General features: G+C 47.1%; 5 protein-coding genes and 1 non-coding gene across 13 annotated transcripts; 5 read left to right on the forward strand and 1 right to left on the reverse strand.

Moving 5' to 3' along the window:
* Window positions 1-1,909: 1,909 nt before the first annotated feature.
* Window positions 1,910-20,905, forward strand: LOC142837607 (uncharacterized). The gene is made up of 6 exons (XM_075952773.1): window positions 1,910-2,074; window positions 4,401-4,576; window positions 5,502-5,628; window positions 5,885-5,986; window positions 10,038-16,126; window positions 20,834-20,905. The coding sequence occupies exons 2-5, from the start codon at window positions 4,505-4,507 to the stop codon at window positions 12,401-12,403; spliced, it is 2,667 nt and encodes an 888-aa protein (XP_075808888.1). The 5' UTR covers window positions 1,910-2,074; window positions 4,401-4,504; the 3' UTR covers window positions 12,404-16,126; window positions 20,834-20,905.
* Window positions 20,834-59,476, forward strand: LOC142837608 (uncharacterized). 8 transcript variants are annotated; one of them, XM_075952779.1, is made up of 7 exons: window positions 45,824-46,015; window positions 47,126-47,220; window positions 47,429-48,400; window positions 49,376-49,592; window positions 50,486-50,612; window positions 50,918-51,067; window positions 56,350-59,466. In XM_075952779.1, the coding sequence occupies exons 4-7, from the start codon at window positions 49,521-49,523 to the stop codon at window positions 57,882-57,884; spliced, it is 1,884 nt and encodes a 627-aa protein (XP_075808894.1). In that variant the 5' UTR covers window positions 45,824-46,015; window positions 47,126-47,220; window positions 47,429-48,400; window positions 49,376-49,520; the 3' UTR covers window positions 57,885-59,466. The 8 variants fall into 8 exon arrangements, with proteins under 8 accessions (XP_075808889.1, XP_075808891.1, XP_075808896.1 ...); XM_075952777.1 differs by lacking the exon at window positions 47,429-48,400; XM_075952781.1 differs by lacking the exons at window positions 47,126-47,220; window positions 47,429-48,400 and having other exon boundaries at window positions 45,820-46,015; window positions 56,455-59,475.
* Window positions 59,477-66,107: 6,631 nt separating this feature from the next.
* On the forward strand, window positions 66,108-66,180 carry Trnak-cuu (transfer RNA lysine (anticodon CUU)). Its single transcript has one exon. It is a non-coding gene; the product is annotated as a tRNA-Lys (tRNA).
* An 8,021-nt stretch (window positions 66,181-74,201) lies between these two features.
* On the reverse strand, window positions 74,202-87,171 carry LOC142837670 (sialic acid-binding Ig-like lectin 12). Its single transcript, XM_075952905.1, has 7 exons — window positions 86,700-87,171; window positions 86,235-86,504; window positions 85,993-86,040; window positions 84,569-84,826; window positions 83,460-83,553; window positions 83,034-83,115; window positions 74,202-76,896 (listed from the first exon to the last, which is right to left on the reverse strand). Exons 1-7 carry the CDS (start codon window positions 87,127-87,129, stop codon window positions 76,711-76,713), a joined length of 1,368 nt encoding a protein of 455 aa, XP_075809020.1. The 5' UTR covers window positions 87,130-87,171; the 3' UTR covers window positions 74,202-76,710.
* Window positions 87,172-99,966: 12,795 nt separating this feature from the next.
* Ctu1 (cytosolic thiouridylase subunit 1) lies at window positions 99,967-104,818 on the forward strand. Its single transcript, XM_075952749.1, has 3 exons — window positions 99,967-100,042; window positions 102,165-102,707; window positions 103,002-104,818. Exons 2-3 carry the CDS (start codon window positions 102,200-102,202, stop codon window positions 103,637-103,639), a joined length of 1,146 nt encoding a protein of 381 aa, XP_075808864.1. The 5' UTR covers window positions 99,967-100,042; window positions 102,165-102,199; the 3' UTR covers window positions 103,640-104,818.
* Window positions 104,819-116,943: 12,125 nt separating this feature from the next.
* Klk14 (kallikrein related peptidase 14) lies at window positions 116,944-120,588 on the forward strand. Its single transcript, XM_075952632.1, has 5 exons — window positions 116,944-116,983; window positions 118,761-118,929; window positions 119,393-119,646; window positions 119,736-119,872; window positions 120,345-120,588. Exons 1-5 carry the CDS (start codon window positions 116,944-116,946, stop codon window positions 120,495-120,497), a joined length of 753 nt encoding a protein of 250 aa, XP_075808747.1. The 3' UTR covers window positions 120,498-120,588.
* The last annotated feature ends 21,487 nt before the right edge of the window (window positions 120,589-142,075 follow it).

The raw sequence follows: 142,075 nt of genomic DNA on the forward strand, positions 1-142,075 counted from the left end.
GATCTCTGTGAGTTCAAGGTCACCCAGAGTTAAACAAGATCAATGCAGAAACAGACCCAGGTAGTGATGGTTCACACCTTTAATACCAGTACTAGGGAGTCACACACCTTTAATCCCAGCACTAAAGGGCAATATAAAACAGGAGGAGGCTCAGGGATCAGTCTGCAGTCACCCAGCTGTGATAGAGAAAGTCTTCTCTAGTGGCTTGGCAGTTTTGTTTTTCTAATCTTCAACTTGAACCCCAATATCTGTCTCTGGGTTTTTATTATTTATACTACAGATAGCTAGGATCAACATGATAAAAATGGCAATCTTACCAAAAGCAGTCTACAAATTCAATGCAATCCCCATCAAAATCCTAACACAATTCTTCACAGAGCTTGAAAGAACAATACTCCACTTTATATGGAAAAACAAAAAGGCCAGGATAGCTAAAACAATCCTGTACAATAAAGGAACATCCAAAGGCATCATCATCCCTGACTTCAAGCTATACTATAGAGCCAAAGTCTTAAAAACAGCTTGGTATTGTCATATGGACAATTTGGACACATGGACCAATAGAATCAAATTGAAGACACATGAACAAATGGAACTGAATTGAAGACCTTGACATTAACCCACACAACTATGAATGCCTGATTTTGACAAAGAAGCCTAAACAGTGAAATGGGGGGGGAGTATCTGCAACAAATAGTACAGGCATAACTGGTTGCCAACATATAGAAGATTGTAAATAGATCCATATCTATCCCCTTACACAAAACTCAAGCCCAAGTGGATCTGTCTGGTGGACTGGCTGTGGTTCCGGCTACAAGACAGATGGGCACTGTGCCTCTGGGGGAGTAAGGTGGTGCCTGGGCTGCAAAGAGTGGGCGTGGCTATAGATGGTGTGCCCAGATGTAGCAAACAGATGAGTAGAAATTGATACTTGCATTATATTACCTTTTTAATAGTTTCTTATAGCTTTGACATATTGTGACAGGTGGCAAAACCTAATCTTTGGGCATAAAACTCTGGTCACAAGAGCACCGCTTCTATAGTCTGTTCTCAAGATGATCAAGGTCATCTGGGCAGTCAGGTGTGACCGCACACCCCTCCGAGCCCTCCGGAGGCAGAGGCAGGAATACCACAGCAAGTTCAAGGCCAGCCTGAAGATGCTGCAATAATCTTTCATTGCATTCAAATATTCTACTTTGGATTTGGATGGATTTGGACCTATTGGATAGAGTCACCTTAGCATACTGGATGCTTTCTCTACCAACTGGTCTTTCCTGTTCACCATTATTTCCCTTCCACCCAGTTCTACGCTATTTTCTATATATGCAAAACACACAACAAATAGCTAATAACCAGTTAAAAAGACTACTGATTGACAACAGATCTCTCCACCTCTGGTGATCATTAAATGCCCCAGTATAGCGTTCATTTCAGATCCTCACCTTCTAAGATTCCATATGACTTCAATTTCCATTTCCCAACAACCCTGCCTAGTTCGCGCGCTCTCTCTCTCTTCTTTTAATTTAGAGAAAAAAAGAAACTTTTGAGTCCCCGAGAAAATACAGAAAAATGGTATTTTAATAATATGCAATTTCACGGTCTCTTAGAAATAGATGATATATACAGATAGGTAGGAAATAAACCCCCTGGCCATGTGAGACAGCCTTGGACTTTCATTGTATCACATTCCACAAGCCTTGCCTGGCTGTACGGAACGAACGTACTGTGATGGTGGTCTCAATATCATTGTACTGTGGGAGTGGCCATGACAGCTACTAACGAAACAGAAACTACCAGATGTTCCAAGAGGAGTATTGGCAAGATGTACCTTCACAAGTGGTGGTGCGCATGCGCTGCGCCATCCTTCTGGGAAAGCCTGGGAACATTGATTCACAGTAAACGGAAGTGGTCTGAAGCGGTCACATCCGCTTAAATCTTGACATTGATCGGTTCTGTTATTTTGCCAGGATAGCACGGGAGTTTGGATTCTGAACACCGAGCTTCCGTGAGCGGAAGTCGCGGGACACCGGCGTCGGTGAGCAGCTGAATGGGCGAGCCAAGGAGGACTCGGCTGGTGAGTGTTGATTTGTGCTGAGTGACAGCTGACGCGGCTGCAGAGGATGCTGTAGTTGAGCTGGGGAGGGAGTCCTGCGGGAGTCGGAAGAGCAGGGATGCTGAGGGAGGCCACGGGTGTCTGGGGGCGATCGCGCTGCTTTCGCGCCAAATTGTGTGGCCTGCAAAAAGAGAAAAAGTAGATTTAAAATGGAAAGTGAACTTCTTCGTGGTTCGGGCTCAGTGTGAAGACCAGCCATTCTCGATCAGTCAGTCGCTTCTCCCAGCAGGGCTAGTACTAAGAACACCCGAAAGGAAAGCCAGGGGATATGCATATGCACACTTAGGGGGCACAATCGCCAGAGCTGGGAGGTGAGGAGCCTTTGTGCCGGCAGCAGTGCTTCTAGAACAGGACCATTTCATTCCCGGCAGACCATCTCCCGTAGGAAGCTTGAGATGCAAAAACAAACCTAAAAGGCAAATCCTAGTTCCTGAGTTCACTTTACAGAGGGCTGGGGTCCTTTGCAGATGAGGTGGGTCAATGCTGACCTCTGCTGGGGACCATGTGGCCACGGTAAGGGTCGGTGTTGGCATTTGAGTCCTTATGGGGATGTTCTTTGGGCTGCAGAGTTTCTCGGAGGTTCTCTGGAAACCTGTGAATAGACGTCTCTGGCTAGTTCTTGGCTGTCAAAGTAGTAACGGTCTGTGGACCTGTGCTCGCCCAGGTTTAACTCCGTGCTCCTCTGGTCCTCTGATTGGAGGTCACTGAAGGTCCAGGATGTCACCCGAGTACATCCTCTTCACCATGAAGACATTGTGGACAAGGGGCCTGTGGCCTGGTGTTTATGTGGAGGGTTTCCAAGTCAGGGAAGGGATTGGGCCTCTGAATTCAAGGGAAGAGAGTGGGATGTTGGTCAGTAGATGTCCACAAAAATGTCTAGAAATGCAGAAAGAACCAGAAGCGGCCATTACCCCCCACATTGCATCCCATCTCTGCTCTCAGAAGGCAGGATGAAGCAGATAGGTTTCTGGGCGCTGAGCACACGAGTAACTGCCTGAGATAATGGGGACTGTGTGTGGTTTGGTTTAGGGAAGAGATGAGACTGGTCCCCACTCTGTCCTTTGGGGTGCATTATAGAACAGCACGTAGCCTTATTTATAGTGTCTGAGGGAAATGGTTATACTGATGCTTATGAAATGGTTAAAAGAGTTCTGTGAAGGCTGGAGAGATGGCTCAGAGGTTAAGAGCACTGGCTGCTCTTTCAGAGGTCAATTCCCAGCAACCACATGGTGGCTCACAACCATCTATGAGATCTGGTGCCCTCTTCTGGTGGGCAGGCATACATGCAGACAGAACATTGATATATGATGAATAAATAAATTTATAAAAAGAGTTCTGTGAGAGCTGGGAGCAGAGGCAGGTGGAACTCTGTGAGTTCAAGGTCAGCCTCGTCCACATAGAAAGCCCCAAGCAAGCAAGAGCTACATAATGAGACCACGTCTCAAAAATGCTGAGCGTTGGGGCAGCCTGCATGAACAGCTTGACAAAGGCCAGAAGGAGCAGCCTGGCAGCTTGCTCGTTTTTGTGTGTATTTATAGGCAGGTGCCGAGAGTGGGCTGAGCTTCAGGTGAGTTCAGGTCCCCAGTGCTCACAGTTCACACCTGCACCCTCACTTCAGAAACAACTAGGTTACTACCTCCTCCTCTCACAGTTAAAAACTGGGAACTTCGGTGAAGTGTTCCTTAACTTCAGTCCTAACTATGGTGTTGGGTGCTTACTTCAGGGGATGGGAGTTGTTTGGGATTTTGGTGTGTGTGTGATTGTGTGTAATGTTTGTACGTGGATGTGGGTATAGGCACATATGTCTGTCAGTGCACATGCTCTGAGGCCAGAGTAAGCTACTGAGTGCCCGGCTCCATCACTTCCGGCCTTATTCCCTTGAGGCTGTGTCTCTCACTGAACCTGGAGCTAGGCTGATAGCCAGGGAACCCAGAGACACTCCTCTTTTGGTCCCACACAGTGCTGGAGTTACAGACATTTGTGGACATGCCTGCCTTCTTCAAGTTGCTGGGGATTTGAACTCAGGTCCTCATGCAGGTGCCACAAGCTCTCTTACGCACAGCACCATCTCCCCAGGGTCATCACCCTGGTCAGTACCAGGAAGGCTCTTCTGAGCTTTGTCTGTTACCGTGTCTATACTGGGACTGTCTTGGGCCCTCGGAGACCCATGTGTGGCGCGTGTTAGCTGGCGACACAAGATCATTCCCTCCCTGGGGCTTTCTGCTGTCACTTTACACCTAAGTCAGACCACGTCATCCAAGCTATGGGATTTTCTTCCCTACCACAGCTCCCTTCTCTGCTCAGCTGCCTCCCGGGGACCTCTAGACACTCACCCAGCTTCCCGTTCCTGAGAAAATCGGATCTGCCAGCAAAGAGACCAAGGAGAGAAACATGCCTGCTGACATGAATTTGTCCCAGAAGCCCCAGAGACTGAACCCACAGGAGCAGGATGGGTCAAGCGAGGTAAGCAGCAGTTGCCTGGAGTCCAGTTCTCTGAGACTGGAGGACAGACATGGGACGTAGCAGGTCCTGGCCCCCAGTCCGATACAGACTTGCTGCTCCCTGCACCTCCCGGTCTTTCATGTCACTCACTGTCCTGTCTCTTGGTGCTTAGATTTAGATGTAGCCCTCAAACCTGCATCCCAGTTCCAGAGTCCCCAATCCTTATCTTCCTGCACCAGTTCATAGCCACTGTCGTTTTGTGAATATCTTGAAGGAGTTTGTTTGATGTGGGTGCATGGCAGGTAAGTCTTGGAGACCATGAGTGTCTGATGATGCCTAGCCACAAATCAAAATTCAGCTGTTTACTTCCCTAGCAGTGGTGGGGCCTGGGAGAACGCGGTGGTAAAGAGACAGACTAAAGTCTCGTTCGGTATCCATGAGTTGTCTCTGGTTCACGGATGGACTGTTTACATGCAACGATGTTGGAGATATTCTGACATGTGAGTTTCTGAATTAACGAGGATTCCCAAAGCTAAAATGTAGCAAGCAGTGCAGTTGATTCTTTGCAAAGTCTTCAGCCTCTGGGTATTTCTTCTTTGTCTGGTTGTCAACTTCCCTTGGCAGTTCACCTCTCTGTGAACTCAAGTGTCAGGCTGCTTATTCCTCTTTGAAGTATTCATGACAACCCATTTCTGGCTGCTTTGGGGAAGAGAAATATGCGTGTACAAAAGATGGAAGATTATTTTTACTAACTTTTTTGACTTCTGAAATATTCAAATAATACACACTACACACACACACACACATATATATATATTATTCATATAATATGAAATAGCTATTTTCTGGAAAGACTAATGATATGTCTCAGTAAAGGATCCCTGAACCGTATTGTTATGTGTAATGTGATAACTAACTCAAAATGAACCGCACTTTGCTGTTACAGAGATTGGTGTCCTTTGAGGATGTGACTGTGGACTTCAGCCGGGAGGAGTGGAGGCGCCTGGACTCCGCCCAGCGATGCCTGTACCAGGACGTGATGCTGGAGATCTACAGCCACCTCTTGGCAGTGGGTGAGCACAGCCACCTGGGGATCCAGGATGGGCTTCATCGAAAGTATTTCCCCCTTCTTTTTGTAGAACGTGATGGGGTATCAAAAGTGTGTCAAGGCTTTTCCCTATGGTTTGTCCTGATAATTCATTACTTTTAAGCGTGCTAAGTTAATTGTTCTGTGCCCACTCCTACAGAATGTTGATTTTTTTTCCAACCAGCCAGTGTCCTCCAAAGCCTAAAAGCCACACACTGAGCAAATATTCTTCCCACTTACAGGGTACCCCATTCCCAGCTCCGGGGCCATCTTCAGGAAAAAGAAAAGAAAGGAGGCATGGATGGGAGAGGCTAAGTTCCCACTTCAGCAGAGTCGGTATCGAGGTAAGTGACCTGGATGGAGGTCGATGTCATTGGTGTCCATCCCCCAGTGGTGGCCCCTCATTTGCTTGCCGCTCTCGCTCTCTAAGCTTATGGTGCAGCCCATGAGATGGACCACAGCAGTGGGTGCCAAGCCTGCCTCCCACTCCAGCTCTCTACAGCCAACGCTGCAATGCTTTGTGAATATGGATAAGGCTCTCAGGGGTGAGCAGTGGGTATGAACAGCCTCATCATAGAGATTATGTAAGTTAACTAACACAACCATATTCTCCAGATGGTCTACACGTAGATTTGTATTTGTACACCTTGTCTACAAACAATGACAAAAAAAAATATGAGGGAAACTTAGTGGTGGTTGATAATATAGATAAATGCATTGATGGATCAACACGTTGGGTCAATGTGTTGGTTAGGAAGGGAATTGATCTTTTGTTTTCGTGTTAACCATGGTTAGGGCTGGGGATGTGTAGTTCAGTGGTAGAGCGCCAGCCTAGCAGGCACAGAGCCTTGGGTTCATTCCCCGGTGTGATAGAAGTATAGACAGACAGAAAAAACAGACAGCTGTGTCAACATTGATAAGATACATTAGTGAGGTATAAAGCTTTTAGCGTAGGTGGTGATAGTTTGCATTGGAATATGTTTTCAGTTGGCTTCATTGTCATCTTCTTATAAAGCCGTCACTATGTGTTTTCCTCTCCTGGTTCTTTCCCCACCTACCTCCTCCAGTCGCCTCGTGCTGGTTCCTTTCCTTGCCACAAATGTCACCTATGCCCCAGTACTCTTTCTTCCTCCTTCCTCCCTTCAGATGCCTTCTCCTTTCACGGTACTTTTTCTGCTTTCACTGTTTACACACAATACACGTGGAGATACCTGTGTATACACACACGGAAATTAAACTCTGGAGTCTACAGGTAAGAGAAGATGTGGTCTTTGTCTGAGTCTCTCTTGATTCATCCAACGTAATGATCTCAAGTTCCATACATTTTCCTACAGTTTCTATGATTTCTTTTTTCTTTTCGACTAACTAAAATCCCATTGTTTATATATTCTACATTTTCTTAATACATTCATCTGTTGGAAGACGTCCGGTTCCATTTCTTAGTGCAGCCATAACTATGGCTGTGCAAGTATGTCTGCTGATGTTGATGCAGAGTTCTTCAGGATGTGTGCAGGTCTAGCTGGGTCATACCGCGGTTCTATGTGTAGTTCTTTGAGGACCTTCTGCTAGCTTCTTTAGTGACTTTCCGTGTCCCGCAGCAGCGGGCAGTGGTTTCTGTGCCCCGCAGCAGTGGGCCGGGGTTTCCGTGTCCCGCAGCAGTGGGCAGGGGTGTCCGTGTCCCGCAGCAGTGGGCAGGAAACCCGCAGCAATGGGCAGGACTGTATCTTTCCTTGAATGCATTTGTTATCTCTTCGTTTGGTAACAGTCATTCTGACTGGGGTGAGCTAGAATATGAAAGAAGTTTTAATTTGAATTTCCCTGATCACTATGAATATTGGATACTTTTTCAAATACTTATTGGCCATTTGTATGCCTTTTAAGAAGCATTCATTAAATATATTAACTATTTCTTGATCGGAGAATTTGATGTTTTGGGCATTTGATTCTTTTATAGTGCTCCATATAGTCTATATATTAGTGTAAGTTAGAAAGACTTTTCCTCCAGTACATAAGGCTGTCTCTTCATTCTAGTGATTGTCTCTTTTGCTGTGCAGGTTTCTATTTTTATATAATCATATTTATCAATTCACAGGATTTTTTCCTGTACTATTGCCTTCTTTTCCTACAAGTCCTAACCCATGCCTGCATCTTTTATTTATTTATTTATTTATTAAAGATTTCTGCCTCCTCTCCGCCACCGCCTCCCATTTGCCTCCCCCTCCCCCAATAAAGTACCCCTCCCTCATCAGCCCAAAGAGCAATCAGGGTTCCCTGCCCTGTGGGAAGTCCAAGGACCACCCACCTCCATCCAGGTCTAGTAAGGTGAGCATCCAAACTGCCTAGGCTCCCACAAAGCCAGTACGTGCAGTAGGATCAAAAACCTATTGCCATTGTTCTTGAGTTCTCAGCAGTCCTCATTGTCTGCTATGTTCAGCAAGTCGGGTTTTATCCCATGCTTTTTCAGACCCAGGCCAGCTGGCCTTGGTGAGTTCCCAATAGAACATCCCCATTGTCTCCGTGTGTGGGTGCACCCCTCGCGGTCCTGAGTTCCTTGCTCATGCTCTCTCTCCTTCTGCTCCTGATTTGGACCTTGAGATTTCAGTCTGGTGCTCCAGTGTGGGTCTCTGTCTCCTTTGGCATCCTCCTGAATATTAACCTTCATCAGGCCATGCCTGCATCTTTAAGAGTTTTGCATCTGTCTCCCTTTAGCAGTTTCAGGCTTTCATACATTACATTAAGATCTTCAGTCTGTTAAAAGTTGTTAACCATTTATTCTAAATTTTCCAGGTTTTTTAATGTAAGATTTCTCCAGTATGTTTTTTGTGTGTGTTTGGAATCAGTTGTAATAGCCTCTTGTTCATTTCTAATTTTATTGAGACTTCTCTCTGTGTCAGTTTAGCTAGAGGGTTTTTTTTTTGTATGTGTAGGTGTTTTGCCCACACATAGGTATATGCACTATCTGTGTGCAGTGCCCACAGAGGCCAGAAGATGGCATCTCCCCTAGGACTAGTGTTACAAAGAGTTGTGAGCCGCCATGTGGGTGCTGGGAACTGAACCTGGGTTCTCTGGAAGAGCAGTCAGTGGTCTTAACAGCTGAGCCATCTTTTGAGCCCCAACCTCATTTATCAATTTGTTTCCTTCTGTGTATTGTTCTGTTAATTTCCATTTCATTAATTGCTGCCTTGATCTTTATCTTTTTCTTTCCATCTACTACTTTGGATTTTGCCTTTTTCTTCATTTTCTAAGATCTTTAGTTGCATCATTAGGTTGAACTCTCTCTTCTTTCTTTAATGCAAATACCTCAGATATCAACTTTGTCTTAGAACTGTCATTAGCTGTATCCAAAGAGTACAGAAAAGATTTAATATCCTCCCTGCTTTCTTTGAGACTCGCTGTTCTATGTCCATGTATCGTGCAGTTTCTCTTATTGTTGGTGTCTATTTTATTCCATTATGGTCTTTTAAGATACCAGAAGTTGTCTCAAATTTTTCGTATTGTTCAGAGTTGCTTTGTAACCTAGCATGTGGTCTGTTCTTTGAGGAACTTCTATGGGAATATTGTACAGACTATGCCATGGACAATGGTTTGTAGATATCCCTTAGATGTGTTTGGTCGGTGTTGTGGGATTTCCTTGTTTAGATTTATTTTTGTGTGCATGTGTGTGTATCTGTGTAAACACATGCCACATGTATGGGGGTTTCCACAGAGTTCAGAAGAGGATGTTGGACCCCTGGAGCTGGAGTTAACAGGACTTTGTGAGCTGCCTCATGTAGGTACTGGAAACTAAACTCCGTTCTTTGAAAAAGCAGCAGATGCTTTAAACTGCTCTCACATCACAGTGTGAGACTGGAAAAGTAAGGAGAGGCTACTATATAGGTAAATGATGTTAGAAAAGAAAAGCTTTCTGATCTTAGTTGTAGCTCAAGGAGAGAGTGCTTTCCTAGATGGAGTAAGACAGAGAGCTGGGGGCATGACTGTGTGAGTACTTAACGTGATGAAAATATGGGCAAACGGCACAGCGTGCCACCCTCCAAGCTCTGGGTGTGTAGGTACCCTATATAAACTAATGTGCTGTTTTTGTCGAGTCTTCCCTACAAATATTTGAAGCCACATTTGCCACGGACCCCAGTATTCATATTAGTATTTCTTCATCTGTAAAACAGGCAGAGTAGTTAGAATTGCCTTAAAGGGTGGTTTGGGGACAAAATGAGTCTGTTTCCATCATAGAGAAAGAAAGCTGCCTGTCTGGCAAGGCTGTACCTAATGTTTGGCTTATCGTAAGGGATGTGGTTGTGTTCTACTCAACGTCAGCAGACCTCACTGTTATTAGCTCTGTGCGATTCCTCACGCTTCCTGTTCGTTACGCCTGTTCTCTCACCTCTTTTCTTCTTCCAGAGGTTTCCGCCCCTCTACCAAGAGTTTCTGAGACTGAAGCATTTCAAACGAGTAAGGTGAGTGAAATCACAAGACATGCCCTGTGGTGTTCTATCATAGGACTGTGGCAAGATCCTGACCCTACAAAAAGAAATCGGCAAAGCCGGAAACCGCCTTGGAGTGCCGGTGCTCTCCTCAGCAAGAAAGCACAGAGCACAGACAGAGGCTGTGGATGGAAAGAGCCTGCAGAAGCCACTCCTTTGGTGTCCAGCCTCATCTCCACACAAAAGGGAGCCCCCGAGGGACCCACAAACAGTGAGAGGCATAACCTGGAGGCAAAGGGTGAAAACCAAAGCAATATCACTAAACAGCTTAAAGATGTTGTTACCTCTGGTCAGCTCTTCATGAGAGACTCTTCTAATGCTAACCACACAATTCCTCACGAAGGCCAGAATTCACACAAAGGTAACGAGTGCAGGAAAGTTCTCACCCGTAAACACACACTGAGACTGCAACAAGGGCATCCTCGGGAGAAACCAGACGGATGCCCTGAATGTGGAAAGGTCGTCTATGACATGACTGCTTTCAGCGAACACCAGGCAACTCACGCTGGAGAAAAGCCTTTCGTCTGTCACAAGTGTGGGAAAGCCTTCCTCCAGAAGTCAGAGTTGACCTCCCATCGAGAAACTCACGTGGAGAAACCTTATGAGTGCCCCGACTGTGGGAAATCATTCAGTCGTACATCCAACCTGCAGGTTCATCATCGAATTCACACTGGAGAGAAGCCTTATGAGTGCCGCGACTGTGGGAAGTCCTTCAACAATACATCCCAACTGAAGGTGCATTATCGAATACATACAGGGGAGAGACCTTACGTGTGCCCTGTATGTGGGAAAGCCTTCAAGCAGAAGTCAATCCTCAGCACTCACGAGACCATTCACACCGGGGAGAAGCCTTACGAGTGTACTGTCTGTGGGAAATTGTTTAGCTGTACGTCCCGACTGAAAGTCCACTATCAGATCCACAGGAAGGAGAAACCGTATGAATGTGCTGACTGTGGGAAAGCCTTCAAGCGCAAGTCAAGTCTCACTGTCCACCAGAAGATACACATTAGACAAACCCAGCATGTATGCCGTGAGTGTGGGAAAGCGTTCAGTCAGAAGTCAGAGCTCAGCACGCACCGGAGAGCCCACCTGGGCCAGCGTTCTCACAGATGCAACGCCTGTGGGAAGGCGTTTACTTATGTATCGCAGCTGAAGATGCACCATCGAGTCCACACAGGGGAGAAGCCTTACGAGTGCCGCGACTGTGGGAAGTCATTTACTTACTCGTTCACACTGAATGTGCATTGTCGCATTCACAGAGTGGAGAAAGCTCACAAATGCACCGTCTGTGGGAAAGCCTTGGCTTCCAAGTACCAACTCGAAGAGCATGAGCGGATTCACACAGGAGAGAAGCCGTACGTGTGCACCGTGTGTGGAAAAGGTTTTCATGGTAGGTCGGGTTTCCTGAGGCATCAGATAACTCACACCAGGGACAAGCCTTTCGTCTGTCCCAAGTGTGGGAAGGCCTTCTTTCAGCGTTCACAGTTGGCATCTCATCAGCAGACACACACAGGAGAGAAACCTCATGAATGCCGTTACTGTGGGAAATCCTTCAGTCATACGTCCCAACTGACAGTGCACCATCGAATTCACACAGGGGAGAGACCTTACAAATGCAGCTACTGTGGGAAGTCATTCAGTAATTCCTCCCAACTGAAAGAGCATCTCCGCATTCACACAGGGGAGACACCGTATGCGTGTTCTGAATGTGGGAAGGCCTTCAGCCGGAGGTCATCCCTCAATCTGCACACGAAAATTCACACTGGAGAAAAGCACCATGTATGTAGTGAGTGCGGGAAAGCCTTTAGTCAGAAGTCGGTCCTTCGAACACATCAGAGAATTCACACCGGAGAGAAGCCTTACAAATGCTGTGACTGTGGAAAAGCCTTGGCTTCAAAGGGCCAACTCCGAGATCACCAGAGAATTCACACAGGCGAGAAGCCCTACGTTTGCCCTGAATGTGGGAAGGGTTTCTTTGGCAGGTCATCTTTGCATAGACATCAGATAACTCACACTAAGGAGAGACCTTTTATCTGTCAAAAATGTGGGAAAACCTTCATCCAGAAATCAGCATTGGTATCCCATCAGCAAATTCACACAGGCAAGAAACCCTACGTGTGCCCTGAGTGTGGGAAGGGCTTCTACAATAAGTCCTCTTTGCCCAGACACCAGATGACTCACACCAGGGGGAGATCTTTTATCTGTCAACAGTGCGGGAAGGCATTCCTGCAGAAGTCCGTGCTGAAATGCCATCAGCGAACACACACCCACAAGAAGCCATAGGAATGCCATGGGAAACTGTTCCATAGCACATGGCCCTGAAGGCCATCGTCATATCCGCAGGGCAATGCAGAGAGGACGAGAAGTCATCCAGCGTCAGCACAATGCACATGCAGCATTGGATTCCCACTGGGGGAAGACACTGTTGTATTCCGAAAGAGGGAGGCCTTCAGTGTAGATAGCAACAAGCACCAAGCAGCTCACACCCAGACATGGTTCTCACAGGCTCGTTTAGATGTGAAATCCTTCTCCAAGAAATCAGTTCATATTCTCTGTTTCCACCTGAGGTATAATCCTTAAATTACTTGAAGAAAACGTTTTAAAAGAACGTATTGTACGTTATATCTTCTCTACGTTAAATTATCTCGATATGCACTGCTTTCTTAAACTCATTATTCATGAGAGACATTTGTAGTATGATTATGGGTTTCACCCTAGGAGGAAACCCTGAAGCAATGGACTGAGAAAAGTTTCTCCATAGAAAATGGCAAAAGCCACATTGTTTCCAGACTATAGAAAAGTTTGGGGGATTTTGTATCAACAATATTCCTGTTAATTGTTAGATAGTAATATTTCTATAATGCAAGAGAGGAAAGGACAAGATGGTGTTATCTCTCAAAAGTATGTCTAATGTGTATGTGTGGTTGCACTTCCCTTTGTATGACATCAATGTTTACATACGTACTGCCTTAGACGAGTGGGGCGTGACACAGAATTTATTGCCTAACAGGAGTTTCTTTTTTTAAGAGTCTAATGTGTGTTGACAGCCAATCCCTTATTCATACCACTATCAATAATTAATAATAACTAATTCATCTTTCCATCATACGAAAGCAACTTTTGAGGTAAACCCATTAGTGAAATTCTATAGCATTCACTGCTCCTTGTACTGTAATGTTTCTCTTTGGTGAGTAGCTCAGCTTATCTTTTCTCCACGTGTCCCATCCGTAGTGAGCTACGCAGAAAAAAAAAACAGCCATTTGTTAGAGAATCAACGAAGACTTTTTCATAGTTTTGTGCAGGCTTCTAATGCACACAAGAAGACAGTAAATGGTGTGTGTGTGTGTGTGTGTGTGTGTGTGTGTGCACATGAGTGTCAAGGCACATGTGTGAAAGATAAAAAACAATCTATGGGAGTTGGTTCCTTATTAACAGCATGCATGTCCCCAAAACAGAACTCAGGTAAGTCATCAGCCATGGCAACATGTGCCGTTAGCCACTGAGCAAGCTCATGCTCATGCCTGCCTATGGATTTCTTTTTTCTTTCTTTCTTTTTTTTCTTTTTTTGAGTCAGAGTCTTACTATGTAACCTTGGCAGAACTGGGGCTTAGCAGGCTGGTTCTGAACTCACAGGGACTCACCTGCTGCTGCCCTCCAAGTGCCGGGACTAAAGGCATGCACCACCATGCCTGTTTGAATTTTTGAAATGAAGTTGTATGCAGCATAGCCACGCTCGACTGCGTATATCCTGCTTGTGGTTTGTTGTTCCCCTGTAGCACTGAGTAATTGCGGGAGAGACCATGGGGTCCCCGAGCTACGAATGTTTTCTTTCTGGCACTTGACAGGATGTATTTGCCGGGGTGTGACACATACATGAGTATTCACATAATCCTTTGTTTTAGGGCTGGAGAGATGGCTCAGAGGTTAAGAGCATTGCCTACTCTTCCAAAGGTCCTGAGTTCAATTCCCAGCAACCACATGGTGGCTCACAACCATCTGTAATGAGATGTGGCGCCCTCTTCTGGCCTGCAGGCAGACACACAGGCAGAATATTGCATACATAATAAATAAATTATTTTAAAAAAAATCCTTTGTTTTATAAAAAGCAAACCACATCTGTTCAGATATTGGTCTTCTACTCTAAAATACATACCTTCATTGGCAGTGTGGTATTCTATGAAGTTGAAATGCCATAATCCAGAGCCAAGTGTGATGGCGCATGCCTTTAATCTCAGCACTCAGGAGGCAGAGGCAGGCAGAACTCTTGAGTTCGAGGCCAGCCTGGTCTACATAATGAGTTCCAGGACAGGCAGGGCAGTAAAGACCCTGTCTCAAAAACAGCAAAAAAATTGGAATATCTTCCTGAAAAAGATGAAGGAAAATAGTCAGAAAGGGGGAGCCAAAGAGAAGGGCAACTGGGTTCAACTGAAGCAGCAGCCTATTCCACCTAAATAAATAGACTTTGTGAGAACTAAGAAAAAACACCTGAGATGCTGCAGCCTGTTCCCTGTGAGTCATTGCTTGGTGTTAAAAAAAAAAACAAAAGAAAAGAAAACCTTGACTGTAAGCAAGAAAACATGGAATAAGGAGCTGAGCTGAGAATTCTCTGAAGAAGACATACAGTCACAATCTTTTAAAGCGTTTAGCCTCCTTGACTAACTTCTCGCTCTGTTCGGAATAGCTGCTATCAACTGACAGCAAATCTGCTGAGGCTGTGAAGAAAGGGAGCCTTTCTTGACTGCTGGGGGAAGGTAGATCGCTGCAACTCTAACGAAATCAGCGCGGGGTTTTGTTGTTGTGTTTGGTTTTTTGGACTGCATTGGATGTTGAGACAGAATCTCACTGTGCAGCCTTAGTGGTGGTTTCTGAAATTACTGAAACCTGAACTAGCCCACAACCCAGCCACTTCTGGATATACATCCTGGGAACCTGTACCATACCACAGAGACCCTGACACCCCCATGTTTACACAATAGCGAAGAAACAGGATCAGTCTAGATGCCCATCCATAGAGATGGATGTATAATGAGGCTATAGTATAAATACAGTAGAATTTATGGGTCATGAAAATGAAATTCACAGGAAGATGACGTGTTCTCTGTCATACACAGATGGTAACTTCTGACTTTATGTATGTGCGGGCTTCAGCTTCGAGTGTGTCCAGTGGCTCCTCAGCTCCTGTGAGGCAAATGCTTCATCCCGGTGAACAGCTGTGGTTTGGGCTGCAAAACAAATGAGCACTGTGCAAGGTTTACTGACTAAAACCTCAGTTCTAGAAGGACAAGGTTGTGCTGAGACACAATAAGTGGGTCTAGTTAGCATCAATGATGTGCTTAGAAGTAGCAGATAAATGGGGAGCGGAGATACTAACTTTGATACTAACTTTTTTTTCGCATGATACTAACTTTCGTGGGGTTTACTCTAATTTTGCCCTCTGATGATGGATGGCTGAGCCCACTCTTCAAGTACCTTAGAGCTGTATCTTTGATGATGAAACTGTGTTCTCTGAATCATCACTCCTGTAGTCTGTTTTCAATGGGATCGTCTGTGATCCGGGTATGATGGCATGTTGTAATCCTGGCATCTGAATGTCATAGACAAGAAGAGCAGAGTAAGTTGAAGGCCAGCCTGGTCTACGTAGTCTAGCCCAGTGGTTCTCAACTGTTCTAACGCTGTGACCCTTTAATACAGTTCCTCATGCTGTGGTGACCCCAACAATAAAATTATTTTTGTTGCTACTCCATAGCTGTAATTTTGCTACTGGTACGAATTGTGATGTAAAGATTTTTGGAACTAGAGGTTTGCCGCAGGTTGAGAACCACTGTTCTAGGCCACCCAGGGCTGGAATGTGTTTACCCTGGAGATGACTCACAGTCTTTGACTTTGCTCTCCTACCCCATTAGGCCTACCAATGCACTCACTACAGAGCTAGCTGCTGTCCCCACTGGCCGGTCTCTCTCCATCCACCACTGTTTCCACTGTCCGCCTAGGTCTACACTGTTTCTGGTATGTAACCTAAGAAAAGCGGGTGGCTATCCTCTGGGAATCATGAGGTGCCCCCAGTATGAAGTACTCCCAGTGTGAAGTACATAAGGGTTCATCTCAGAGTCTCACCTTTAATATTCCACATGGCTTCACTTCCTGTTCCTAATAACCCCACACAGTTTCCAACCTCTGAGAGAGGGGGCTGGAGAGATGGCTCAGTGGTTAAGAGCATTGCCTGCTCTTCCAAAGGTCCTGAGTTCAATTCCCAGCAACCACATGGTGGCTCACAACCATCTGGAATGAGGTCTGGTGCCCTCTTCTGGCCTGCAGACATACAGACAGACAGAATATTGTATACATAATAAATAAATATTTAAAAAAAAAGAAGCCAAAAACCAACCTCTGAGAGATCAGAAAGGGTGTGTGTGGTGACACACACCTTTAATCCTAGGACTCAGGAAACAGAGGCGCGGAATGTCTGAGAGTTCAAGACCAGAATGAACCACTTGGCCAGTTCCAAGCCAGTCAGGCCAACATAATGAGACCATCTCAAAAACAAGAACCCTTTTAAGTTCTGGTTATAATAAAGAGAAAATGTGAAGAAAAGGAGAGATGGCTCCGTGGTAAAAGGGAACGTGTTGCTCCTGCAGATGTCCTGGATGCTGTGAGCTCAACGTGCAGGCAAAAAATACATAGAATAAATCTAATAAAGTAAATCGGATACAGGGGAAGGGTACTTTTAGCAACATGTAGTATCACAGTCTCTTAGAAAAAGATAAGCGTACAAGTAGTAACGCAAACCCCTGACAGTGTGACACAGTCCTGGACTTTCATTGTATCACATTCGCCTGGCTATATGGAACTGACGCACTTTGATGGTGGCTTCCCTGTCACTGGAGTGTGGGTGACACTTTCTGAAAGCACGGAAACCACCAGATGAGCCATAGTAAGTACTGGCAAGGTTGACCTCCCTAGTGATGGTGCGCATGCGCATCATCCACAAGGGGGATGTGGTAATGGGCTGAAGGAACCATTATTCAAATCGGAAGTGGCCAAGAATCGTCACATCGGCTCAGATCTTTAGGTAGTTCGCTTCAGCTATCGTTGCCAGGACAGCGTGGGTGTTTGGAGTCCGAACTCGGTATCGTGGGTGGCTGCGGGCGGAAGTCGCGGCCCGGCGGGCCGTGCGCACAGCTCTCTGCGCCGTGCAGTGAGGTGAGTGGCTGCGGGGCAGGGCGGACGCTGTGCTGCCCAGCGCCGGTTTGTGCCGAGCGACGGCTGCAGAGGCTGCAGGGGGATGCGTGGGTAAGGTGGGGGTCGTTCGATTCGGTTTCGTTCCGTGCCTGCGGTTTTCGCTTCTTCTGTGTTTTGTCACTTCCCAGTGTTTCTCACGGTCGTCCGTGAAAATTGTCGTGGCAGGACTCAGTGAGTGTGCGCTGCAGGAGCCGATCCTGGGTGGGAGCCGGGAGCTTCAGGACGAGCTTGATGAGGTGATTGCCATAGGAGCCCGGCGAGAGGGTTGCTCAGGCAGCGATGGAGCCCTGGGGCCCGTGTGCCCTGCTTTGAGGCAACCGCGCTGCCTTCTGGGCTGCTAGTGTTTGAGTAGCTGGAAACTGGAGCCGGGCTCCTGGTCAAACACTGGCCTGCGAGAGGAGAAAAACTCCAAAGAGTAGGTGAAAACGGGAAAATGAATTTTTTTACGTTTTGGTCCAGAATGGGAACAATTCCCTCCATCTGTGTTTGCTAAGCAGTGTTGACAATAGAGGGAGCTGCACTGGAGCCGGGAGATCCCCGAAGGTATGTCTGATGTCACCTGAGCTGGGACAGAGCCTTGGTGCTGGCCTTGCTGGCCCCAGAGAAGGTGTTCAGGACATTTCCTTTCCCCGTATTATATTTACTGTATAGAGGTAGAGTTTAAAACAAAACAACAAAGAAAGGATTAAAAAAAAAACGAATCCTAATTCAGTTCCTATTGCCCATTTACATAACTATTGGGATCCTTTGCAGATGTGAGGCCTGATCGGAGGTTTGGCCTGTGCTTGGGACTGTGGATATGGTAAGAACAGGTGACTAACAGTTGGATTGGTGCTGTAAAGAGGTTTGGGGGCAGAAGCCTGGGTTTCTGCAGCCTCACCTAGTAAACCTATCGAAGAAACCAGTGAGGACGAAGAGCACAGAAGGGTTGCCTGTGTTCACGCGGTGGCTTTGAACTGCCTGGAACAGTTCCAGGGGCTGTGGCGCTCTCCTCTGGCCTCCAGAGCACTGCTTGATTCAATGCACAGATGCCTAGACAGACAACACACACAGAGACCCGCGTGGCGCGCGCGCGCGCGCACACACACACACACACACACACAATTTTATAGTTTTTTTCTCTAAGCCCCCCACCCCCACCCCGTAAACTACTTTTTCCAACTAATCCCCATGTGGTGGTTTAAAAGAAAATGACCCCATAGCAGTGTCACTATTTTTTTTAATATTTATTTATTTATTATGTATACAATATTCCATCTGTGTATATGTCTGCAGGCCAGAAGAGCACATCAGACTTCATTACAGATGGTTGTGAGCCACCATGTGGTTGCCGGGAATTGAACTCAGGACCTTTGGAAGAGCAGGCAATGCTCTCAACCACTGAGCCATCTCTCCAGCCCCAGCAGTGTCACTATTAAGAGGTGTGGCTTTCTTGGAGTAGATGTGGTCTTGAAGGAAGTGTGTCACTGTAGAGATGGACTTTGAGGTCTTTTTTTTTCCCTTTATGCTCAAGCTTCCCTCAGTGTGACACTGAGACCACTTCCTGTTGCCTTCTGATCAAGATGTAGCCAGCACCATGTCTGCCTACGCACTACACTACCATCCTCCCCACCATGATGATAATGGACTAAACCACTGAACTGTAAGCAGCCACCTCCATTAAATGTTTTCATCAATAAGAAAGAGTTGCTGTGGTCATGGTGTCTCTTTACAGCAAAAGAAACCCTAACTAAGACACCGGCTTCTTAAAAAAAAAAAAATTAAGGAAAAAAAAGCAGAAGATGGTTACATTAAGCAGAAAAGAAGTAAAATGACCCCATGTCTGTGTCTGGTGTTCTGATTTGGAGTCTAGGTTTAGAAATGGTAGTTGTGCGTTACAGTAGGCAAGCAGGGTGTGGTGGCACACTGCTGTCCTGCAGTCTTAGCGCTGTAGAGGCAGAGGAGAGGATCACTACACATTGACAGCCAGGCTGGGGATGAAATAGGTTAGGAATTGGAACAGCGCTGTAGAGGCAGAGCCAAAGTGAAGAAGACATACACACTGTTTTCTTAAGGAAAAACAGCTCTGTGTGTGTGTGTTGTGTGGGCACAATATAGGACCATATACATGCATAGGTCAGAGGATTAGACCTATATATCAGAAATTAGTTCTTTCTTTCTGCCACGTGTGCCCCGGGCGTCAAACTATCACACTCATGTTGTCAGCCTTGTTGGCAGGCACCTTTACCCTCTAAGGTTCTCAACCTTCCTGATGCTGCGACCCCTCAATACAGTTCCTCATGTCTAGGTGACCCCCAGCCATAAAATTATTTCACTGCCGCTTCATAACTAATTTTGCTGCTGTTACGAATCATGATGTTAAGTATATGATAGGCGAACCCCAAGGGGGTTGCCATCCACGTACTGAGTACCATTGCCCCAAGGTATCTTTTGATTCACACCAATGTACTTTAGAAGTGCTTCGGTTTGTGGCTTCATTCTGTTCTCTTACTACAAAAATTCCATGAAACACGGTATTTGGACAACCTGGGTATTCTCTGCCAGGCCATTGGAACACTTGGCTCCAGAATAAATTGTTTCTCCACCCTTCAAAGTGTGAGCTGTTCCTGCGTAGCCGGCCTCCAGGGGTGGATGACAGAAGTAGCTTCTCCTAGTTTATTTCAGTGTTGCTTCCAAGCCAGGCTTGGTGGAGCCCACATGCATTCCCTGCACTGCGGGATGAGGCACGATGATCTGGATATCAAAAGCAACCTCTGTTATATAGCAAGTTCAAGGCCAGCCAGGTCTACATGAGACCCTACCTCAAAAAGAAAGAAAACAACATCAATGTTGCTTCCATCCTGGGGTCTGTTATTTGAACCCCTGTGTTATGAGTTTTTTGTGGTTATGTGGAAACAAAGAAATAACACTCTGGCCGGGCAGCGGTGTCGCATGCCTTTAATCCCAGCACTCGGGAGTCAGAGACAGGCGGATCTTTGTGAGTTCGAGGCCAGCCCGGTCTACAAGAACTAGTTCCAGGACAGGCTCCAAAGCTACAGAGAAACCCTGCCTCAAAAAACTATTTTGTTTAAGTCAGATATATACCGATCCCCTTCTCTTCTATTTGATGACCTTGGGTCATATTAAGATATAGCACAGCTTCATTTGCCTCCTCTTAAAACACCCAGTGTAGGAGTGCCTCTGGCGTACAGCTGGAAGAGGGTTTGGGAAATAAGCCGATAACTAGCTGATATTTCTTCATCTTGTGAACTGCCCAGCTGAAGAGCTTCATCCTGCATCAAATTCCCACTGTCAGTGGCAACACCTCATCTTTGCTTTACATCACCTTCCTTAATACCTTTCTGTGGTCACAGTTAAGAGGTGAGGGGAAGAACTGGACATTTCTGGGCTTTTTTAGCTCTGGGAAAATGTTGGGTGAGCGATGATATGGTCATGAACTTTCCGGGGTTTTCTGGTATCTTTCCAAACCTCTAGGTGAGGCTGATCGCTGCGCCGCAGCTCTCCGTGGATCCCCCACATACCGAAGCATCTTCAGAATCCTGAGAAAATCAGAGGCAAACCAAGAGTAGACGCCGCAAAGAACATGCCTACTGACACGAGTTTCTGCCAGATGCCCCAGAGGTTAGGAGCAGAAGAGCAGAATGGATTGTGTGAGGTGAGGAGAGATGCCCCAGGTTCCACTTTTCCCAGCTAGATTGCAGAAGGTAGAAGCGGCAGATTGGATTCCTGTCCCAGAGACTGAAACTCGGAGGATGAAACCTCATCATTCCTCCATCTTGTCATCAGCATGCTCACTGGGCTACTTCTTAGGGTTAGGTTATTCTGCCCATCTTTGACTTCCTGGTGAGTCTATTTCTGTTCAACCCAGAGGACTGACAAAACAAAGAAGTAGGTAAATCCAAGTCTAGCTTAGCTTGGTATTTATTAACTATGGTAGCTGTATGAAGTGCAGCCTTCAGAGGCACGGGGCACTTAGACAGGCATACACCATCACCACCTGACGCCTCCTTCCCCACTGTCTGCCCAGCTTACACGTTTATATAACACGAAGGAGTGGTCTCCTGAACTCCCTTCCTCCAGGAGGGAATGTTTCAATGCCAAGCTAACACCTAGTAGCGTGGTCTTCACCCCACATGTATTCAGATCCCTGAGCCTTTGACTTTCTCTCCCACTTCATAGCTACACATTGGCTTCTCAAAGCTCAGTACCTTAATTTTTTTTAAATTATATTATTTTGTGTGTATGGATATTTTGCCTGCTTGTATACCTGTGTTTCTATGTGCGTACAATAAGTACCCATGGTGGCCAAAAGAGGGCATCGGATCCTAGAGCTGGAGTTCTAGCTAGTTGTAAGCTACCATGTGAGTGTTGGGATCTGAACCCAGATCCCTGGAAGCCAGCACTCTTATCTGCTGAGCCCTTTCTTTAGCCTAAACCTAAGCATTTTAAAATAGTAATTCAGATATGTTGAGCTAAGTTAAGTATGCTGTTAAGCTGATTCCATCTGTTTGTAGTTAATATGGCTACTGTCTTGCAAATTTTGAGATGACTTTTGGCTGCCATTTTATCTGCATTGGAGATTTCTGTCTGGAAAAGGATCAGACTCCAATTTTATTTTATTTTATTTTTTTTATTTTTTGGTTTTTTCGAGACAGGCTTTCTCTGTAGCTTTGGTGCCTGTCCCAGAACTAGCTCTTGTAGACCAGGCTGGCCTCGAACTCCCAGAGATCCACCTGCCTCTGCCTCCCGAGTGCTGGGATTAAAGGCGTGCGCCACCACTGCCTGGCTTTATTTCATTCTTGTAAGAACATTTCACAGTGGTAACATGCCTGCACTATTATATCCTGCCAGGTTCACATCATGCTGATGACCCCTCTCCTGTGATGCTAAAGTCACTGGGTTCAAGGGTCATCAGCCCCAAATCCTACCCCGTGTAGCTCTGCAGTGCTTCTCTGTGTGGCACAGCAGCCATGGTGGAGGAGGAGGAGTGGGTGGTGCCGCAGTGCCCGCCCTTCTGGCTGCTTCTGCATCTTCAGGGCTGCTGACGGCAGACCCTTCCAGCACCACATCAGAATGACACAGATTGGGTGCAATAGGAAGACCAGCCTGTTAAATGGGAAGATCTTTATTCCCTGAAGTTAATTATTTAAGTGACAGTCCATGACTCTAAATTGAAAAGCCCAAACCCTTTTCACACACCTCTGACCCACCCCAGAGTACCTCCCTGTGTGTCTCTGGGTGACAGCCACTTTTCAGACATTATGGATGTTACTGTCTCCTCCTCCTCCTCCCTGAAACCGTGGCTTTGGCTACCACTCCACTTTCGTTCTAGTTCTCTTTTAGAATAAGTGTTCTCTATATTCAATTCATACTTCTCACTTCCAGTTCACGTTGCTGTACTGTGATTAGCATGACAGCCATTTCCAGCTGTGTGCCTAATTTGCCCTTCCCAGCAGTTTGTGTTGGGAGCTGCAGACCCTCAGACCCTGCTATGACCCCTTGCCTGCTGGAGTAAACAACTTGTTTTTCTATGCTTGCAGCTGCTCTGAGCACAAAACCCTCATGAGTTCCTGATAACAAGGAAGTAGTTTCTGATGGACTTGCAGTAGAAAATCCCCAGAGCTAGGGCTTGGCCATTAGTCAAGGAGAGCACTATATAAGCTATCTGGGAACATAATAAAATCGGCATTCTTGCTTCAAGAGTGACCCAAGTCTCTGTGTGTTCTTTAATCCCCAGACCCTTGCGCAACCACAGTTCCAGGTGGTGCAGGCACCACAAGTTTGCTTCGCATATATTTCTAAAAGTGTTCCTTTATAGCCTTATATATGGGTCTTTATGTCTGCAAATTTGCAAGACTGAGTTTCTCTGAGAGTACAAACTCATACACAGTGTTAAATCCTGGGACCCAAGACAGCTATAGACAAGTACAGGTCCAGTGTGGCTTAATAACTGTCGTGCTGTTTAATCTTTGATAGAGAATGAAAAAGAATCCATTTCTAGCCTCCTGGGGAGGAAATGATACTATTTAATTTGTGGCCAGTTATTTTTTTTATATATATTTTTCTTTATGTCCCAAAATACAAGGGGAAATAGGTATTTTGTGGAACACTTAAAGTTTAACCTGGAGGGAAGGGGTCACTGGAAACACATGTCTTATTTGTCAGTGATAATTCACAATGAGTACATTATTCCAGAGGTTGGTGTCCTTTGAGGATGTGACTGTGGACTTCAGCCAGGAGGAGTGGCAGCACCTGGACTCCGCCCAGCGACGCCTGTACCAGGACGTGATGCTGGAGATCTACAGCCACCTCTTGGCAGTGGGTGAGCACAGCCGGCCGGGGATCCAGGGTGGTCCCACTTTCCGTATTTCTCTTTTCCAAACATAGTGGGGTACCAAGTCTTTTATGAGTTTTTTTCCCTTTTCTCTTGATAAAATATCCTCTTTGGATATTGCCATGTGTTGTTTTGTGCCGCCAGTAGTGAGTTTGATTCGTGGATCCTGCATGGTAAAAGGCAAGGCCGACTCCCCCAAGCTGTCCTTTGACCTCCACATACACGCCATGGTATGTGCAGCACCTGCAAGTGTGTGCGCACACACACACACACGTGCACACACACACACACACACACAGCGTAAATGCGGGTGTGGGCATATATTAAGATTGTATGGGCACGGGTATTTCACCTTCCTATCTGTTTATGCGCCGTGTGTTGTGCAGTGCCTGTGGAAACCAGAAGGTGTCAGATTCCCTGGAACTGTAGTGGTAATTCAGTTGCCATGTGGGTGCTGGGAACCAAATCTGGGTCATCAACAAGTGTTCTTAACCACTGAACCATCTGTCCAGCCCTACCTCCTCTGTGCATATATGTATGTGTGTAATTTTTTTTATAAAAATTAAGAATAACTATTTGAAGGTGTAGGTTTATTGCTCAGGGTGGAATACTTGTGTTTAGCGTGGGTGAGGCTCTGCTTTAATCCTCGCTACCATAATAAAGAAAAAGAAAACCAAAAACCAGATGAGAAAAGGGACAAAGGACATGAATATGTATTTCTCCAGAGCTAATGAAGTCTTCTCGGCAGCCTGTTCTTTAGGTCTTAGCTGTCTGCCGCCAATGCCTTGTCAAAGTCCTTCCTATTTCCTACATCTGTATGGCTAGGGCTCTTATATGTTGAGCTGGGTATCTTTGCCCAAACCAAATCTTCTTCCCACAAATCAGCTAAGTGATTTTGCTCACTTACTATAGCTCCCAATTTCTCACATATAAAACAAGAGAGCAGATGTGGCTATTTTGGGGATTGAGTCCGTGCGTCCAGTGCATACAAAGTTGCCTAGTACACATGGGTGCTGTGTTCATGAAGTTTGGTATGTAATAAGGGTATCGTAGTATCTTACCATGGTCATCCACGTGATGAGCGTGACTACTGCCTGACTCAGATTTCTCAGTGTTCAGATTCAGTTCCATGTGATCGCCCCTCCGTCCTGTCCACTGTGCCTGTTCATCGCTTTCTCTTCTCTCCAGGTGAACTGCAGCTTGACACACCACATCACCCAGTTGTTGTGAAAGCGTCGTTTCTGAATGATGCACCCAGTGAAGTCCCAGGACATGGTTCATATTGTACCGTTCTGGAGAGACTGTGGCAGGACGGCAGCAGTGTTGTGCAGACACGTCAGCAAAGCCAGGTCCCGCCCGTCAGCCCTGGTGCTTGCCGAAACCAGAAGCCACCGAACACAGACAGTGATGGGGACTCTGGAGAAGCTGGAGAATCTCTTCTCTCGGGATGCCACCTCGTTTCTACAAAATGTGCACCTCCAAGGTGTTTCTCATTTGCAAAAAGGTTGAAATCTAACCTTGAAGCATATAATGACGATCAAAGCAATGCCACAAAGCAGGCTAGTGACATTATTGGATCTCATCAGTTTTTAACGCAAGGCTCTTCTAACGGTACGTGTACAGTACCTCTTCAGAGAGAGAGATCATACAATGACAGTCAGCTTGGAAACCGTCTTTCTCCCAATCCACCACTTACAGAGCATGGGATTCCTTTCCAAGACAAAGCAGTTGAATATCCTGGATGTGGGAAAGTCCTCACTGATGAGTCGGCTTTCTGTCAACAACAAATAGCCAACAATATGGAGACATCTTTCATCTGTCACACATGTGGGAAAACCTTTCTCCACAAATCTCAGTTGGTCTCCCATCCAGAAACTCAGAGAGAAGAGACACCTTATGAATGTCCTGACTGTGCAAAATCCCTGAGGGGTATGTCCAGCCTGCATGTGCACCGTGAAGTCCACACAAAGGAGAAACGGTATGAATGCCACGTGTGTGGGAAGTCATTCAGCTATACATCCCACCTAAAGGTGCACCTTCGAACACACACTGGTGAGAAACCCTACGCATGTTCTGACTGTGGGAAAGCCTTCAGCCAAAAGTCAGTCCTCACCATCCATCAGAGAATCCACACTGGGGAGAAGCCTTACACGTGCAGTGACTGTGGGAAAATGTTTGTTTGTGCATCAGATCTGACAAAGCATTGTCGGTTTCACACAGGGGAAAAGCCTTATGAATGCCCCGACTGTGGGAAATCTTTTAGTATTAAGTCTAACCTGCTTGCCCATCATCGAATCCACACCAGTGAGGGGCCTTACAAATGCTTTGACTGTGGAGAATCATTCAGGAAAATATCCCAACTGAAGGTACATCATCAGATTCACACGGATGGTAGATCTTTTGTGTGTTCTGACTGTGGGATGGCCTTCAGCCAGAAGTCAGTTCTCATCACACATCAGAGAATTCACACTGGGGACAAGTGTTACCCGTGCAGTGACTGTGGGAAGTTGTTTCTTTATGCTTCCGATCTGAAGAAGCACTGTCGAGTCCACACAGGGGAGAAGCCTTACAAATGCCATGACTGTGGGAAATCGTACAGTGTGAAATCACACCTCCATGTGCACCATCGAATTCACACTGGTGAGAGACCTTTCAAATGTGATGACTGTGGAAAATCCTTCAGAAGAAACTCTCACCTGCAAATGCATCAGCAGACTCACACTGGTGAGAAGCCGTACAAGTGCTCTGACTGTGGGAAGTCCTTCCGGAGAGCATCCCACCTGAAGGTGCATCATCGAATTCACACCGGGGAGAAACCTTACGTGTGTTCTGAGTGTGGGAAGGCCTTCAATGATAGGTCAGTTCTCAGCACACATCAGAGAATTCATACTGGAGAAAAGCCCTACATATGCAGCGACTGTGGGAAAGCCATGTCTTCTAAAGCCAACCTCAAAGAGCATCAACGAATTCACACAGGCGAGAAGCCATATGTGTGTGCTGAATGTGGGCGGGCCTTCAGTGATAAGTCTTCTTTCTATAGACACTGTAAAATTCACAGTAAGGATAGACCTTTTGTCCATAACAAAGGTGAAAAGGGCTTCCTGCAGAATTCACAAGTGACCACCTATGAGCAAACTCACAGTGCAGAGAAACTATAGTGACACTCTGTCTATGGGAAATCTGCTAAAGGGGTATCGTCAAGGTCATACATACTACCATTACTGAAGCTGTGGGATGCTATTGGTGCACTATCCACACCGTACTGGGAAGAGACATTATTCGTGTTGCGAATGCAGAGAGTCCTTCAAAATCATGTCATTTCAGTAGACTCAAGTGCTCATACAGTCTTCCTCAAGACACCTGATCATATAAAAGAATTTATTGTAGAGTCAGTTCCTCATCAAAATATTCTTGGTTTTCATGAAAAAATATTTTATCACAGACCTAAGTAGGACTAGGGAGATATCACACTCAGTTGGTAAATTCTGTCTTCTGGATACCAGAGGCACACACATACACACATACATTCCATGGGTAACTACACACAATACATACACAACCCTAACTATACAAGCCATAGGTCATAGTTTAAAAAGAGTACAGCTATGCATTGCTTGATTAAACATATAAATAATTATATGTGAGAGAAGTATTAATGAACTTGTAGGAAGAAGCACAAATGTTTCCTTGCATGAAGAAATGCTGATTAATGATCTGAGGTAAAGCTTCTATAGGTAATGGTACAAAGTTTCTAGACCACAGGAAAGTTTGTTGGAAATTACATCAATGGTTTCTCTGTTTATTGTGGGATACCATTTTTTCTTTTTTAGACAGGTTCACACTATGTACTTCAGGCTGTCCTGGAACTCACTATACAGACTAACTCACAGAGATCCTCCTACCTCTGCCGCACAAGCACTGGGATTAAAAGTGTGCACCACTACACCTGGATGGATAATAATATTTTTAAATGTCAAAAACATTTTTCATCTGTGTCTAGGAAGGATATAGATCCTGGACTTGTCCATAGCATGGTGGCTGGCAGACAAAGTGACCACTTTTGACTTCCAAGGTCTTTCAATGGATTCTCACAACCATGTCCAGTCTCAGGGACCTGGAGACCATCACTTTCAGGGTGCTAAGAGATACAAGATCTCAGAATGTTCACGAGCCCATGTTAGTGCCTCCCCAGTGCTGGTGTGAGTGATGCTCCTCCATAGCTTCGATTCTTCCAGAACCCCGGGGTGTGGCCTTGTGGACATGGCTTCTTTGTAGAGGTAACTTAGGTGCAGACATACGTGGCCAGACCTGGTCCTAAATCTGATGAGTATCATTCTTTGAGAAAGTCATGAAGACTCAAAAATTTTGAAAGATGGGACTATGGAGGCAGGGGTTTTGGTGACCTATCTCCAAGCCATGGGATTGTCAGCAACAGAAGCTAGAAAAACTTTCTTGGGAGTTTCTAAAATTAGCCATCCCTTGGCCAGTGCCTTGATTTCCAAATTCAGATCCCAAACATGGTGAGAAAATCAGTTCCTGTTGTTTTGCCAACTATTCTAAAACAATCTAGGAAAATCAAAGTTGTGTAGAAAGCTCTGGGAGGCCCACATATACTCAAGGCCTGCCTTCCTGACTGCCTGTCCACCAGATACATTTCTGTCTGTCTTTCAAAGCAGGGTTTCTCTCTGTAATGGCCCTAGCTGTCCTAGAACTCACTCTGTAGACTGGTCCGACCTTAAACTCTCAGAGATCCGCCTGCCTCTGCCTCCCAAGTGCTGGGATTAAAGGCGTGCACCATCGCCACCCAGTTTTTTCTTTAGTCATTTTTTCTCATTTACTTTTCCTGAATTTCCTGTGCCTCTTTGTCCTCACTCTGGTTCCCATGTTTTTAACTCCTTTCACTAAGCTTATCCAATGTTACTATCTTCCTCTGGAACTCTTAACCTACCAGATGTCTATTCTTTATGGTTATCAAAACCTCCTGTGTCCCTCATTATCTCACTGAGGCCCTCTAGACATGAATATGTCCTATTATGTTAAACCATGTGTTTCTTGTTTATTTCAGCTTTGTCTGTTTCTTTAAGACTGGGCCTCATGGAATCTAGCCTAGAATCTGATTTACTTTATAGTAAAGGGTGGCCATGAAATCTTGAGTCTTCTGCTTCCACCTCCCAAGTACTGGGATTACAGGGTGTGCTACTACCTTGGCCAGATAGTATATTTACAAAAGACTTTCAGTATATTGTCTCCCACGCAACATGTACGCAATGTAAATCTGACTACCCTGTTGAAAGGTGAGTCTGTCCCTACTATCTCCAAGTTCAATAGGATTTTATCCTAGTTTCAATGGGTAAAATAATAACAGAAGTAACATGATGTTTGAGGCCACACTAAAAGCAGCAGAGCATACAATATTGCTTATCTGAATGCTTGTTCTTGAAGTCTTCCTCTGTCATTTAGTGATTCAAGTCATGTTGAGGTCATGAGTATACTATGAGAAAAACCAATTGAGTCAACGTAGAGAGTTCCAGAGATTAACATTAAAGACATGAAGATTGATCCAGGATATCATTCCTATGGTTGGGATTCTAGGGGAGCCTTCCTTATCAGCTGTATGGAAAACTAATACCATATCACAGTCACTCAGATAATCCTTCCAAAGTCCCTTACCATAAACCTTGAAAGGTAACAGCAACTCTAGAACATTAAGATTCACCTTGGTTTGTTGTGTTTCAGCAACAAGTAACCAGAATATTCTCCCTCATCTGCACCAACCATGCCTATTCCTCTGTGTTGTGTTCCTCGTGGATTTTGCCAAGGCTCTAACTTCAAGGGGTGGGCTAGAGGTGGAAAAGGCACGCAAGTTTAGTGCCTTGTGACGCAATGGGGCAATGGGCAGTTGGGCAACTCCTCCTTACTAACATCCGCGGGTTAGGTCTAGAGGAGAATGGGTTAGGCTTTCCAGGGGAATTCCTGCCCAGCAATGCCAGGTGCTCATCTTTGGCCTACCTTCTGTTAGGAGGTGTATAAAGGAAGTAAAGTCTCTGTTAGAAGAATGCATAGACAAGCACCATGTACACTCAGAAATGACTCAGGACACCTGTGCTGCCACATCCTGGAAAGTGTCACAGAAGCTCATCCTCCCTGTTGCATATCTAGTCCGCCCTGTGAGAGACCCGCACCCAACCCTGTCTTACTGGTCTTGAAGACATCACAGAGATGAGGCCAGAGTGAAAACAGCCCAAGATGCTCAGTGCAACACTGTAAACTGCCTATCGGTGTATGTCCGGCATGTTGTTTTCCACCCTGGCCCTCTCCAGACCCTCAGGAATTACCTTTCCTAGTAAACAACTCAACATGAATGCTGATGTGTAAAGCAGGAATTATGACCATCAGCCATGCCGGGTCGTAGTACTAGAACATTCATTATGCATAGGCTAGGCTGTGACACCAGTTCAGCATTGAATCTGGCACGAAAGCATCCCATGACACTTGTGCTGAATGTGAATGCCCACTCATCCCACCTCCAGTAATGGTCCTATCACTCAGCTACTCCCCCATGCACACTGTCATCTATAATGGATGTGTCTGTCTACAACCTTCTATCAGAATAAACACTTGCTGAGGGAGGGCTGAGGACTCACTTGTATCTCTAAGAACCCAGGACCCAGCTTTGGCTTCTCCAAACAAGCTCTTCATCTTAGAGCAGCATTCAGTGGGGAAGATGAAACAGCCCAGGAAGCAAACCTTGATGGCCACCACAATTTCATCTGCTCTAGTGGTCTGGTTTCCCTGTAGATATGGATGAGGCTGATCAACTGCTAGCTGTAACCTGAATCCTTTCTCTTAATATCGGAATGAAGAGAGAGAGAGAGAGAGAGAGAGAGAGAGAGAGAGAGAGAGAGAGAGAGAGAGAGAGTTCTCCAGACCTTCCTTTATTTCACCAGCTCAAATGTCGCCCAACCTCAAGTCCAACTACTAAACAATTACAGAAAAAGGAATTCTCATAATTCTCATGTTTTATGCTTAACACTTGTGTCTCATGGTTAATACTCAGTATAAAAAGCAAAACATCAAAACCGAAGTGTTTGTACTGCATTCAATAGGCACGATTATACCTCTTTGATATTCATCAAGAATTGTTGACACATCATGAACAACATGATTCTCAGAATGACACATGATCCAGCTATGTCTTGCATTTAGAAATTGACCTAAAAGATATACACACATAATAAAATACGAGATAATTGACTGCACATTTCTTTAGGAGAAATCAGTTGTAACTGCCCATTAGTACAAGATTGCCACACACTTGGGGCCCATTAATACACTGGGTTTCTTGGTCATGGGAAACAGGGACAATTGGCACTACATGAGACAGGGGCTAGGTTTTATTCTCAGTTCCCTGAAGAAGGTGGAGTTGGCCTCTTGATTGATTTTTGTTGGATGTAACCCCAGGAATGCTGCAGTCTGGCCCTATCCTGAGTCCATTAGCCACAGATGAATCATGGAAGCAGTGAAGGGTGGGACAGAGCAAACTGCATGGCATGAAGAATCACGGACCCTTTGTATAGTCACTTAGGTTGACACTTTTGGGGACTACGCTAGCCGGGTGGCCGGGAAGAACAAGTGACTTTTTCCCTACAAATTGATGCCCACAAGGCCAACTAAATCCAGTTAAAAACATAAAAAAGGTTGAAAAGGAACTCTAGATACAGAAAAACAAAGTTTAGCCTCTTTTTTTGGGTGGAGGAGGCTGGTGGCATGCTGCAGCTCCTTTAAGAGAGGTTTTCCTGATTCAGCTGTAGCAGGAAAAAAGTCATGTGGTCCATAGCATCTGCATCAGCTCCTGCCTCCAGGATCCTGCTTTGTTTGAGTTCCTGTCCTGACATTCTTCAATGACGAACAGCAGCAATGGGGAAGTGTAAGCCAAATAAACCCTCTCCTCCCCAACTTTCTTTTGGGTCATAGCATTTGGTCACAATGATATAAACCCTAAGACGGTTTTCAAGTGGTTTAAATCGAAAGAAGACTGCCCAAGCCTTTTATTGATTTTTTCCCTTGGATTTCCCGACTTTCTGTCCTGCCTCAACTTGATATGCCAGACTTTATTGCCTCCCCATGGGATGCCTTACCCTTTCTGAGGAATGGATGAGGGATTGTGTGGGAGGAAGGTGGGAGGGAGCAAGAGGAGGGGAAGAAGGGGGGACTGTGGTTGGTATGTAAAATTAAAAAACACAATTTTAAATAAAATTAAAAAATAAATAGAAAAAAAGAATTTTTCTTAATGCCACTCAATAAATTTGCCCTGCATAAAGCAAGTCAAGTAACCTATCATGTTGTAAAACTATTTGAGCTAATAAATCTACCTGTTGGTAGTTTTTGGTCTGTTGGGTTTTAACAGATGCTTTTCCTGGTATGACAATAGGCATATAGGTGGCCATTTTCCCCTATGCAAGGGAATTTCCTTTTGAACTAACATCCTAGTCTTTTGTAGAGAACAAGGGGTGATGTGCTTTCTTCTGTAACTACTTCTTGCTGAAATTAGGACATTGTTGTCTGGGCCCAGGAAGGATGGAATGCTAGATAAAGGCCGGGAGGGCATTCAGGTAATGGGGCACTCATCAGAAGCATTTGATTAGCTGACCCAGCTGAAGACACACGGAGCAATAACATTGGCTGGACTGGTTTATATCAGCGTTCAGCAAGTCCAGGGCTTGGAGCCATTTGGAGCAGTTTGTAGCCCACAGCTGATTTCTGGTTAGGATCTGTCAACTGAGTGGAAATCTACTAAAACAGATACCGACTAAGGACAGAAGTTAAAGTTTAGGAATCTAAAGGAAAATCTTACCTTTGGAACTTTCAGGCCCATGGTCCTGTTAGTTGAAGAGAAGTCCCAAACCTAGAGGGGAGAGAGATCACCTTCAAGAATAGGCACGTGGGGAAGTTTAGTCGGACTTATCTGGAGACTCTTTGACTTGTGAAAGGTAGATCCAAGTCTTATGCCTCTCTCAATTCTCTGGAGCTTACATGACAATTTTTTGTTCACCAGAAGACACAGAAGTTTTAAATATATTAGTATTACAACCTTTGTAGTCTATACTGAAACACACACTGTAGAAAAATCACCTAATGCTGCCACAGCTTTGGCTAATAACAGAAGTTTTGGGTTAAAAAGTATGAACTTTTTCTCTGTCGTGAGAGCTAAAAATATAGATTGGATAGAGAGATTTTTAGCATGATGAGAAGTCTACACCCTTGAGTCTACACTTAGAAGACAACTGAAGGAAATTTAAATTTTGAACTTTAATAGTAGTTGGTGCTTTATTGGCTTAACTAAACTTCATTGATCAGTATTAAAACTCTGAATCTTCAAAACGGGGGGGGGGGAATCTGAAACATTTTCATTACCTTAGATTACTGGGTTTTTTGTTTGTCCAGTTTTTGTCTGTTGTTTTATTTTTTGAGACAGGGTATCTTTGTATAGCCATGGTTGTCCTGAAACTAACTCTGTAGGTTAGGCTGGCCTTGAACTCACAAAATCCACCTACTTCAGCCTTATGAGTGCTGGGATTAAAGTACACCACCTCTATCAGCCTCAGATTACTTTTTTATACTTGTACAACTCGCATTTATTTATCTTAAAACACTAGCATTTCATATCCTCAGACACTTTCTTAGACCTTACTTAAGAAGTTACTTAAACTTTCTCATCCATAGACATTTATAGAATTTCCTTAGACCTTCAGGACTTACATAAGCTTCCACATTTTCCTTCTAACCATTCACCAAAGACACAAGTCATTATTACTGAGAGCAGTCATTTCAAAGCAAGTTCCTTTAAATCCATTTGTTTTGTTTTGCTTTGCTCTCTCTATCACAGTCAGGTGGCCTCCCTGATGTGGGACAGAGTTTTTTTTGTTTGTTTGTTTGTTTTGTTTTTGGAGACAGGGTTTCTCTGTGGCTTTGGAGCTGTCCTGGAACTAGCTCTTGTAGACCAGGCTGGTCTCGAACTCCCAGAGATCCGCCTGCCTCTGCCTCCCGAGTGCTGGGATTAAAGGCGTGCGCCACCACCGCCTAGCTTGGGACAGAGATTTTGGAGGACATCTTTAGACAAACATGCTTGGGTCTAGAGGAATTAGGGCCATAACCTAGCCCCAGAGCCAGCTTTCCAATGAAGGAGAACAGCAAAAAAAAAAAAAAAAAAAAAAAAAACCAAAAAAAAAAACCACTTTAATATTATCCATACACAAAAGACATCTGAATCCCTGCTAAGCTGAATCCAGTGACGAGAAAGCCCAAAGACAAATTCTGAGCCCTGGCCATCAAAGCAGCCTTGACAGGTGGCATTGGCAATGGTAGCTGGTGATTGGCAATGGCAGGAGAAACAAAAACACCACCAATAAAGACAGAACACAGAAATGTCACCCACTCAAAGGAGACCAGTCAGAAACAAAACATTCAGTTATCACCATCATTCATACATTCAATTGAGCCTGACCCATTTACAACTCAGCCCCTGTATTTGCCACAAGACTTACGGACACATCAGAAACCACAGATCCGCCCACATGCACAAAACAGACAGACACGACTTTCCAAACAGCCAGAACCAGGTGGGTAGGCAAAGTCTCACTTTTTACTCTGGACAGGAGTGAAAGGATTTTGACAAGAGGAGGAAGAAAGCTATTGTCTTAGTTAGGGTTTCTACTGCTGTAAAGAGACACCGTGACTTTGGCAACACTTACAAGGAAAAACATTTAATTGGGTGACTTACAGTTTTCAGAAGTTTAGTCCATTATCATGGCGTGACACCGTGGCATGCAAACAGAACAGTGCTGGAGAAGTAGCTGCGAGTCCACACATCTTGACTCACAGCAATAAGAAGAGGTTTGAGGCCGTGGAGGTGATTTGAGCATATATGAGACCTCAAAACCCAGTTTCACAGAGATACACTTCCCCCAACAAAGCCACACTTCCTAATAGCACCACTGCAAGTGTGACATCTATGGAGGAAAAGTCAGGCTATGGAGGAAGTCAGGCTATTCCTACAGCTGTGAAGTGCAGGTATCCTGGATACCAACAGCTATGAAGAGAAAGGTATCCTGACTGTCGGAAGTCAGGCTATTCCTACAGTTGTGAAGTGGAGGTATCCTGGATACCTACAGCTATGAAGAGAAAGGTATCTGACTTGCTGAAGCTTGGTTCTGGTGGGGGATGGTCTCCCTACAGGATGTGGCAATCCTGCCCCTCTCCAACAGAGAGCCACTACAGCTGAGCTCTGCTCCACTCTGCTAGGAGAGTTTCCCAGCAGAGATGTCAGTTTCTTCTCAGCTCTGGCCCAAATTTTTATTTCTTCTGCTTTATTCTGCTAAGGGGGAAACCCCTGCAGAAATGTAGCAATCTGATCTGGCTCTAGAAAAAAAAGTTGTTACTTCTGCAGCACTCCCCAAGGAGTTTCCCAGCAGAGGGGTCTTCTGGGAAGACATTGCTTCTCTGTTCCCCTCCATTAGGGAGTTTCTAGCAGAAATTCTTCTCTGCTCCACCAAAAGGTCTTCACCCAAACTCACGAGATTTATTTGGGAATCCAGGAGAATGGCTGCCTCTGCCAGGGTGGAAAAAGGACAGCTGCTAACTGAACTTATATAAGGTTCTTAGGGACAGAGTTTTTCCAGGGAGATTTTCAGGGAGGGAATTGGTCAGATTTCAGTCCCCTTGGACAAACTCAAATTGGCTAGATTTCATGCCCAGGGATTAGTTTGTTTTCTGCTCGGGAATTGGTTGGTTTTCCTACTCAGGGATTGGTTGATTTCATGTTCCGTTGGTCAGGGGCAGATTTGGCTCTGGCTTCAGAAACAAAATGTATTTTTCACTGGTCCTCTTTAACCTTTTGGCTCTAGTTTTAGGGCAAGGGTGTGTTTCTTTCACTGTTGCCTAATAACGATCATTCTGCTTAATCTTCTTATAGGCACAAAGCTACTATATTTGTAAAAATGACTCAAAGTGAACACAGCATTCAGTACATGTGCAAATTCTGCTCACATATTCAGCAGGGAAGGTGTCCCAGCATTGTAGAGCTGAAGAAAGGTACTAGGGGCACCAGCAGGAGACTGACGACCAGGTAGTGAGGTCACCTGCTGCCTTCTGTCTGCTCTACCCACAATGGGAAACGGGGACACACGCCTTTAATTCCAGTACTTGGAGACAGGCGCAGACAGATCTCTGAGAGTTCGAGGCCAGCCTGGACTTCAGGGCAAGTTCCAAGACAGCCAGGGCTACACAGAGAAACCGTGTCTCATAAAAAAAGAAAGAAAGAAAGAGAGAAAGAAAGGAAGGAAGGAAGGAAGGAAGGAAGGAAGGAAGGAAGGAAGGAAGATCCAGAAAGAGCAAAAAGAAATCATCTTGAAGATGCAAGAAGAAAGAGGCTGTTCAGAGCTCATCAGAGGCGTCGCTGTCCAGGTGAGAACTGTTATCAGGATCAGAGGTGTCGCTGTCCAGGTGAGAACAGTTATCAGGTAGGAATTGTCGAGCGAAATCACTTGTCTGCCTCACTTTTCCAAACCCTCAACAGTAGCAGCAGCACCTGCATTGTTGCCTGCTTTGTCTTCATAGTAAACACTGCACTGCTTTGTGTGTGCAATGGGAGACAGGGTTACCTCTCTCAGGTGAATACTGAGGCACAGCAACTCCGTAATGCTGGTAAGCTTACCGAAGTCGACAAACTCAGCCATGGCCTTCTGAGCACAAAGAGCATTTTCCAATTGTACACAGACTTCGGTTTGTATCATCTTTGTCAACACTAGACATGAGTCAGATTGACTAGTATATTTATTGCTCACACAGTGCGTGAAAGAGCTACATATTTTATTTAGAACATCTCCTTATATCTCTGATCTCACTGAGTTTTCCCTGTGCACATTGCTTTTTGTAGCTTTTTCATTTTGTGTCTCTGTAGTATTATGCTTTTATCCCCTCTTTTTATCTCTGAATTCATTAATGCTGTGTGTGTGTGTGTGTGTGTGTGTGTGTGTGTGTATATGAAGTGATGGATCTTGCTTCATTATTCCTTAAATGTGCGTAGGCAGAGATTTTTGTTGGGTCTGTCAACTGACTCTGTCCCATCACCTGGCTTCCAAATAGCCATCCATAGATTTATTATTAATTATAAATGCTTGGTAGATAGCTCAGGCTGGTTACTAGCTAACTCTTACATTTTAAACTAACCCATATTTCTTATCTACCCTCTATCATGTGGCTATACCTTCTTACAACACAGCACTTTTATCCTGTTGTTCTCTGTGTCTCTCATGGCTCCAAGATTCTACCCTTCTTCCTCCCAGCATCCTCTGTCTGGCTGTCCCACTTCTGTCCCCTGCCTAGCTACCAGCCAATCAGCTTTGTATTAGCAATGAGAGCCGCTTTCCTAGGCAGCAGTACTGAGTGGCACACCTGCTGTCAGCTGCTTTCCTCCTAACTCTGAGCAGGCACACAATGACCTGGACTCTAAGTAGGTAACAGGCCAGGCATGTCAGCCCCAGTCATCTGGGTGCCATTCTGTAGACGGAGACTGCTTGTTCATTTCCCAGCTGCGCAGACCAAAATATTCACACAGAAACTATATTAATTACAACACTATTTGGCCAATGGTTCAAGCCTATTTCTAGCTAGTGCTTATATCTTAAATTATCTCATTTCTAGTCATCTGTGAATCACCACAGGGTTGTGGCCTACAGGTAAGGTTCTGGCTGGTGGCTGGCATCGTTCTCCTTTGGTAGCTACATTGTGTCTCTTTGGCATCTTTCTCCTTTGGTAGCTACACTGTGTCTCTTTCACTCCACCTACTTTCTCTATCTCTGTCCAGATTTCCTGCCTGGCTTTACTCTACTAAGCTATTGGCTGAAACAGCTTATTTAATAATCAATGGTAATAAAAACATATTCATAGCATACAGAGGGGAATCCCACATCATCTTCCCTTTTTTTAAATAAAAAGGAAAGTTTTAACTTTAACATAATAAAATTACATATAACCAAAAATGTATCGAGCAAGAATTACAGTTACAATATTTATACCTACTTTATCTTTTATCATAACTAAGGAAAATTATAATTATCTATTCTTCAACTCCATCAAAGACTCCAGAAGGATATATTACCTAAGTAAACAGGAAGTGCACTGTAAACTCAGTTGGCAGAGCATGGGATTTTTAATCCCAGTGTCATAAATTTGGGACCCACGTTGGACACCATTTTGTAGGCAAAGACTGCTTGTTTGTTTCCCAGATGCCCAGTCCCAAATAGTAACACAAAACTATATTAATTATAACTTTGTTTGTCCAATAGCTTAAGCATATTTTTAGGTAACTCTTACATCTTAAATTAACCCATTTCTATTCATCTGTGAATCGCCACAAGGTTGTGACCTACCGGTAAGGTCCTGGCTGGCAGCTGGTGTCTCTGTCCTTCAGAAGCTACATGGCATCTCCTTCACTCTGCCTACTTTCTCTCTATATCTTCTGTCTGGATTTCCTGCCTGGCCTGTTCTTGACCTTCTGAACCTCAGAATGTGGCTTTGTGGAAAACAGCTTCTTTGTGGAAGTAACTTGAGAGTCAGTCACGCTGGCTGGAGGTAGGAACTGAATCCACTGACTGTTGCTTTGTGCATGGGTGTTTTCCCTGCATGTACATCTGTGTGCCACATGCATGTCTGGTACACACAGAGGCTGTAAGAGGCCATCAGATTCCCTGAGGCTGGAGTTGCAGACATGTGTGTGCTTCCATGTAGGTGTTAGGAATTGATCCTGAGTTCTAACCACTGGCTGATCTCCAGCCATGATTCCTACTTTTTATGAATTCTAGGACCTAAGACCGGGAGTTGGTACCAGTCTCCTTTAGTGTATATCTTCATATATTCTCAGTTCAATTAACCTGATCAAGATAACACTTTATTTTTTTTAAAAAAAAAAGCCTACAGGCTAATCTAATCTTTAAGAAAAAAAATACTCTCACAGATAGGCCTGGTGGCTTATTTCCCAGGTGTCCCAGTTCCTGCCAAGTCGACAACAATAGCAGCAGAATCTACCATTCCTGGATTTCTATACACCCCCTTCTCCTCACCTGGCCCCCATGTTTCTCAGTCTCTTCTCAGCAAGCTTATAGCATGCTGGTTTTCTTTCCCTGGGAGGAAAAATGACCCTTGATAAGCTTTGAAGTGTCTCGTTATGATTCTCAGGTCTATGTTCCCTCTCATTTTTTCTCCTTGAGGATCCCTGTACAACTCATTCCCTTTTGTAAGCCAGATCATGTTTTGTGTTTTTTTAAAAAAAAATTATGTTTACGAGTGTTTTGCCTGTATATGTTAGTCTATGCACCATGAGCATGCAGTGGAAGCTGGGAATTGAACCCAGGTCCCGTGAAGGATCAGGTGCTCTTAACTACTGCGGTAACTCTACAGCCCTGGGTTTTGTATTGTATACTGTTTGAGACAGCATATCATGTAGTATTGAACTCCCGATCTTCCTGCCCCTACCGCCCAATGCTGGGCCACTCTTGCCCACATGGTATTTTTACCAAAGACAGTAGAAACACTTTATTTCATCTAACATGTTCTTGTAATATAAATCTGACTATTCTGTTGTGAAGTGAGTCTGTATCCCCACTACCTTGAAGCTGGGTGGCCTTTCATCCTTGTTTCAGTATATCATAAGTAGCATTATGTCACCATTAAGACCACAACATTAGAAGTCACGGGCTTTACCTGAATGCTTGTTCTCTTTTTAAATTTATTCAAATACTATGTGTATGGGTGTTTGTCTGCATGTGTGTATATATGTGAACAATGCTTGTGCAGCACCTGTGGAGGTCAGAAGAGGGCATTATTAGTTCCTGGAACTGGAGTTACAGATGGTTTTGAGCTACTGTGCAGATACTAGGAACTGAACGTGGGTCCCATGCAAGAGCAGCCAGGGCTCTTAACCTGATCCATTTCTCCAGACCCTGAATGCCTGTTTTTGAAGCCTTCAGATGCAATATAATAATTAAGTCAATGCTGAGGCTAGCAAATTATAGGAAACCCAGTGCAGCCTATTTAGATCCTGCATTGAGGGGCCCTGCAATGAACATGATAGCCATCAAAGCTGAGTGTGGTGGTGCATGCTCACCCCAGCACTCAGGGGGGGCAGAGTGAAGCAGATGTCTGTGAGCTAGAAAACAGCCTGGTAGTGTCTCAGAAAATTGGGAATCAGTCTGTCCCAAGACCCAGCAATACACTCTTGCACATAGACCCGAGGATACACACTCATACCACAAGGACATTTGCTCAACTGTGTTCACAGCAGCATTATTCATAATAACCAAAACCTGGAAACAACGTAGATGCCCCTCAACCAAAGCACGGGTAAAGAAAATGTGGTACATTCACACAGTGGAGTAAAAAACAAAACAGTAAAAAACAAACAAACAAAAACCAATGACATCTTGAAATTTGCGTGAAAATGGATGGAGCTAGAAAAAAACGTCCTGAGTGAGGTAACTCAGACCCAGAAAGCAAACACGGTAGGTACTCACTCATAGTGGACACTAGTTGTAAAGTAAAGGACAACCAGGCTATAATCCATAGCCCCAGAGAAGCTAGGTAACAGGGAGGACCCTAAGATAGACACACACGGGTCCTCCTGGGAATGGGAAATAGACAAGAACTCCTGAGAAAATGGGAATATGGAGGAGAACAGCAGAAGGAGAGGGGGAGGGGAGAAGGGAAGGCAGGAAGAGAACATGAGGGAATGAGATGGGGGAAGGACAGAGAGGGAGAGCAAGGAAAGAGATATCTCGATTGAGAGAGCCATCATGGGGCTAGCAAGAAACTTGGCTCTAGGGAAATTCCCAGGAATCCACCGGATGACCCCAGTTAAAGCCCTAAGCAATAGTGGAGCTGGTACCTGAACTGACTTCCCTGTAATCAGATTCATGACTGCCTTAATAGTCATCATAGGACCTTCAATTAGCAACTGATGGAAGCAGATGCAGAGCCAAGCACTGGGCCAAGCTCCCAGAATCCAGCCAAAGAGAGGAGCGATTTGACCAAAGGGTCAAGCCCATGATGGGGATACCTAGAGGAATAGCTAATCTGGGCAATTGGGAGCTCCAGGGGAACCTTCATAGGCTCAGACTAGGCCCTCTGAATGTGGGTGACAGTTGTGTGGCTGGAGCAGTCTGTGGGGTGACTGGCAGTGGGACCAAGTTTTCTCCCTAGTGCGTGAACTGGCTTTTTAGAGCCCGTTCTTTTTGAGGGATACCTTGCTCAGCCTAAGAGCCATGTGCCAGACGTCGCTGACTCCCATAGGAAGCTTCACCCTCTCCGAGGAGTGAATGGGGTGGTGAGTGGAAGGTGGGGGGAGCGTCAGGAGGGAAGGCAGAGGGAACTGGGATTGGTAGTAAAATGATAAAAGATTATGTTAAAAAATAAATAAAAAAAGAAAGAAAACAGCCTGATCTACATAGTGAGTTCCAAGACAGCCAGGGTTACATAGAGAGCTTTTAAAATATAAAACACAGGGGCTGGAGAGATGGCTCAGTGGTTAAGAGCACTGACTGCTCTTCCAGAGGTCCTGAGTTCAATTCCCAGCAACCACATGGTGGCTCACAACCATCTGTAATGAGATCTGGTGCCCTCTTCTGGCCTTCAGGCATATGTATATACACTGTATACACAATAAATAAATAAATATTAAGAAAAGAAAAAATATATATATAACACAAAATAAAAAAATTGAGCCAGTTCCAAGGACATACATGGTTAACATGGAAGGACAAATCTCAATTGTAGACAAAGCACTTCAGAAAACTAAGAAATGCTTAGGGTGGGAGAAACAGTCTTCCCCAACAAGAGTCCCACATTGGTTATCCAATATTAAGTGGACAGTCTTGAAATCATATTCACACAAGAAACATTATATGGAAAGAGCAGGTTGTATTTATGTATCTAGGAACAACACCACACATACACGCACACACCAGCAATTACAGAAATAGAGGGCTTTAATTTGAGAGGGAGCAAGGGTGTTTAGAGGGAGAAGAAAGTGGTTGGAGCCTCCATCCCAAGCCCCTCCCCTGGAGTTGTCTCAATCCAGACTCTGCCCCTGAGAAAGTTCAAATGATGACCCATCCCCAGAGATGCTCAAGAAACTCCCATAGGGTATTTAAACTGCCCTCCAGAGAACAAACGTGGTTTTCCTATCTTCCTTTCCTGTCTCCTCTTTGGGGGGTTGGAGGGCCATGTGGGAGCATGGTATCTATTAAACATGGGCTTTTTCTAATTCACTTGATTTGGTCTGATTTGGATGATCTGGTCAGCAGAGAGGTTTATCGGGGTTCAGAAACTTTTCAGTAAGGGAAAGAATGTTGTAATTAAATTTTAATTTCAAAAAATTAAAAAAAAATTAAAGAAGATTGCCCCAGTTCTGGGGTATCATTCTTAAGACTCCATTCCAGCTACACGGCTGCGCGAAAAGCCAAGGTTACAGCCGCTCCAGCGATCCCTCCAATCCCTGACCACATAACATTTGAAAAGCAGGAGTATCTGCAAACCTTAGAAGTCAGTGCGATTTGTGGTATTGTAGCAGTAGATGACCAGAATATTCTCCCTGCACCATATCCTTGGCTTTGTGCTTCCAGGTTCCCCTAGATTTCCTGTGGATTTTGCCACGTCCGAAGGCTTTGAGGTAGGGTTGGAGGTGAAGAAAACTCACCTGTACATTAGCTTCGTAGGTTAAGGTGATGGGGTAGGACCGCCTCACTGACACGCACTGCCGAAACTGCTTAGATTGGATTATCCACTCTAGTGAGGCATGCTTGGGTAGAACTGGCCCAGCAAAGGGGGTCTTTCCTTCACTTTCTACCTGTGTTTTTTTTTAGGAACATAAAAGAGGTCAAGACTCAATGGTGATGTTTTTGGTCGAGAAATTAACACATAAGCAACGATTATACCAAGAAATGATTCTGAAAGACCTGGATAAATTCAGACACCCCCCTCCCAGCAGGAAGAAATAGAGCCAAAAATCTAAGCAGGGAGAGAAGAATCAGAAATCTAGGATTAGCTGGTTCAGTTTCAGGAACTAGCTGAAGATAAAGTTAGATTGTAATCTTGAGTATAATCTTGAGAAACAGGGAGTTGCCCCCTTGTGGTCATCACCGGTATTTTCGGAATTTTCTGTGACACCCTCCCTACCCCTTTCGGATTACTGGGCTGTGGTTTCTTCCTTTAAAAACCCCTTCCCCCGGGGTACTCGGGGTCAAACTCCTCCCTTGCGTGGGTTATGAGTTTCGGCCCCAGTGCACTGGTACCTGTCAATAAACTTCCTGTGATTGCAGCAAGAACGGTCTCTCGTGAGTTCCTGGGGGGTCGTGTTATCCCAAGACTTGAGTGAGAGTCTCTCCACCCTGGGGGGTCTTTCAATTCCAGAACCACTCCTTCCATTGCAAACCTATCAATTTTGTCCATGACCCTGCAGGACTCAGACGTGGCAAGCTCAATAGAGGCCTGAGTCTTGGTAGTTTACCCTAACACAATACCTGGTTCCAAAAAAGACCACAAATTGAGACCACCCAGACACCACCCAGGAACAGACCATCCAAAGGAAATTCCTAACATTCCAACCACTGTAGACAGGACCACCTGCCAGCACACACCCATCACTTTTCACCAGGACACCCCTAGACAAATGTCAGCCAATCAGGGGTCCTGAACCTTAGAAGTCCCTCACCCCAACCTCTGCTATGATAAAAACCTCAAAGTGATCTCAGGGCTCTCCGGTCACTCCAATACATTGGACATATGGAGAGTCTGAGTTCGAATTTAAATAAAAATAAGGGTTCTTTGTTTTTGCATACAGGATCTGGTCTCCTACTTGGCTTTTGGGGGACTCTGTGATCTGGGCATAACCGGCCCCATTGGACTCCTCCTTTCCTCCTGCACCCAATCTGATCTGATTGGTTTTCGAAGTCACCAGAGAGGCAAGGACACTGTGAAAAGTAGCTCAATGCCATGCTACCTTGGTAAAGCTGGTGGTTGTCTTCTGGTGGTGTTTGGCCTCTGGCCTTCTAACCTCATCCCTCCAGCCCCTCTGGGAATACCAGACCTGAGCTGATCATTTTCCCTAAGGAGCAACTTGTCCATAATGGGGCTAAGGACTGCTGACTTTGCTGAAGGGTACGTTAGGACGGTCAGTAAGCATAGGCATTGTCAGAATTCCTTCCCTGGGGAGAAGTAAACAATGTCTACCCCACTCTCACAGGGTCCCAACAACAAACAAAGTGGAGTTTCACCCTTGTTCAACCTGGGGACCCAGTGAGTTCAGTGAGCTTACTTAGAGCGCATGAGCAAGGGGCTAGAGGAGCCCTGGGACCTAACGCAGGCAGACAAGCTGGAGTGTTCACGCAGCATGAATGGATAGAGCTCTCTCTTCAGCTAACTTCTTCCCCAGTCTAAAAGCACACGGGGACAAGAACTCCTCACCCCACTCCCATCCATATGCCATGAAGAACAAATCATTTACAAACGACTGGATGGGTGCCTGGCGCCCACAGCTACATTTACATACACACACCTCCCAGCCCCATCCCTCCTAGCAATCCTGACACTGCTTTAGGGGCTGCAGGAGCTCCCTTTGGTCTTAAAGCTCTGATCGCATTCCTGTAGTCTGTCCTCAGAGGAAAGAACAAGACTGTCTGGTGGCACATGCCTATAATCCCAGCACTTGGGGGACAGGGGCAGAAGATCCATCTAAACAGTCCTGGCCAGCCAGGGCTAGAGCTGAAGGAACACTAGCCCACAGGGGCATGTGGCTCTGGCAGGTCTCGCCCTCCTCTCATTCCCTCTGCCTTGCTAAAAGCCATTAGATGGCGTTCCCAAAGATACCCACCAAGGACTGTTCCTTTATTTGGCCAGTCCCTCCTCCTGAGACCGACTACCAAATTCCAGTTATCAACCTATTGAAGTCCAGCAATCAGAAGCCCCTTTCGGCCCACCTAATTAACAGGCCCAATTAAAATTAAACACCTCATCCTAACACGGAGCATCCCCTTTACTTTTATAAACCGCCATTTGCCCTCGTGCCACATCTGTCCTTTGTCCCACCCCCACCCTGACACAACAAATACCCCGTCCTGTTTCCCTTGCTCCCTACCCCTCCTCCCTGGTCCTTTATCTCCTCACCGCCACACCACAGCCTTTCCGCACGCAGACCTCCCTCTGCTGTCTTCTCTCACACCTGCAAGGTCATTGATGCTGTTTTACGCCAGAGTCCGGAGGGAGCCACTTTAGCTTTTCTTCCTCGTTTAATAAAGGATCTCTCTGTGAAAAGAGGTGTTTGGGTGTGGTTTGCGCCTGTTCTGGGATCTGGGAGGAAGCCCCTGCTGTGCGGTGTCCTCGTCGTCCCCCTTCAAGAGTGGCTTAGCCCAGGAGAGACTTTGACCACCTCTCGGTTTATTCTCACAGTTCTCTTCACTCTCTGACCGACCTCTCCGCATTTTCTCCTCACCGGCCTGTTCTACATTGTTACTATTCTGCACTAATTTTTGTTTCTTTGTTTTGTTTTTAAACTCTAAGTGAGGATACATGTTTTTCTACAGGGAACCATAACATCTCCAGGATGGTGTACAGAAAGGTTCATTTCAGACCTTTAATGATTCCCATGGTTTCGCTTCCCGCCTCCATGGCAATAACCCTTTCTAGTTTTCAAATTTTAGAAAATCAGAAGAAAAAAAAAGCCCTAAGTCCGTGTGAAAATACAGAGAAAATTTAGGACTATGAAACATCAGTCTCTTAGACACGTGTACATCCACGCAGAGAATAATCCCCTGACGATGTGAGGCAGCTTCAGACTTTTCGTCTGTGGCATTCCACATGACCCATGCATGTACGGAAATGAGCACTCTGACGGTGACTTCCGTCTAACTGGAATACGGACGTGGCCATGACAATGTCTGGGGGGGGGGGACCAGAATGTACACCGCTATGACTATCAGCAAAGCATAGCCTCCCGAGTGGTGCTGGGCACGCGCAAGACAACTCCGGTAACTTTACAAGCCGCAGTGGCCACGCGCAATACCGACTTCCGCTGGGGCGGGGACAGGCTGAGGTGTGGCCAGAGACGTTCTGGAGCACTACTTCCGCTTAGTTCTTCACGTGGTTCGGTGTTGGTGTTGTTATCGTTACCGGGACGCCGTGGGAGTTTGGATTCCGACCCTGGGGAATCCTCAGTCCGCGGGCGGAAGTCGCTGCCTGGCGGGCCGTGCGCACAGCTCGCTCTGCGGTGTAGTGAGGTGAGTGCCTGCGGGGCAGGGCGGGCGCTGTGCTGCCTGCCGAGCGCTGGTCCAGCCCAGCGACGGCGGCGGAGGCTGCAGGGGGATGCCGTGGTTGGGCTGGGCGTCCTGTGGGAGTAGGCAGAGCAGGATTGCTGAGGGCGGCGATGGAGCCTGGGGCTGGTGTGTGTCTGTGAGTCGCCTTCTGGACTGCGAGTGTTTGCATGGCCGTGACCTGAGGCTTGAGTCTGCCTGCGAGAGGAGAAAAAGATGGAAAATGAGTTTATTCACACTTTACACCCTACACCCGGGCCGCAGTATCCTCGGCCTGCCCAAGCCTACGCCGTGTCAGAATTGAAAGAAGGGATGGGGCAGTCTGCGCGAGGTCGTAGCTGCGGGCTCTAGGGAGCGGAACTGGGTGCAGGTGCTGGGGACCAGGGCTTCGGGCCATTTCTCTAACCCCATTACATTTCCCATAGGGAGGTGCTGAGAAAGAAAAAATTTAAAACGTACTAATTCCTGTGACCGGTTTGAATATTGGGGCTCTTGAAGGTGTGTGCTAGCCTGTCTTTGGGACCCCGTGGACTTGGCTACGATCTGTGAGCAGCAGTTGAGCAGTGTGGTGCTGTAAATAGGGGTTAGGCTAAGTGCTTGGCCCCCTGCAGTCCCAACAAGTTGACCATGGTCTGGTGCCCCTATTGGTGAAAAGCAGAGAGAGGAGGGGAAGTTTCTTCAAATCAGCCACATGGAGCAGAAGTGGTAAAGAACTCAGGGACCCCAGTCAGTCGTGACACAGAGGTTTGGGACTGCTGGTCAAGAGGTTCGCCTAATAAAGTTATCTGGCAGGGTGTGATGGCTCCTGGCTTTTACCCTTCGGAGGTGGTACCAGTGGGATCCCTGAAGATGGAGGCTGCTTAGCATAGCAGGGGGGCCTCATAGCCCACATCCTCCTTTAGATGCTGCATGTGTACTTAGATGATTAAGAAGTCCTGGTCATGGTGTATGTGGTCCCGCAGAAAGTTAATCTGGTCCTTGTGCTAGGCCCATCTTTTTCCTCCTTGGTGTTTATTTCTACTGTGAAGCCTCATCCTGGTGCCTAATTGTCCTCCTCTGGGGGTGGTCTGTTCTCAGGGGCTTTACAGTTTCTAGAATTGAAGAAGACCAATGCATTTAGAAAAAAATCTTTGAGCCTTCAACCCTGAAGGGGGATGTGTCAATCCCACCAGGTGAGAATGTAACACCACTCCTACAATTTTGAGCCAAATTTGAAGCAAGCTCGATTTTTATTGGAGTGCACCCAAAAACTGACTGTGCCTGCCTGCTAAGTTGGGTTAGGGAGAGCGGCTCCGAGTCCATTCCTCGGGCCTTTTAAGGTGTAAAATTGTGAGTGGTTGTAAAGCAGGTTTATTTCATTTCATCTTGGTTTGTTTCAAGGCAGAGGTACTCTGTGTAGCCATAGCTGTCCTGGAAAACTGTAGACCACATAGATGAACTCACAGGGAGCCGCCTTCCTCTGCCTCTGCAGTCCTGGGATTAAAGGTGTGCACCACCACAGCCTGCCTTGCAAAGCAGATTTACCTAAAACAGTGGAGTAGTGAGGAAGTAGAGAAAAATCTCAAACAGTAGCCCTTACTGAATGGTCACAAGTGATCAGGGAGGGTTCTGGGGCTGCGCGTTACCAAAACCAAGTCAAGGTCATGGGTTGGGGCAGGTCAGGTTCCTGGAAACAGACAGAAACCTATTTTTAACAATACAGCCCTTGCCTTCAAAATGGAGTGAGGCAGGTTCCTCAGATGGTGTAGGTTGGGTAGAAACAGCCAAGCAGAAGTCTAAGAAGTCTAAGCCACCAGACGGGCCTCAAACTTGGCGGTGATTCTCCTGCTTCTGCCTCCGAGTGTGGGTTACAGAAGTGTCATGTAAATTGAAGTGCCCAGAGAATTAAAAACTTCTTTTGCCTAATTGGCTAAGTAATCATCAGGAGGACACGGTTGTGGGGATCTTACCCCTCCCACTGCCACTTTCTTTCTTCTCGTCCCGTGCTCCTCTCCAGACATCACGCCCTGGTTATTATATTGCTGGTAGACGTACGACCTGCTGTTAGTCTTTTCTACTCTGAATATCTAGGGGTTTGGGGTTTGTTTTGCTTTTTGAGGAGGTTAGGTAGCAGACACTTAGCAGGGGTCTAATGTTTTTGTCCATGTGTAGCTGAAGCTAAGTTGATTCAGGGTGCTTTGATTTTGAAGATGAACCATCAGATTTACTTTCTTAGTAGGTGTCTTTCAGAGTATGGCCTCTGGCCCTGAGCAAGGGAAACTTAACGCCCTGTCTTTGCCTGGACGCCTTTTGAAAACGCATTGGGCTTAAGGAGTGTCTGAAGTTTCCCATCTTTGACAGCACAAAGAGCAGGTCGGACTCCCAGGGCCAAGGTCTCTGTTCTTCTCGCAAGCTTTCCTTGCTGTGTCCCCAAGATTGTCCTTCCAGGGACGGTGTGAGCCATCGGAGAGACTACAGTTGAGAGTACCGAGCAAACATTAAATAAAACTGAGTTGACACTTGCTGATTTTTAGTCAGTTATTTTCAACTTTTAATAGCGTGATGTGTGCCTGTTTGGGGACTGTGCCCATGGGTACGGATGCATGTGGAAGCCCTTGCTTGAGTTACAGGTGGTCTGAGCCCCTGATGTGGGTGCTGGGAATCAACTTTGGTTCAGACATGTAAAACAGCATGCTTAAAGAATAAGTGTGGGCTAAAAAAGAACATGTTTACAGGTACACACAAAGAAAATGTCGGGCAGGACAAATAAAGGAGCAGCTGGCATGCTCTGCAGAGCACGGCAGCTTAAACTAAATGACGTGTTGGAAGTAGGACAGAGTGCCATTAAGCAGAAAGAGTCTTCTTTTGCCTGTATTTTCTTCGCTGCCAGGCAGGTGCTAAGGACTTGATTCCCAAATCCTATGAACACTGCACCTTTCTTTGGAAAGCTCACGTTGCTTACTGTCTTCTCTTCTCACACTAAAGGCTGGGAAACCTGCACTGAATTCTTTGTAACCAGAGTTCAAAATCATTGTCTTTTTGTTTGTTTCCTGGATCTTTATAAAGTTAAAAGTTAGGCTAGGCGTGGTGGTGGATGCCCTTAACCCCAGCACTCAGGAGGCAGAGGCAGGTGAATCTCTGCCGAGGCCAGCCTGGTCTACAGAGTGAACTGTTGGGTAGTCAGGGTTACACACAGAGAAACCCTGCTCAAAAAAAAAAAAAGGAAAGAAAAGGGAAAAAGAGTTGGGCTTTCACTACTCTGCAGTGTCTATGTGATGCCTGTTGGGTAGGGCAAATGTTGTATGAGTGACCCACGGTCACTGACTTTCCAGGACTTCGTCTTTGTAGCTCCCTGGGTCGTGCCAAGTCATTCGCGCTGCTGATTTTCCAGCACAGCACAGCTGAGTTGTGCACGTCAGCTCTACTCAGAGGCTCCACATGCTCACCCGAATCCTGAGGCAATCCGAGACCCAGAGGAGACAGCACAGAGGACATGTCTACTGACGGGGCCTTCTGCCAGAAGCCCCAGAGACTGGAAGCAGATGCGCAGTATGGATTGTGTGAGGTGAGGAGAGGCGCCCCAGGGTCTGTCCTCCAGAACTGGGGGTAGACATTGGCAGTACCAGACGTGAGCTCCGTTTCTGAGGTGACCCTGAGTCTCCAGCTGAGAGGGAAGCCCAGAGCATGGAAACCCTAGCATTTCCTCATTATTTTGTGACATGCCCGGTGTGCTGCTTCTCGGGTTCAGGTTTGTCTGCTCGTCCATGACCTCCTGGGGAGTCCTGTTTCTAGTCAACCCACATAGAGGGGACTGGCGAGAAGTAGGTACCTCCAAGTCTAGCTTTGGCTTAATCATGGTATTTGCAGGTGAGTGGCTGCTGGGTGGTTTGTGAAGCTGGACCTCCAAATCACCCCTGCCCGGTTGTGTCCAGTGATGGGTTTGGATACGTGTAGACCTCGCCAGAGCCCACTGTTGCTCCCCAAATTCGCGTGGGCCTTCCTACCGCAAGCCTCTGATTTACAGTTTCAGCTGTGTGCTCTACAGAGCACGGCAGCCACTGCTGAATCCGCCCTCCCACCAGTTTCTCTGCGCACCTTTGTAAAACGCCCCGTTTTAGCCCTCGCTGAGTCCTTACATTTGTTGTTTTGCCAATCCCAGTCTTCCCAAGAGTAGAAGCTCATACTGTAGCAGTGAGCCCCAGGAGCCCTACACAACTCTAGACAAGCTTAACATGGCTTAATAGCTGTCATCCTGCTTATATTTGGTGGAGAAATTCTATCCTCTGTGGGGTTGGATGTGACGTAGTATACAATGCATGGCAGGGTGTTTTTATATACTGTCTTTAGGCCTGAACATAAAAATGAAATCTTTTTTTGGTGGAAAGTTTAATGGTGCTTCCTGGGGAGCGGAAATCATTAAAGACTCATGGCTACTTACTGTGTCTTTCTGTTGTGTAGAGATTGGTGTCCTTTGAGGATGTGACTGTGGGCTTCAGCCAGGAGGAGTGGCAGCATCTGGACTCCGCCCAGCGACGCCTGTACCAGGACGTGATGCTGGAGATCTACAGCCACCTCTTGGCAGTGGGTGAGCACAGCCACCTGGGGATCCAGGGTGGAATATCAGAAACCTGTGATGATTTCTGTTTTGTCCTTGCTTCACTTTTTTTTTGTTTTTTGTTTTTGTTTTTTTGTTTTTCGAGACAGGGTTTCTCTGTGGCTTTGGAGCCTGTCCTGGAACTAGCTCTTCTAGACCAGGCTGGCCTCGAACTCACAAAGATCCGCCTGCCTCTGCCTCCCGAGTGCTGGGATTAAAGGCGTGCGCCACCACCGCCCGGCCTTGCTTCACTCTTGAGCACCTTTTAATGTGTTATTTAATGTTGACTTTTACAGTTAACCAGTACAGAGTTCATTGGATACCCTCTAAGACCTACGAAGACGCAACAGATCCAGTAGCCTTGCAACTCACAGGGTATCCCAGGCCGGAGGCCCTCCTCAGGATGAAGAACGCTGATTTCCCACATCAGAGGTGTCCGTGTCAAGGTGAGTGACTGTCATCTGATAGACAGGTGAGAGACTTACTCATCCCCTAGTAGGGTCGGTCACCTAGGGTTTCATAGGAAACACTGTACATTTTGTTACGAGCATTTGCAGGGGCAGAAAGGTGCTTACTGGATATTTGCATTCTAATGGTCTGTACAAATTCACAGTCCGTGTTTGGAGAGCATGAAACAAATCACACGTGGATTTCCGTCTGTGCATCCTAGTCGTTGACAGTTGACGTTATCAGCGTGGTTAATATATTGCTTGTGTAATGAGTGAAATACAGGTTCCTTGTTTTAGTTTTTAAATTTTGAGCGTGTGTGTGTGTGTGTGTTAGAAAAGGCCAAAGAGTGCTGGAGTACAGGTGGTTATGAGCACCCATGAAGGTGCGGGGAGCTGAACTCTGGTCCTCTGGAAGAGCAGCAAGCACTCGGAACCCCTGAGCCATCTCTCCAGGCCCTCCTAGAGTATCTCATTATATCTGTTATGGAAAGGCATTGCTATGTATATATTATTTTTTGTGAGTTTTATCATTGTGTGGTAAAACTCCTAATTCTTTTACACTATTTATCCCTTCCTTACTGTCTTTTTTCATCCTGTATCTTCTTTGGTATCCACCTAACTGTGGCACCATCGTAATCCTATTTCATATGTCCCCTTGTAATCATTTCTTACTATTATATGTTTACGTTCCTGGGCGTGCACATGCCACTCACCCCTGTGGTCTGAGGACAACTCACAGGGAGTCGCTTCTCTCCTAGGGATCAGGCTTGATTGACAGCAAGCACCTTTTCCCACTCAGCCGTCTTGTGGGCCTGGCCATACTTCTTATAGGAATTGCCTTCTAAGCCATTCTGACCTCTTAGTCCTCCTGTGGCTGTTTTTGTCAAGTTGATACAACATAGAATCACCTGGAAAGAGTCTTGATGAGGAGTTGTCTAGGTTGGCCTGTGGCCTTGTCTCTGGGGAATTCCATTATTTGATGTGGGAATACCCAGCTCTGTGGGCAGCACCGTTCCTGGAACTGGGTCATAGAATGTGCGGTACAGACCGTGAGCTGAGTAATAGCTAGGCCCGTGTTCGGTCTTTCTCGTCTGTCATGTGACCCGTTTCCTCGGCTTCCCGCAACCTTGAAGTCCCTGAAATGGTGGGCTGTAACCTGGAATGGCAAGGTGAAGTCTTTCCTCCCTTACGTTGCCGGTTGTCGAGTGTTTTTATCACAGGACACGTTGACTTGTGATTTCTCCGTGGCCTCTGTGGTCTCTGTGTGGTGAGCCTCCTGCCATGTCTAGCTGTTCAGAGGACTGGTCCTGTGAATGACCCCTTCCTTAGTTTTGAAACGTGGGAAACTGGGGTCATCCTCATCCACATTAGAAAGTGGAATTTCCGTTTCTAGGCTCTTGTCCTTGAGTTTATTACTTCACAGCTCCTGCTCATTTTTACTTTCTATTACACAATTTACATGACCTTTTAATTCTGCTGAGATCAGTACAAACTAATTCCCTGTTTCCTTATTTAGACTTTTTGTCCTGTTGAGATTTTTGGATTTCACTTTCAGTTAACATTCTATTGCCAGTTTCTCTTATAGCAAACGTTTCTGTTTTCTTTCTCTTCTTCCTAATAGATTAGACACAAATATCCAATTATTTCATATGATGTAGACCGCACCAGCTCTTTCAGTGGCCGTGTGTTTCCAATTTGCAAATGACCCCGAGTGTTTTCCTCACTTGCGCTCTGAGCCAGGTGTAGACAGGTCTCTGTTAATGTCTGCTCTGCTGGTGTTCCCCATTGCGTACAATCTGTTGATTGGCTTGTCATCTCCATTTTTGTTTTGTTGTTGTGTCAGAAAAAGCCTTGTGGGCAGCAGTTTAGCAAATTAAAAAAAAAAACTATATGTCTTGAATTTCCAAAACTAAGCAGAAGATACCGTTTCTCCTAATTTAGAAGATTTTCCAGTGTCTGCTAAAGTAAACGGAAGGAAGCAGGCTGTAGTGGACGCTGTGGACAACAGCTTGAGAACCAGGACGATATCCTTTAGAGCCTTCGTCCTGAATATGCAAGGGAGGCTGCTTGAAATGCAGCCATGAGCATGGGGACGCAGAGAACTGCTCTTGGGGGTCACCCCAAATCTGAGATGACACGGGAGTTGATTTTGAGGGCACCTGTGCTGGTTATTCATGAAGTAATTTTGAATTGGAATAAAGAACCAGACAAAGCAACCTAGCTGAGTTAAAGCAGTGGTTCCCAACCTTCCTACTGCTGTGACCCTTTAATGCAGTTCCTCATGTCATGGTGACCCCAACCAGGAAATTGTTTGTGTTACTACTTCATAACTGTAATTTTGCTACGTTATGAATCGTAATGAGACATCTGATACGTAGGCTATCTGACATATGACCCCTGTGGAATGGTTATTTGACCTCTCCCCCAGGAGAACCCATGTGAGAACCACTGAGCGAGAGGATGCTCAAAGTCAGGAGTAATTGACTGTTTTATGTTGAGGTTGTTGGGATACAGTGGAGAAATAAAATATATTTTAAAGATGTATTTATTTTTATTTTATATGTATGAGTGCTTTGCCTGCATGTATACCTGTGTACCATGTGTGTGGCCTGGTGCTTGCAGAGCCATACGAGAGTGCTGAATCCCTTGGAACTGGAGTTACAGATGGTTGTGAGTGGTCGTGTGGGTGCTGGGAACCAAACTCAGATCTTCTGCAAGAGCAGCAAGTGCTCTTAACTGCTAAGCCATCTTTTCAGCCCAATATTGGCAATTTATGTTAAGAATCCCTGTGCTACAGAGTTTGTAATATTCCAGATGGATGCTGAAGGGCTGACAATATAGTATCAAAAGGAAAAGTGAGGACAGTAGTGTGTAAAGTTCGTCTTTAAGAATTTGTTGCCCCCACACTAAGGCCTGGGAATGGGAGAACAGTAGTCATTTTCTAGGTCTACCAGCCAGTCTAGCCAAAATAGTGTCTTCCAAGTTCAGTGAGCATGTCTCAAAGGAAATCTGGTGGTTGTAGCTAGTGAGATGAATCACTGAGTAACATTATTGCCATGCGATGGTAAGGACCCGAGTTTGGGTTCCTAGCTGCCATATAAAAGCCTGTGTGTCTGTTACTCTAGCACTGGTAGTGGGATATCAGGGACCTGATAGCCAGTCCAGCTGAAATAGTGAGCTCTCGATTCAACGAGACACCCTGCCTCAAAAAATAAACAAATAAAAAAATGAGAGCACTAGAGAGAGATTTAAAGTTGATCTCCAGCTTCTACACGCAATGCAAAGGTGAGCACAGATAGCACACGTGCAGTCTGCTTCTGCCTCCACGAGTGTACACACAGTCACACAGGAGACACACACACACATGCAGTCTGCTTCTGCCTCCACGAGTGTACACACAGTCACACAGGAGACACACACACACATGCAGTCTGCTTCTGCCTCCACGAGTGTACACACAGTCACACAGGACACACACACACATGCAGTCTGCTTCTGCCTCCACGAGTGTACACACAGTCACACAGGACACACACACACACATGCAGTCTGCTTCTGCCTCCACGAGTGTACACACAGTCACACAGGACACACACACACACATGCAGTCTGCTTCTGCCTCCACGAGTGTACACACAGTCACACAGGACACACACACACACATGCAGTCTGCTTCTGCCTCCACGAGTGTACACACAGTCACACAGGACACACACACACACATGCAGTCTGCTTCTGCCTCCACGAGTGTACACACAGTCACACAGGAGACACACACACACACACACATGCAGTCTGCTTCTGCCTCCACGAGTGTACACACAGTCACACAGGAGACACACACACACACATGCAGTCTGCTTCTGCCTCCACGAGTGTACACACAGTCACACAGGAGACACACACACACACATGCAGTCTGGGCAGGTGACCCGGCTGGTAGAGAACTTGCTATGCAAGCATGAAGATCCAGGTCCGGTCCCTAACACACGCATCAGAAACTGACTCCTGTAACCCAGTGCCGGGTCTGCGAGACAAGAGGACCCCTGAGGCTTTCTTGCATCCATTTCTAACTGAACTGGCAATTTCCAGATTCATTGGCGGACCTTGTCTCAGAAAATAAGGTTGAAAGTGATTGAAGAAGACACTCAACCCTTGGCCTCTGCGTGCATGGGTAAACACGTACACCTGTGCACGCAAACACATTAAACCGACAAATAAGATACAAAAACAAAAATTTGGGGGTGTAAAGTTCAGGAGAAGGGCTTGTGGAGCATGGGTGAAGTGTGTAGCTAATCCTTGCCAACAGAGGGAAAGAACAAATTTAACCAGGTGAGAAAATGGTCAGAGGCTTTTCTCGAGCTAATGGAGGCCTCTGCTGACAACCCTTTCTTCTGAGATTGGCTGTCATTGACAGTGCCAGCAGCAGCCGGGCCTGTAGCAGCCGGGCCTGCTTCCTCCCCTTGTTTATCCTTCTGTGTCTATAGCACGGGCCTCCTGCGTAAGTGGATTGTCTTTCGCCAAACCAGGTCTTCCCGACAAATTATCTACTGCCTGCTGCTTCCGTTTCCTCATGAGGAAGACAGAGTATAGGAGCAGATGCCTTGTGGGGTGGTAGCGAGGATTAAATGAGATCGCGTATTCACCTCATAGTGTCAGCTGTTCTAGGTTGCACGAGTTGGTCGGAGAAAGAGGTCGCTCAAGATAAAATTCTAAGGCCTGTGTGGCAGCAGGAAAGCTCAGCCTCTGATGAACTGATTCCTATTTACTGATTGTTACACAGAGTTGTTTTTCGGTTGAAGTATTTCCTCATGCCAAGGTTCCTAATCTACTCTCTGTTTCGCTTAAGGAAATCGTCACACCCCTGCTCCCTTATTGTGTACCCTTTGCAGTACCCAATAATCTGAACGCCTCAGGCGTGCCAGAAGCATCTTGTGACCATAGTCATGCCAAGGGGGTAACATCCTCTCAGAAAAACAAGTCCACTAATCATGGGAAACAGCTACTATTTTTCACAACAATTTTTCAAGGTCAGTCCTTCTAGAAAACAACTGTTCACTCTAGTGCTTGCCCTAGATAGTGACTCTACTGGATGCGTACAACACACGCGGGTGCTGTGTTACATCAGGGTTGGGGCGTTACAAGGGCCATGTCAGCATTTCTCACCATTGTCTCCATCTTCAGCGTCGTTACTACCTGGCAGAGACTTCTTTTTGTTCAGGCTGATTCCTTTCCCATCATGCTCACTGTGTCTGCTCCTTCATCTCTTCTCTTCACAGAGGAATCAGAGCATGACTCGGCTCGTCAAATTTGTGCGAAAGCTGCGTTTCCAAATGATTTCTCTGAAGAAATCACTAAACGTGGTTCATATTGTTCCGTTATAGAGGAGCTCTGGCAGGATGGGGACCCTACGAGGACGGATCAGCCAAACCAGAGCCCACTCTTGAGTTCCGCTGCTTTCTTCACCCAGAAACCACTGGTGAGTGACGAGACTTACGAGTGTGAGGCGCCCAGGGGGTCCGTTCCTTTAGATCTCCACCTCATTTCCACACAGGAGAGATTTCCAGAGTGTTGCTCATTTGAGAAACCTTTGCAGCCTAACCTTAACCTTGAAGCACGTAGTGAACATCAATGCAGTGCCACCAGGCAGCCCGATGGCATTGTCGAATCCTGTCAGCTCTTCACGCGAAGCCCGCCTAATGCTGGATGTGCAGCGCCTGACAGAGAGGAGAAAGCATGGACAGGAAAGGTTCTCAGCCCGAAGCCACCGCGTAGGAAGCATGACGTTCTTTCTCAGGACGAGCCAGTTGAATATACCAGATGTGGGAAGGGCTTCCCGGCCAGGCCAGCTTTGTGCCCGCAGCAAGTGGCTCTCACTAGAGGGACACCTTTTATTTGTCACAGATGTGGGAAATCCTTCCTCCAAAACTCTGAGTTGAGCTCTTGCCCAGGAACGAACCGAGGAGAGACACCTTCTGAATGTCCTGACTGTCTGAAACTGCTCACAAGGACATCCGACCTGCAGTTGCACGAGGAAGTCCACACAAAGAAGCCTTACAAATGCCACGACTGTGGGAAGTCATTCAGCTATGCATCCCACCTAAAGGTGCACCTTCGGATACACACAGGTGAGAGACCGTATGTGTGTTCTGACTGTGGGAAAGCCTTCAGCCAAAAGTCGGTCCTCACCACACACCAGAGAATCCACACCGGGGAGAAGCCTTACACGTGCAGCCACTGCGGGAAATTGTTTGTTTATGCATCAGATCTGAAGAAGCACAGCCGGTTTCACACCGGGGAGAAGCCTTACGAATGCCCCGACTGTGGGAAGCTGTTCAGTAATAAATCCCACCTGCCCGTGCATCATCGAATTCACACCGGCGAGAAACCGTATAAATGCTGTGACTGCGGGAAGTCCTTCAGGAGGAAATCCCACCTTCAAGTACATCACCGGACACACACTGGCGAGAAACCCTACATATGCTCCGACTGTGGGAAAGCCTTCAGCCACAGCTCAGTTCTCAGCACACATCAGAGAATTCACACTGGGGAGAGGCCTTACACGTGCAGCGACTGTGGGAAAGCCATGTCATCTAAAGCCCAACTGAACGAGCATCAGAGAATCCACACGGGTGAGAAGCCATACGTGTGCACTGAGTGTGGGAAAGCCTTCAGCGGCAGGTCTTCCTTACAGGCACATCAGAGAACTCACAGGAGTGAAAAACCCTTTCTCTGTCACCAGTGTGGGAAAGGCTTCCTGCGCAGCTCACAGTTGTCATCTCACCAACAAACTCACACTGCTGAGAACCCTTAGTGCTGTGTGTGCGTGTGCGTGCGTGTGTGTGTGCGTGCGTGTGTGTGCGTGCGTGTATGTGTGTGCGTGTGTGTGTGTCTGTGTGTGTGTGTGCGTGTGTGTGTGCGTGTGTGTGTGTGTGTGTGCGTGCGTGTGCGTGTGTGTGTGCGTGTGTGTGTGCGTGCGTGTGTGTGTGCGTGTGTGTGTGCATGTGTGTGTGTGTGTGTGCGCGTGCGTGTGTGTGCGTGCGCGTGTGCGTGTGCAGTTGTTCTGTCTCCACGCCAGCCGAAGGCCATCACCACACGGAAATGGAAGAAAACATTGCCAGTGATGGACTAGGAAAATTCTCAACAACTGAAGGTCCGTCTATTTCATTCTGTGCAGAGACCTGAAATGGGTTCCAATGCACAAAGCCCTTCAAACGCAAGTCAGATTTCAGTAGACCCAGGGACTCCTACCTCACCCCGTTCTTACAGATACTGTGATCTTGTGGAAGACTTTCCCACAAAGTCAAATCCTTTTCCATGGTTGGTTTTGTTTTAATTTTTTAAAAAAACTTTTTACTTATTCTTTGTAGACAGATTTTTCTTTTGGGGCCACCAGCTCACAAAAAAAATGACACAGAGAGTTCTTATTATGAAAGCTTGGCCGATAGCTTGGATTTGTTTCTAATTAGCTCTTGTAATTTAGATTAACCCATTGGCATTAGTTTACTTTCTGCCTTGTGGCTTTATTACCTCATCTCCATAATGCCCATCTTGCTGGCTCTGTGTCTGGCTGGCGATGTCACCATCTTCCCAGCATCCGCTGTTCCCTGAAATCCTGTCTAGCTATTGGCCTGCTGTTGGACAATGGTTTGTACCCTGTCAATTGTATTTTAATAAAACACTGATTGGCCAGTAGCCAGGCAGGAAGTATAGGTGGGGATAACCAGACAGGAAGTAGAGGCGGGTCAATGAGAACAGGAGGTCCTAGTCTGGGACCTCCTAGGAAATAGGAAGTCCTAGTCTGCAGTCGTGACCCAGCCTCAAGGAAGCAAGATGTGACTGCCTCGCCAAAAAAAGTACCAAGCCATGTGGCTAACATAAACAAGAATAATGGGCTAATATAAGTTCTAAGAGTTAATAAGAAATCTGAGCTACTAGGCCCAATCAGTTTATAACTAATGTATACCTCTGTGTGATTTCTTTGGGACTGAATGACTCAGAACCAGGCAGGACAGAAAACCTCAGCCAACATTGGCTATTCAGCTTTTTATTAAACCAGTCACAGTGTAAAGGAATATTCCACAAAAGTTCTTTGTGTCTTTCGCATCATGCATCTCAATCCTGTTCTTTTCTCATCCCTTTGTATCTACCCTCTGCTCTTGCAAACCGCCCTGAAGAGAAAAAGAAAACCCAGTCTTGTCATGGAAGCTGTAGTGTGACTCAGTGAGTCATGCAATAAACCCTTTTGTCCATATATCTTTACTTGCAAGGGTTCAAAGCCTTTGGTTTCTGCTAAACTATAGATGGTTGGCACTCCTCTCGGATATCCTGTTGCCCTGTGTCAAGGAGACCCTTCAGCTTTGGGTTTTATCCATGTTTTTAATTTAAATAAAGACACCTAATTATAGCTGTGCATTGCTTATTTTAAATATGCAAATTATACCTGAGGAAAAAAGAATGAAGGGTTGTAAGGAGAAGTACAAATATCAGTGTGCATGCCTTTGGGTACACTTGTCTGTGGGTCTTCTTGTGTACTATGAGAAATCTTACCTTGAGAAGACAAGTATCTACCTCCTCCCAAGTTCTCCCCCCGAAGCCCAACTTAGGGAATTGGTGAGTTTATTAGACATACTTACAGAGCATGAGGGATACTTTCAGGAGCTTTGGAGCCCAAAGCAGCCACACTACTTAGAAAATCTCACCCCAACATAGATTTCAACATCCCCATAACTGCATAGATGACATCCCTTCTTCAATTATTCTACTATAATGTATACTTCAGAATCTTCCAAGACCATGAGGCTACAGACTCAAATTGCAGGGAGGGGAATGTTGAGATACCGGGTGAGGAATCAGTGGCCCTCCACACCCCTCCTATGAGGGCATTAAGAGACAACAGACCCAACCTTAGGGTCTCTTAAATGTAATTACAGCAACCCCGATGGAGATGATAGCTGGTGTGCTCAGATGTGTGTCCACAGAAGTGAAGATGTCTAGAGGCTACCTCAAGTGTTGATTCTTAGACACCTTTTTGTTGAGAAAAAGTTTCCTATTGGCTCGCACTCTCCCCAAGAAGTCTAACCTAGGTGGCCAGCGAGCTCTAAGGACCTACTTGTTTTCAACTCCCATCTCAACATCACTGGGATTACAAATTATTCCTGGGGCCAAACTCAGGTCCTCATGTTTGTGTGACAAAGGCATTACTAACAGCCATCTCCCTGGCCCTGTGTTAGTCTTTTAAAGGACTATTTTGTCACAGAAAGAAGTCTCAAATGATGATTTGAACTAAGTCTCTGTAGTTAATGATTTAAGTCATACAGTTACCAAACTATTTTAAAATTTTGTGGGAAATTGTAGCAATCATTCCCCTGTGTTGTACCCATACCAACACATGTAATTCAAAATAACAAAAAATTAAAAGATGCCAGAAACATCTTACAAGTCTTAGGAAGTTACTGAAACGTAAGATTTGTAACAGCCTCTCCTCAAGGTTCTAAAGTAATAATTACCACTGGGCATGAGAGAGTCTCTGATCATACAGCTGCCTACACATTGTCCAGTGAGCCCAGTCATCACCCACGGTAGGATTTATACTCCAGTGAGCCCAGTCAACACCCACGCTAGGGTTTATACTCCAGCGAGCCCAGTCAACACCCATGGTAGGGTTTATACTCCAGTGAGCCCAGTCAACACCCATGGTAGGGTTTATGCTCCAGTGAGCCCAGTCAACACCCATGGTAGGATTTATACTCCAGTGAGCCCAGTCAACACCCATGGTAGGGTTTATGCTCCAGTGAGCCCAGTCAACACCCATGGTAGGATTTATACTCCAGTGAGCCCAGTCAACACCCACGCTAGGATTTATATTCCAGTGAGCCCAGTCAACACCCATGGTAGGGTTTATATTCCAGTGAGCCCAGTCATCACCCACGCTAGGATTTATATTCCAGTGAGCCCAGTCATCACCCATGGTAGGATTTATACTGCAGTGAGCCCAGTCATCACCCACGCTAGAGGGTTTATACTCCAGTGAGCCCAGTCATCACCCATGGTAGGATTTATACTGCAGTGAGCCCAGTCAACACCCACACTAGGGTTTATACTCCAGTGAGCCCAGTCATCACCCATGGTAGGATTTATACTGCAGTGAGCCCAGTCATCACCCACGCTAGAGGGTTTATACTCCAGTGAGCCCAGTCAACACCCATGGTAGGATTTATACTGCAGTGAGCCCAGTCATCACCCACGCTAGAGGGTTTATACTCCAGTGAGCCCAGTCAACACCCATGGTAGGATTTATACTGCAGTGAGCCCAGTCATCACCCACGCTAGAGGGTTTATACTCCAGTGAGCCCAGTCATCACCCACGCTAGGGTTTATACTCCAGTGAGTCCATTAAGTCATTGGTCCACTGATTGGACTTCTGTGGACAAACATTGGCCCACGGGAGAAAAATGGCATAAAGAAGATCAAAATGGGCAAACTAGTTTATTCACAGTTTGGGCTAGAACTGAGAAGACAACCAGTCTCGGTTTTTTCTTTATGCTTCTTTTCTGTTTCCCACAGAGGGAGAGAACAAAGCCAGGACGGAAGCACATGGGCTCCAGTCAGCAGAGCTGGGTGTGGTGCTTTGTGCAGGTACCAGGGCTCTCCAGTCCTGCAGGGCGCTGGAGCTCAAAAGACAAGATCTTAAAAAAGAAAAAAAAAAAGGATTATTAGTCCTAATTGTAGCCTTAGGACACGTATATGGGCATGGGCCAGTGCTGTCCTCTGACCCCGTGGGCATGGTGTGTGTGATTGACAGGTGACTAAAGTGGTGCTGCTTCCATATTGGGGCATGCTATTGGAGCCGTGTTTGGGATCGAGTCTCAGGAAAGCAGTAAATTAGATTCTCTGGGAAATATCTGTTGACTTTCAAGGTAGTGACATTTAGGAGCCTAAGATACCTCAGTGACTGGAAGGTAAAACTAGTTTATTGGTGATCCAAGGATACTGAAGATTATTGGTGTCGATGTCCGCATTCTGTGTAGGGGCCACTCCCTATGGACCGGCATGAAGTGGTCTGTCAATGGAGGACCTGGTGCACACAAGAGATTGGGTCTGTGAATTTAAGTGATATGTCAGGAAAAAAAAAATGGGCTGTGTGGCATGCCATGGATGGACACAGAATTAGCCTAAAAAGGGAATAGGAACCAGAAGTGGCTATTGCTCTCATGAGCTTCTAAATCAAGAAGGCAATGGGAAGAGTGTGTCCTTTGAGACTGATCCTTGCCTGCTCTTCTACTCAGTGACCATAGGGCAAATTAAGGAATAGCATCGAGCCGGGCGGTGGTGGCGCACGCCTATAATCCCAGCACTCGGAGGCAGAGGCAGGCGGATCTCTGTGAGTTCGAGGCCAGCCTGGTCTACAAGAGCTAGTTCCAGGACAGGCTCCAAAGCTACAGAGAAACCCTGTCTTGAAAAACCAAAAAAAAAAAAAAAAAAAGGAATAGCATATAGCATCGAGCCTCAATACTAAAAGTTATTGTCTCTGACTAAAATGGTTGTGTGAAATTTAAATGAAGTCTTGATGCATATTTGCCATGTGCCGGGCAGGTGCCTGGTCTTGATGAGCCTTATCCGTCATCAGACCCCCACCCAGAGCCAGCGAACATCACCTGCATCCTCTCCTTGGCAATAACCGAGTTAGACTCTGGCGACAAGAGAAGGACTCTCCTGAGCCTGCTCTGCCAAGTCTGCACAGTGGCCTTCACTTGGATCCTGAGCGTTTGATGTTGGGTCAGTGGTCACATGACTTCCCAGGACTGTCCAGTGTCTGCAGATCCGTGGTCACGCCCTATCATCCAGACTGCATCCTCTGCCCAGCAGCTCTCCTTGCAACCTCTAGTCGCCCACCCAGCTTCCAGCTCTTGTGGAAATCAAATCTTCTAGCAAGAGATAGCAAGAGTAGAAACCAATGAAGACATGTCTGCCGATGTGAAATTCTTCCAGGAGCCCCAGAGACTGGGAGCACAGGGGTAGGATGGGTCGTGTGGGGTAAGCAGGTCCTTTCCCAGGTTCAAATCTCCAGAACTAGAGACAGACACTGGAGGCAGCAGGTCCTGGGCTCCCAGTGGACCGTAGGAGTCAGATGCCCCATCTTATCTTTTCATGACAAGCATTGTGCTTGCTACCTCTTGGGTTCTTCATCTAGTGACTTCCTGTAGAGTCGGTGTTTTACACCCCAACTGAAGAAGGCAACTAACCACAGACAAAGAGAATTTTTCCATTCCCATGCAGCTTGGTAAATGTGGGTTTTCTGTGGTTACTTAAGGGGCTTCAGTTACTTGGGCAGCTGTCTCACTGAAAAGCACGTGTCAGCCTGGGGAAGAGGCATGGCCACTAGGAAGACCCCAGAGTTTCCTGGCACGGAGCTGCGTTCCAGAAGATTCTCTTCTCATCCTCACTCGCCAGCGAATAGTTCAGAGAAGTAACAGCCACCCAACAACTAAGTGTTCATTGAGCTCTCTCTTCATCTATTGGTAAAAAATAATTTTTAAAAAATCTACCATCCTTCTAAGTCACAGCACCTGCCATTCCCAGTGAAGAAGTCATCTTCAGTATCAAAAAAGGAAAGGGCACAGATGAGGAAGGCTGAGTTTGCATACCAGAGGAGTCCATTACCCAGGTAGAGGTGGGTTAGAGTTCTGGGGCCAGTATCAGCCTACTTTCTTGCCCAGTGGGCATGTACGTTGATTCCTACCTTCCAGTATCCGCTATCAGTGCCAGATGCATTATAATATAAACACAGATGTGGGGACACTGTAAGACGCGGTCTGCAGTGGACATTAAGAACTGGCCAGCTTCTTTGTGGAGATTGGGGTGCCTAAGTTGAATAACTACCTCATCCTCCTTATGGTCCATGAATACAGAAGGTTGTGTTAGCACATCTTGTCAGTGTGGCTGGCAGGTGAGATGGGTCATCAAATAAAGGGGCTTTGCCATCAAGAATCACAACCTGAGTTCAAGGAAAGAACCAATTCCCACAAGTTGTCCTCTGACCCCTGTGCAATGTGGCCCCTGTGCACACAGACACCTGCCATAATTGTCCTCTGACCTCCCTATGTAACTCACCTGTATGCACACACAAGCCATAAATGTAGGTGTTGTATGGAGGCCGCTGGTTCATTTCCCGGCCACCCAAACTCCCTAAATAACCACACAGAAACTGTATTAATAAAATCACTGCTTGGTTCATTAGCTCTAGATTCTTACTGGCTAACTCTTACATTTAAATTTAACCCATTTATGGTAATTTGTATGTTGCCACAGACTGTGGCTTACGGGGTAAAGTTCCATCCGGCTCCAGCTTTATTTTACATCAGTTCTGGGAATCTCTGGTCCTCATCCTGGAATAACAAACACTTCATGGGCTGAGCCTCTCCCCAGTCTTAATGTTTAATGCTATCACTGTTGTTGACATTATTTCTAAAGATTTATTATTATTGTAAATGTGTGTGTGCATGCACAAGTGTGCACGTGTGCGTGTTCATGTGAGTGCAGTGCTGAAGGAGGCTGGAAGGAAAACATAAGATCTGGAGCTGGAGTTGCAGGTAGTTGTGAGTCACCATGTTAGTACTGGGAACCATATTCGGATGTTCTACAAGAGCAGCAACCCCCTCAACTGCTGAGCAATCTCTCCAACATTGCTATTACCCTCCCATTCCACTCTCATCTTCTCCGGAAGCTTATTGGGGATTCTTGGCTTCATTTTATTTTTCATCCAGCTTTCCTTTCCCCTAGAGAATATAGACTATAATCCAAGTTGATTTGTTTCAAGTGCCCTGTCTCCCCCTGGTGGTAAGATACGATAGGGTTTAAGCAAGAGTGTTCTGCTCACCAGGGATCCCAGGTTAACATTCCCTATGTTGTCAGAAGTGATAACGAGGGAGGCACAGGTGTTTATGAGCATCTGTTCTGGCTGTACAGGGAAGTCTTTTGCCCTGAGAAGAACTGTGGGTTTTTTTTGTTGTTGTTGTTTTTCTCTTTTGCTAAGAAGCTACAGAGATAGCCGGGGTGGTGACACATAGCTATGATCCCAGCATTCAGGAATTAGAAACAAGAGGATTGCAAGTTTGAGGCTAGCCTAGACTACGATACAAATCCTGTCTCTACAATAAGTGCATAGTAGAGCACTTTTCTAGGTGTGTAAGACCCTGGATTCCATCCCTGGCATCAGAAAGAAAAGTGCAATGAAAGATTTGCTGGATTTTCCCCTTTTCCTCATATAGATGAGAGTTCACAGAAAAGAGGTTTCATAACCCACATCCACCATGTTTCCCTCCAGTTAAGGGTGGCCCCGTGAGATACAGGCAGAAGCGCGAGTCACTCTCAGAAGGCATCCTTCACTAACGGGAATCTTCCTCAGACCTCCCACTTCTTGCTCTCTGCATGGACACATTGGTGGAGCCAGCTGCCGTCTTGGATCAGAAGGGGAGAGACAAGACCGTCACAGAGTAACGGTGTAGAGGAGCCTGGGTTTCCTGTGACTGGGAAGCTGTTGGATTAGCTAGGACTTTGTGTCACTTTACAGAGACAGACAATGCTGTCTGCTTTACCTACCCCCCCAGATAAAATTTTCACTATCTAGCTGTGGTATGTCGTAGGATATTTGTACACTATATAAACATGCATTACTGTGATTAGTGTAATAAAAAAAATGAACAGCTAATAGTTAGACGGAGGTATAAGCGGGACTTCTAGGCAGAAAGAACTCTAGGAAGAAGAAAGGCAAAGTCGCCAGGCAGGTGGAGAAAGAAGCAGGGTGAGCAGGTACAGAGAGATGAGGTAACAAGCCACGTGACAGAATCGAGATTTAAAAAGATGGGTGAAGTTATAAGAACGAGTTAGGAACAAGCCTAAGCCAAGGCTGAGCTTTCGTAAGTAATAATAAGTCTCCTTGTTATTTGGGGCTGGCAGTGAAAAAGAAATTTCAATGTGGAGGCCTGAATATCCGAACATTGGACCTGAGAGAGCTAAGAAAAGTTCTGGGTAGGGAGCCCGGCTAGCTCAGTCGGTAGAGCATGAGACTCTTAATCTCAGGGTCGTGGGTTCGAGCCCCACGTTGGGCACAATTTGTAGAAAGGAGCTGCAGGCAGACCTGCTTTTTGACCTGCCCGGCTCCCACATGGCTAGCTTAGCCCCAGAATAATTACACAGAAACTGTATTCATTTAAACACTGCTTGGCCCATTAGCTTTAACCTCTTCATGGCTAGTGTGACTTTATTGAGGCTTGTTGTTGCTTGCTTGTTTGTTTGTTTGTTTGTTTTTTGAGACAGGGTTTCTCTGTGGCTTTGGAGCCTGTCCTGGAACTAGCTCTTGTAGACCAGGCTGGTCTCGAACTCACAGAGATCCGCCTGCCTCTGCCTCCCAAGTGTTGAAATTAAAGGCATGCACCACCATCACCCGACTTTGTTTGTTTGTTTTTAAGAGAGGCATGTGGGGCTGGGAAAGTGCTGTCCTCGAACAAGCATGAGGTTCTGGATTGGGATCCCTGACAGTTGCACAAATGCTGGGTGTGGTGGTGTGTGCCTAGAATCCTAGGACTAGGGAGGTAGGGACAGATTGATAGGTAGCTGGGGCTCACTGGCTCGCCAGCCTGGCCAGAACAGACGAACTCTAGGTCAGAAAGACACTTGGTCCCTTTCGTTTGTTTGCTTGCTTTGTTTCTTTGTTTGCTTTTTAAAGAGAGAGAGAAAAAGAAAGGGCAAGGAGTTGGGTGTGTAAGGTGGTGGGGAGGATCTGTGGAAAGGCAGACAATCATGATCAGAATATATCGTATGAAAACAACTTTTTCAGTAAAAAATAAAAGATGACTCAAGAGTGGTTGAGGAATGCATGTGATGTTGACCTCTGATCTGCACATGGAAGTCATGCATGTGTCCATACCTTCATGCATATGTGTATAAATCCACCACACCACACAATTCATAAACACACACACAAAGAGGAGCAGGTTACAATCAATCTTTTATCTTCAAATCATAATTTTGCCTTTTTATTTGCTTTTACTTATGTGTATATTCATGTTACTATATTACATATATAGCATATATGTAATAATACTATATATAATATATATAGTATATATGTTACACACACACATATGTGTGTGTGTGTGTGTGTGTGTGTGCCAACAGAGGCCAAAGACGGTGTTAGCTCTCCTGGAGATGTAATTACAATTATGAGCAGTTATGCACTGCCCGATGTGGGTGCTAGAAACCAAACTCCCTTATGAGAACAACAAGTGCTCTTAGCCACTGACCCATCTCTTTATCCCCAATCATGTTTAGATTAATATTTAGTTATTAACTTTCTAAAACCTTCATATCTGTTTGCTGACTTTGTTCTTTTCTTCTTAATTTAGGAATGTTGCCTTCACTTTTTATTCTTGCTCCAATACACAGACTATACTCCCTTCAGCAGCGAGCTGGATTGAAATTTTAATCTTGGTGTGGGATACAGGTCAGTGACAGAGTCCCAGAATAGACTGCCCCGGTGAGGGGCTGGAGTATAGCTCGGTGGTGGAGTGCCTGCCAGCATGCAAGAGGCCATGTGATCCCAAGCACAGCAGCAATGACTACGAGGAACTCATCAACACCCACTCAGACTCTCTCAACACCAGGGCTGTTTTACATTCATTTCTATTGAAACCATAATCAGACATCTCAAATGATTTTCTCATTTTAGTTAGGACCTGCTCAGTGGCCCTCCTGTTTCCTAAGATGAAGGCTGTGGTACCATCTGGAGGATACTAATTCATAGGAGGACAGATAACCTCTGACCTCCATGTGGGTTTCAGACTGGAACCAAGACTGTGCCCCTAGACTGTAGGGGCTGCCCTGGCTGCTGGCTACTGTTGTGTGAATACAGAACTTGAATCCTCTTCCTCACCTCTGAGATTTGCATCTGTAAGATGGATCATTTCTGGGACCAAATGGCATGCGTTTTGTGAAATATGTTCAGAGCTTAGCATGGTTCCTTTCTCACAGTTGGTGGGATGAGTTTTTCTGCTTTGCTGTATGCCTTTGGCTGCGGTGTATAAGGCGACCAGTGTTTACTCCACAGTCGGTACAAGCACTCAGAATGGAAGCACCCATTAGTGTTTCAGTTGTCACCTGGGGTGGGCTCATTGTCCATAGTGGTACCTTGTGTCTGGAGGATGGGATGCCATCCCAGAGGGCTCAGAAGTATAACTGTCATCTCCTGCCCCGTCTCTACAGATGGGCCAGACTATGTGTCACCGCGGACCCAGCCTGGCGTCTTTGATGCCGTGCTGAGTGCCGTCACTGGCACCGGTGTGTGATCGGAATGTGCCTGTTTCTCCAGGCCTGAACCCAAGTACTGCTGGATCCATCATGGCTCCCTCCTAGTGTCTCAGAGGAGAGCATGAGCCTCCCCAGTCTGTCCTGGGAGTAAATGGGCAGCTACAGTGTCCTGTGCAGAACCCGGAGACCCAGCTGTCCTTCCTTCTACAGGATGTCACCATCCAACGGCCTCATGAGTGCAACCACCATGCTCTCCAGACTTTCTAGGCGGTATCCATGTCGGGAGGCTCTGCCCACTCACAGCCTCTGGTGACACGACAGGACCAGTGTTAGCACAGGACACCAAGACCAAGTTCTCAACACACAGGAGATTTATTTGCCCCAAAGGGACAGGGGGCAGGGAATAAGAGACAAAGACAGGAGAGAAAGGGTGAAGGAGAAGGGAAAGGAACAAGGGATAGAGAGCAGACGGATGTTACCTCTGGGCAAATGGTAGTTATAAAGGGAAAGTGATGGAGGAAGGTCATTGGTTAAATAAAAAGAAACTGCTTGGCTCTCATTGGTTAGGAGATAGGTGGGAGGAGTAAACAGAACAAAACGCTGGGAGGAAGAGGAAGTGAGGTCAGACTCGACAGCTCTCCTCTCTGGAGCAGACGCCTCAGATAGACGCCATGCTCCCTGCTCCAGGGAAGATGCACGCTATGAAGCTCCGACCCAGGATGGACTTAGGCTAGAATCTTACCGGTAAGACCGGTGCTATACAGATGATAAGAAATGGGCTAGTCCAGGTGCGAGAGTTAGCCTAGAAGAGGCTAGGTAGAAATGAGCCAAGCGGTGTTTAAATGAATACAGTGTCTGTGTAATTATTTCGGGGCATAAGCTAACCGAGCAGGTGGCTGGGGTGTTGGGGACGCAGCCCCGCTGCTTCTATTACAACAGGAAAGGGAAACCCCACGTGAGGGTGAGGTGTTTAATTTTGATTGGGCTTGTTAATTATGGTGGCCAAAGGGGGCTTTTGATTGCTAGACTTTAACTCTTTGATAGCTGGACCTTGGGGATAGACCTTGGTGATTAGCTTTAGGAATGCAACCTAACAGTTTATCCAGGCCGGAGCCACATTTGCTATGCTTGAGCCGGTCAGTGACACCCTCCTCATCCTCTAAGGACCTGTCCAAATCTGCCTACTCTATTAATCATCAAGAGTCTCCGGTCCTGCAGTCAGAGCAAATTCCACCAGAGACAAGACTGACCAGCATTTACTTTCTGCGTGCCAGGCTGTCCTGGTCTGTGTGACCGTCTCGGCTTCCTGGCACAGAGAGTGATTTAGTACCTCTCTCTCACAAGTGAGAAAACCCAGCCCCAGGGAGTTGAGGACCTGACCTAAGGCTCCGCTGCTGATGGACACCCTGACCCTACAGGCTTCGCCCTCCATGTGTTCATACGGCCCCTCCCATAGTGGGAGGTAAGGGAGAGTCCAGACACTGCAGAAATAGATATTTCTTGTGGTTTTAAAATCAGGAACTTGGGGCAACTTTGCAAGTGAGGAAAGTACCGCTTTCTCCCCTGCAGGCACACAGCTCAGACGCTTGCTGGAAGGAGAGCAGTTGACATGATTAGGGAGAGAACCAAGGGAAGGGCAGTGGGGACTCTGTAAAGTGCCGGCTGTGTGAGCGAGAGGACCTGAGTTCAGGGTCCAGAGCCCGGGTGCAAAGCTCAGCTGTGGTGGTGGGCCGGCCAGAGACAGCGAGATCCCTGGAGCTCACAGCCGAGCCAGCCGAGCCCACTTTGGGAGCTCCAGGCCCCTGGGAAAGCTTGTCTTGAAAACTGAGATGGGGTCAGATATTGTGACATTTGGGAGGCAGAGGGGGTGGATATTGTACATATGGGAGGTAAAAGCAGGGTTGGGGGCCAGCCTGGTCTACAAAGAGAGTTCTAGGCTAGGCAGAGATATACAGTGGAATCCTGTCTCAAAAAACAAACAAACAAAAAACCCAACAAAACAAAACAACACACACAACTAAAAGGAAAACAAGTGACCCAGTAAGATGGCTCAGCAGGGGGAAGTGTTTGCCTCCAAGCCTGACAACCCGAGTTCCATCTCAGAGACCTTCAGTAGTTCAAGAAGAGGACGGCGCTCTCCAGTGGTCCTCTGATCTCCACACACAGGCAGTAACTAAATGGAAACTTTTTAAAACCCACATTTGGGTAACACCTTAGGAATGAAATTTGAGGTTAACCTCTGACCTTCATGTGCATGAACACACACATGCACATGTACACGTTACCTACACTCATATGCACTTGCACACATGAGCACACACACACACACACACACACATACACAATGTTCTAGAATCATGAGCACACACATACACAATGTTCTAGAATCAAAGGACTCAGATCCAATTCTACCCCTGCTACTAATGCGAACCAGCAGCAAGAATTCCACCATTTCCAAACTCAGTTTTCCAAGGTGCCGTTGAAAGACAAGTCCATCTACAATGGAGTGTTGTGATAATCAAAACACTGTAGAAAACTACCCCAAAGGCGGCCAGCCTGCCTGCACGGCCCAGAGAGAGCTGTGAGCTGCTTCGGCGTGGCATGCGTATGAGACTCCACAAGTCTCTAAGGTCTGGCATGTGACCGGTACTTTGTGATAGTCTTCAGTGTGTTAGCGACCCTGTGCCATCAGCACCATCTCCTCCTCATCCTCGGGAACTAGCGTGTCTGCCGGCCACCTTTGCCCATTGTCACAGCTGTGACAGAAGTCAGCATGATGATGGATGGATAGTCTTGGTACCTGGGGTGACGGAAATGCCGGTGTCAGGAGTGGCAGCTGGTCACACCGTGCCTACAGTCAGGACGCAGAGACGCTAATCTTGATGCTCGACTTACTTTTGATTCAGGCCAGGACCTCAGTCTCAGGATGTCTCCTCCTTCCTCAGCCACAATTGTCTGGAAATGTCCACAGCTGTGTCTCATTGGTGATGCTGTGTCAGTCAAGTTGACAATATCAAGAATCATGTCATCCCACTGGATGTTTCATCGTGTGTGTGCATGGCATGTACGTATAGAGGGCTGCCGTTCGCTGCAGCACACCTGCAAGGCTGCAGACCAACTCTGTAGCCTTCTCTTTCCTCCTCTACATGGTTCTAGGCATGGAGCTCAGGTCATCAGGCCTGCTTGGCTTTACTCGCTGAATCCCTGGTACCCGAATAGTGCTTTGCACATAGTGGATACTGATGAGTCTTTGAGGAAGCCATACACAGCTGAGTGTGCTGTTGGTTTTTGTCAACTTACACAAACCTAGACGTATTTGGGAAAAGGGCGTCTTAACTGAGAACAATGCCTCCATAAAATTGGCCTAAAGACAAACGTGTGGGACATTTTCTTGATTAATTATTGATATGAGAGGTCCCCGTGCACTGTGGGTGGTGCTACCCCGGGGTCGCAGGTGGTCCTGGGTTATACAGGAAATCAAGCTGAGCAGATAACAAAGAGCTGACCAGCAAGCAGCATTCTTCGTGGCCTGTGCTGCAGTTTCTGACTCCAGCCAGGTTTCTGCTTGAGTTCCTGTCCTGACTTCCCTTCACGATAGACCCTTCTTTCTCCAAGTTGCTTTTTGTCATGGTGTTTTATCAGAGCTAAAGAAACTCTGACTCAGACGGTGGGTGAAGGGTTGAGCGGATGGGTACAGTGTCCTGATGTCCTGTTGCCCTCTCCGTGCAGGGCCACTGCCTGCTGCCCACAGAGCACTCTAATCTCAGGATCCTTGGTAATCTTTATCATCATACTGGCGTCCCTGGGCCGCCCTACGTCTGTGGAATCCTGCTCTACACCCTGATTATGTTTTGTTCCATCAAGTGACCATTGTCCTACATCATGGGGTCAGGGCTGGGCCTCATGACTCAGGAGATATGGTCAGATAGAGAAACAGGCCAGGAACTGGCCACCAGGGTTCTTTTGAGGCAGATAAGTAGATTTCCTGCACCAGTAGCTGGTGGGAGAGGGGGTCATGTTGTGGGAACTTGAGGCAGATGCTGGAGGATGAGAAGATAGGCCGTGCTTTCGGCAGAGTAGACCGCTTCTCAGCTGCCTGTGCTTATGGAGACCTGGTTATTTGAGACATGGGAGGTCAGGCTTTCCTGTGCATGGCGGGGTGTCGAGCACTGGCCCTGGCGTCAGACCACTAGGTGCTAGTAGGAACACCCACCACCACTGTAGTTTAGATAGCTCAAAACACCTCCGGGCACTACAAAGGTCAGGGTGGGGACACAAAACTGCCCTGGTCTTGGTACTGAAAAAGCATGGTATAAAACCGGACTCTCTGAACATGGAGAACAATGAGGGCTGATGAGAAGCCAAGGACAATGGCACTGGGTTTTGATCCTACTGCATGAACTGGCTTTGTGGGAACCTAGCCTGTTTGGATGCTCACCTTCCTAGACCTGGATGGAGGGGAGAGGACCTTGGACTTTCCACAGGACAGGGAACCCTGACTGCTCTTTGGACTGGAGAGGGAGGGGAAGGAGTGGGGAGAGGGGGGTCACCTCTTCCATGGAGATTAAGCCCAGGGCCATCTCTTCCATGGAGGTTAAACCCAGGGTCACCTCTTCCATGGAGGTTAAACCCAGGGCCATCTCTTCCATGGAGGTTAAGCCCAGGGTCATCTCTTCCATGGAGATTAAGCCCAGGGCCATCTCTTTCACAGGCACATGTGTGGGGAAGAGTTGGGTCCCTTTATCTCTTTCCCAGGACTTTAGGAACACAAGACAAGGCTTCTCACCTCATTTCCTCCCTCAGGAGAAACCATACCTAAGAGTCCATGGCAGACTTAGAGGACACCCCAGCTGGGAAAGGAGGTGAAGGAGAGAAAGGGAGAATAACTCTCCCATGGGGACCGACTGAACTGAACCAGTACAGGGTCTGGGGAGGGAACTAGTCATTCTCAGTAAGTAGAAGAAACCAAGGCTTCCAGACAAATTGGAAGACCCCATGGGGGACCTGCACTAGGGGTGATATCATGGGCAGCCTGGCCACTAGAAGCAGCATCTGCCAATCAGCCCTGGCCATGCTGGGTCAGGGTGGTATGAGAGCTCCAGGCTCTAATCGCAGACATCGCCACCTCTAGTATTTACGGCTCCACGTCCTTTCCTGGACACTGGGTAGTCCTGAAAGAGCCTGGAAGATGCCCAGCTCAGTGTTGCCAATGGTGAGAAATCAATAATTTTGAGCTCAAACAACTGGTGTCAGTTGCTTAAATGTGTCTCTCCCCCTCCCCAGGTTTAAGAGGCACACTGACAGAGGGGCTTTCAATGAGGAAGTCTGGTGTCTTCTAAGTTATAGGGAATTTGTACAGCTACATCTGATAGGGCCACAGAGCCACAGAGATGACATCAGAGACAGAAAATATAGACCAGGGACTAGAGAAGGAGTGAGTGCTACTCTTGCAGAGGGCTTGAGTCGGGTTTCCAGCACCTATGTTGGAAAGGCTTATCATCACTGTAACTCCAGTTACAATGGAATCTGCACCCAACAAGAACTGCACTTCTCTCTCTCTCTCTCTCTCTCTCTGTCTCTCTCTCTCTCTCTCTTGAACATATAGGTAAAAATTTATGAAAATATGTGGCATATACCTGTGACCCCCAATTTAGAAGCTGAAAGGAGGAGGCTCAGGAGTTCAAGGTCATCCTCAACCACTTAGTAAGTTCTAGGCCAGTCTGGGATACATGTGGCCCTGTCTGTCTCAGTGAGTCAGTGCTCGATTGCTGTGAAGAGACACCATGGCCATGACAACTCTTATAAAGGAAAACGTTTTAATTGGGGCTGGCTTACAGTTCAGAGGTTTAGTCCACTATCATCACGGCAGGAAGCATGGTACTGGAGAAGGAGCTGAGAGTTCTACATCCAGATCAACAGGCAGCAGGAAGAGAGAGTGACCCTGAGCCTGACTTGATCTTCTGAAACCTCAAACCCCATCCTCTGTGATGTACTTCCTCCAACAAGGCCACACCTACTCCAACATGGCCATACCTCCGCTATAACACTCCCTATGAGTCTATAGGAGTCATTTTCATTCAAACCATCACACTGTCTCAAAATCCCACAAAAGTATAGATTAATAGCAGTGATAGGTATATGTACAGCACAATTACAGGTTTAGTCCAGTTGTGTATTCACATGAAAGTGAAAAAAATGCAAAATATGTTAAGTATTACCAGTTTTTCCTCTTATGTTAGTTTCTTTCTTTATGCTTTTTATTCTAAAGTGCTTTTCCTTCACAAAAGACATTCATTTTTTTTTAAAAAGTCTGGAAAAGGACACTTTGGGCAGCTCCTCAGCATCCACAGTACTCTGTCTGCCACTTTCTCTGAGCTGTTTTCATCAATGTATTCAAAATAGCAAAGCAGAGTTGAACGGTGTCTCTGTCAAATAGTCAGTCTATAATCTCTCTCATCTATCTATCTCTCATCTCTCATCTATCTATCTATCTATCTATCTATCTATCTATCTATCATCTATTTATCTTACATCTACCAATTATCTTTTATATCTATCTCCCGTCTACCTTTCTATCATATCTATCATCTATTTATCTTTTTTTTTTTTTTTTGGTTTTTTTCGAGGCAGGGTTTCTATGTGGTTTTTTTGGAGCCTGTCCTGGAACTAGCTCTTGTAGACCAGGCTGGTCTCGAACTCACAGAGATCCGCCTGCCTCTGCCTCCCAAGTGCTGGGATTAAAGGCGTGCGCCACCACCGCCCGGCTTCATCTATTTATCTTATGTTTACCATTTTTTATATATTATCTATCTTCTATCATCTATTTACATCTACCTTTCTATCATCTATCATCTATTTATCTATCTTATGTCTACCATATATCTTTTATATATCATCTATCATCTACCTACCATCTACTTTTCTATCAAATCTATTATCTATCTATCTATCCATCTATCTATCTATCCATCTATCTATCTATCATCTATCTATCTATCTATCTATCATCTATCTATCATCTATCTATCTATCATCTATATATCTATCAATCATCTATCTATCATCTATCTATCTATCCATCTGTGTATCATCTATGTATCTATCTATCATCTATCTATCTATCATCTATCTATCTATCATCTATCTTCCTATCTATCTATCTATCTATCTATCTATCTATCATCTATCTATCATCTATCTATGTATCTATCTATCAATCATCTATCTATCTACCTATCATCTATCATCTATCTATCTCTCTATTTATCTATCTATCAATCATCTATCTATCATCTATCTATCTATCTATCTATCTATCTATCTATCCATCTATGTATCTATCATCTATCTATCTATCTATCTATCTATCTATCTATCTATCTATCTCTGTCATCCACCCATCTAGTTTTGGTTTGAATATACATGGTCCATACAGGCTTATATATTTGGATACTTGGTACTCAGCTGATATCAATATTTTCTAAAGCCACAGAGCCTTTCAGACATGTGGCCCAACTTGTAGAAGTAGGTATCTGGGGCTGGGCCCAGACGATGAATATCTACTTCTGGTTCTGGCCTGAACCCACCGTTCAGGTCTGGCCTGATCCACCAGGATGTGTGGAGTCTCCACCACATGTACCCACTGTCATGAGCATCACCACGAAAGTCTGAAACCATGGGCCAGAATAAACCTCTCCACCCTTCATGTTTCTGTGTTTGTCAACAATATAAGAAAAGTAACTAAAACATACAGCATGAGACTAGAAAGGGGACTGTTTGGGTAGAGAAAGGGGACTAGTAGCTAACGAAATACAGACGGAAGAAGGTAACAGGGATGAGGAAGGTCAAAGTCCATGATACACTTGGAAGAAAATATAACAAAACTCCTCATGGTGTAAACGATATGTGCTAATTTTTAAACAAACATTAAATCTAGAAAACAAACCTAGGGACTGGAGAGATGGCTCGGTGGTTAAGAGCACTGGCTACTCTTGCAGAGGACTTGGGTTCAATTCCTAGCACCCCTGGGCAGCTCACAACCCTCTGTAACTCCAATTCCAGGAGATCTGATGACCTCAGCAAGCACAAGGCATGTGAGTGGCACACAGACAGACAAGCAGGCAGAACAGCCACACACAAACAATCAAAATAAAGTCAAGCTTTGGCTTCCTGGGCACCAGGGCACGGGCAGTAGAACTCCTGTGCGATGGAGGAATGGCTCTGAAGTCCTGTGCACACAGACCTAGTGGACTCTGTCCTTCTCCAGAGCCAGCCAGGATCACTCTCTATCCGGCGTAGCCACGCTCCTCCAGCCATGGCCACAGCCATGCAGGTCACTTATGGAACTTTATCTCTGAGTACTCAGTGGTGTCCTGCTGCCCCTGTGGACTCTTGGGCTTCATCTCACGAAAGCTGAGGGATGCATAATGTATATCTTCCTCTGCGGCCGAGGATGCTGTCTCAGCTGCGGAAGGCAGGGGTTCAGAGCTGTTGTCTGCCTGGGGTTCGACCAGGGGACTCTGTAAAGAAAGGATAAGAGAGAGTCAGGATAGGATGGCAGGGACCTTTGAGAGCCCTCATCCACTCACCTACATACATTTTAAATTTTAAATGACGTGTGTGTGTGTGTGTGTAGGGGTGTGTGTAGGGGTGTGTGTAGGGGTGTGTGCCCACAGAGTCCAGAAGAGGGCATCTGATTCCCTAGAGCTGGAGTTAAAGGAGGCTGTGAGCTGCTGATGTGGGGGCAGGGAACTGAACTTAGGTCTGCTTGAGCAACACATTCTTGTGACTCCTGGGCCCGCTCTCCAGGCTCCCCTGTTCATTTTGTTGAAATCTTTCATTCCTGCTTTCTCCATGCATGAGCACCCAGTCTTCCTAGCTCCACCAGTAAGATATTATTTTGTCTCTATTTTATATAACTGAAGATAAGATGGAAATAGACAAGCAACTCGTACAGACTCCCTGGCAAACCTGGTGCACAGCTGCCCTTCTAGACTCAGGAGACAGAGGCAGGAGACTCACTTCAAGTTCAAGGCCAACCTGAACTATCATAACAGACCATAAAGAGAAACCCAAACCAAAATCTCAGTCAAAACCATAATCCAGTTTTTCTGACCCCAACACCCAGTATTGTGCTAGGAACACATGTGAGACCCTGAGGTGGCGCTCAGATAATCCACGGTGGAATGGATGTGCAGTCATAGGACCATGGCCTCTTTTATTTATTTATTGTTGGGTTTTTGAGACAGGGTTTCTCTGTAGCTTTGGAGCCTGTCCTGTACTCACTCTGTAGAGCAGACTGGCCTCGAACTCACAGAGATCCTCATGTCTCTGCCTCCTGAGTACTGGGATTAAAGGCATGTGCCACCACTAACCAGCAAGACAACGCTTTTAATTAATACATATAACCCAAGGAGTGTCCAAGTTTAACCCTGCCTACATGTACTGTTTTAAAAGTAGTTTTCTTTTATGTGTGTGTGTGTGTGTGTGTGTGTGTGTGTGTGTGTGAGAGAGAGAGAGAGAGAGAGAGAGAGAGAGAGAGAGAGAGAGAACAGGTAAGTGTAGTACCCAAAGATGTCAAAAGAGGGTGTTGGATCCCATGGAGCTAGAGTTACAGGCAGATGTGAGCTGCCTGATGTGGGTGCTGAACTTGAACTTGGGTCTTCTGCAGGAGCAGAGAGCACTTTTAAACTCTGAGCTATCTGTGCAGCTCTCTTGCCTACCGTTAAACGTACCCAGGACACTAACAGTCGTCTAGAGCAGGGCAAAATCATTGGACACAAAGTCTATAATAAAGTGTTGATTAGTGTGGATGATGTATTGAATAGCCACATTTTTTAAAAGGTCAGGCAGTCTCTGTGAGTTCGAGGCCAGTCTGGTCTACAAGAGCTAGTTCCAGGACAGGAACCAAAAACGCTACGGAAAAACCCTGTCTCGAAAAATCCAAAAATAAATAAATAAATAAAATGTCAGGCAGTGGTGGCACATGTCTTTAATTACAGTACTGGGAGGCAGAGGCATCTCTCTGAGTTTGAAGCCAGTCTGGTCTAAAGAGCAAGTTCCAGGACAGCCAGGGCTGTTGCACAGAGAAACCTTGTCTTGAAAAGAAAAAAAAAGGAAAAGAAAAACCATGGGCCATACCTCATGGTCTTGGGGCCATAGACTGGGGGCTGTGGCCCATGGCTACTGCTCAGTAGTACAGGAACTTGTACCACATGCTGCAGGTAATCAGACAGTGCAGCCGATAACCAAAGCTCAGACGTAGAAGTATGGTTTCCACAGAATGGGTTTTGCTTTGATGTGATGTCAAAGATAAAAACTTCTAAGCTGGGCTGGCAAGATGGCTCAAGGGGTAAAGGTGCTTGCTGCCAAGCCTGATGGCCTGAGTTCAGTCCCTGAAACCCACATGGTGGAAGGAGAGAACCAACTCCTGAAAGTTGTCCTCTGACTTCCACAATTACACTCTGGCTTGAGTGTGCGCATGGCTGGGCACACACTCACGCACACAAACACACAATAAATAAACAAATAAAATCTTAAAAAGAAAACTCAGATCTAAAAGCCCATAACTGGAAACATTGTGGGCCTGGAACATTTGCACCTGAACACTCAATCCTTGCCAATCAGAAAATGGTACACATAGAGTTGGAGAAATGGCTCTGAGGTTAGGAGAATACACTGCTGTTCCGGAAAGCCAGAGTTCAATTCCCAGCATCCACATCACCTGTAACTCCAGCTCCTGGGGATCTGGCTCCCTCTTCTGTCCTCCGTAGGTACTGCACTCAAGAGTGTGTATTCACACATGTAATTAAACAATAATAGTAATATGGAAGGGAGGGAGGAAGAGGGAAGGAAGGAAGAAAAGGGATTTGCTTGTCCTTTTGTAACTGCTTTGATTTTTGTTATTTTGCACTCCTCCTTTTTTTGCCCCAGACTGTTTCCTCTAATCTCGTCACCCTCAGAGATGGGCGCCTCTCTCCTGTTTGCTCAAGGCAAACATCTGAGTCAGCTTCTGACCTCTTTCACTCAGCATCCTCCATCTCCTGCCCACACTTGTTCCCTTCCTTTCGGCTTCATGAGCTACCCACAGCCAGTCCAGATTCCCTCCACATCATCTCCAGTCTCCTTCCTAACCCTCTGCCTCTGTTCTTCCTTTGTGAAAGGTTTTCCTGCCTGCTGCATCCAGAGGCATCTACAAAAATTAGAGTGTTCCTTCTCCATGGAGGTTGCAGTTAGGTTGTTCCTTTTTGCTCTTAAAGTGGTTTGCTCAGACTTGATTTACACACTCAACTTCTCCAAACTCACTTCCTGTGGAGGAGGCCCAGCTTCCTTTGTCTCTTCACACAGCCCTGGGGGCCGCTTTCTCACTAACTGGCTGCTCCTGTTTGGGGGAATTGGTGCCTGTTCCTCCCTCCACCTGGAATAATCAAATGGCAGAATCCAGTCTCCTTCATCACTAACCAAAACCACAGTCAACCTACAGAAAATATTTAGAAGCCATGCATCAGGCAAGGGACTAAGAATCAGAGTTGATAAAGAATATCTCAACAACAAACAACCCCACTGGAAAAATAGACAAAGACCTCGAATAGACATTTCTCCAGAAAGATATACAGAAAAGAGATATCTATTATTATTATTATCATCACTATTATTATTATAATAATAAAATGTACAGTTAAACCACAAAGAAATAACACCTCACACTCATCAGGATATCCACTATTAAATAATACAAAAGAAAACAGAAAATAGCCAGCGTTGATGGAGAAATGGGATCCCTTGTGTACTTGAGATGAAATGTAAAATGGTTAGACCACCGTGGAAAACAGTATGACAAGTTCTCAAAAAATTAAAAGTGGGACTAATGACCCAACAACACAGGCAGACAGCTAAAATAATTGAAGCTGCAGTCTTGGTCTTTCACATGTCTGAGTGTGGGCATCACAACAGTGAACACACAGAAGAAACTCAGAAGTTGGCTGAAGGAACACGCACACAGTGGAATATTACCAACCCTCTAGAAAGACAAGCAATCTTGTGGTACGCTACCACACGACGGATCCTGAGCACACGTCTCCAGTAAGGAAAAACAGTCAAGGACAAATACAGTGTGGACCCATATAGCAGGTGTCTGCGGGAGTCAAATTCACAGAGTGAGAGGGAAGAGTGGTTGGGGCCAGGGGCTTGGGAAGCGAAGGCTGGGGAAACAGTGGGAGCTGTCGCTCAGTATGAACTTTAGTTTTTCAGTATGAAAAAATCCTAGGCATATGTTACACAACTGTGTGTGAAAAAAGACAACAGAGATGAGTTTTACGCTACATGCGGTTACCAAAATCTAGAGCACCAATGACAAGGAGGGAGGGAGGGAGGGAGGGAGGGAGGGAGGGAGGGAGGGAGGGAGAGAGGGAGGGAGAGAGAGAGAGGATAGATAGGAAACGAACTAGTCATACAGCCTATCTTCCCAGCAATAAATCTCTTACATCATATTCATACATTGGTCTTTGTTGTTTGAGTGGAAACATAACTGAGCTCAGGGTTCTTTAAGGATCTTGAAAGATGGGTCCCTGGCACCTGGTCTGCTGGCTTCTGTGTACGGACACAGTATTTCACTAATAGATGAAGTGATGGGACCTGAACAATGTCTCAGAGACAAAATTCTCGCTGTTGGATCCCTAGAAATGACATGAATGCCAAGTGGGTGTGGTGGCACACCTGTAATCCCAACTTTAGGAAGCAGAGGCAGGGGCTCCCTACAGCAAGCTGTCTAGAGACGAGCCATATCAGCGATCTCTGGGGTTGACTGAGTGGCGTCACCTCAATGACAAGGTGGAAGAGCCAGTGAGGGTGATCCCTAAGATCGACCTCAAGCTTCCATTTGCACGTGTATCCGCATGCATGCACACTCTCACACACACGCAACACACACAGAACACACACACGCAACACATACATACACACAACACACACACGGAAAAAGAAAAAAAAACAAGGACACATGGAAGTCTACTACTTAAAGCACTCTCGCAGAAGCACTAAGAACTTCCCTGAGGTTGACCTGAGGTTGACAGAGATAATTCTAAGGACAGAGCATGGAGAGGCAGTATTCACTGAATCTAGGAAAAACTCAAAGGAGCATCAAGGCTGGGAGATGGCTCAGTCAGCAAAGAGCTTGCTGCATGGTCCTGAGGACCTGAGTTCGATCCCCCCCCCCACACTCATTATAAAAGGTCGGAGGTGGTCTGCAGGCATATATCCAGAGCTGGGAGGCAGAGACAGGAAGATCCCTGGGGTGCCCTGCCAGCCAGTTCAGCCTAATCTGCAAGCCACAGGTCTCAGGGATGGCTCTTAAGGAGCAACACTTAAAGTTGACCTTTGAAACACACACACACACACAGTCTCAGTAACTGATACTTCGGCACCATCTTAATTTGCATCTGAGGCAAGCTTCCCATTTCACCATGTGGGGTTGAGGAGTTTGGGTCTTTATGTTCTAAACCAGTCAATAAGTCAATTCCAGCCCACTGTTCATTTTTACAAATAAAGTTTTATTAGCGCACAGCCATAGGCATCAGTTACATATGGCTTATGGTGCTTTTCATGTAATAGCAGCGAAGCTGAGCAGCTACAGCATCAGCCCACCCTCCCTAAGCACTTTTGGAGATAAATACTATATTCAGTGAGATCCAGGAACAGTTATTCAAATGCAGAGGAAGTGGATAAAGCTAATAACTTGGTCATGGTACCAGGCAGAGGAGGCCAAGGGCTAGGGAAGGGGGAAGAGAAAGAGGAAGAGACACACTGAAAGACAGAGAGAGACACTGAGAGAGGGAGAGTCAGAAACTGAAAGAGAGGGATATAGAGAGAAGAAGAAAAATAGGGGAAAAGGAGGGGAGAGACAGAGAGAGGAGATAGAGGAAGGGGAGAGGGAGGGAAGGAAGAAGAGGCACCCAGACATACACATACACACACACACACACACACACAGAGAGAGAGAGAGAGAGAGAGAGAGAGAGAGAGACAGAGAGAGAGAGACAGAGAGAGAGAGAGAGAGAGACAACAGACAGACGGAGAAATAGAGGAAAAGAGGGAGAGACAGAAAAAGAGGGGGAAGAAAGAGAAAGAGGGGAGGAGGAGGGAGAGACCCAGAGAAAGTCTAAGAGACAGAAGGAGATGGGGAAGGGAAAATAGAGAGAGGAAAGGGGAAGATAGAGTTGAAGAGAGAAAAACTAAAAAAGAAAAAAGAGACAAAGGGATAGAGAGAGACAATGGGAGGAAAGAGACAAAGGAAGAGAAGAGGAAGAGAGATGGAGAAAGAAAGAGAATCTCTCTCTCTCTCTCTCTCTCTCTCTCTCTCTCTCTCTCTCTCATCGCAGGAGCCAAAATGCAGAGAGGGTCCTGAAGCTTGGTATCTTGATGAAGGAAACCGGATGAGACCCATGAACTTGAGGTAGAACAGGGGAAAAGGAGAAAGATGAGCCGAGCTCTCTTCCCTTCCTGGTCAGAGAACAGGCAGCGAGGACAAGTCTGCACTGTCGGATTGGGGATGGACTAGAGAGGTCTTCTCGTAGGACACCCAACTTGGGCCACACTCAGTGGAACAACCTGGGATCCATCTCAGGGGTGGTGTCCAGGCAGGAGGATGCTGGTCACTCACCTGAGAAACCGAGCCCTTGAGGGCGTTTGGATCCGAAGGTCCCGCAGCTGATCTGGCTGGTCCCTTCCTGCAGGATCTCACCCTGGGTGCAAGGACACCAGGGAACCTCTCAGTGTGGGCAGGAGGAGGCGCAGCTGGCATTCTCCCTCACACTCTACTTGCAATTAAGCCACCGGTCAAGGTGGCCAGTGGTTCTGTTACAGAGGTTCCTGTGTTGAAAGGTGGCTCCCACCATCTGGGACAGTGGGGCCTGAGGTCTGCAACACTCCCGAGTCCCCCACACAGACCACATGCCTAAACCACGCTCCCCCTGACCTCAGGCTCCCCACCTGCCCAGGTCCCCCTCTGGGCCTGGGCTCAGGGTCAGGTACCAGGTTTTTCCCTTGTCACCCCAGGTTCCCTGTCCCCACTGACACTGATACTCACGCCAGGAGGAAGATGCCGCAAAGCAGGAAGAGGAGGACTGTGGCTCCGGCACCCACAAAGGCCCCCACTGTCACTTCAGATAAAGTTGTACCGCCTGGAGATAGAAAACCCTAAGAGACCTCCCCTCTTCTCCTACCTCCCCTAGCCCCTGCAGGAAGCTGGACCTCCTTTCCTCACCCCTAGTTCAGATGCCAGAACCTGACTGGAAGGGACAGATGGAAGGACAAGAGATGCAAAGGGGACATTAAGAGGTTAGGCAGCCGTTTGTCTTGATTTAGTTTGGTATCTTGTTCAGCATAGGATTATTTTACATTTTTATTGGATCATTAAATGTCTCTTTGTATACGTTTGTGCCTGGGTTTCAACCCCAGTTTCACAAACGGGTAAAGGAACATTTTATCACAGCTAGATGTGTGAAGAATGTCTGTCATTTCAGCTATCTCTGAGGCGAAGCCAGGAGGATCTCAAGTTCAGGGGTGTTTGGGTTAGAGACTGAGTTCAGTGACTGCCTGGGCAACTTGGTGAAACCCTATCTCAAAATAAAAATTAAAGAGGGCTGGAGATACAGGTCAGCTGCTCAATGCCTGCCTAGAACCCCTCAGTGAGGGACCAGCATTGGGGTTCAATGATAGAGCCCTGACTAGAACCCCCCAGTGAGGGACCGGCAGTGTGGCTCAATGGTAGAGCCCTGCCTAGAATCCCCCAGTGAGGGGCTGGACCTCTACAGGTTGACTACTGAGGTGTTTCTCATTTGTTTTTATGTTGCTTTGTTTTGGTTCAGTTTTCTCTTGAATTTTATACTCTTGGCAAATGCCCCTTCCTCCTGGCTTACAGAAGCAAGGACCTTGAGTGCACAGCTCACCCGTCCAGGTCCCAGCCCCTCTTCTCAGGATTTGCTGCATCCTGGGATGACTCCCCTCCTCGACCCGCACACCCTCCCTGTCGCAGGAATAAGATAGTGAGACCCTAAATCTTTACAGTCTTCACAGCTCAGCACAACCTGGAGCTCAGCTCCCCTGTGAAGCTAAGGGGACTCATGGGAAGACCGCAAGCATGGGCCTGGCATTGACCTCCTCCTGCCGCCTCCCTCCGGCCCCTGGGTCACTCACGCTGTAGATACAGGCTCAGGGAAAAGTGCTGGGAGCCCAGGGCGTGCTGAGCTTGGCAGGTGTACACTCCTTCATGCTTAAGATGTACGGGAAACAGCTCCAGGAGCCCAGGTTTGGACAGCTTCGAGGGACACAGACTCAGGTTATCAAAGGTCCAGCTCAGGTTTGCAGGGGGATAGCTGTCGGTGCTACAGAGGAGGCGTAGAGACTGGCCCTCAGAGACAGGAAGAGATGAGCCGTTCTCTGGGGTTATGGATTCTGTAGAGAAAGAGACAGAGCCAGTGTGATGAGATTAAGAGAAGGGACCCTAGAGTCCAGAAATGGGGACTGGCACACCGATAGGGAGGAAAGGACAGGAAAACACAAACTTTTTCTCGCACCACAGCAAGAATCTAAGCTTGTTTTATTTCAGGGTGAGCTGCCTGACCATACGCCTCAAAACTGGAGAAAACGTGTGATCCAGGCATATATTTGGAACTGATGATGAGAGAGTCAGACAAATGTGTATGGGGGAGAATGAGAATGAGAGAGAGAGAGAGAGAGAGAGAGAGAGAGAGAGAGAGAGAGAGAGAGAGAGAGAGAGAGAGAGAATTGAAGGCAGGGTCTCAAGTAGCCCAGACTAGCTCCAAACTCACGATGCAGCAAGAATGCCCTTAAATGACCACCATCCCAGCTTATGTGGTCCTACAGATGGAACCCAGCCAGGGTTTGGGCTTGCTCGACAAGTGTTTTTTTCATCAGTTGAGCCACATTCCCTGCTTTTAGTTTATTACTCAGACACACACTTGTGGTCATAGACACAAGACCCATTCACTGTTCATTGCTGGTGGCAGAATGAACACCCTGCCCTTACTACACATTGGTATTAGAAACCCACAGGACCGGATCCATCTGTGCCGGGTACTGCAGTCATGGAGACCAAAGATCATCTCTGCTGTTGGTATCTTGTTCCTCTCAGAACCTCAGGGGGACAAGGCCAGGCTCGGCCAGCCGATGTGGACAGGACACTGATCACCTACAGTTTGGAGACTGAGCGTCTGAGAACAGAGTGTGTGTCCTCAGTGTCTAACCATGTAGCTGTGTCTCTGCACAAGAACCCAGAGCACAGCTCTGGGGGCACGCAGGCAGATCCATAAATGGGGAGAAGGTCCTGGATGGGGTGGTTCTGCTGTGTGCATGTTACCCTGTGCCTGTGGTGGTCAAGGGGCATGTGCAGATCTGGGGGAGCGAGAGGTGGACACTGACTGGTGCCTTCAGAGAGGATGGTCCAGTGGCTCCTCAACAAGGAGCTCCAACTCCACGTGACCTCAGGATGCGGAAGAGTAATTCCTGTCTGAGCTCAAGAGGTGCCGTATCTCCTACCCAGGAATAATTCCTGTCTGAGCTCAAGAGGTGCCGTATCTCCTACCCAGAAAAGCTCCTACCTGAGTCAGCTCCTTGAGAGATGGTCACAGTCAGATTCTTTGGCGCATCTAAGAGAGAATGACAGAGTGGACTCATCAATGACCATGCGCCCCCAGAAGCTGTCTAGGTGGGTATGGCAGCGGCCCATAATCCTGACATGCCCCCTTATCAGGATTTTAGGGCCCAGTATCCAGACCCTGACCCCACCCTGGGGACCACTCTGCCTTAGAAAAAACAGGCAGGCCGCCCAGCCCAGCCTCACATGACACGTTGAGACGGATGGTCGTTCTTGTGGTCACACCAGCTCCAGGCAGGGTCACCTGACAAGTGAGGTTGGTGCCATGGTCCCGGGGCTGGGGGGTGACAGTCAGCACTGCGGAACCAGTGGTGTTGGTGCTCAAGAGTGACACAGAGGTACCAGTCCAGGAAAAGGTGGGGGACCCACAGGCCCAAGGCGCAGAGCAGGTCAGGTTGCTGGGACGGCCAGCCTCCAGGGTCTCCGGGATAAGGATGTCAGGGGTGTTAGTGAGGTCTGGTGAGGAGAGGGGAGAAATGGAGGATCAGGATGGGGTGAGGTGCAGCTTCAGGGAAAGCCCCAACTCTGACCCAGCTTCTCCCCTGAACCCTGATGCTCAGACCCACTGCTCTCAGGACGGAGTCCTACCCCAGGCCTGCCCTGTGGAGCCCATGGCTTTCCCTGGTGGCTTCTCTGCAAGCCCCGCCTGACCTGTTACTTGCAGAGTCATCATGTTCTGCTTATAATTAAACCTCTCTTTTCCTCTCTCCAGGCGAAAGAAGTATGACCCCGTGTCGTCCTTCCTGGTCTCTCTGATGTACAGGGAGCAGTTTTTCTTCAGTGGTTCTCCGAGCAGGAAGAATCGGTCCTGGGTCGTATTCAGTACTGACCGCTCTGGGTTATTTGTGGCCACTGGAGGATCCTGAGCTGTATTGGCTCCCTCCAGAAACCAGTATCCATGAGCTGGGTCGGAGTCAGTCCATAGTCGACTGGGGTAGTTGAACTTACAGGGTACCTGGATACACAGGCCCTCTTGCACCTCCACCCTCTTTTTCACATTCAGGCTGAAACCCTCTAGGGCATCAGGCCCACCCTCTACCTCCTTCATCCCCCAGAGCAGCAGCAGCAGCGGCGGCAGCATGTCAAGCTGAAGCTGCAGGGCCACCGCAAGTCTGACTCTCTGGGCTCTTCTCTGAGGAACTAAGAGATGCAAGACCTGGAGGAAGCCCCACCCGAAGCAGGGGTGAGGCCAGGACAGTGGCTGCCTTGGGAGGAGGAGCTTCAGACCCAGGCACTGCCAGGGCCCTTGGGCCATGAAGATCAGCTACCCACCACCCAGATCTACTGTTGAGGCCGAAGAAGGCAACTGCCTCTCTCAAATTCACCCATACAGGAACTGATCCTGTCTTCTTTCTCTCTGTACTAACCTTGGCCACTGTGTAACATTTCCTACCCAGTGAAAACGGATTTGCTTCATCCAGAGCCCCCAGAGCCTCCCCTGAAGCTGATGATACTGGTGGAGTTGGGGATGAATCTAGGGCATAGGGGAGAAGAGGGACTGGGAGATGCAGACTGGGGAGCAACCAGCCTCTCCTCTCTCCCTTAGCAGTTTGTCATGGGCACACCCTCTGTACAGCCATATGGGCTATGTTCCCAAAGCACCACTGTCCAGTGGGAGACGGATCCCAGGTCCCTGGAGCATCAGTGGAGGAGCCATAGACTGAGTGGACAACAGCTCGGAAGGGGTAGATGTGAGCATTCTTCCTTCGGAAACACACCAAGGGCTCTGGAGACTCAGCTCTCTCTTGTGGAGTGTCTGCTCTATATGCACAGATGAGCATTCTCCCTACGGAAACCCACCAAGGGCTCTGGAGACTCAGCTCTCTCTTGTGGAGTGTCTGCTCCATATGCGCAGATGAGCATTCTACCTACGGAAACCGTCAAGGGCTCTGGAGACTCAACTCTCTCTTGTGGAGTGTCTGCTCCATATGCGCAGGTGAGCGTGCTGTCTCATGAAGTGTCTGCTTCACATGTGCAGAGCACTAGGCTCCACTTCCAGCACCATACAAACTGTGTGTGGTAGAATGTGCCTACAGCCCCAGCATTTAGGAGTCGGAGGCAGGAGGATCAGGACTCCGAGGCCAAACCCGGCTACATAGTAAATTTCAGCCCAGCCTTGATTTCAGCAGACCCTGTCTCAAAACATACAAACCAAACCAAGACAAACACAAAAAAAGCAAAAATCAAGGCCACAGGTGGAGTCTCACTCACAGGAGACCTGGGAAATGGAGGTTGCAGCCCTGTACAATGGGACTTGGTAGAGAAGATGGTGAAATGGAAATCCAATATAGCCAATCTAGCAGGAGAGAAGATATTTTAGAGAGAGATGTTTGTGCTCTCCATTTGGCTATCAGACTTTTTTGGAGCAAAGAGCCCGCAAAGATTTAGTATTTCCACAGATTCAATGCAATGCCCATCAAAATCCCAGCAAAAATTCTTCAAAGACCTCGGGTACTCGACTTCACATGGAAAAGCAAAAAACCCAAGATAGCTAAAACAATCCTGTACAATAAAAGAACTTCTGGAAAAAAAAAAAAGAAAAAAGAAAAAAAAAAAAGAACTTCTGGAGGCATCACAATCCCTGACTTCAAACTCTAATACAGAGCTACAGTACTGAAAACAGCCTAGTATTAGCATAAGAACAGACAGGAGGACCAATGGAACCAAATAGAAGACCAGGAGGAACCAAATAGAAGATCCACACATCTTCGAACACCTAATCTTTGACAAGGAAGCCAAAAATATCAAATGAAAAAAAAGAAAGCATATTTAACAAGTGGTGCTGGCATAACTGGATATCAACATGTAGAAAAATGAAAATAGACACCATGCACAAAATTCAAGTCCAAATGGATCAAAGACTTCAACATAAAGCCAGCCACACTAAACCTGATAGAAGAGAAAGTGGGAAATACACTTGAATGCATTGGCACAGGGAATCACTTGCTAAATATAACCCCAGCAGCACAGACTCTGAGAGAAACAATTAATAAATGGGACCTCCTGAAACTGAAAAGCTTCTTTAAAGCAAAGGACATGGTCAGCAAGACAAAACGACAGCCTACAGCCTACAGAATGGGAAAAGATCTTCACTTACCCCACATCAGACAGAGGTCTGATCTCCAAAATATACAAAGAGCTCAAGAAATTAGACACCAAAAGAACACATAATCCAATAAAAAAACGGAGTAAAGACCTAAACAGAGAACTCTCAACAGAGGAATCTAAAATGGCTGAAAGACACTTAAGAAAATGTTCAACATCCTTAGTCATCAGAGAAAGGCAAATCAAAACAACTTTGAGATTCCATCTTATACCTGTAAGAATAGCCAAGGTCAAAAACACTTTAGACAACTTATGCTGGAGAGGTTGTGGGGAAAAGGGAACACTTCTGCATTGCTAGTGGGAATGCAAGCTGGTACAACCCTTTTGGATGTCAGTGTGGCAATTTCTCAGAAAATTAGGAAACAACCTTCCTCAAGACCCAGTAATACCACTTTTAGGTATATATCCAAAGATGCTCAATTGTGCCACAAGGACATGCGCTCAACTGTGTTCATAGCAGCATTGTTTGTCATAGCCAGAACCTGTAAACAACCTAAATGCCCCTTGACTGACGAATGGCTAAGGAAAATGTGGTACATTTACACAATGGAGTACTACACAGCAGAAAAAATAACAACATCTTGAATTTTGCGTGAAAATGGATGGAGCTAGAAAACATTATTTTGAGTGATGTAACCCAGACACAGAAAGACAATTATCACATGTACCCACACATAGGTGTTTTTTAAACATAAAACATAGAAAGCCAGTCTACAAACCACAATCCCAGAGAACTTAGACAACAATGAGGACACTAAGAGAGACTTACATAGATGTAATCTACATGGGAAGTAGAAAGTAGAAAAAGACAAGATCTCTTGAGTAAATTGGGAGCATGGGGACCTTGGTGGAGAGTTGAAGTGGGGAGGAGAGAGGTAGGGAGGGGAGCGGAGAAAAATGTAGAGCTCAATAAAAAAAAAAGAATTAATGTTTCCAAAGGGCGCCCATGTTGGGGTAACAGAAAAGCTAAAGTCCAGATGTCACCTACAGGATGAACTCACCACCCAGAAGATCCTCAGTTTTGACCACTTATTGGAACACCTTGTGGGCCAAACAAGGAGGTGTCGATGATGGGCTAAGCACGACACCTCAACCAGGACTGCTTACTCATATACACCTCTTGCTCTCTAATTACACTAAACTTCTTATCAGCACCCTGAAGATGACTTGAGGGTCACTGAGCCTCTTTGTTTCTCTTCCCAGTGTAACCAAGTTATATTAAATCTCCCTCTTTCTTCTGTCTTTATTTGGTATATGGAACGTATGTGCGGCTAAGCCTAGTCTGGTAGAGCTGTTAGTGCTCAAACTATGATAACAGATATTTGGAAAAGGTAAAATTCCCTTCCTTGTTCCAGGATGGTTTTCTTGTTGGAGCTGGGATTCAGGGTCACTCACATTAGGCAGATGTTCTACCCCTAAGCCACGCCCCAGCCCCTCACTGGGGGATTCTAGGCAGGGGCTCTACCACTGAGTCATACCCCAGCCCCTCACTGGGGGATCCTAGGCAGGGATCTACCACTGAGCCACACCCAGCCCCTCACTCGGAGACTCTAGGCAGGGACTCTACCCCTGAGCCACACCCCAGCCCCTCACTGGGGGATTCTAGGCAGGGCTCTACCACTGAGCCACACCCCAGCCCCTCACTGGAGGATTTCAGGCAGGGGCTCTACCACTGAGTCACACCCAGCCCCTCACTGGGGGATTCCAGGCAGGGGCTCTACCTCTGAGCCACACCCCAGCCCCTCTCTGGGGGATTCCAGGCAGGGGCTCTACCTCTGAGCCACACTCCAGCCCCTCACTGGGGGATTCTAGGCAGGGGCTCTACCATGAAGCCACACCCCAGCCTCTCAGTGGGGGATTCTAGGCAGGGACTCTACCCCTGAGCCACACCCCAGCCTCTCACTGAGGTATTCCAGACAGGTTCTCTACTGCTGAGGTGTGGCCACAGCCCACCATTACATATTTCTTCCTTGCTATTGTCTCTTACTGTCCCCTTGCTCCAGATGACTACCTGTTTGCTCAGGTCCCTACCATGGGTTCATACGAACAGGGATGACCAGCAATTCCTAGAAGACTGTGTTGAACTTGTGGTGGGAGATAGGAGGAAGTGGAAATAATCCTAATAGGTTGAGCCTCCTCAACTTGTATCAGTCTTCCTTGAAATATCTGAGATGGGGGAATATATATATATATAATATTATATATATATTCCAGAAAACTGACCCAGAGTGAAGAAAAATCAAAACCTCAGGTGTTTCAACTGTCATCTAAAAAGGGATTATAAATAGAGTATTCCTAGAAACAATGCTTTTTTTTCTAGGAATAATCCAAACAGAATGCTCCTCCCTACTGGAGTATGCAAACGATATGTCAAAGGTAGACATTGGATAAATGAATGCAGATCAACAGGGGCAGGCAGGGTAACCCTTTACAGTCAGGAAACACACTGGGGAGTCTCTCACAGGCCCCCGTGTCAAATTGGTTCAGTCATTCTCTGTGACTGTGGGAAAACACTCCTTCCCAGAGCAGTTAAAAGTCCTGATGCCTATTGTAAAGAAACATACTACTCTGGAAGATAGAATAGCTTTAAAAGATAAAACAAAAATTTTAGGACAAACCATAAAGCAATATTATAAAGATTAGATTTGAACAAGAGAGACCTCTTAATTAGAAGAGACCATAGTTCATCAACTAGAGTGATCATTCAATCTAAACTAACTTATAAAGCTGACTTTTCATTTGATCAGAAAGTGACTTTAGAACTTTGCCAAAACAAAGTGAGACAGTCCTTCAAAAATCCTGCTTCATAGAAATGTTTGTCAGATATTTTAGGCTTATAGGCCAACGTTGGGTGCCCCAATGTTGCAGAGGAACCTTGGGTGACTGCCGAGGTAGCCAGCTTTTTCTGTCATTTCTCACATTTTTGGAAGTCACTTATTTTTGGAAGTACTTCCTATTTACTCAAGTAATAGTATAATAATATTATAATAATAATATATCCTTCTCAGGTCTCTGATGAAGTTTAAGACTGGATAGTTATAGTTTTTCTTGTTAACAAATTCAGAAAATACATTCACAAAAGAGGTGTAAAGTGTATAGGGAGGAGAGACATCAAAAGATAGCCTGGGATTGGTAATGAAAGTTAGGATAGAAAGTGAATTAGGTACGACACTTGGGACTCACCAAGATAGGATAGATAATGGAGTATTTTCTTTGAATTTCTCAAATGCTAATAAGTTAGACATTGTTTATTATTATTTATTGCCTGCATATATGTGTATATAGTTATTGTATGTACTGTACAATAACATGGTTTTTCCATGTTAAGTAAAACGTTCAGGGGTTAGACAAAAGGGGGAAATGTTGTATGATATTTTGTTTGTTTTCTGACAAATAAAGCTTGCCTGGAGATCAGAGGGTGGAGCTAGCCACTAGTTAACCACAGAGGCCAGGCAGTGGCAGCACACACCTTTAATCCCAGCACTTGGGAGGAAGCAGGAAGATCAAGAGTTCAAGGCTACCTTGGGCTACACAAGATCGAAACAGTCTAAAAGAGAATCACAGCTAGGCAGTGTTGGCTCACCCTTTGATCCCAGCACTTGGGAGGCTCATGCCTTTAATCCTAGCACTGGAGAGGTGGAGACAGGAATATAAGGTGGGTAGAGACAGTATCCTGGCCATTCAGTGTGACGATTCATGGAGACAGGACCCTCCCCCCAATTAGGTCTGAGGATCCAAAGAGATAAGAAGTTACTCGTTGCTGCTCTGCTTCTCTGGTCTTTCAGCTTTCACCCTAATATCTTTTTTCTTTATTATTTATTATGTATACAGTGTTCTGCCTGCATGTACACCTGCAAGTCCAGAAGAGGACATCAGATCTCATTACAGATGGTTGTGAGTCACCATGTGGTTGCTGGGAATTGAACTGAGGTCCTTTGGAAGAGCAGTCAGTGCTCTTAACCTCTGAGCCATCTCTCCAGCCCCTCACCCTAATATCTGATTCTGGGTTTTTATTGATCGAGACTAATTAGATTCACACTTCATCCCAGAAATGTATCAGAAGAGGAATGCCTCCAAGGAACTGTCTGTGGTGAGTCCTCCAGGTGCATCCACGTTGCCCTCCCCTATTTCTACATTTGCTCCCTGTGATGGCTATTCTCGATTGTTAACTCGACTGCATCTGGAATGAACTAAAACCCAGGTGAACGGGCACACCTGTGAGGTTTTGTTTTTTTTTTTTTTTCTGTTATCATTTGAAGTGGGAAGATCCACTTTTAATCCAGATCTTTCGAGGTGGGAAAGATCCACCTTTACTCTGGCCACACCTGCTGCTGCTGTATTTAGAGCATACTTCTTCAGGACTCAGCAGATACTGAAGACCAGATGAGGTATTGAGCCTCGTGCATGGGAACAACTACTGAATTCTTGAACCTTCCGTTTAATAGACAGTCCTTGTTGGACTAGCTGGACCACAGCCTGTAAACCACTCTAATAAATTGCATACAATTATATATATCATATGCATTCATTCTATAAATCCTGTTCATTGAGAGAACCCTGACTAATACATGTAGGCTTATGCATGTCTGGCTTCCATCTTCAACTAACAATCTCTCTCTCTCTCTCTCTCTCTCTCTCTCTCTCTCTCTCTCTCACACACACACACACACACACACACACACACACACACACACACACACACACACGAGAGTCCACACACACCACTTTCTGCATTTTCAACTGACAAAAAAACCTTTTACGGCATCTCCGCCCCCACCCCCCGCCTTTGCCCAAACACTTTTTCTCTTAGCAGAAATTGCAGCAACTTAGTGGTCAGAAGGGCTGGGCCACTGCCCCATGTGGTTCCCTGCTGCCTGAAGTTTGTAAAGAAGTCAGGACAGAAAGAGGATACTCTGAGAAACTGCATCCGAGAGAGGAGCTTACGACATACACAGCACAGAGAATCGAGAAGACCTGTGGTATCATTTCCCCGTTTTCGGAAGTGCTAAGGTGGCATCTGTCCCCTCCAGAACACGCGTGTTGAGACCCTTAGCCCCAAGGCTACGGTGATGACAGGTAGATTCTGGAGGGAGCTAAGTGTGTGGAGGGTGTGCTTGCCTGCACATACAAAACCCAGAGCTCTGCTTTGGGCATCTTCCTCCCTCACTCTCCACCTTACTTTCTGAGCAGGATCTGTCGTGGTCACTTAAAGTGGTCAGTTTGGCACGATCTAAGCTCACTTAGGAGATGGGCCTCTGGTCATGCCTGGCGGGGAATTATCTTGATTAGGGTAGTTGCAATGGGAAAGCCTACTCACTGTGGATGGTGCCAGTTCCTGGGCTGGGATCCTGGATCGTATGAAAAGGAGAAAGTGAGCTGAGCACCAACACACACTGCCCTCTGCTTCCCGACTGTGGTGTGATGTAGCCAGCTGCTTCAAGCTCCTCCTGCCATGGCTTCTCTGCTGCAGCTGACTGTATCTTGAACTGTAAGCACACAGAAATGTTTCTCCTTTAAGTTGCCTTTGTCAGGGTATTTTATCAACAGGAAAAAAGTACTAGGACAGACCCCCTCCTGGCTGGTCAGTGAGCCCCGAGAGCTGCCTCGCTCTGCCTCCACACACACACACACACACACACACACACACACACACACCTGGTTCTCATGTGGGAGCTGGGGATCTGAACTCAGATCTCCGTGTTTGTGTCGCAAGCGCTTTACTGGGTCATCCTTCCAGTCCCATGGAGGTGTTTTATCTAGTGTGTCAGTCAGGGTTACTATTGCAGTGATGAAACACCATGACCAAAAGCAACATCATGACCAAAACAACACCATGACCAAAAGCAACACCATGACCAAAACAGCACCATGACCAAAACAACACCATGACCAAAACAGCACCATGACCAAAACAACACCATGACCAAAAGCAACACCATGACCAAAAGCAACTTGGGAAGGAAAGGGTTTATTTCACACACAGTTCCGTATAACAGTTCAGCATCAAAATTAATAAGGGTCAGAATTCAGGCAGGGCAAGAAGCTGGAGGCATGCACTAATGCAGAGGGCATGGAGGAGGTCATTAGCTCTTAATGACTTGCTCCCCAAGGCTCGATCACCCCGATTTCTTAGAGAATCTAGGACCATCAGCCTAGGCTGGTACCACCCACCAGTAATTATTAAACTGCTCTACAAGCTGATCTACAGCCCCATCTTCTAAAATAAAATCCCTTCATTTTATTCACTGAAACTCCCTCCTCTCTGGTGACTCTATCTTGTGTCAAGTTGACATAAAACTAGCCAACACATTTAGGAAGGGCTTAGGTCATGGGGATGGAGCCCTCACAAATTGGAATAATGCCCTTCGTACAACATACCCAAGGAAGGTTGTTTGCTTGTTCTACCACATGAGAAAATATTATTTGTGAAGACGAACATTCACCAGACTTGACTCTGCCACTGCACGGACTGACCCCTGCTCTATAAGGAGCAAACGTCTGGTGTTCATGAGCAGCACAGCTGTGCTCTCTCGCCTTCTGTGCAGGGCCTGGGTTGTCCAGTTGCGTGCATTCTCTGTATCATGTTCCATCCCCTCCTGTGCCAACTTTGTCTGCTGGTATCAATTTAGTGCTTATGAATTATATCACCTGTGTCCCGTGGTGTGATGGGTGAGATTTCATTCACTCATTCCGTTCATTACTCATTCATTCAGCTGATAGAGCACATTCATGGTGTGCCTCCAGGTCTCCAGCAAAGGCTGGTAGGGCAAACCTAACAGGCAATCACATCGTATGCCCATGGAGGGGGTGGTTTGAAACAATGACCTCCAAGGGGAACGGCACTATTAGGAGTGTGGCCTTGTTGGAGGAAATATGCCACTGTGGAGGTGGGCTGTGAGGTCTCATAAATGCTAAAGCCATGCCCTCAAGTGCCTCAGTTCACTTCCTGTTGCCTACCAATCAATATTTATTAACTCTCAGCTCCAGGATCATGTCTGCCTGTGTGCCACCATGTCACACCTTGATGGTGATAGACTGAACCTCGAAAACTGTAAGCTAACCCCAGCAAATGTTTCCTTTATAAGACGTGTTTTTAACAAAATCTCCATCATTTGATTTTACCAATAAAGAGTTGTGAGCTGATGCTGGGGTGAAAGCCGCTGACTTCCTCCTCTTCCTGGCATCCCAGAGGCCCTTGTTCTCTTACACCATCTCCAAACAACCTCCTCAAACTGAATGTCCCTCCCTTCTACTCCTGAGCACCTCTCTATCCATCCTCCTGCCTCCCTCTTACTCTGACGTTTGTTCCCTATGTTCACTCCCTGTCAACTGGCTGCTTACCCTTCCTCTTGACCTATGTTGGATTTTATTTAATCCACTTGACACTACTCAAACAGAAGACTCTTGGAATAAAGTGTGTGCTAGGGCTGAGCCACACCACGACTAGGAAGAGATTTTTCCAGTAAATAACGCAATCTCAGGGTTCACAGTGTGATCGAATATCCTGCAACAGCCATGGCCACGGTGTCTCTTCACAGCAGTAGAAACCCTAACTAGGACAGTAGCGAGTCTTTGAGGTCATACATCCAAATCCAGCAAAGTCCCTGTCTCAAGTGTAACCTCTTGAAAGAGCCCAGAGAAGAACCAGAAGTGGAGTGATCCAGATGCAGCCTTGCCGGTTTAAACCAGTTAAGAGACAAATAAGTTCTAATGTAGCCCACAGGAACCATGACTAACAGAAAAAAAAAAAAACTAAGATGAGAATTTACTTTTCTAAGTAATGTTTCTACATACTGTACTGAAGGTTCCATTTACATTCTAGTTCCTGGTTGATTAAGACAACCCACATAACTAAGGCAGACTCAAATTCACTGTGTGGTCACAGATGACCGTGAACGCCACATCCTCTTGCTTCCACATCCCAAATGCTCGGGTTACAGCCATGTACTAGCACACGTGATGTATACAGTGCTGGGAATTGAACCCACGGTCAAGCACTCTGTCAACTGATGTCTATCCCCAGCTCCCATGTGTGCTATTTTCGTGAAAGGTAATGGTGCCACAGGAAATGCAGTGTCTGGGACAGAAATGTGATAGTTTCTACTCAAGCGACAGTGGTAAATGAATGTCAGCTGTCCCTCCTTCCATGTGATTGCTAAGCTAGGTTATCAACTTGTAACACATAGGAAAAAGGAACCGCAGTTGAGAAATTGCCTTCATCAGATTAGCCTACGACTTATCTTACTGACTGTTGACCGATGTGGGGGGACTCAGCTCGCTGTGGATGGTACCCCTCCCAGTATAAGAACGGAAGTTAAATGTGAGCACGAAAGTAAGTCAATAAGTAGAGTTTCTCCCTGGTTTCTGCTTCCAGCTCCTGATTTGAGTTCCTGCCATGACTTCCCTTTGTGATGGACTGTGAGCTATAGGCTAAAATAAATGCAAGTTAATTTTGGTGAGTATTTTATCATAGCAACTGGGAAGCAAATTAGGGCATGGGGCCATAAACAGACCAAGGAAAATGGGGCCTGGACTCCATTTCTTTCCTTGCTCAGGTACCCAGAACAACTAAGCATTAGGTATGCCAACTCATGAACTCTGCTTTGAATCCCTGGTCTAGAGTTCTTGGTATCCTTGAGCCTCAGATGTGGAAGCTTTTCATTTTATAGAACCATACCCATTCCAGAAAACAGCCCACCAAGTACTTGGTCACACATTCCCCCAAGACTGTGGAAGGAACTAATCAGATGTCTGTATTGATACTTAGTTTTCTGTAGTGTGGTAAGGTCTCTCCTTCTTCCCTTACTTATCTGGCCAATTTGTCTGGGATGCTGATAAAGAGGAATTGGCACACAAGGACCACAGGACATAGTGGACTGGCCCAACAACTGGCCTGGCTCTGAATATGGCACTGAAACATCATCCCCATGGTCTAGGTGAGCATTTCTCAACCTGTAGGTGGGGACTGCTTTGATTCAAACGGCCCTTTCACAGGGATCACCTAAGACCATCAGAAAACACAGATACGACTCATGACAGCAGCAAAATTACAATTAGGAAGTATCAACAAAAATGGCTTTATGGTTGGGGGTCACCTAACATAAGGAACTGCATTGCAGGGTCGCAGCATCAGGACCAGTTCTCAACTTACTGGTCCAGGTCAATCTACCACCCAGCTGAGCCCAGCCTTGTAGCTCAAAACTGTAATTCTAGCTACTTGGAAGACAGAGGCAGAAGGATTGTAAGTTTGAGGTCTGTGTGAGCCACATAGTGAGATCCTGTTTTAAAACCAAAAGCCTAAGAAGGGGTGCACGCCGAGGCTATAGCTCAGTAGTCGAGTGTTTGCCTCGTATTCACCAGTGTTAAAACATCTGCCTAGAGTCTTCCCAGTGAGGTGCTCCGTGCTAGGGCACCCATTTAGAATTTCCCCGCGAGAGGCTGGGATGTGGGCTCAATGATAGAGTCCGTGCCTAGAATCCTCTAGTGAGGAGCTGGAATGTGGTTCAGTGGTGTAAAGAGAGCTGTCTCAGGCTGGAGAATCATCTGTGACAGCGGTGTCAACATTTCAAGGGCATGAACAGCAGACTGCAGAGATAATGGGACACCAGGTCAGACGCGTAATAAACATCCAGGAGAAACGGGCTGGGGAAGTCGGGCAACCACAACAGTCAGCAGGAGCATCTGACTGAAGGGTCCCCGGCAGACTGTCTCCCAACTAGCCATTCCCACAACAGATATTTTTAGTTTTATATCACAAGAGATGAGCAGTAGCGGAAGTATCAGAGGATGGTTCACATCCCACTGTGTTCAAGGATTCTCTATCCTTCTTTGAGAATTTACTCTCCTGTTCTTAGGGACGCGGCCTTTCTACTCTCAGGCTATTTGACTGTTCTCCCTCGCTTTCCCACAGGCCAGGAGGCCAGCAGGCAGTTAAACAAGCAACCTTGGAAGACCCTTTAAGACAAAATGCTTGAGTCTAAATTCGGAATGGGACAGGTAATTCTACCTCCAGAACCAGGCAGGTTCTCGGCGACCTTAAAGAGCACGCGATGAACTGGGCGGTGGTGGCGCCCGCCTTTAATCCTAGCGCTCGGGAAGCAGAGGCAGGCGGATTTCTGTGAGTTCAAGGCCAGCCTGGTCTACAAGAGGTACTTCCGGGACACTGAGGGCTGTTACACACAGAGATACCCTGTCTCGAAAAACAAAACGAGAAGAGAGAGAGAGAGAGAGAGAGAGAGAGAGAGAGAGAGAGAGAGAGAGAGAGAGAGAGAGAGAGAGAGAGAGAGAGAGATATTAAAAAAGCACAGACGGCAATTTACTGGGGTCTATTACAATAGCTTGGGTGTCGTCTAGAGTTCTTCCACCTTTCTGAAGAAAAAAAAAGAAAATAGGAGATAGAAAAGAGCAAGATGGCGCACGCCTTTAATCTTAGCGTTCTGGAGGCAATAGTAGGTGGGGTTCTGAGTTCAAGGTCAGCCTGGTCTGTGTGTGAGGTCTACATTCCTTCAAAAAAGGAAGCAGCAGCAGCGGATAATAAATCGCAAAACTAGGAAATTAGACCGCAGTCACTTCTGATTTCAAGCATCGCGCCTGGTGACCTCGCGTTGCCAGGGCAACAGCAGTAGCTGCAGCTCAGTCCCCACGCCTGTCTGTGCACCTTCTGGAGCCCAGCGTTTTGGGAGCCGTAAACTGCAGGAAAGCCGTGTTCTCTAGTGTTGCTGGGAATTGTAGTCCGAGTTGCCGTAGAATTACAGGCGCTCGTCTGTAGCTGTTGCTTTCTGGTAGTCGTAGGCAAGGCAGTCCAAGGCCTTGTGGGAGTTGTAGTTTCAGGGCAGCTTCCGCTCCAGGCTTCCGCGTGGCAGACAGAGTGCAGAGCCCATTCCACCCAGGTTAGTGTTCCTCTTGCTCCCGATCGAGCGGGCTCGGGGTTGTAGTGCCACCGGAGAGTGGAAGGTTTCTCTAGGGATTTAGCACTCGCTTTTAAGATTGCCAGTTCATGTTCTGGCCAGGATCCCGCTCTAATCTGGTCTCTTGCCAGGCCTCCCTGTTCACCTAGTGGTGACAGTCACCTGTCTTCCCTTGCTCATAGTTAAATAGTTCTGGAGACCCCTTCTCTGCCCTTTAGGAAACCCGGCCAACCGGAAGTACCCCTTGGTGTTTTGTTTTGTTTTTTTTAATTTGTTGCGTTTGTTTTTGTTTTTGGACGAGATTTCACCACGTTGCCCTGGGTGGCCTGGAACTCACGAATTTGCAGAAATTCAAACGTCTCTTCCTCCTGAGTGCTGGGGTTAAGGGCGTGCACCACCGTGCCTGTCTGTACACAGTTTTCCTCCTCCTCCCGGGTATTAACATCAGCCGGGTTCACTCCATCAGCTCGGCTGGCTCCCTGCTTGTGCCCACACGCGACTACTCACAACAGCAAGCTCTTCTGGATGACTTTGCACCCTATTCTGAATAAATACTGGGCAGAAGGTGGTGGGCACTCCCAGGAGACAGAGATGCCAGGCAGAAGGGACTGATTTCAGGGGCACAGAGGTCCGAAAGGTGCCCTGCAACAATCTTCAGTGGGCCATTTGGAGGTCCATCCTGGAGGCACCTGGCGGTTCTCAGGCTTGCTGGGCAGGGCGTGAAGAAATGAAATGGTGAGATACTGATGGGGACATGATCCAGGCAAGAGGAAGGGTAGAATCAAAAGCTGGAAAGGAAATATTGCAAGGAGCAATGCTCAGCCATGAGGGATGAGTGCGTCCAGAGAGGGGCTTGCGGGGCTCAGCAGTCAGGGAGAACTGTTGGGGGCGGGGGCGGGGGTCCTAGGAGGGTTGAGAGTAAGGGGGAGGAACCACAGGGCAACGTCAGTCACAGAACAATGTGGGAAAGTAACTGGGCTGCATCTGCTGATTGTTTTACGCAAAACAGCAAGTGTAAAGGTCGAGGCAGAGAGACCAGTGACCCAAGCAAGCGTGCTGGCCGTGGAGTAGGTGGGGAGTATGTGGCGTCTCCGTCTGGTTTTGAAGCCACACGTAGGATTGGCTGCACTCAGGCTTCTGAGCGTGAGTTCTGAGGATGCATTAGGCACATTTGGAAAGCATGTCAAGACTGGACTTTGCATTTTGAGCCCCCCATCAGGGTGAGTGATGGGGGGGGGGGGAGCGGAGTTCTAGACCCCGGAGCGTCTGGTCTGAGCACCTGGAAGGGTGGCTTTGCCTCGCTGCACAACTCTATATGGTGAAAGGAATAGGGGCTGTGGGGCTTGAGGGCTGAGTGGAAGTTAGTGATTGTAAGCCGGCCGCTGAGGAATCATTCCGACCATTGTGGTAAATCCCAGCGCAGCCGTACCTGCAGGGAATGACAAGAGGCCGCTGGCTAGTCCAAGCTGGAGACGCGGTGGTCTGGCGGACAGGGCTGAGCCTGGAGAGTTTTTACTGGTAACCTAGAGGTGGTGCAGGCAGCGTCTGTGTGCCTAGCGGAAGAGGGCACCATGCCTTTTAGGGGTGGTAGTCAAGATTGGGGCGTGCCCGTATCCTACCTCTCCGACTAAAATCCAAACACCTCTAGCCCTCTTTTCAAATAGCAGGCTCTTCCGGGTTCTTGTCAACCCTGGAAGTCAAGGTCAGTGACACCTACCTTGACTCCTCCATCAAGATAGTGACCTCAAAACTGTTCAAAAGGTTCTTAAAGGCACCCCCTTCTTACATGTCTTCCTCTCTGCCTGAAACCACGTCATAAGGTCCTTATTTTTTTGGTGCAGAAAGAAACTGCCCTTCCCTTGGGCTCCCCTGTGCAAGGGCCACTCTGGGTAGGACACCATTTCTGCAGCATCCCCACAACACAGACTATCCATGTGACCCGTTTCTCTCTCCCCTCAGCTCCAAAGTGCAGACATCCTGGACGACCAGCTTCCCTTCTCTCTCCATTAACCCAGCAGCGTGGATATCTCTTGTGACCCCTCTTCTCTCCCATCAGTCCTGCAATGTAGACGCACTAAATAATCCCCTGTTCTTTCCTTCACAGTGTGAATACCCCAAGCAACCCACTTCTCTTCCCCCATGCCAGCTCCAACGTGCTCCTCCTGCCATGCAGCCCGCGCCGCCCTCCGCCGCCCGCGCTCCGGGCAGGCTCTATGCGGCTCCTGCTTCTGTGCAGCCTTTGAGGCCGAGGTGCTGCACACCGTGATCGCCGGGCGCCTGCTGCCCCCGGGTGCCGTGGTGGCCGTGGGCGCCTCGGGTGGCAAGGATTCCACGGTACTGGCACACGTGCTGCGCGAGCTCGCGCCACGCCTGGGCATCACGCTGCACCTGGTGGCGGTGGACGAGGGCATCGGCGGCTACCGTGACGCAGCCCTGGAGGCCGTGAGCAGCCAGGCCGCGCGCTGGGAGCTGCCGCTCACCATTGTGGCCTACGCAGACCTGTTCGGGGGCTGGACGATGGATGCCGTGGCCCGCAGCACTGCCGGCTCTGGCCGCAGTCGCTCCTGTTGCACCTTCTGTGGGGTGCTGCGGCGGCGCGCGCTGGAGGAGGGTGCACGCCTCGTGGGAGCTACACACATCGTGACTGGTGAGCGCAGGAAGGGTGTGGAGGGGTAGTATATCTTGTCAGGAAGTGGGGTGGCGTGGTGTCTCCACCTCCCGTTCTCTCTGGGTGTCCCCACGCCTCCCTCCACTCTCCTTGTCCCCAATTTACGGTCACTTTTCCATTGTCTCATTACGGAGGATGTACAGGGTCCTCTCCTCAGTCTCCGGGTCCAGGGAATCCCTATGACCTCCTCTCTAGTTCCTCTCCAGCAGTTCTCGGTGCCCCCTCCCTGTCCCTTTCCTCTGTCTCCATCTTCACCCGAGCTCTATCCCACAGGCCACAATGCCGACGATATGGCGGAGACAGTGCTCATGAACTTCCTGCGCGGTGATGCTGGGCGGCTGGCGCGGGGTGGAGTGCTGGGCTCTGCGGGCGAGGGGTGCGCACTCCCGCGGTGCCGGCCTTTGCAGTTTGCTTCGCAGAAGGAGGTGGTGCTGTACGCGCACTTCCGCCGCCTGCGCTACTTCTCCGAGGAGTGCGTATATGCACCCGAGGCTTTCCGCGGCCACGCTCGAGACCTGCTCAAGCGCCTGGAGGCAGCGCGGCCATCGGCAGTGCTGGACCTTGTGCACTCAGCAGAGCGCCTTGCTCTTGCCCCAGCAGCTCGGCCCCCTCCTCCAGGTACCTGCACGCGCTGCGGGGCACTGGCCAGCCATGCGCTCTGCCAGGCCTGTGCGCTCCTGGATGGCCTCAACCGAGGCCTGCCACGCCTGGCTATCGGCAAGGGCCGCCGCATGTTGCAAGCTGAGCCGCCACTGCCTGGGAACCCAAGCCAGGCCACCAGTGACCCTGCGGCCCCACAGGGATCCTGCAGCTGTGAGCAGTCCAGAGATGGAGCCACCCTGTGCAGGGAAGGAGGAGACCAGGCGGGGGCCACCTGTGTCCTACAGAGTGACCTGAGCCCCTCGGAGTAACCTGAATCCTGAACTCTACATTGTCCTGTGCCCTGAAAAGTGACCGTGCCCAATAGTGCCCTGTTCTTGTGAAGCGATCTGTGCACTGTGAAGTGACCGCCCTGCCCTTCCAGAGCTTCCTAAGTGGAGTGACTGTGTACCATGGAGGGACTGTGCTCTGCACAGCAACCTGAACCTTGGAGACGGTGAGGAAGCCCCGGGCTAGGCTACCAGGCCTGAGGGAGAAGGGACCGGCAACTGTGCATTCCTGCACACCTCTGTGGGCTCCGAATAGCCCTGGACTCACTTTGTCTGCCCAAGTCAGGTAAACAAAGTCAAAGGAGTAATAGGAACACATTCACATCGTCACCCTGCCCCTTCATCAAGGGAAAACGTGCTCCTGAGAGAGTCAGAGAAAGTTTGTTCTGAACCAGAAGCTTCGGTTGCAGGGTACGTGGGTTCAGTTTGCCCCAGGGACACTGCTGTGGAAGCCAGTACACAACCATTTACAGCCCTAGAACAAAAGAAAGTCATTAATCAAGCCGTTGGCCAGATGCACTGGTGTAGGTAGGTTCCAGCAAGGCTTGGGAAATCCCTGCTGCGGGTCTCGGCTGCTATCTGATGACTTTCTTTGCCTGTGAGTCATTGGAAGCCAATGGTCTGCTGAGTTGATACATTCCTAACCAAGTTTGTGTAGTTTTCACATGACTGTTGGGTCAGTGTCCTGGCTGGTCATTTTTTGTTTGTTTGTTTTTGTTTTATTTTGCTAACTTGCCCCAGGCTGGGATCATCTGAGAAAATGTCTCTGTAAGGTTGACCTATATGTGAGCCTTTGGGGCATTTTCTGATTGTTGATTGACGTGGAAGAGCTCTGCCCACTGTGGGCAGTGCAGTCACCTAGGCGGGTGGTCCTGGGTAGTAAGAAAGTAGGCTGCTGGGTGGTGATGGTGCACACCTTTAATCCCAGCACTCTGGAGGCAGAGACAGGCCCTGCAAAGTCAGCCTGGTCTACAGAGCAAGTTCCAGGACAGCCAAGGCTACACCGAGAAACCCTGTCTTGAAAAACGAAAAAGAAAGAAAACGGACTGAGAAAGTCAGTAAGCAGTGTTCCTCCATGGCATCTGCCTCCGTTCCTGCCCTGACTTCCTTCAGTAATGGACCCTGAGAGATGTGAATTGAAATAAAATCTTTCCTCCCTAAGAGGCTTTGGCCGTGGTATTTCATCACAGCCACAGAGACCTAAGGGAGTCAGTGTGCGAGGCTTCAGCACACGTTGCTTTCCAGAAGCTTCGTTTTAAGTTTGGCTTTGTAGTGCTTACAGGTACCTTCTCATTCTTTCCTTTGCAACCTCAAGGCTATCATGGCTATCGGTCACTCAGTTAGAAGGCCACAGGGGCTGTGTCTGCCTCATCCACTCCTGGTAGCTGCTGTGGGTGAGGGGGCACCCCAAGCTTGGATTCTGGGGACAGAGCTTGTGTGCTTTAACCTCTCTGACTGCCATTTCCCCCTGTGAAAATAGAACTGGCTTGCCGTCACCCCATCAGATCTCTGCAGAGATGAGAGTCCAGAGATCAAAGTACTTGGCCAACTGTGTCCCGCTTGGCGCTGCATAGTAAGGATTGGCCACCAGGGGGCTCCAGGCTTCTGGATGCTACCTTGCCTTATAGGCAATAGAGAGGTTGAGGAAACTTCCCCAAGAAGAGAGAGACTTGGTGCAGAGAGTCCTATCTCCAGGTGTAGCCCGGCTGAGTACTAGAGGCTTTTACCTTGGACAGAGAGCGCTCCACTCCTTAACCTCTGTGGTCCTGTCCTCAGGGAAGTGACCTGCTTACCCCTTGGTATCCATTTTCCTAATTAACTTAGGTCTGAAAGGCAGAGAGGATGCCCTGCCTCCTTCAAGTTCTTTGAGGGTATTAAGCACCACGTCGATTATTCATTCAGCAAACATTGGACATCCTCTGTTTGGTCCCGAGGTGCCAGGAAGCTGCCATGAGCACAGGCATTTACAGCCTGCGAGAAAAGAACAGCGTGCAAGTAAATACCAGGTGGCCAGAAGCCTCGCTCTTTCCCTTTCCAGGGCTGGGGATTGAATCAAGGGTCTAACTACCGGGTGGCCGGAAGCCTCGCTCTCTCCCTTTCCAGTGCTGGAGACTGAATCAAGGGTCTAACAAGCTGAGCCACACTCCAGTCCCTCACCGGGGAAGCTAGGCAGGGCCTCAACCATGAGCCAAACCTAGGGATTCTAGACAGCCTCTCTAAGCCACACCTCCAGCACAAGAGAATAGAGGAAGGGAGGAAGAAGCCAGTGAAGGAAGGTCCTCTGGGGAGGTGGCCTTTGAGCGGGAACCCAAATAAAGCAAAACTCTCAAAAGTTTCTTGGGGAAGAGCTCCCTCTGGAGGAGGGAGCTGTCAATTCAGCATCCAGGGTAAGGGAATAACCTCGATCCCTCCCAGGAACCAGCAGGGGGTCCATTTGCCAGCTCTGAGCTGAGCCAGGTGTTTGTGGAGTCAAATACTTGGGTTTTATTCTAACAGTGAATGCCAGTTTCGAGGCTTCTATTCAGGGAGTGCATCCAAAGACCACTTTCTAAAAATTCCTTGGGTGCTGTAAAGAGAAACGACCATGGATAGGAAGCGGGTATTGGGGGACAGGGGAGGCGGAGCTGAAGATTCTCCAGGCAGATAGTACTGTTCCCAGCTTGTGCGTTTGTGGGGCTGGCCTCGTGCCAAGAGGGCGTTCCTCCCTTGTTAGTGCAGTAGTATGAGAGTAATATGTGTTTAATACTCATTTATGGTAAATGAACGTGCAACCCAGCCAAGTAACTTTCCCAGCGTCACATAGCAGTGATTCGGAGAGGGAGCAGGTGTTCTTGGTCCCTGTCCTGGGAGCTTACACTGGAAGCCAGAGGACCTTCTTCCTGACGCACGCACAGCAAGGCACCCCCTCATTTCTGAAGCAGGAGAGTCCCTGGGACTTTGCCCGCATCTCGGGTTTCTAGCGTGAGAAAGGTGCTGTATTCAGATGTGGCCACAAGAGGGCGCTGTGACCACATCTGCGCACCCGGCGGCCTTGACTCCGAAGCTGGGTTTCCAGCCCAAGCCGAGGCAGCATCAGCCTCTTGGAGGAGTTTGCACTAAGATGTTTGTGTCTATACTGTACTCAAACTCTGAGCATGAGACCTGTGATGCAGCTAACTGCAGAAGCCGCTCGGGACAGAACCTAGAGGCCAGAGAAGGAAAAGAAAAGGGCCAAGAAGATAGAGGGAGGCCAGAGAAGGAGAGAGGTTGGAAGAAATGAAAAGAAGAGGGAAGAGGGAGGAGAGTACACGGCGCGATATTCTGCAGCAGTCAGGTGCTGACCTGTGTCAACGGGGTTGGTGTCCTGTCCATTTAAGCAGAAAAGGGGTGTACCTGGGGAGAGAGCCCTGCCTCAGCGCAGAACGATGTAAAATAGGGCCGAGTGTTTTGCTGACTGCCGCAAAGTGTTCCTGCCAGAGGGAATGGCTAGGCTGAAAGGACAGGAGGACAGGCCAGAGGTGACAGGAGAGAGCGTGAGGGGCAGGCAGGAGTTGCAAAAGCAAGCCCTGAAGCTCTCCCAGCAGGGCAAAGACAAGATCATGATTGCAGATGTTTCCTGACAGCTCCCAGCTCTGCCCAGCCTAGGATGGTGGGGAAATAACTGAGTCAGCTCGGCCCCTGCCCTCAGTGGGCCCCTGCCCTCAGTGCGCTCTCCCTCTGTTGGGGAAGCAAGTGCAGGCACCGACATGTCAGGACCAGAGGGCTAAATGCCGCTGGTGTCACTGTGAGGGTTCAGGAGGACACGGGGAGCCTAGAAGTGGCGCACCCAGCTCGGTGCGGTGTGTCATAGAATGCGGAGGTGATGTTTAAGCCACGACCCAGGAGCTGAGTAAGACTGAGGCCAAGAGAGGGATGAGAGAGGGAAACTGCCTGGTAGAAGGGTGGCAGACCTGATCCACAACTCGGGAGGCGCCTGCCCCTGTGAGGAGGCATTGTTCCAGGTACAGGAGGCAGGAGCAGACAGGGCTAGGCGGCAGTGTGGCTCAGCGGGTAGATTGCTTACTTGGCACGGACGGAACCACCCCCCCCACCCCACCCCCCCCCCCTCCATCCCCAGCACTGTGTAAACCGGGTGTGGTGGTCTACACAGCACTGGGACAGCAGAAGCAGGAGGACTTGAGTTTAAGGCCATCCTCCGCTACATGGTAAGGTGAAGGCCAGTCTGGCTTGAGACCCTATTTCAAAACACAAAGAGCTCTCCAGGAGAGAGGCCAGGAGATCAAGGCTGGGGCCCTCAGGTTGGCTGGGGATCTGAACTAGTCGGGGACTTGGTGATGATGAGAACAGATACCAGGGCATAAAGAGCCTCTCACCAAGAGTGAGACTCCTGCTGACTTGGTGATGATGAGAACAGATACCAGGGCATAAAGAGCCTCTCACCAAGAGTGGAGACTCCTGCTGACACTAAGTGTGCTTTAAGACTTTAAGAACACCCGTGTGAGTCCAAAGACTATACAAATAGGGGCTTGAGAGCTGGCTGATCCACCGAGAGCATATACTGCCCTTGCAGAGGACCCGAATGGTTCTAAACTTCTTTTTTTTTGGGGGGGGGGTTTCGAGACAGGGTTTCTCTGTGGCTTTGGAGCCTGTCCTGGAACTAGCTCTGTAGACCAGGCTGGTCTCAAACTCACAGAGATCCTCCTGCCTCTGCCTCCCGAGTGCTGGGATTAAAGGCGTGCGCCACCATCGCCCGGCTGGTTCTAAACTTCTACATCAGGTGGTTGACATCCTGTAACTAGCTCCAGGGTATTTGACACCCTCTTCGGCCTCTGAAGGAGCCGGTACTCACATGCATGCATACACACACACACACACACTTAAAAATAAATCTTTTAAAAGACCATACAAATATAAGAGGTACCCCTTCTAATAAGCAGACCAAACAGATTTCCCACTCAGGTGGCCTTAGCAGATACTGGGGGTCTTTGAGAGAACAGCAGCTTGCTGGGGCAGGAAAAAGAGTCAGGTAATCCTGAGAAACACTATCACTTTGGGAAACAACCTCCTGTCGAGACACAAAGGACCCTATACTCTTTGTTAATGTGGTGCTGGGTCTTCCTAATTCTAGTATTCCGTGCCCTGGGTTCAGAAACACTATCTCCTAGCAGGGAGTGACCAGGAGACAGGCTTTCCCAGCCAGTGTTCTGCAGCCTTTTCCAGCTGTGTACTGTCTCGGAGCAGAGTAATGAGACAAATTTCGGGTCTAAAGAGAAGGAAATGATTGATGTGGAAGTCCTAGGATTAGGTTCAGAGATAATCTCACTCCTTCAGCCTGTTCCACGATCCCATCCCATACACGCCAGCCGCCAGATTAGGTCCTGGAGATCTCCCTGAGGTCGGAAGGCTCCAACCATGTTAAGAACACCAAAGAAGCATAGGGGCCAGAGACGGAGGACATGATGGAAAGGTGAGGTTGGAAGGATGAGTGGAATCTAGATGCTGACTGCTTAGGGCATTTCGAATTGACCGCAGTTCCACCGAGGGCTGAGATGGGTTTGACAATGTGCTATTTTGAGTTTGAATCATAGCTGCTATGTGGAAATGAGCTTGGCCTGGGGTGGTGGGGGTCGAGTGAGTGTGGAAAGCTGAGAGAGCAGTTTGTGTGAGAGGGGGTGTGGCCTGGATGGCAGGGGCCGAGAGGAGGTCAGTGGGTGGGGTCTCTGCTCTCCGTTCTGGAGCTAACATCAAGAGTATTGTCAATGAAGCAGGCCGTGTGGGCAGAAGCTGGGACCACTCCCAGCTTTTGGCCTGAGCAGCTGACTGGTTTCTGATGGACCACAGAGCTTCAGTAGAAATAACTGGGAGATAGTGTAGCTGCAGGGATTAGAGGAGGTCCACTGCCCTCCAGGATGCCTGGTGTCAGCAGGCATTGGTGAGTACAGATGCTGACTTAGAAACATGACATGGGGCTGGAGAGATGGCTCAGTGATTAAGAGTGCATGCTGCTCTTTCAGAGGACCAGAGTTGGGTTCCCAGCACCCACCTCAAGTGGATTACAACTGCCTGTAACTCCAGTTCCAGGGGATCTAATGCTCTTTTGGACTCCATAGAGCCAGAGGGAGCCTAGGTAACCAGAGTCACGCATGAGGTCTTCTTCTTCTTCTTCTTCTTCTTCTTCTTCTTCTTCTTCTTCTTCTTCTGCTTCTGCTTCTGCTTCTGCTTCTGCTTCTGCTTCTGCTTCTGCTTCCGCTTCCGCTTCCCCTTCCCCTTCTCCTCCTCCTTCTCCTCCTCCTCCTCTTCTCCTTCTCCTTTTCCTTTTTTTTTGGGGGGGGGGCTTTTCAAAACAGGGTTTCTCTGTAGCTTTGGAGCCTGTCCTGGAACTCTCTCTGTAGATCAGGCTGGCCTTGAACTCACAGAGGCCCCTCTGTCTCTGCCTCCCGACTGCTGGGATTAAAGGCGTGCGCCACCACTGCCCAGCAGTCACATGAGTTCTAAAGCCAGACAGGGACATTGAGTCAGGAGGGCTGGTATTCAAATCTATCTCCTCACCTATAAAGTATGTGTCAGCACGTGTAAGAAGAATTGAGACTTAACACAGGAAGAAGCCCATCCCTGAAGCAAAACAGGAATCACACCTGCGATCCCAGCACTTGGGAGGTAGAGGCAGGAAGATCAGAATTCCAAGCTATGCAGAGAGTTCTAAACCAGTCTCGAGACCCTGTCACAAATGAAGAGGCAGGAGCCTTGGGAAGCTAGGAGTGTCAAGATGTGTCCTTCAGAAACTGCCTATCCCAACACCATGCAACACGAGGTCAAGAACCCAGAGACAGAGGTCCTACCAGCTTTAGAGGTCTTTAATCTTTCCATGGCCATAGACCCCCTCCCCTGATACCCTTTTCTACAGCTCAGCTGAGTCATAGGAAGTTCTGCAGGAAGGACTCCACTTTTGAGACATTTCCCCAGGGCATGCTGTGGATGGCTCACCCACGGCTGTTCTTCCACCCCTAAAACACTTGACCCTCCTAAGGCAGGTCTCACCACTAAGCTTTCCTGTCTTCACTTCTTCCTCACCCCCCAGTCTCTGACCATCTTTAGTTCCCCTGGCTCAGCATCCAAGGCTCAGCACCCATTTTGTGGTCCTTCTTAGCCTCCTTGTTTTCGCCACTTGCCAAATAGTGTCCCTGCAGAGCAATGCTTCCCACCTCATCTGAGTGTGTGCGGCCTGAAGATGTGCTGGGGCAGGCCTTTCAGGAGGAGGAGGAGGAAGAAAAACCCAAGCCACTTCCTGTCACCTGACCCACAACCCACACACAACCTCACCCTTCCTCACCCTTCCCTCTTCCTCCCTGGACAATGGAAGAGGCGTCCTTCCTCTCGTCTGGGACTAATCTCACCACTTAGCCAGCTGTACCATCCACTTGAATATTTGCCAACTACAGTTGGGAAGAGCCCTTCATCTTGGTCCGGATCACCATGTGCAACCGCGGACAAGAGAACTGACTTCATCTTGACTTCCTTGTTCAGTATAATAAAAGGTCAGAGTGACAATGGGGTGAGTTAATTTGCTCAACATGGCGTGAAATCCTATTGGCCACATAAGCAGATGTACTGACGAAGTTGGCAGCTGCCCTGGGTGACAGAAGAAAGATTCAGGACAGTTGTGGGTTTTCCGTACTGCCTCATCTTCTCAGATACGCAAACATGCCACTTCCTCTCAACCAACCCCAGTTTCCCAATCTGTAATCCCGACATGAGATACTGTCTACAGACTTTTCGTGACACACACACACCCTTTTCCATTCTCTTCTAAACCACTGGTCCCTCTGTGGTCTCACATCTGCCAGACCCTTCTACCCCAGAGAACTCTGCCTCCCTTTAGAAAGGACTTGTTTTTATTAATTCTGATTACGTGTAGATGTGTTTGTGTATGTGCACACATGGAAAGTACCCTAAAAGACCAGAAGGGGTGTTGGATCCCTTGGAGTTGGAACTGTGAGCCTAAAGTGGGTACCAGGAGTCCAGCTCCAGGCCTCTCTGCAAGAGCACTGCCCACTCTTAACCCCGAGCCATCTCTCCAGCCCCTGCTTCTTTTCATATAGTCTTTTAATGTTGTATGACACATAATTGTAATTATATATTGTAGTCATTTACTTTTCCTTCCTTTCAGAATACAAGATAGGGATTTTTTTTTCTTATTTGGCCAATTTTGTTCATTACTGTGCGCCTGGTACCTGGAATCATGCTGGACAGACGCACAGTAGGTGCTTAGTAAATGTTAGTTGAAAGCATTGGGGCAGAGGAAAGGTAGGCAGGCTGGAGAATAGAAAGAGCAGGTAGAAAGAAGCCTCTTACATACAGAGCAGAGCTAGAGGGCCGAGGAGGTGGCTCAGTGGGCATGGTGTTTGTCCAGCATGTGCTTGTTCTGCATGCTTGAAGCCCTGAGCTCCGTCCTCGCACCGGATACGCCAGGCATGCTGGTGTGTGCCCGCAATCCCAGCATTCAGGAGGTGAAGGAAGAATCCATCCTCGCACCAGATAAGCCAGGCATGATGGTGTGTGCCCGCAATCCCAGCATTCAGGAGGTGAAGGAAGAATCCATCCTCACACCGGATAAGCCAGGCATGATGGTGTGTGCCCGCAATCCCAGCATTCAGGAGGTGGAGGACGAATCTGCTACTAAGCAGTTTGAAGCCAACCTGGGATACCTGAGACCCTGCCTCAAGATGAAAATAAAAAGAACACAGCTGAGAAAGCTGGGCCTGGTGGAGCACATTTATAACTCCAGCATTGCGAGGCCGAAGCAGGAAGAGAGTGAGTTCAAGACTAACCTGAGTTAAGTAAAAGCCCAACTTTAAAAACCAGGGGTGAAACGGGCAAGGCAGCTCAGTGGATGAAGGTGCTCGCTGCCAAATCTGATGGCCTGAGTTCTGTCTTCGGGTCACCATGTGATGGAAGAAGAATACTAACTTCTGTAAGCTGTTCTCTGAGTCCCACATATGACCCTACACACACGCACGCACGCACATACACACATTCACACACACATATATATACACACACATACACATTCATACACATACGCACACATGCACACACACATTCACACACACATACATACACATATATACACACATACACATTCATACACCACACATTTACACACACATGCACACACACACACACATACACACAGAGGCACACATGCACACAGATACATAAACACACCTTTTAAAAGAATAAGTTGGAGAGCAATCAAGGAAGACCCCAAACCAACCTCTGGCGTCCACACACATGCATGCACACACATAAAGGCTGACAGATGCACATATCACACACAGGAAGGGGGGAGGAGGGAAGCAAAGCCTGTGGGAGAACCGGGTGGTACTGATGGAAGACAACAGCGTGAATACACTTAGTCCACTGGCCTGTCCTGAAAGACAATTAGCTGGGAAAAGGCACGGGCAATACCGCTAACTTTGTCTTCCAGAACACCCAGCGGTTCCTTCCTCTTCCCCAGTCACAGCTCCCTCAACTCTCTTCCACACCCCCACACCTTCAAAATCCTTTATCTCCAAAGAGGTCCCTTTGCTGTCCTTGTCCTTCAAGGTCACTGCCCCATTTAAAATTGTCTCACAGCAGGCTAGAGAGATGGCTCAGTAGGGAAGAGCACTGACTGCTCTGGCAGAAGACCCACGTTCAGTTCCTTGCACCTACGCAGTGGCCCATAACTATCTGATAATCTAGTTCCTGGGGTCCAGTGCTCTCTTCTGGCCTCTGTGGTCACCAGAAACACATGTGATACATATACATACATGCAGGTAAAACACTCCAGGGGCAGGGGAAATGATTCCGTGCTGATAGCGGGCTGTTCAAGCATGCGGATCTGAGTTCAAACTCCCAATATCCACATTTAAAACACCCAGATATGACTACATGCAAGCCTGTCACCCCAGTGATCTGGCAGTGGAGACGAGAGGAACTCAGGGACTTGATGGCCCTGAGCCTAGCACCAGGCTCATGAGAGGACCTGCCTCAACGGAAGAGAAAGAGAGCAATAGAGCAGGACACCAGGCATACTCCGCTGGCGGCCTCCGCTGGCGGCCTCCGCTGGCGGCCTCCTCTGGCGGCCTCCTCTGGCGGCCTCCGCTGGCGGCCTCCTCTGGCGGCCTCCTCTGGCGGCCTCCGCTGGCGGCCTCCTCTGGCGGCCTCCGCTGGCCTTCTCCTGCAGTTATATGCACCTACATGTGGGCATACTCCACACATGAAGCACATGTCCTACACAACAGAGCACTCAAACAATGTGTCTCAGCCCCCAGGACACTTCTCTCTTCCTCAGCATCCACTGGGCTCCCTCACTGCTCCTTCCTAGGGCCCAGGTTGCTTCTCCTTGCCCTCCAAGCCATGAACTTCCTTTGGTCTCCATGATACACCTTCTTCCTGTTGAGCTGACTGCATATGCTCTGGTATCCTTGACACATCAATGGATCCAGCCAGACACCTTCTCAGAGTCCCTAGTGAACACAAAGTACCCTATGCTCCCTTCCAAGACCCCACACCACCCCATCACCTTACCCCCTACAGCATCTATCCCAAGACCCCACACCATCCCATCACCTCACCCCTGCAGCATCTATCCCAAGACCCCACACCATCCCATCACCTCACCCCTGCAGCATCTCTCCCAGGACCCCACACCATCCCATCACCTCACCCCTGCAGCATCTCTCCCAAGACCCCACACCATCCCATCACCTCGCCCCTGCAGCATCTCTCCCAGGACCCCACACCATCCCATCACCTCGCCCCCTACAGCATCTATCCCAAGACCGCACACCATCCCATCACCTCGCCCCTGCAGCATCTCTCCCAAGACCCCACACCATCCCATCATCTCGCCCCTGCAGCATCTATCCCAAGACCCCACACCATCCCATCACCTCGCCCCTGCAGCATCTCTCCCAAGACCCCACACCATCCCATCACCTCACCCCTGCAGCATCTATCCCAAGACCCCACACCATCCCATCACCTCGCCCCTGCAGCGTCTATCCCAAGACCCCACACCACCCCATCACCTCACCCCTGCAGCATCTATCCCAAGACCCCACACCATCCCATCACCTCACCCCTGCAGCATCTCTCCCAAGACCCCACACCATCCCATCACCTCGCCCCTGCAGCATCTCTCCCTTGCCTCTTTCTCTTCTCTTTCAGCCTCCGAGGTGCACACCATCCTCCTATTGACAGTCTCCACTATGCTTCTTCCATCACTCACCATCCTGGCAAATTCCTATGCATCTACAGAAGCCTGGGACTTTCCTGGGGCTCCAGCAGGATCGAGTTTCATGCTGACCTGTCCCACCAGACCCCAAGCTTGGAACTGAGGGCATACACTTGCGTGATTAGTGCATTCATTCATTCATGCATGCATTCATCACAAACTGTTAAGTAACCGTGTCGTGGAAATCAAAATGATGCTGAGCAAGTTGAGTGAGTTCCAGGGGAGTTCAGAGTCTGGTGGGAAGAGGATGCTTCTGTGACAAGGCTGTGATGGGTGGGCAGGTCATGGAGGCTTCTCTCATTCATGGCTTTTGCCAGTAGTCCTGTGGGCACCATGGCCCTTGGTTACCACCTCTTCTTTCTCCTCTTCTTCCTGGTCTCCCTCCTCCTCTTCTTTTGGCGTTGAACTATATCACCCAGGGTGGCCCCAAACTCATGGTAATCCTTCTGCCTCTGCCTCTTAAGTGCTAGGATTACAGATGTGAGCCACCATACCTACCATTCAGGGTATTCTTCTGAGGAAAATGAATCCTGTTGTATTGTAAACTTTTCATGGAGACGATTACACACTCAGCCTTAGTTTCAGAAGCAGGAAACTCATGTGCCCTTCTCCCAGTTGCCCCAACTGCGACATCTGGCCTGCATGGATCCTAGTACAAGGCCTGGAGATAGACATGCTGAGCTTACATCCGTCTTGAGTGTGTGCACACATGTGCACATGGGTTTCTCTGACATTTTCTCCTGTGTAGAACCCAGCACGAATTGTCAGAGTGGGGCTGCCCCTGTGCCACTGACTCTCGATCACCAGAGATTCTTCCTTTCAGCAGGAGTGTGTCTTCACACGCAGCAAGATGCTGCTGGGCTCTCAGATCAACTAGTAAATGAAGTCCCAGTTAGCAGAAACAGTTTAGAGAAAGCCAGGCGTGCAGATTTCCATAGGTGTATAGGTGGGCCCAGGAGAAGCACCGTCTCAGAGAGACAGTCACAAGCAGCTTCTCCAGGAAGAAAGTCACTGGGAAGCAAGGTGGGGTGAGGAGAGAGATGAGGTGCGGTGAGGAGAGAGACTGCAGGCTGTGAGTCACCGCGTGGTCCAGGCATGGGATTGCCAAGGCTCAGAGAAAAATTATAATCATTAGGTAGTTTAAGAGGCTGGGGGAGGGACCAGAGGGGCAAGCTGCAATGGGACCCCCCAACTCCAAGGCCCACAGCAGGCTCTCCTCAACTCACCTTCATCTCTCCTGCCTTTTCTGGGTCTGTGTCCCTTTCTTTCTGAGTCACATGCATGTGTGTGTGTGCGCGTGCACACACACACACACACGCACACACACACATTGGGTCCCTGTCTCTGTGTCTGACTCCCTCTCTTTCTGGGTCTCTGGTTGTTTTCCCCTCTATCTACCTATCTCTCTGTCTGTCTGTCTGTCTGTCTGTCTGTCTGTCTGTCTATCTTCCCCTTTGCCCCTCCCAGTATCATCTTTGGAGCCCCCACCCAGATTCTACCCATCCACTGCATGCTCTTTGACTGGGCTGGCCACCTCTCCCATCCTCCTTGCGCAGGGTCAGCCCTATCCCCATTCTTCCCAGGTTATAGCATCTTTCACTGGGAGGGGCTCCCATTAATAACTGTGTCTGCTCCTCTGGCCAGAGATGGGAGGGAAGGGAGCACAGAATCTTGGAACGAAAACTAGGCAATAAAAAAAAGCCAGGAGGGCGGTGGGGGGCAGGGCCAGCTGCCCAGACCAGGGATAAAAGGCTTTGCTGGCGTGTCCAGGAAGAGACACCACCCTGCTCCTTTCACACTTGCGAGGAGCCAGAGTGACTCGAGTCGGGTTGCATCTTCCCTTCACAACCGGAGGAGCCTGTGACCCCATCTTCTCCAGCTCTGGCCTCTACCACTGCATTCTGTCCCCATGTCACCGAGGCTCTGGGCCTCCGTGTGAGTGGGATTCTCTGCTCCGAGTCTGTTTCTGGTTCTTTCTCGTCCACTTGATCTCTGCATTTGTTAGACCTGGACCTCCAGCTCCAGAATGTTCCTTCTACTGACCATACTCCAAGTCTTGGCGCTAGGTAAGAGCAATGGGGTTCCCTGGATACTCTGGGATGAGCTGGGGATGGGTTCTGGGGTATAAATATGTTCTTGGGGGCAACCTGGTTAGAAAGAGTCCCAAGGGTGTTAGGAGGCAGAGAGAGGAGCACCCTAGGGCCTGCTGGCCAGCCAGGGTAGCCTAACTAGCAAGTTCTAGACCACTGAGAGACCCTGTCTCAAAGAAACAAAAAATATGGGTGGTGCATGGTAAATGATGCTTGAGGTTAATCTTTGGTATATATTTGTAGAGAGAGAATATATATAGAAAATATATATAGAATATATATAGAGAGAATATATATATATATAGAGAGAGAGAGGAGAGAGGGAGAGAGAGAGAGAAGAGAGAGAAGAGAGGGAGAGAGGGGGAAAGAGAGAAGAGAGAGAAAGGAAGAAAGGGGGAGAGAGAGAAGAGAGAAAATGAGAGATGAGAAAGAGAGAGGGAAAAGAGAGAGAAAGGGAGAGAGAGGAGAGAGAGATTGAGAGAGAAGAGAGAGAGAGAGAGGGAGAGAGAAAGAGAGCGCAGTGTGGCTGTGGACCTCACTTAACTAGAAGTTCATGCCCTCATTCTAAGTTTGGAGACACCAGGAAATAGGGTTGGATGTAGCACAATTAATAAAAACCTAGAGACAGATATTGGGGTTCAACCTGAAGGTCAGAGAAGCAAACAACCAACCACTGGCTCTTACCTCTACCTCAGTCCAAAATGGAGGTCCTGCTTCCAGGACTCCTCAAAAAGAGCCAGTGGCTGGTTATTTTGCTTTTCTGACCTTCAAGTTGAACCCCAATATCTGTCTCCGGGTTTTTATTAATCATGTTACACTGGGGAGAAAGGCCACTACAGGAAATGGGGGAAATAAGCAATCAGAGAAGAGCCTGACGTCTTGAGGGACTTCTGACAGGCCCAGGGGCGGGAAGGATAAAAGTGGACCGTGGAGGAAAGAGTGAGGTCCCAGAGGCCACACTGAGGGGCATGTGGTGCTCTGTGGGGAGCACCGGAGAGCCAGGGAGCTGGCTCAGCAGTTAAAGCACTTGCCCCTCGACCAAGAGCAGAGTTCAGATGCCCAGAACTACATAGGCGGCAGCTGTGATGGGCATCCTTTAATTCAACTTTGAGAGGCAGAGACAGGGCATCCCCAAAGGAAGCTGACTAGTAAGACTACCACAGAGGGTGGGCCCTGGAGTGGACTGAGAGATTCTGCCTCAGTGAACCATGTGGAAAAGTGATCAAGGAAGATTCCCAACAACCTTCAGGGCTCCGCATACATGTGCGTACATTAACACACATGTGCCGTGCATGTGTGTACCCACTCACATGGAAGTACACACACGCATGCATACCACATGAAAATGGAAAAGCAAAAATATTCCTGGGAGCCATGAATGCTGGTGCGTGCTGCAACTCCCAACACATGGGAGACTGAGGTAGGAAGAAGGCCGGGAGCTCAAGCCCAGCCTTGAGCTCAGTGAGACATCTTGTCAACCTCGAGGAAAGAAAGTGCTCAGGGAAGTGTGGCATCAAAGACTGCAGCTACAGCCAGGCCCTGGATGAGCTGAGCACAGTGACAGAAACCATGGAGGTCCGTGGAGGGAGGGGGCAGTGATGAGTGCATCTCCTCCTTGGAGCAGAAGGAGGTGGATGGTGTAGGTGTTGGGCCCCAAGCGAGTGTCTCTGTCTGCTGGGCATTGCACAGAGTTTGGATTAGAGGACATTTGTTCACCTTCTCTCCCCACCTCACCCACCCCATCTGTCCCCAGCCCTTGTCCAGGGTCAAGGAGATGATAAAATTCTTGGTGGCTACACGTGCATCCCGAACTCCCAGCCGTGGCAAGTGGCCCTGCAGGCGGGTCCTGGGCGTCGCCTTGTGTGTGGAGGGGTACTGCTGTCCGACCAGTGGGTCATCACTGCTGCTCACTGTGCCCGCCCGTGAGTGACCGCTCTTGTTCTCATGCCCATCACTCACAGATGCCAGGGTTCCGCAGCTTAGCCGTAAACCCAGACCCATGTACCAAACACAGCTCAGAAGCTAGGTCGTGATGTGGAGTCTGGAAAAGGATCTAGATCGAGAGGCCTAGTTCAGAGTGTGGAGTCCAGGCCGATTCAGAACTCAAAACCAAGAAACCTACATGGACACAGGAACGGAGTGAGGAGCCCCAAACTGCCCTTGAGTGTAGCCCAGAGAGGAAGAAATGTCAGATGAGCTGGGTAAAGAGAGAATGCCAGGCCATGAGAAGGGAAGGCCACAAGAGGCCACACGACGCTCAGCCCACAGTTAGAGGGACATGGGTTAGGCTCCGAGTGAAATTCCTCACCACAGAAGAAAATGGGGCTGGAGCATGCTCTGTGGTCAGACTTTCAGCGGCATTTACTCCTGGGGTTTGTGGTACAGGATTCTTCACGTAGCCGTGGGCAAGCACAACCTAAGAAGGTGGGAAGCGACTCAGCAGGTGGTGCGTGTGGTCCGCCAGGTACCGCATCCCCAGTACCAGCCCCGGGCTCATAACAACGACCTGATGCTGCTGCAGCTGCAGAAGAAGGTGCGGCTGGGCCGAGCAGTGAGGGCCATTCCCGTGGCCAGGAATTGTGCTAGCCCAGGGACTCCCTGCCGCGTGTCAGGCTGGGGGACCACATCCAGCCCCGTTGGTAAGGAGCCCTCACCCTGGGTCTGAGGGAGGAGGCTGGCCCTGGACTATAGTTCTCCAGTCGTGATGCTTCTGTGTCCCCCACCTCAGTCAGGTACCCCAACGCTCTGCAGTGTGTGAATGTCAACATCATGTCGGAGGAGGTGTGCCGTCGGGCCTACTCTGGAATCATCACCTCCGGCATGGTCTGCGCCGGGGTGCCCCAAGGCGGAAAGGACTCCTGTCAGGTGAGGCCCAGATTTGTATTTGGGACGCTTTGGGGCTTGGTCTTGGGTACCACAGTATCTCAACAGAAAAGTCAGAGGATGTGGTTGGAAGGAGACCTCAGAGGTACAGAGATGCAGGAATCACCCAGCTGCCTGCCTTACCTTGTAGTCACATGCTCCTTTGAACTTAACCCAATTATGCCTCAGCTTTCTGTCTTGTCTAATTAATTTCTTAGGTCTGTGGAAGCAGCATAGAGTGGCATGTATATACAGGGAAATTTGGGGAACCACTGGAAAGCCAAAGTTAAGACTGGGATGTGAAGAGATTCAGCCATCCGAGTGGGCGGGCGTCAGATCCCTGGAGGTAGATAGGGATGGGACAGTAAAGAGGGAAGCAGCTGCCCTGGCCTGAGGCTGAGCTCAGAGGTGAGGAGGGCTGGTGTCTAACTGTTACCCCTGTGGCTGACCCTATTCCCATTCCCCCTCCTCACAGGGTGATTCTGGGGGACCCCTGGTGTGTGGAGGACAGCTCCAGGGCCTTGTGTCCTGGGGAATGGAGCGTTGCGCCATGCCTGGCTTCCCGGGAGTCTACACAAACCTGTGCAATTACCAAAACTGGATCCAGAAGACGATGCAGGGCAACTGATGATCCGTCTCATCCCATCGTTACCAGCTGTCCCCCTGCTTTTGCTGCCTCCTCCCCTCCCCCACAGTCTGGAGTCCCTCACAGCTTTTGTCACAGCTTGAGACTCCCTGGGTCTAGAAGCTGGCGTTCAAATGCTCTGAACCAGCATCCACATTCAAAGAAGGCTGCTTCCAAAACTCTTACCCAGATAAATAAAAACAAAAATGCAATCATTCCTAATTTCCTCGTGTTTTTCATTAGTCCAATCCCACGAACACTGTGCTGTGAAAAGGGCCTGCTCAGGCAGCCTGCCACAGCCGATCCACTGTGCTCGGCTTGCCTGTCTCTGAGCTGCCTTGTTCCCTGGTAACTACACAGAGCATCTTCCTTCTGCTAGTCAGAGTAGGGGAGGATAGCTAAGTTCAAGTCCCAGCAAAGTCTACCTCATTCTGCTGTTCATCTCCAACCTTCATCCCTGTTTCTAACCCCCACAGAGGCAGAACACAAATGACCTTGAATGCCAGGGATCCAGGCCCAGCCCTCCTCCCTCAGACCCAGGGATCCAGGTCCAGCCCTTCTCCCTCAGATCAGGGATCCAGACGCAGCCCTCCTCCCTTAGACCCAGGATCCAGGCCCAGCCCTTCTGCCTCAGACCAGGGATCCGGGCCCAGCCCTCCTACTTCAGACCCATGGATCCAGGTCCAGCCCTCCTCCCTCAGACCCAGGGATCCAGGCCTAGGCCTCCTCCCTCAGACCCAGGGATCCAGGCCCAGGTCTCCTCCCTCACACCCAAGGATCCAGGCCCAGGTCTCCTCCCTCACACCCAGGGATCCAGGCCCAGCCCTCCTCCACCATACCCAGGGATCCAGGCCCAGCCCTCCTCCACCATACCCAGGGATCCAGGCCCAGGCCTCCTCCCTCAGACCCAGGGATCCAGGCCCAGGCTCCTCCCTCAGACCCAGGGATCCAGGCCCAGCCCTCCTCCCTCATACCCAGGGATCCAGGCCCAGGCTCCTCCCTCAGACATAAAGTCACGAGTGTAATATAGAGATAGCTAATAGTGTGATAAAGATTTGCTGGCCTCAGGCAAGCCATCCCTAACTTCCCAAGACTGTTAGTCATGAATCTCCTTCCCTCCCTCTCTCTCTCCCTCCTTCCCTCCCTCCCTCCTTCCCTCCCTCTCTCTCTCCCTCCCTCCCTCCCTCCCTCCCTCTCTCCCTTTCTTTTCCTCTCTCTCTCTCCCTCCCTCCTTCCATTCCTCTCTTTCTCTCTCTCTCTCTCTCTCTCTCTCTCTCTCTCTCTCTCTCTCTCTCTCTCCCTCTCTTCTCTCTCTCTCTCCCTCTCCTCCTCTCTCTCTCTCTCTCTCTCTCTCTCTCTCTCTCTCTCTCTCTCGTATTTACCGAGCATCTACTGCGAGCAGTCATTGTCTATTCTGGACGCCCATTGTGCAGCAGTCTTCAATCTAGCAGCTGGGAAGAGATGGTCAAAAGTCCACCCCAAATCCCGGCTTGTGCAACCTGCATTTCAGCAGTGGGCAGCCCACAGGAAATAGTAAACATCACAAAAGCCAAGTGCAGTTCCTGTGAATAGAAAGGCCGTTCAGCTATGCTGAGGAGCAGTGTCCACTCATGATTATGGAAACAACCGGAGAGGCCTCAGGCCCTTAAGAACTGGTTGGTAAACACAACCATTGTTAGATTCAAGTGACAATAAATTTATAGTGAAGTAATTTGAGATGGTTTGGCGGTTAAGAGCACTGGCTGCTCTTGCAGAGGTCCTGAGTTTAATTCCCAGCACCCACCTGGTGGCTCACAACTGCCTGTAACTCCAGTTCAGGAGATCTGATGCTGTCTTCTGGTTGTTGCAGGCAATGCATACACACACACACAAATAAATAAATTTTAATAAATCAGTCCATACAGTGGCATTTACAGTTCAGCTGATAGCTATCACTCGCAGCCATTTGTGTATATTCTACCCTATCTGTCCATTTTCTGTTTGCTGCGACAGAATAGGTGGTACGCACCACTTGAGGGATTACTTTATTTTAGCTCACAGTTTAGGGGATGTGGGCAACCATCCTGGTAAGGAAGGCATAGAGGGAGAAATGCAGCCTTCCCACAGTTCAGTGGAGGAGGAGGGAGGGAAGGGGAGGGGAGGGCATGAGGGAGGGGGAGGAGGAAACCAAGGACAGATCAATAATCACACGGAAGTCCAGCTTGCTAGCCCAGTGCAGCATTGGAGGTTCCTCACATGAGCAGGGACAACACGGAGGCAGTGGGATCATGACAAAGCCCCTCGAACATGGCTGGGCTCATGAACACCGCAGGCCTGGATCTCTGTCCATGGCTGGTAGGCAGCTGGGCAGGTGGGAGAATCCCCCTCCAGCCCTTGTTGCTATAACCTTGGAGAGGAGCCTTGTAAATCTTGGGAATTTTAGCCTTGCCAGACATGTGACATTTGTTTACTTTTAGAGTTTCATGAGTATTCCACACCTTTCCTTCCTGGAAAGAATGTACATGTAATTCAAAAATAATCATTTTATTTTAGACAGGATCTACTATGCATTCTTGGGTGGCCTAGAACCGGCTATGTAGACCAGGCTGCCCTTGAATTCCCAGAGCTGTCTGCCTCTGCCTCCCGAGCAGTGGGATTAAAGGGGTGTGCACCACATCTGGCTGGCTTATTTCTCTCTCTCTCTCTCTCTCTCTCTCGTGTGTGTGTGTGAGTGTGTGTGTGAGTGTGTGTGAGTGTGTGTGAGTGTGTGTGTGAGTGTGTGTGAGTGTGTGTATGTGTGTGTATGTGTGTATGTATGTGTGTGTGTGTGTGTGTGTATGTGTGTGTGTGTGTGTGTGTGTGTGTGTGAAGTCAGAATGTATGAATTCATGCAGATGCCTACGGACACCAAAGAGGCCATAGGTGTTGGATTCCTGGAGCTGGAGTTACAGGCAGTTCCCAGCTGCCCTGTCTGGGTGTTGAGAACCTGGCTTGAGTCTTTAGCACGAGCAAGATTAGCTCTTAACCACTGAGTCATCGCTTCAGCCTCCACGGAGGGCGACCCCTTACTTAGCACCTTGATGCATCACTATTAAACCATGAGGCTTCATGCTTGTCACCAAGAGCTCATATGAATGCCACTATAACTATACAAAACGTCCCAACTTAAAAAACCTCCACAGTCTTTAAAAATTCAAACACTTTAAAAGTTCAGTCTTTTCAAAATATTCACTTTCTCTACTACATCAAAGTCTTTTAACTGTAGGCGTCTGTTAAAAAAAAAAGTTAAATACTTTCTTACTCCGTGAGGGAAGAGCCAGGGCACAGTCACAGTCAAATCAAATCAAACCCGAAGTCCAACAGTGGCAAGCTCAGGGTTACTAAGTTTCAAATTTGGGACAAATGGCTGAGGTGCATATTTAACATGACAAAGTAGATGCTGGACTTCAGATTCTCCCAGCATCCCTCAGTTCTAACCTCTTACAGGGCCCTCCTGGCTGGCATAGCCTGCCCCTACCCTGAATTCTGCAGCCCTGGAGGCTGGGCTGCCCTTCCCTATACAACCTGGCATTTTGTTTACCCACTCTCTGTGTACCTTTGGGCCTCCTAGCTGCTGCACCGGTTCCCTCTCTTTCTTCTCCCAACACCCTCTCCTCCTCACGTGGCACAGCTCAGTCTGATCCCGTCCACTCTGGACTCTCCCAAACGTTCCTGCCTCTGACTACGTAGATAGTGTGGATAAGAGGGAGATCTCGTCTACAGCAGACCTTCTCCTCCACCGTACCTAAAACAGCCACATTCTCCTTTTTATTTCTTTTTTCCACTCGAGTACTCGTCAGTAGTCTAGGGCTTGAGCAATTCTGCTCCCCTGGCTCTGCCAGCCACAACCTCAAAGTTGGCATTCTAGCCCCAGACCGGCTCCACTCCACACCTGCTGGTATTTGTCTCCAAAACGCGCAGGTCTGTACTGCAGCAGGGCTTCACCTTCACCAAGAGCCTCCTCTGGGACTCTCCTCAGCTCTCTTCGGCGACTCTGCCGCATGGTGCCGAGCCCCAGCTTCTCACCATGACCCCTCAAATACTGGAGCTTGTGCCGCAGACCAGAGTTGCACCTTCTCTGGCCTCTTTTCGGGGGCTCCAAGCCTTGCCACACAGGGCGAAGCTGTAGGTGCTCTCCATGACCTCTTCATGTCTTCAAGACCAGTACCGCCCAGCGAACTTTCACACATCACCAAGTTTAGATGCCAGCACAAGATACAGCCTTGACCCTCTCTCTGAACCACTGTGTGCTGACCCTGAGGAAACACCTCCCAGAAGACTTCACCTCAGCGATGCTCGCTTAACCACAGCTGATTCTTCAGCTCCAACCCATCAGCACCCATTGTCCCAGGAAAGAAAAGATTTCACGTGTTTCTGGTCTCTTACTAATCACAGATTCACCCCCATCTGACCAGAATCACAGAATCTCAATTAAAAATACCAATTAGTCCAAACAAGAGTTTTTAAGAGCCTCTGAAACATCCCTCTGTGGTGTGGGAGAATTGTCTGTATTCTGTCAATCATGTTTTAAATAAACACTGATTGGCCAGGCAGGAAGCATAGGTGGGAAAACCAGACAGGAAGTAGAGGTGGGGCAGGAAGAACAGGAGAACTCTGGGAAGAAGGAAGCTCTTCCTCCAGTCCTTCCCAGACCACCGAAGAAGCAGGATGTGACCTATCCCACTGAGAAAGGTACCGAGCCATGTGGCTAACATAAATAAGGATAATGGGTTAATATAAATTATAAGAAATAATAAGAAGCCTGAGCTAATGGACCAATCAGTTTGTAACCTAATGTACACTCTCTGTGTGATCTTCTTTGGGGCTTACGGGTTGTGGGAACTGGGCAGGACATAAACCCCAACAAGCCGGCCCTCGTGTTACACCTCTGAAGTCTCACAAGCCAGCCTCACAGTCTGTGGTGCTCTTGGCCTCATCTTCTAAGTCCCTATAATAGCTCATTATGCTCTGAACATCAGTGGCTTTTCTAACTCAAAGTTCCAAAGTCCTTCCACAATCTGCCCCAAAGCATAGTCTGGTCTGTCACAGCAATATCCCAATTGTGGTACCAGCTTTTGTCTTAGTCAGGGTTCCTATTGCTCTGATAAAGATCATGACCAAAAGCAGCTTGGGAGGGAAGGGGTTTATTTGACTTAGACTTCCACAGCATAGTTCATCATTAAAGGAAGTCAGGGTGGGTGCTTATGGCCCAAACTGAGGCAGACACCATGGAGGAGTGCCACTGCCACTTACACGCTTGCTCCTCTTGGCTTGCTCACTTTGCTTTCTTACACACCCTAGGACCAATGCCCATCGACTGGGCTCTTCATGGCAATCAAGAACATACACCACAGGCTTGCCCAAGGCAATCTCCGAGATTACTCTAATTTATGTCAAGTTGACAAAAAGCCAAGTAGGACAGAGGGAATATTTTAATTTATAACTTCCTGAGCCTTAAGGAGCCTTCTACCAGGGTGGAATGTTTCAACCCAGGGGCATGCACATGCATGTGGTGTGTGAGGGGTGTGGAGATCAGAGGTCAACCTCAGGTGTCATTCATCAGGAGCTGTTTACCTTGTTATCTGAGACATCTATTATTACCAACTGAGCAGTACCGCCAGTTCCCCTAGAAATTTTTTTTCAATTTAAAAATGCATGAGTGTTTTGCCTGCATATATGTCTGTGAGTGATGTATATGCCTGGTGCCTGTCGAGGCCAGAAGTGGGCATCAGATCCCCTAGAACTGGAGTTACAGATGGTTGTGAGCCACTGTATGGATGCTAAGAATTTAACGTGGGTCCCCTGAAGAGCAGTCAGTGCTCTTAACCACTGAGCCATCTCTCCAGACCCTCTGGGTGTTTCTTAATTCAAACAACTTGACAATCAAAATTACCCATCCCAACAAACTGCATATCTCATCCCAACTGCGCACCCTGTGAGTTAACAGCTTTTTCTGTTGGCACTTGACATAGCCTAGAGTCACCTAAGAAGGGGTCTTAATTGAGGAATTTCTAGACTAGATTTGCCTCTGGACATCTCTGTGAAGGATTGTCTTGATGTAGATAGAGGGCCCAGGTTGTTGTGGTGAAGCACTATTCCCTAGACAGGTGGTCCTGGCCGACCATGAGCAAGGGAAGAAACTGTTCCTCCATGGTTTTTCCTTCAAGTTCCTCCTTGGGTTCCTGTCTTGACACTTCCCTCAATGAGGAACTATAGCCTGTGAGCTGAAATAAACTCTTTCCTCTTCTAAGTTGCTTTCATTATGGTACTTTTCACAGCGGCAGTGTAAAACCAGAACACCCCGGTAAACTGGCATCCATCAAAGTCTGACTATTTACACCACAGCTATCGGCAAACAGAGCAGCTTTGTTTCCAAAGTCAACATCAAACCTTTACCAGAACAGTGATGGAAATGTCTGCCTGGGAATGATCGCATCTCATGATCTTTGTGTGTCTTGGATATGGTGTGGTTCAGATACAGACAACTATTAGGCTGGCCTCATATAGGAGACAACATGGGACTTTGGAACTCTTGGGTCTTAAACCTGTATCATTAAAGAAACACCAAAGACAGCTGAGTGCAGAACAGGAGAGATGGCTCAGTGGTTAAGAATGTTTGCTGCTCATGTGGAGGGCCTGAGTACAGCTCCTAACATCCTCACTGGAGGGCTCATAGCCAACTCCAGGGGATCCAGTGTCCTATTCTGACCTCTGTAGGCACTGTGTACGCATGGTAGACAGACAGACAGACAGACAGACAGACAGACAGACACACACACACACACACACACACACACAAAATAAAAGTAAGGGCTGGAGAGATGACTTAGTGGTGAAGAACTGGCTGTTCTTGCAGAGAACCAAAGATCAGCTCCCAGCACCTACATGATGACTCACAAAAATCCATGACTCCAATTTCAGGGGATCCCAAACCTTCTTCTGCACTCTGGGCACCAATCATACATGTGTCAAAACACATATGCACATAAAACACATACACATAAAATAAAGTAAATAACCAGAGGTGAATAAGGGTCTGCTATCTGTCTGTTCAAGGATCTGTCTGTCTGAAGCAGGACCTGAATTGACTTCATGCTCAATAAATGGAACATTATTTCTTATATCTTACAAAGCTCACCCTGTAATTTTTAGCTTGCATTTTTCCTCAAAGCCAAATAAAATAATTTATATTAAATATGATTTCAATCTCTTTTTCAACTCACCAACCCACCTGTAGAGGTTGATGTTTTACTTAATTGATTCTAATGGGTATGTTCTTTTTATATCTTTCCCAGTGCTGGGAACTGAACCAGAGCTTTCTGCATGCCCAGCAAGTATTGTACCACTCACTAACCTTCAGGGTTCCTGGTTGGCAGAGGAAACTACCAGACATTCTGCGGACAGAGAAGAAAGCAAAGAATGACTTTGCCATTACAAGACAGAACAGATCTTCAAATTTTCTGCTTCATGGAAAATATGCTGGATACTACAGGCCTATAGGCTGAAGATGGGTGCCCCAATGTTACAGAAGAACTTTGTGTGACTGTCCAGGCAGCAAGATGTCTCTGTCAATTCTAGAACTTTGGAAGTTGCTTACAATGCACTTCCTGTTTACTTAGGTAATATTATATCCTTCTGGAGTCTTTGATGAGTTGAAGACAGATAGATATAATTCTCTTTAGTTATGATAAAAGATAAATTATATATAAAACTTTAGACTCACAGTGATAGGATAGATGATAGAGTATTTTTCTTACTTTGCCAAATACAAATAAACAAAATATTATAACTATAATTCTTGCTTGTACCTGTTTTATTGTATGCAATTTTACTATGTTAAAGTTAAAACATTCCATTTTAATTAGGCAGAAAAGGGGAGATGATGTGGGATCCCCTCTGTATGCTGTGAATATGTTTTATTACCATTGGTTAATGAATAAAGCTATTCTAGCCAATGACTTATGAGAGCAAAGACAGCCAGGAAATCCAAACAGAGATATAGAGAGGAAGTAGGTGGAGCCAAAGAGACACCATGTAGCTGCTGAAGGAGACAGACGCTGGAACTTTGCCCAGTAGGCAACAGCCTCATGGTGATACACAGATGAATAGAAATGGGTTAATTCAATATATAAGAGTTAGCCAGAAATATGCCTATGATGTCAGTCAAGCAATGTTGTAATTAGTACAGTTTCTGTGTGATTATTTTGGGTCTGGGTGGCCAAGAAATGAATAAACAGTCTCTGTTTACAAGAGAAGAAGTAAATAAAGCTGGGGAAAGAGAATGCCTGTGGAGAGTTGAGATTTTATGTTGGGTGGTTATGGAACTTTGCAGGCTGGGTTGTCCCAGCATTGTATATCACAGAGAAGATTTTTGAGAGACTTATCAGTTGCTTAAAGACTGAGTTCCATCCCAAGCAAGGTGGTATGACAATTTTCTTTAAATTGAAAAATTCAATTCTGGAAAGTGTTCTTTTAAACCTTATGAGGTAACCAACTCACAAGTCTCAGAGAGTCCCCAAAATGTACAAGACCCACAAAGCCCCTTTCTTAGGTCATATAGGTAGGAAGGACTGAGGAAAAGAGATTCTCTAACCCATGAAGCTGCCAGCAAGTTCTGAAGAGTTTAGTGAGCCTTGTTTTTAATTAAAGACGCCATGAGTAGCTAAAGGAGGGGGGCTAAAAAATCTGAGGGTAAAGAAGTCTACTCACAACAGGTTCTGTCTGTCCATTCTTTATTTTTCTCTCTTCTATCCATCATTTCTCATTGTTCTCCCGTTACTTATTCTCCTCTTTCTACATTATTCTTAGTTCTACATTGTTCTTCCTTGTCCCTCCCATTACAAATGTTCTCAGTCATATAGACCCTTAAAACCAGCAATTTCCCAGCCCTAGCAGGCTCCAGGGCAGGAATTCTTTTGCCCAATAGAAAACCAGATAAAGTTTACACACACACACACACACATCCATGAGAGTGTCTAGTACACGTCTGGTGAGATTATTAGTGGAGAAAGTTAGTTAAGAAAGGAATTAAATCATCAGGGGATTCTTAGGGAAGGAGGTTCATGTGCTACATTATTAGGTTATAGATAAAAGAGCTAAAAGGTTTCAGTAAAATTATGAATAGGGCATGAATTGTTTTTAAAATCAGCACGCCATTACTTTTCTCCCATTATACACAGACAACACCAAGTAACCAGGCAACCTTCAAATGGTCAGGGAGAAGCTGATGGCTCTTGATCAGATAACACATACACCAGACTCTACAGTTTCTATGGGCCTAGGTCTGGAGTTAGACTTACTGTTCTAAGCGAAGGAGAGACCCAGGCCTCTATCAGTTCCAGGCTATGCTGTTATCAGTCATTCTGATAGTGGGTGTTATGAGTCTTTCTCTGGGTGTTGTAGAAATTCCTACAGCCAGTAGCCTTTAAATTACCCGCCCACTTGAGCATGGCCTCTTATAGTATAAATGCTGATATAAAGCACACAGTAGCCCTCTCTTCTGCCTGCAGGATTCAGTTGCTGTTCCCCATTCTAGAAGAGGACTGTGATCTGTGAGTCTATCCCTAAATAAATCACCTTCTATTATACTCAGTTCTGAGACAGTGTAGGATTTCTTTTTAGATCCTTCATCATCTGGCACCCGCGTGGTTCCGGATTTCACATCTACTGGGTGGACCAGCTTAAAGGCATAACTGGTCCACAGCCCAGAAAGTCTCCCACTCCCACCTGCCTGGCTTGCTTTTACCTAAGCAGGTTTTTGTAAAAAACCCCACCACAGTGGAGCTAACTGTGTGAGGTGACTTGGAAATCTCCCAAGCTTGTGCACACCCTCCACCACTGCCTCGTTCCCTGCTGTGTGATGACTTATGCGGCTTCCGGTGTCTGCTCCCTGCCCGTCAGTTCTGAGCTTCTTGCTCCATGTACGGAATTGATTTAATTGCTTTTAATTTGTCAAGCAAAGCATATTTCTCAGTATTTAACCAGTACTAAGGTTAAAAATACCAAAGTGGCTCGGTGCTGTTTGTGGCACCAGGTTGTGCCTCTAGTCATGACTCTGCAGCCATGACACTTGTGATACCATAAAGATTATTATACCTAAGACAATTTACCGGACCTCATAACAGGTAATTAGCAAATCAATAAACCTGAAAGTTATATAATGGCAGAAAACATTGCCATGGAAATGTTTTAGTAACTTTTCCCTAATATAACGGATTGTATTCTGCAAGGCTTATATATTGTGATACATCCATTTATTGGGTATTGGGACTCAGTTTTTTTTTCATAATATGTCCTTAAGAAAATGGTTTGATAACAGAGCCAAGAATGAGGCACTTTTAGAAATGATACAGTCTTTACAGACCAATAATGAACAGCTAGCTGACAGGATCAAAAATCAAAATTTACCTGAAAAAAATTAATACTATTGAAAATGATAACATTAATTTGACAGATAAAATTGAATCCATGTCAAAGGATACCAAGAAATTATCTGAAAGAATTCATACTGTTGAGTTTGACAATTAAAATTTGTTAAAAAATTTTGATAGGTTAGCAGATAGAGTATCTCTCCAAGAAGGCAATCTGCTCGCTATCCAAATAATGTTCAAGGATGAGATGTTATCTTTAAAGGAAAAACTTCAGACCTTGGAATCACGTGTGCAGAATGAGGAGCAGAAGCTAGGGGCCTCAATGAAATCACTAGAAATATATATAGGCCAGGAGATTCAGGCTTTACAAAAGACAGTGGTAAAAAGATTTGAAGTGATTGAGAAAATTATTGGATCTGATGAGCAGGGAAAAAAGGAACAAAGACAGTATTTAACATCATCAGTAGCTGTCAGAGATGATTTACCCAGGATTTTAGCTTTCTACTCTGACAAAGTTCTAAAGGCCCTAAAGGATCCAAAGAAGGTAGATGGATACCTATAGGAATGAATGATCTAAAAGAAATTAACCAAGCTCTTGTAACTTATGGCTTGCATTCTGCATTTGTTAGGGAGATGGTAAAGATATGGGCTTCTAGCATCAAAGCCACACCACGCGACTGGCTTCAGTTCATTTCAGAAGTCCTACATGACGGGCCTCAACTGATGCTTAAATGCTATTTCAGAGAAGAGGCTAAATTTTTAGAACAACAGGGAAGAGCAAAAGGACTTGAGACTTCCAAGGTCAAATTCTTAGTGAGGTCACTGATGCTGACCCACAGGCTCAAGCTCTTTACAATTAACAAATATTGTCCCTATGCCACAAAGCAGCCTTAAATGCTTGGGGCAGTATTCAAGAACTAAGAAAACAAATTTAATCATATGCCAGGGTTATACAAGGCCAGAAAGAAACCTTTAGTCTTTTTATAAAGACTGACTAAGGCTGTACAAATAGGAGTAACAGACACAGATGCTAGATGAGTACTTATTGAATCTCTGGCTTTTGAAAATGCCAACTTAGATTGCAAAAAGATATTTGGGCCATTAGAGGTTAGATCAGCACAAATGGATGAATGGATTCTGCATACAATGAACATTGAGACATTTGACTATCATACTGAATCTTGGGTAGGAGAAGCAATTTCCAAAGGTATGAGGAGATATCAAAATGCCAAATGTTTTAATTGTGGTAGAATAGGACATCTGAGAAGGGATTGTAGACAAAGAATTTCTAGGAATAATGTCTCCTCTAGGAATAACAAGAATAGGAGGACTCAGACTTCAGGTATATGTAGAAGGTGTGGCAAAGGTCCACATTGGATCAATGAATGCAGATAAACAAAAGACAGACAAGGCAACCCGATACAATAGGAAACTCCTTGGGGGACCTCTCACAGGTCCCCAAGTCAAAAGTGATCCAGACATTCCCAGTCACTGTGGAGGACATGTCTTACCAGGAAAATTAAAAAAAATCTAGAGCCTTCTGTATAAAAATATACTGTTCTGGATGATGGAATAAACACGGAGGATAAATCAAAATTTTCAGTAGGAAATAGGATACATATATTCTGGCAGACTTCTATAAATGATCAAAGACCAAAGCTAAGAGTGTGTATAAATAGCATTGTAATTGTGGGTTTGATAGATATGGGTATGGATGTGAGTATCATTACTCCAGAATCTTGGCATCCAAACTGGCCTCTGTAAGAGGCAGATATTCAATCACTAGAAATTTGAACCCTATCTCAAGTGAAACAAAGCGCAAGATGGGTTGAATACATAGCGCCAGAAGGACAGAGAGGAAAGCTGAGGCTGTGTGTGGCTAATATTGCAGTGAATTTATGGGGTCATGACCTGCTGCAGCAATGGAATACCCAGATTAACATTCCTGCAGTCCCAGAAACTCATAAATCTGGGAAGGATATTGTAAGGTACTAAACATAAATGTCACCAGACCTTTAGAGGTACCAACAGCCCTACCTTTAAAATGGTTAACTGAGGAACCAATATGGGTTAAACAATGTTTATTAACAGAAGATAAACTGCAGGGTTTAAATGGTTGTTACAGGAGCTCACCATATTGGAGAATCAACAAGCCCTTGGAATTCTCCTATATTTGTTGTTAAAAAGAAATCTGGTAAATGGAGAATGGTGACAGATCTAAGAGCTGTCAACAATGTAATTCAACCTATGGGCCTTCTACAATCTGGAATTCCTCTGCCTTCTCTATTACCAAAAGGATGGCCTCTTAAAGTTATTGATTTAAAAAACTGTTTCTTCACTACACCTTTACAAGAAAAGGACAGAGAAAAATTTGCCTTCACAGTGCCTACTTATAATAATTCTCAACCTACTAGGAGATATCAATGAACTATGCTTTCACAGGGAATGCTCAATAGCCCCACCCTATGCCTATACTTTGTAGGTCAGCCATTGGAAATAATATGTAAAAAAATTCTTAAATCTATAATTTACCATTACATGGATGACATTTTGCTATCTGATTCAAACATAGATACTTTAGAAAGAACTTTTGAAGAAGTAAAGAAAGCTTTGCCAAAATGGGGGTTATAAATTGCTCCTGAAAAAATACAGAGAAGAGATTCTGTCAATTACATAAGTTATAAAATATGTTTACAGAAAATTAGAACACAGAAGGCACAAATTAGGAGAGATTGATTGTGGACTCTTAATGACTTTCTGGTTACAAAATCAGAAGATTTAAGTAAGGGTGGAACAAAGCCCACACAATTCTGTCCAAAAGGCAGAATTATTTGCTATTCTAATTGTACTAAGGAATTTTAAAGAACCTCTTATTATAGTTACTGATTCACAATATGCATAAATAATTGTCTTGCATATTGAAACTGCTGAATTTATACCAGATGATACAGAATTGACTTCATTTATTATTATTATTATTATTATTATTATTATTATTATTATTGGTTTTTCGAGACAGGGTTTCTCTGTGGTTTTGGAGCCTGTCCTGGAACTAGCTCTTGTAGACCAGGCTGGTCTCAAATTCACAGAGATCTGCCTGCCTCTGCCTCCTGAGTGCTGGGATTAAAGGTGTGCGCCACCATTGCCTGGCTTCTGACTTCATTATTCATACAGGTTCGAGATACAATCAGGAATAGGCTCTGTCTCATATACACGACACACATCCGATCCTATACTGGTCTGCCAGGTCTTCTAGTACAAGGTAAAGCAGAATTTGATTGGTTATTGATTGAAAATGTGTTGAAGTCCTCAGAATTTCATAAGAAACATAATGTCAATAGCAAAAGTTTAAAGAGAGAGTTTTCTATTACATGGTAAGAAGTTAAGGAGATTATAAAAAGATGTTCTATTTGCTGTTTCTATAACCAAACACCACTACCTGCAGGGAGTAACCCAAAGGGTACTCAAAGGAATGAAATCTGGCAGATGGATGTGCTCCACTTTGCAGAATTTGGAAAGTTAAAATATGTACACCACACCATTGACACTTATTCAGGTTTTCAATGGGCAACTGCCTTGAGCTCAGAAAAGGCTGATTCAGTAATCACACATTTATTAGAAGTTATGGCCATCATGGGTATACCTGCACAAATAAAGACAGATAATGGTCTAGCATATGTCTCTAAGAAAATGAAACAATTTTTTGCTTATTATAATATTAAACAAATTATAGGTATACCACACAATCCTACCAGTCAGGCAGTTATAGAAAGATCAAATCAAACAATAAAGGATAAGTTAAACAAACAGAAAGGGATGGAAAATACCCCCCAGAAATGATTGCATAATGCTTTATTGACTTTGAACAGCAGCAGAGAGACATTGAATGTTAGAAAAATCTGCTGAATTAAATCAGCTGCTATATTTCAAGTATGTGTTGATCTCACAATGGAAGCCAGGAGATATGCTACGATGGGGAAGGGGTTTTGCTCTTGTTTCAACAAGAGAAGAAAAGTTGTGGATACCATCAAAATTAATAAAGATTAGGTTTGAAAAAGAGAAATCTCTTGAGAAAGAGAAATGACAGCTCATCCACAGAGGTGGCAACCATATACGTGGTAAGGAAATCATATAGGGTTTGGGCAGGGTTCTGATCTTGTCTTTACAGGAAAATACACATCTTCAAAAATTCAAAAGACCCTGGATGTTTGGATCCTGACAGAAGGAAAAATAATTATTCAATAAGGATCTTCAAGAAAAAGAGAATATGACTTATAAAGATAGGTGATCAAAACATATACATTTAAATGTGTGTGTGTGTGTTTGTGAATATATAGAGCTATCTTTGGAGTTGGACAATGGCTTTGTCCTTCTCTAAAGCCAAGCATCTTGTTAAAATAAAAATTCAGAGTTTCTGTCTCATGTCAGGAGCCATGATATGGAACAGAAAGTAAAAAGAAATTTAGAAAAAAATTTACTTTTCTTCATACCTATTTTTGTCTCTATTGTATCTTTCATTGAATATATGTTTGTATAAATAATGTTTAAGTTTTCTACTATGAACAATGAATTTTCCTGCAGTAATCTTTGAATTTTTCAGAAAGAAGATGGACCCCACAACAACAACTCCACCTGGTTGATATGATGTCATCATGCTGATGGTGCTACTATAAGACTTGTTTTGGGTACCGGCTGCTCAAGATGGTTCCAACTTGATTAGCTGAAATAGTGCACTCTTTTACAATGTTCTGGCTAGAACTCCAAAGAGGAACCTAAGAAAAACCCTACAAAATACTCAGAGACTACTTTCAATTACACCAGACAGTAATCTTGGAACTTAACCATCATTTTACTTTCACAGGATCCCATAGAAAGAGCATCGCCCCCATGACAGCTGCAAGTAATTCTAGAAGATGACTTCCCCTCTCCCAACAAAGTTTGTCTTAGGGTTAGGGACATCATTTAGGGGTTGATTATAATTGGCATAGGGTTGGGGGTTGGAGGAAAATTATGTAAGCTCAGAGATCTCTTTGGGAAAAAAAGGAAATTGAATGGGATAATAATAGTGAGTAATAGAGTGAATACTTGTGAGCTGTTATTATAGGCAATTTACACTGGTTTAGATTCTCGTATATTGATACAAACTTAAATTATATTGAATATGTTCCTATTATAATCTACAATATTTGTATACCTAGGCAAAGTTATTTTGTCATGTTGTATGCATCCATGCTTAAGATATTTTGTATATTGATATAATTTTAGGATATATTTATCATATTGCAATATACATTTCTACCTATAATCAAGATACTTATACAATGTTTAAATTTTGAGGACATTGTTCTCATTTGTTGCACAGTTGTTTATAAAGATTGTTTAATATTCTAATATGAAGTCTTAATCTTTAATTTATATAGGTATTAAGAATTATAGGTCAATAGTCATCCATGTCTGTCATATTTATAGTTAGACTAACCAGGTTCTTTAGATACATGGAGATTGTATTCTACATAGATAGATAATCTTCAACAACTTCAAAGAGCTGTAGAACATGGCATTTGAATAACTTAGGGTTCTGTTGACATGAGACATGATTGCTCCTGGCAGCACCCATCTATTCCAGAGAGAATGTTGAGCATGGAAGATACTCCACTTGGAGTTTGTTTTCTCCTCGGCAAAACTGGCCTTTGGGCAAGGAAATGCCCATCCATCAACCACTGACAAAATGCATGATGTCTGAACAGGACAATCAGGCTACAAGAAAAAGATTGTCAAATCTTGCCAAGACAGGGTAAGACGGTTTTGAAAAACTTCCTGCTCCTGAAAATGGTCTGTCAGTTACTCTTGGCCTTAGCTAAAGTTGGTTGCTCCAACATTGCAAGTGAGACTTTGGAAGATTGCCCAGGTGGGACAGGCAGAGTCTCGAGACTTGCTGGCCAGCCAGAATAGGCTGCTGAGTTAATTCCAGGCCCAAATGCTGCTCCGTAGGTGCCGTCCACCTTTAAAAAACTTGAGACAGCGTCTCTTACTGGGAATCCTGTGGAGAGTTCTTCACATTCTTGACCATGGTGTAGGGCATGTCTAGAGTGTTGCCAGCCAGGGACACTCACAGAAGAGTTGATATCCAGACACTCATCTCTGGAACCTTCTGGACTCTACTCAATTCGCCTTTTCTATGATTTTTTTAAAGACTAGTTTATTTTTACTTTATTTGGGTGTCTCACTGGTAAGTATGACTGTGCACCATGCCAGTGCAGTGGCTGTGGAGGCAGAAGGCGTAAGATCCTTTGGAACAGGAGTTGTAGACAGTGAGTGTTGGGTACTAAACCTGGGTCCTCCGGAAGAAGCAGAAAGTGCTAATAGCCACTGGCCATCTCTCCAGTCTCTCTTCTTTGTTGCTTTTTGTCTCGCATCTTTTCTCTTTTGTGCGTGCAGTTGTGCATGTGGGGAGGTATACATGCACATTTGCCTACACATGGGTTTGTGCACGTGAGTGCAGTATCTGCAGAGGCCAGAAGAGGGTGCTGAGATTACAGGTGAGCTGCTGGACATGAGTGCTGGGAACCCAACTCCTGTCCTCTGCAAGAGCAGTGCGTTCTTAAACCACTGGGCCATTGCTTCAGACACCCCTTGGTTTTTGTTTGTTTTATCTTATTTATTCTATTTTATGTGTATGCCTGTTTTGTCTTCATGTATATATGTGCACCTATGTGTGTCTGGTGCACAAAGAGGTCATCTAAAGCCTTGGAACTGGAGGTACAGATGATTGTGAGCTGGGTTTGAACATGGGTGCTGGGTTTACACTCAGGTTCTCTGCAAGAGCAGTGAGTACTCTAAACTGCTGAGCCGCCATCTCCAGCCCCTCCCCTTGTTTTGGACACAGGTTTCTTTCACTGGCCTGAAGCTAACCATAGAAGGTCAGATTGGCTGGCCAGTGAGCCCCAGAGATCTACCTGTCTCTGCCTACCCCACAAGGCAGCTGCAAGCATGTGCCACCACATCTGACTTTTGTGGGCATTCTGAGGAGTAGAACTCAGGTCTGGTGTTTGTCGGGAAAGCATGTCTCTGTAGACTGGTTTTTGTTTTGTTTTGTTCCTTGCGGGACTGGGGGCATTCAGGATTTTCTGTAGCCAAGTCTGGCCTTGAACTCACTATGTCTCAAGACAGCTTTTAACTTCTGAACCTCTACCTCTGAGTATGGGGGTTACTAGTGCACACTACCATGCCAGCTCCAGATTTTCATATGTATCCTTTTTTTCATTTTAAAAGCTTTAATTTTATTTAGGTGGAGAGTATAGGGGAGGGCCCTCACCGTAGCTCTTCGTGGTGACCAACAAAATCCATGAGTATAACACTTCTCTGAGTTTATAAGTCAGTCCTTCTAGTAACTTCTAGTAACTCACTGGTCCTGTTCTGAGGAACCCTGACTTCAAAGACATCATTGTGGAGATAATAAGGACTGATGAAACCATAGACACAGCTGAGAAAAGAGGGGTCAGGGCAGTGAGGAAAGCGAACAAAAATATCCTGAAATGGAAATGTGTCTGCCTCGAGAGGCAGCTGGGGAAAGAGAGCATCAGATCCGATCAAGAGCATTGGCTGCAGGTGATCTAAACCCTCCTTTACGCCCCCCCCCACCCGAAGTAAACATGGCGTTCATTCCGAGTGACGTCCCAGGGTTTTGAGAACAGGAGTGGCCTGTTCTGACTTACTCTGTAAGAGGTTACTCTGGGGAGTGGGGGGCTGAAGACACTACTCGGTAGTTAAGAGCACTGGCTGCTCTTCTAGACAACACAGGTTTGATTCTCAGTTCCCACAAGGCGGCTCACAACCAGCCATGACTCCAGTTCCTGGGATCTGACGGCATCTTCAGGCGCTGCATGTTCATGGTGTGGAGGCAAAACACCCATACACATAAAATAAAAACAAATAAACCCCAGGGAGAAAGGAAAATAGAGAGAGGCCCCTTTGCATAGTTGTGCAATCTGACAGACCTGGGTTGTTCAAAGCCTGCACCTCACAAGGGAAAATATGGTTCCTTCGTGGGAGATAGTCTCTAAGTCCTTGGTCTATTCTGCCTGCTAATGCTGTCCTGCTCATCTGGGTTCCTGTGACTAAGCCACACCTGTATGTGTTGAAACAGGCTATGGATGGGGCTGTCAGCTTGGTGAAGTGGGTGAAGTCCTTGTCATGCAAGCATCAGACCTGAGTTCAGATCCCCAGAATCCACATAAAGCTGGGTGCAATAGTGTTCATCTGTAACCCCACTGCTCCTGCAGAGAGGTGAGAGGTGAAGACCTCAGTGTATACAGTAGCCGACATCTTAAACAAGGTGAACAATAGTGACCATAAACCAAGGTTGTTCTCTGACCCTCACAGGAGCACCCTGGTTCATTTCTGCCTCCACTTATAAACACAAACATATTCACACATGTACACACACACACACACACACACAGAGAGAGAGAGAGAGAGAGAGAGAGAGAGAGAGAGAGAGAGAGAGAGAGAGAGAGAGATTTAAAATACAGTGTTCAGACAGAGTCAGAAGCAAAGAGACCACACAGGGAGCCTGAAGTAACCCAGCTGAAAGGGGAGCTCAGGAAGATGTCAAGGGAGCAAGGAGGATGGTGAGAACTGGTCAGACTCTGGATCTGTTCTGAAGGTAGGGCTGGGAGGGGTCATAGCAGAGTGACATATGACGTGAGAAAAGGAATTCAAAGTTAAGACCATGCGGAGTGGACAGGCAGATATTAAACTTGAAGGACCCAGAACAAGAGTCCAGAGTCGTTAAATTTGCAAGGAGTTGTCAACCTGTAGATGATATTTAAAGTCACGTGACAGGATGAGGTCAGTGAGGGAATGAGCATAGAGAGAAAGGAGAAGAGGCTGTGGGCAGTGCGACATGGCTGAGGAGCCTCCTGTGAGAGAGGCATGAGGAGACCCCGGGCATGTTCTAGAGAGCCAAGGGAAGGAACTCGGGGGACCAGGGAGTAATGAACTGTGAGCCCTACTGATAACACAAGATGATCCATGAAGAGATGTTCAGATTCTAAAATGCGGAGGTCACAAGTGTCCTTAATGGGGGTATGGGGAGAATGGACTCATGGAATAGGCTCAGGGGAACTGCACACTAGGGGTGTAGCCAATATTTCAGAGACAGGACTGAGTCAAATGGGAGCAGAGATGGGCCAGCAGTGGGAAGGGATGCCAAGGTTAGAAGAAGGTGGTGTGCCCCCGACATTGCTATTGTCTTAATGATAGACGGGAGAAAAATCTGCCATTTTGTGCTAATAAGACATTTTCTGGAGAAGAAAAAAATATTGATGATTCTGTCAAAAGGGAGTTGGAACAGCACCCTTGAGTGGTAGGGAGGGACAGGATCCTGAGGGGTCTGTCTTAGCCACAGATGCAGAGATAGAGGTGAGGTGTTGTACAGACGGTCCTTTTGAACTCTATCTGGTGGCAAAGAATGTGGGCGATGGGGATCAAACTCAGCTTTCCTAACGAGGGCCCAGGTGGGACATCCAGCCTCCCAAGAGTCTGCTGCCTCTTGGTATCACAGCCTTTCTCCCCATGCCTCTGCCCTCCCTCCTGCCTTAGATTCCCGTGTCTGTGTATTTACATCCCCTGTACTTAGACCCAAGCTGGGAACCACTAGGAATAGCAATTCTCCTTCATGTCTTTTTCCTCTGTGTCCTGTCAATTCGTGTTTACAGCAGGCTCTGGGTGTGGGGCAGATTTTCTTGTCCCAGCCAACACTTCCAACCAGAACTTCCAGTTTATGCTTGACAAAGAATCCTATTTTGAAGCCAAGCTAGGGTGGGGCCTCCTCTGGAAACCTTGGGGCTGCCTCCATCTCCAGCTTTGGTTCTTTAACATGTTCACTGAGACCCACGGTCCCCTCCAAGCATTCTTTAAAACACCTTTAGATATTAGGTCACTTAACACTTTTCTATGAGGTAAGTGCTGTGGATGGGGGCCATGTTACAAATGGGGACACTGAGGCACAGAACAACCACCTCACCTGAGCTCAGGCTATGTGTTGGTGTCAGATTCTGAACCACCAGGAACATGGACTCTTCTGTTTGTTTTTGTTTGTTTGTTTCCACCAGTGAGGCTGCCGATGCATGGAAAGACGAGGAGCTCTGAGAAGGTCCCCTGGACTCGGTCCAGGGTGAATATCGGCCATGGACTCCTTGTTGCCTTATTAATGAAGTGAGGGGGTGGAAGGCACCCAACCCTTGGTAGGTCCATGACCTCACTTCAACATAGGTAGGCTACCTGAGTCCCGGCCAATCATAACCTTGAACATCAACACTGACCTGGCAATCACCCCTCAACAAATGCCAACACCAGCCACCCCCACTTCTGGCTCCAACCCCTCCCAAGTGAGAAAGCTTTACTGGAAGCTTGAGCCTGGGCCACAAGAGGGCACAGGTACCCCGACTTCCCACACAAGTTGTCACCTCATTTCACCTAGCATCCTCCCTCCTGCCACCCCACCTGAACCCGACTCTACCGGAAAGGAATGGGCTCAGCACCCACTCCAAGCCCTGCCCGGGGAGGTGGAGGAAGTCCAGGGTGGGGAGGGACACTGGCCTTTCAGTCACCTTAACAGGAACTCACAGATATGACCCAGCCCCCCTACCAAGACCAACCCCAACACAGATGCTCAGCCTGTGTCTAGTTCCCACCGTTGGTGCTCACCCACAATTCCAACTGTCTCAACATCCTTCCATCCTCCATCCTGCCCTCCAACACCGTCACCCCATCAGCACCCTTATCTCTGTACCCCTCCCATTGCAACCCAACCCTACCCCCAAGCATAACTTGGTATCACACTGCCCTTCCTCCCAACCCCATTGCACATCGCATTTCCTGTGAGCTCATCAGAATCACTAGAACCCTAAACACGATCCCCTCCATTCCGGCATTAAACCAAACTCTCTTCCTAGTGAAGGACTCTGCGATAACAGAGATTCTTCAATGGCAAGTTAGATAGATTATCCGATTTTAGAACATCTCTGCATTTGTGTTACTGTCTTTGAAATGCTTTTTTACCACATTGAGCAGTGCTAGGGCTTGAACCTGGAGCCTCCCCATGCTAGACAGGAGCTCTACCATTGAGCTATGCCCTCAGCCCCTCACTGGGGGGGTTCTAAGCAGGGCTCTTTGCATTATCTGGCTAAG

Source organism: Microtus pennsylvanicus, chromosome 18, assembly GCF_037038515.1.
Source record: "Microtus pennsylvanicus isolate mMicPen1 chromosome 18, mMicPen1.hap1, whole genome shotgun sequence".
Classification (NCBI taxonomy): Eukaryota; Metazoa; Chordata; class Mammalia; order Rodentia; family Cricetidae; genus Microtus; species Microtus pennsylvanicus.

What these genes read in the sequence shown, in the direction of transcription:
- LOC142837607 (XM_075952773.1), top strand. Translation starts at nt 4,505, where the DNA reads ATGCCTGCTGACATGAATTTGTCCCAGAAGCCCCAGAGACTGAACCCA. An exon ending in AGCAGGATGGGTCAAGCGAG is followed by an intron (nt 4,577 to 5,501) that starts GTAAGCAGCAGT and finishes TTGCTGTTACAG; the next exon opens with AGATTGGTGTCCTTTGAGGA. An exon ending in TCAGCAGAGTCGGTATCGAG is followed by an intron (nt 5,987 to 10,037) that starts GTAAGTGACCTG and finishes TTCTTCTTCCAG; the next exon opens with AGGTTTCCGCCCCTCTACCA.
- LOC142837608 (XM_075952774.1), top strand. Translation starts at nt 20,943, where the DNA reads ATGCCTACTGACACGAGTTTCTGCCAGATGCCCCAGAGGTTAGGAGCA. An exon ending in AGCAGAATGGATTGTGTGAG is followed by an intron (nt 21,015 to 23,554) that starts GTGAGGAGAGAT and finishes ACATTATTCCAG; the next exon opens with AGGTTGGTGTCCTTTGAGGA. An exon ending in CAGCCACCTCTTGGCAGTGG is followed by an intron (nt 23,682 to 24,881) that starts GTGAGCACAGCC and finishes TCTTCTCTCCAG; the next exon opens with GTGAACTGCAGCTTGACACA.
- LOC142837670 (XM_075952905.1), bottom strand. Translation starts at nt 87,129, where the DNA reads ATGCTGCCGCCGCTGCTGCTGCTGCTCTGGGGGATGAAGGAGGTAGAG. An exon ending in GATGACTCTGCAAGTAACAG is followed by an intron (nt 86,505 to 86,699) that starts GTCAGGCGGGGC and finishes TCTCCTCACCAG; the next exon opens with ACCTCACTAACACCCCTGAC. An exon ending in TCAAGGGCTCGGTTTCTCAG is followed by an intron (nt 76,897 to 83,033) that starts GTGAGTGACCAG and finishes CTTTCTTTACAG; the next exon opens with AGTCCCCTGGTCGAACCCCA.
- Ctu1 (XM_075952749.1), top strand. Translation starts at nt 102,200, where the DNA reads ATGCCAGCTCCAACGTGCTCCTCCTGCCATGCAGCCCGCGCCGCCCTC. An exon ending in AGCTACACACATCGTGACTG is followed by an intron (nt 102,708 to 103,001) that starts GTGAGCGCAGGA and finishes TCTATCCCACAG; the next exon opens with GCCACAATGCCGACGATATG.
- Klk14 (XM_075952632.1), top strand. Translation starts at nt 116,944, where the DNA reads ATGTTCCTTCTACTGACCATACTCCAAGTCTTGGCGCTAG. An exon ending in GCTGCTCACTGTGCCCGCCC is followed by an intron (nt 118,930 to 119,392) that starts GTGAGTGACCGC and finishes TTTGTGGTACAG; the next exon opens with GATTCTTCACGTAGCCGTGG. An exon ending in GCGGAAAGGACTCCTGTCAG is followed by an intron (nt 119,873 to 120,344) that starts GTGAGGCCCAGA and finishes CCCTCCTCACAG; the next exon opens with GGTGATTCTGGGGGACCCCT.